We start from the raw sequence: 144,179 nt of genomic DNA on the forward strand, positions 1-144,179 counted from the left end.
TGCTGGCTCAGTCAGAGACCACATTAGATTCTAGGCCACTTAACAATAGTACCCATCCTCATAGTCACATGAACGCTGTACAGAGTTCATACCTTATATAAGGTAAGTAGTCATACCTTAAGCTTAATTAAACACCTGGAATTTGATTCCTACCTGAAAACTTTTCCCCCAAATTGTTCAAATATTCGATTAATGAATTGCCTGACATCATTCTCCTCAAGTTTGATCCAGATTGACAAAGTTAATCTGAACTGAGTTTTCGTTCTCACCACTTCATGGTTGCCATCCGTGTCTTGACACCTACAAGGTATCCCCCCCTCACCCAGTGACGAAAGCGTTGCTGCCTCTCAAATAGAGCTGCTGGGCAACCAAAAGAGAAACAGCATTGTTTAGTGTTCCACTAGGGACAAATCCCAACATAAATATACAATGTTCATTTTCTCAGTTTTCCCTCATGTGCCCCCTTTCTTAAAATGTCTCCATTCACACTTTTGAATATTAAGAGACAAGTTTAACCCAGTTGAGACTTTATGTCATGGAAATGGGGTTGGAATTACTTAAATACTATTTTAAAGGGGGAACTACTCATGGAATGAACAACAGCGTTAACAATTGTTCCCTCCTACGCTAAGGGAATGAGGTGGCTTATGATCACATTTTATGTATGGCTCAGGGACAGAAAAATTCTTGCCATCAAGGCAGGGTGTCTCACACTTGGCAGAAGTTAGACCTTGACTCAGTAGATGGTCAGTGAAAAATTTCAATTTGAGATAGCTGTGGTGTCTGACCGGAGGATGTCTAGGATTTAACTGTAAACATTTTTCTTTCTCCTCAGTGTTATTCGGCTGTGACTGTAAGGTGGAGACGTGTGGTTGACAATGTTGAGGTTTGTAGAGCAATGTCAGTGATAGCAAGGACAGCAGTTATAGGAGATGAACCCAGGAAAGACGCTTAATCACCATGTTGGCTCTTTAGAAATCCTGGGGGGAAGACATGTTAAGGCACCGACCATCCTGTCAGACATAGAATAATGGCTTGTGTCATTTTCTTTTTGACACGGAAGGAAATCAAAGAATCAGAGATTAATGTAAAATGAAATTCTAATTTTCTCTGCTAAATTAGAATTTACAAAAATGATTTAAAACTTAATGATGAAATTGGGTGAAGACAAAAATCAATGAGTGAATGGGCATCCAAAGTGCTGGTGAGTGTAAAAGTTGTTACAACTATTCAGGAAGGTGACTTCGCCACATTAACTAAGTCCTAGAGAGCGGTATACCCTGTGACCCTGCAAGTCTACTTCTGTGAATTTCTCCTAGAGAATAAGAAGACAGCCATCTAAGCAAGCTATGTAAGGAGTCCATCACAGCATTATTTAATTCAAAGTTAGAAATGCCTTAATTGTGCATTATTAGGAGATTAGTAAATAGCTTCTCTAAATAGTATGTCCATACAAAACTTTAAAACTGATAGCTTGTAAAGCCATGTGAACAGTATTGCCCTACTTTCCTAAAAATTGTATATCCATGGATGGAGAAAATGCTGTTACTGTTATTAACATGTATTTATGATAATGGTATCATAAGTTACTTTTTGTTAGAATGAGTTTTTAACAAATCATGTGAGTTATTTTTTTTTTCCGGAGCTGGGGACCGAACCCAGGGTCTTGCGTTTGCTAGGCAAGCGCTCCACCGCTGAGCTAAATCCCCAACCCCTGTGAGTTATTTTAATAGGAAAAATAAAGCTATTTCTATTTTGATAAGTAAACCTCAAAACTGAGCTAAGAAGTCAATGCCAGCTAGCATAACTTCGTGTATTTTAGTTAACTATAATAGCAACTGAGTGGTTCCCCCTAGTGCAGTCTCTCCTTTGAATATGTTGGAGCCCGTTGAGGACTTTCCAATCAGAAGGAAGTCAGCCAGTTTGCTCTGAGGTCTGCCTCTCAATTCTGTACAAATACCTTCCCAGCTACCTCATTATCAACCCTGTACTTCCAAGGGAAAGCAATCCAGGAAGAGACCCTGGTTTCATTGCCCGTGATGAGTTCCTGTGTAATGCTGTCATTTGCAGGAAATGGAGAGAAAATCTTTAAGATTAAAGTGAGTGCCAGTTGCTTCCTGCTGGAATTTAATCCTCTCAGCAGGGCCTTGCCAGTTTCCAGCAGCTGAGGCATGCTTTGGGGAACTTCACTGAGTCCACTAAGACTATGCCAATGCCAACATGTTACAAAGACCCGATGCTGCTACAAACAGGTTGGAAGGACGCTCTAAACGTGGGTTTAAAACTGTGCTTAGCCAAAGTGAAAATCATTCTAGCCGTTGGAAGAGATAAAAAGACTCAGCATTTTACAACTCAGAAGGTCTCAACACATCTGATTTACAGCTGAACTGTTTGCTGAAATGGAAAAGCTGACACCAAAGGCATAAATCGAGTAGTTTCCAGGAAAATAGGATGGGTGATTTAATTTTTTGATGTCATGACTTAACTGAAATATGAAAAAATTTAATGAGGGTAATCTTAAGGTAGCATAGACTAAAAATGAAGTCTGGATTTTATTCATGTTTTTAAAATATTGGCAATTAGCTTTGTAGGCAACCCAAGTATATTTTGTACGTGGCCAAATTTTCCCCCCCCTTCAGGATCTAAAAGGAAAACATGTTTATGTACCACAACCATTACATTTATAATAGCTTTGACAAAGTGATCCAAGCTTATAAGACAACAAAAATCCTTCTGAAATTCACATTCTACATAGTAGCCAATGGACAGCCTTGTAAAATGACCTTTGAAGAGAAAGCTGTACTTAAGCCTGCCATATCAACTCTTTGTACAATGTTTCTCCTGTATGATGTCTATCCTAGAATTGTTGCATGAGAGAGTAAATGTGAAGCTGATACAATTTCTGATTCTTACATTTGACCTTTTTTAAATTATTATTATGTTTAAGCATAGGTGGTAGAAAAAAATGAAGCCAGCAGGTACAGTCCCAAGGACCTTGTCTTTAGCTGCTGAAGTAGCGAAAAGACCTGAACAGAATGACCCTGTTATATTATTGAAGTTAAAAGGTAAGATAATATTTTTATAGTTAGGAAAGATGTTAAGTAAACACTGGTTCTGTCATGACTCAAGGTTAGTGTTCTAACTTGTTTGGAGAAATCTTAACATTGTGGAATAACTCTTTCTTTCTTGCTATATTTTTAATGATAACGTAAGCAAAAATAAGTATATCTTATCTTCTTTTTCCTTAGAAATAATAAACAACACCCCTTTAGGAGGCTCAGAGTTAAAGAAAGTCAAGCAAGATACATATTGTTATGACCTCATTCAGTACTGTCTATTGGTCTTCAGTCAAGATTCTTCTCAAATGCAGGGTGGTTGGTCTACAATATCCCAACTTACACAGATACTAAGGTAAAATGAAGCAAATAGGTTAGCTTGTTCTAATTCTCAACAACTCTTTTTTTATTAGTCATTCTATTAAGAATTGGAATCTGCTATATGTTGTGGTTGTACTTTTCTCTCACATGGTATGCTACTTGTAATTTTAGTTGCAGTTGATTGTCCTAAGATTTCTTTTTTTTTTTTCATCTTTTTTGAATTGGGTATTTCTTATTTACATTTCAAATGTTATTCCTTTCCTGGTTTCCATGCCAACATTCCCCTAGCCTCTCCCCTTCCCCTTCTATGGGTGTTCTCCTCCCCATCCTCCCCCTATTACCACTCTACCCTTAAGAATTCCGTTCACTGTGGGTCTAGCCTTGGCAGGACCCAGGGCTTCCCCTTCTACTGGTGCTTACTAGGCTATTCATTGCTACCTATGCAGTTGGAGCCCAGGGTCAGTCCATGTATAGTCTTTGGGTAGTGGCTTAGTCCCTGGAAGCTCTGGTTGGTTGGCATTGTTGTTCATATGGGGTCTCAAGCCCCTTCAAGCTCTTTCAGTCCTTTCTCTGAATCCTTCAATGGGGGTCCTGTTCTCAGTTCAGTGGTTTGCTGCTGGCATTCGCCTATGTATTTGCTGTATTCTGGCTGTGTCTCTCAGGAGAGATCTACATCCGGTTCCTATCAGCCTGCACTTCTTTGCTTCATCCATCTTATCTAGTTTGGTGGCTGCATATGTATGGGCCACATGTGGGGCAGGCTCTGAATGGGTGTTCCTTCTGCCTCTGTTCTAAACTTTGCCTCCCTATTCCCTACCAAGGGTATTGTTGTTCCCCTTTTAAAGGAGTGAAACATCTGCATTTTGGTCATCATTCTTGAGTTTCATGTGTCCTGTGCATCTAGGGTAATTCAAGCATTTGGGCTAATATCCACTTATCAATGAATGCATACAATGCATGCCTTTCTGTGAATGGGTTACCTCACTTAGGAGGATATTTTCCAGTTCCATCCATGTGGCTATGAATTTCATAAAGTCATTGTTTTTGATAGCTGAGTAGCATTCCATTGTGTAGATGTACCACATTTTCTGTATCCATTCCTCTGTTGAAGGGCATCTGTGTTCTTTCCAGCTTCTGGCTATTATAAATAAGGCTGCTATAAGCATAGTGGAGCATGTGTCTTTGTTATATGTTAGAGCATCTTTTGGGTATATGCCCAAGAGAAGTATAACTGGGTCCTCAGGTAGTGCAATGTCCAATTTTCTGAGGAACTTCCAGACTGATTTCCAGAATGGTTGTACCAGTCTGCAATCCCACCAACAATGGAGGAGTGTTCCTCCTTCTCCACATCCTCGTCAGCATCTGCTGTTGCCGGAGTTTTTGATCTTAGCTGTTCTGACTGGTGTGAGGTGGAATCTCAGGGTCGTTTTGATTTGCATTTCCCTTATGACTAAAGATGTTGAACATTTCTTTAGGTGCTTCTCAGCCATACAGCATTCCTCAGCTGTGAATTCTTTGTTTAGCTCTGAACCCCATTTTTAATAGGGTTATTTGTCTCCCTGCAGTCTAACTTCGTGAGTTCTGTGTATATTTTGGATATAAACCCTCTATCAGTTGTAGGATTGGTAAAGATCTTTTCCCAATCTGTTGGTTGCTGTTTTGTCCTAAGAACAGTGTCCCTTGCCTTACAGAAGCTTTGTAGTTTTATGAAATTCCATTTGCGGATTCTTGATCTTAAATTATAAGCCATTGGTCTTTTGTTCAGGAAACTTTCTCCAGTGCTCATGTGTTCGAGATTCTTCCCCACTTTTTCTTCTATTGGTTTGAGTGCATCTGGTTTGATGTGGAGATCCTTGATCTAGTTGGACTTAAGCTTTGTACAGGGTGATAAGGATGGATCGATCTGCATTCTTCTACATGCTGACCTCCAGTTGAACCAGCATCATTTGCTGAAAATGCTATCTTTTTTTTCGTTGGATCATTTTGGCCCCTTTGTCAATAATCAAGTGATCATAGGTGTGTGGGTTCATTTCTGGGTCTTCAATTCTATTCCACTGCTCTATCTGCCTGTCTCTGTACCAATACCATACAGTTTTTATTACTATTGCTCTGTAATACTGCTTGAGTTCAGGGATAGTGATTCCCCTGGAAGTCCTTTTATTGTTGAGGATAGTTTTAGCTATCCTGGGTTTTTTGCTATTCCAGATGAATTTGCAAATTGTTCTGTCTAACTCTATGAAGAATTGGATTGGAATTTTGATGGGGATTACATTAAATCTGTAGATTGCTTTTAGTAAAATGGCCATCTTTACTATATTAATCCTGCCAATTCATGAGCATGGGAGATCTGTCCATCTTCTGAGATCTTCTTCAATTTCTTTGTAAGTTAGAGCCAATTTTGTGTGTCAATAGAAGTATAAGATACTTTTTAATCATGAAGAATTGATTCCAATTATTTTTACATAGCCACCCTTTCCTGCTGAATGAATTTATTTTAGAAATTCTAAGACATTTTTGTCTGAAATCCTACAAGATAGAAAACATCTCCCAGTGTACATTTTATTAACAGTATCTGTAGTTATTTGATATATAAGACAGATAGTGAACCATGCTCTTAAGAAAGCCAGACACCCCTGCTAAGACTGAACCCCCAGTGAACTAGTCTATGGGGGGAGGGCGGCAATGGGGGGAGGGTTGGGAGGGGAACACCCATAAGGAAGGGGAGGGGGGAGGGGGATGTTTGCCCGGAAACCGGGAAAGGGAATAACACTCGAAATGTATATAAGAAATACTCAAGTTAATAAAAAAAAAAAATGAAAAAAAAAAAAAAAAAAAAAAAAAGAAAGCCAGACACCAAAACACAAAATAAAACAAAACCTGGTTTTGTTTGCTGTTGTGAGCTCATATGTAAGTCTATGTGTTTGTGTGTGTGTGTGTGTGTGTGTGTGTGTGTGTACAGTTATGTCTTTCAATTTGGAGGCCCAAGGAAGACATTGGTGTTCTGCTCTGTCATTCTCTACGTTATACCTTGGAAGCAGGGTCAACAAGTCCTAGCAATCCTCCTGCACCTGTCCCCAACTGCATCAAGATTTCATGTGCATGTGGTCATCCCTGGCTTTTTTGATGATTGCTGTAATCAAATCTCATGTCCTCATTCTACACATGAAGAGCTTTTACCCACTGGACCATTTCCCCACTCATATTTAACAAGAACTGTGTTTGAGCCAAATTTTCTACTGCCATGCTAACATAAATACATCTTCTTTAATGAGTGAGTGTAAGTGCAAGTGAAAATCTCAGAAGGCAGAGGTCATTGAAGATGCCATGTCTCAAGCATTATCTACTTTAGTGTTTGAATACATTGAACTGCTCTGGAATATATTGAACAGGCTAGGCTTGCTGCCATGCCCAGGGCTGTGCCTGTATCTGTCTCCTAGAGGTGAGATTATAAGCATGCATAAGCACCATACCCTGCTGTGTTTACATAGGTTCTGGGGACTGAATCCAGGTCCTCATGCTTGTTTGGCAAGCACTTTACTGCCTGAGCCATTTTCTCAGCCACGACGTGTGGTCTTGAAGCTTCTTACTGTTTATTGAAGGGAAATATTGCATAGGTCATTAAGTCCAACCTGCCTTGATAAATTCTGTTTTGAAAAGGACTGTGCTGTGCTCTATGTCATGGGTTTAACAATGACTCCAAACTTAAAATTAATGTAAAACATTTCACACTACCTTACTTGTGTAGAACTTAGGACTGAAAGGACTGAAAGTATCCAGGTGACCTTGATTAGCCTTTCTGAATTCTGTGCGGATTTCCGCCCCTCTGGCTTCTTTTGTTTATCCGTAGTACATGCAGCTCCTTTGTTTGCTAGAAAAAAATTCATAATGATTTATGGGAAACACGTTTGAATTTCCAGATCAGGCTACAGGACTACTTTCATAAACAAGCAGCATTTTCAGTGAAAATTAACAGAGAGGAAAAGGAGGGAGGGAATAGCCAGAAGAAAATATTTTGGATTGTCTTGATGCCTGCAATTCTTTGAAAATGATTAATAACTTGATAAGATCCAGATATAGCGAGTTGTTTACTCCTTGGCTCAGAACATAGTTCCATTAGCTATGCAATCAACAGGATGTTTTTCTTTTGTCTTTTCCTCATTTGTGCCTCACCATTAGAAATTCTGTTAAAATAGCCTCAGAGATAAGCTGAACAATGTAGTGTCTCCTCTAAGAAAACTGGCTCTGTTTAGCAGGACACTGTTGTTTCCAGATTGGCTATATCAAGGTCATTATAATTTGCAAACTGGGCATGGTGTTTTACACTGTTTTTCTTACACCAAATTTAATGGCATCTCCCTTGAGGTGAGGTGTCATTCTGGGTCAGTCTGTGGGCTAACTGGCTGGAGGAAATGGGAGAAGGTTCCTGGGTGGGATGGAGTGGGGTTGAGTGGCTGCTTATATCTTAGCTTCCTGGAAGATGACTGCATTTTTAAGTCACCAGGCATGAAGTGGTGGGCAGTCAATGTGTTTTATGTGGGCAGTGTCCTAGTTGGAAGTGCTGTTGTAATGGGGAAAGAGTGAGGGGAAGACCTGGCTGACTGCTGGCTGGCAAGTGTTGTGAAAACCGTGTTCTTCATAAAAAGCAAACGCAAAGACTGTTTCTTTCTGGGTAATTGCAAATTAGCAATGATTTAATACTTTCCCAGATGGTTCACAAGCAGACTATTCCCAACTTAAGGTTTCTATCTCATTAAGAACCTGATAAATCTCTCTGGCTTTTATTTCTCTAGTCCCTTTACCCCTAACAACCAAGCGTCTGTGAGATGTCTACTGTATTGTCAGCAGGTTTCAAGACAATTAGCCTTTGGTGCTCATCTCAGAAAGAACTCACAGAAACTCAGATGGAAATACCAGACAGTGAGAGAGGTTCCCAGCATACTCTCCCTGATGAAGACTCGGTATGACGTCAGACTCACAGTTGTGATTTGTTACACTGAAAGGATACAAAGTAGGTTAACAAAAGCAAAACTTGCAGGCAGCAAAACAGAAAGAAAGCGGGTCACAGGCTTCGAAGCGTCTACTCCTGTCTCCCTGGATGCTCTAACTTTCTCTAGAAATAGATGGACAACTACCATTAAAAGCTTCCTAGGAAAACTCCTTCAGGGACCAGCCATGGGGACTTGTCAAGTAGGCTCTCCTTGCCTAGCCCATACCCAAATCCTAGAATGTCAGAATGAATGTCTTTATCAACATTTAAAGAAATAGCTGGCCATAGCGGGCCATAGTTGTCCGCCAGGCATGCTGGAAACCCACTTGGGATTCACTAAGAGAGGTTGTTGGAAGCGGTATTTTCTAAAGATATTAATATCAGGCCCCCAGTATTACTTTTCCTCCCATACAAACGGTTTTTTTTTTTAAGTATAAAGATGAAACAAAAGATAAGTGTGTGGCAAAGTTGGCATAAGGAGAGATATGTAGATTAATGGAGCAGAATAATGAATCTAAAAATATACTCATATATTCAGTTACCTGGAGGATGTTTTAGAGCAATTCAGTTGGAAGCGCCTTCTAATAAATGGTGCTGGAATCGCTAAAGGTTCATGCATAAAATGATGAATTTCTCTTCTTACCTGGCATGGCATTCGAGTATAAAGTCAAAATTCTTCACAGGCCTAACATAAGAACTAAAATGATAATGTTCCCGAAATATACAGAAGAGAAAATCCTAGTGAACTTGGATTAGACAAACATCTTCAACACCCAAAACACGAGTTGCTAATGACAAATGATGAATTGTTCTCCATCAAAATTAAAACATTTACCATTTGAAGGACACAGGGAAGTAAAAAGAGTGAGCTGCAAGTGTTTATATATGCTATATATACAAGTGTTTATTATATGCATACAAGTTGTATACATATAATTAGTAAGGTGTGTAACTATTTGTTTTTAAATTTGTGATTCAATAAAATAGTGCAATTCATATTTGATCTTAGGAAAAAGTTGAGAAGAGCTTGATGGCGTATTTCAAAATATGCAAAATAATTAAAAAATACAGTTAAAAGGAAACCAAACGAGTGCTTCTTCACCTCCAATAGACCACCTATGACTAAACTTCAGGACACTACCAAGGTGCTGGCAAGAATCCAGACATTGGTGGTCGAATCATAAAGTGATTACACCGTGTGGACAATAGTGACAATTTCTCGTCACCTTAAACATAGACAAGGCATCTTTTCCATACACACCATGCTTGTCTTAAACAATTATTTATAGTTTTTAAAAGTTGACAACACATGAACACCAGGCCTTGCAGGTAAGGGCTAAGGTGGAGCTCAGTGGTAGAACACTTCTTAGGCTATGAGAAGTCCTAGACTCAACCCCCACCATAGACACAGAAAAAAAAAATAAAAACCAATTATTGCTTCTAGAGCCAGAGGTGAAGGGCTTGACTATAAGTCAGCATAAGAAAATTTGAGAAGGTATTAGAAATATGTTCTGTTGTTTGTGGTAGTGATTACACGAGTACTCTTACAATGACATATATAACAAATAGACCGTTAATCATAATTGATAATTTTTGACAACTACATATATTATATATGTGAAAATGCCTCATATAATGTTTATATTAGACAAACACTTATAATAATAATAATATTTTGATGTGGGGAAATTGGGGGTGTCTTTAGAAGCTACAGAGCGTTTCTAGCTCATGGGTTATGATCTCTGACACTAATCAAACGAAACTTCTAATGAGCCTGTGAATTTCTGGCTTTGGTCTAACAAATTCAAAGACTAAAATTCATGATATTTTGATTTAATTTTGTTTTGTCCGAAAGGTCTTTGTTACTAAATCTCTTTAAATATCTTTTATTAAACATAGATTATTTTCATACAACATAATCAGATTAGAGTTTCCCCTCCCTCGACTCCTCTCAGTTCCTCTCCATCTCCGTTTCCATCCAGGTACACTCTCTGTCTCTCGTTAGAAAAGAACAGGCTTCTAAGAGAAAACAAGACCCATGACACTGAAGTTGGACAAGCCAAGGCAAAGGGAAGATAAAAGAACTCCAAGGACAGGCAGAAGAATCAGAGACCTACTTAGTCACACATTTGGGAGTCCCACAAAAATATTAAACTGAACATGATAGTATATATGTAGAGGACCTGGTGGGGACCTGTGTTGGTCCTGTGGAAATTCGTATTTTATCACGAGGAGCTTAAGGGAAAGCAATAGAGCTGCTGCGTAGGAGATGTTTTGGTGTGGGAGACCTTTAAGGGCTACTGCCTTGGAGTTGTCTAGATGGAGACATGGAGGAGGATGTGTGTCAGTCAGTTTCCACTCCCCAGGTGTCCAGGTGCCTTGTAGATTCTGTCATGTATGGCTTGTAGGACAAGGATGCTCATTTGGGGGCACAAAGAAGAAAAGGAAAAAAACCTTACTCTATTTTGACATCCCTGGCCTCTGGCTAGGGCGGAATCAAGGACACTTTGGCCTAAACATTTCTGGGAGCTTCTGACCTCTGGTAAAGGCAAAGCTGTCAACAGGTCAAGGGCATTTCCGGCTTTTAGTCACAGTGTGGTGTGTGTGTGTATGTTCATTTTGGGGGGTTCTGAATTCTAATTGTCCTATATCTCCTATTCCTAACTTCTTGAATGCAAGTTGTAGGTATTAGTGTTGTTATGTGATCTCTTTACAGTACATGGTTAGTTTCCAAATTAGTGTCTAGAGGCCTTGCAGGATCCCTCAGTACCTAGGTTCACTGTGGCCTCTGTGAAGAATAATGTTGGTCCTGGGAAGAAGCTTGACTTTTCTGAAGAATGTGAAAAAAGAAAGACAAGGAAGAGCTAGGCTCATCTGCTTCCTTCATATCCACCACACGGTCAGAGACATCTTTCCACTTCTGATACTGCCTTAAACTCAGGATTATTACATTGACACATGAACAGGTGATCCCATTCTCCTTGAGGCCAATGAGGATTCTTCCACATGGCATGCACATCCTCAGTAGTCTTGGTTCTCTACTGTGAGTCCTGCTTCTCCTGGAGTTTCTCTTTACTTCCTGAGTTGGCAGTAATTGATGTTCTCCGTCAGTGGCTCTGCCCAGAGCAGAGGCATGCCAGTCTCCAGGCTATGAAACAAGGAAGGCAACAGGCAAAAGTGCTAAGCCAAGTTCTTGCTTTGTAGCAAAAGCAAGTTTCCTAGGCTGGATTTCAGAAACACAATCAGGAGCAATGATGAATCTTTATCAACCTGGACCTCTAGAGAGGACTCTGGTTTGTGTTGGAAAGAGCCTCTAATGAAATGAATACACTGGAAGAGAAGCTGTGAGCTCAGAGGTCTGTTCATAATCTTCTGGTATGGGGGTCAGCATAGTGAAGCCAGTAAAACCCATAGAAAGAAGCTAGGAGGAGAGTCTCTAAGACCTTGCTACCTATCCACCTCAAGGGCTATGGTCTTGCAATTAACTCTAGAGGTCTTCCCTTTTGTCCATAAACCTTTAAACCTAAGAATGGGAAAGGGATTAGCAAATAGCACATAGGAAGTCAGAATAAATAGCATCCTAAGGTTGAAGCAGAAGCACTTTCTAACAGCCCCAGCACCAGGTCTGCAGCAGGAGCTTCTGACAGGCGCTGCTCCCCACCCCTGCTCACCAGGAGCTCAGGCATATAGCAGTCAGTAAATCAGACATTACATTTAGATCTCAGAAAGCTACAGCCAATGGGCGAGGGGCTAGAAAACCTAAGAGGGGTTGCTTCACCTCTCTGAGTATTGGTTTGCTTATCTATAAATCTGGATTTGATGCCATTTTGCAAACCTTTCAGCTCTTACATGTTATGACTCTATAAAACAGAATGGATGGTTGAGTTATGACAGGAGTACTCTCTCACTTTATATGACCTTGGAAAAGAGTGATACCCTCTGACGATCTGACATTTTCCAGCTCTAACTTGCCTCATTAATTTAGGGTGGGAGCAATAACAGATGGGGTTGACAGTAAAACCGGGAGAGAAATTAGCACATAAGCTGTACAGAACATTATTAATGTAAGATAGCAATCCCACACGCATTCACAAAGTTTGGAATAGTAGTTTGTGGGGGAACCTTGTGCAGGAGTAAAAGTGTGTGGGGCCAGTGCTAAGGGAGATGTTTTCTGTAAGGAAAGATGCCTGGGAAGTATTATCAATGAGCCAGTGCATGAGATAGTGGGACCAAAGCTTTTCACTTTCAAGTTTGACAACTACTCATACAGTAGAGTAGCTCTGTGAGACCCAAGTTTTAGAACATAGTCAGAAAGGAAAACCTCTGCGGAATAGATATATTGAAGAGAATGAGAAGAAAAACTTAGCTTCTACCCATGTTCCACTTTCCCAGATGACACATCTCCATGTCCAGAGAGACCTTTCCCTCACAATTTTTCCCACAGAGGAAGTAACAGTGGGTGAGCATTTAAACCTATGCGAGATGCTACCTATACACCCCACTTTTTTCCCCCTCCACATAGATTACTGAGACAAGTAGCATGGTTGAGAGGTTTGCTTAGTGGAGACAGGGAAGAGAGAACGTGATGCTAATAACATTTGTATAGACTCCATCAGAACTCCAGGAACACTATGCAAGTCATGAGACGTCAAATATTTCACATTCTTTGCCTTTTCCTCTGTTTAACTCCTCCAGGATGCTCCTGCTCACAGAGAGTAAAGAGGCCTGACACCTACAGATCAACACCATGGGATGTAGGGGTGCAGGGGCAGCTTAATGACCCATAACTGGACAAAAGCACACACTGAAGGACTCCTCAAGAGGGAACAGCAGCAAATGGTTACGTCTAAAGCAATGATTAGGAAAGCTCCTTACTGGGGCCCACTGTTGAAACTCTTTCCCTACTAACTTAGTCAGCAAGGACTAGAAGGGGTATGTGCTTTTAAACGTGTAGCTAGCAATACAATAGTTTAGGAAAGATGAAAAATCAAGCAACACTTAGAGCAGTAATACACAGTAATGACCCAGCACTTCACCACCAAGAAAGAGACATCAACAATCTGACAAAGAACTCAACATGACCGTTCTCAGTAGAGCACAGCATTCCGGTAGAGTATAAACGCACAAGTCAACAGCATCAGAAAAGCAGCACAGGAACAGAAAAGTCAAAAGAAAGGGAAGTTAGCTAAATGCAACTAAAACACATCACACATACATGCACACACACACACACACACACACACACACGCTATCATAATGAAACTCACACAACTATCATTTGCTAAGAAACATAGGGAATATACCTAATGCCAACTGAAATCATAAACCAATATAATAATTTATTATGAGAGAACTCTGGTGATGGTTTTACTCATTAACATACCTATTTATTTATTTAAAGTTTTTTATTTTATCTTATTTAATGTCTATTGGGTGTTTTGCCTGCAAGCCTATTTATGGACAATTTGTGTTCTTGGGCCCACAAAGGTATCAGACTTTTCTGAACCTCCAACACATGGCCATGATATATGTGTGTGGGGGGGGAATATTTCTAAAAACATAACTCAAGAGAGATTTCTGCAAGTAGTGGCAGGAACTCTTGAATATGCTTCTTAGAGTTTTGTGTATCACAAAGCACCTTATGAGTAATTGTGTGTAACACTCTAAAAACACTCTGGCTTCACGAAATGAGATTTGTGAATTTTGAGGAAACAATGAATAGCAAAGGTAACAGAAATCTGGTAAGACCCAGGATTTTTCCCTCTGTCTCGGTCTTTGTGCTAATTAAAGTGTTAAACAATTATCTTTAAGGATAGGGAATTCAGAAATTCACTAATCAATCAATCACATGAAACTAATGAAGCTGAGCAGGGGGCACAGATACACCAGAGTCGATTGCTACAATGAGCATCTTGCCTCTGAGGACGCAGCACGGGGGACAAAATGATGGGCTGAACATTTATAGTTAAAATGTTCCCCAGCCATCCCTGTCACCCATAACACAAAATAACAGGCAGCCTGCTCCAAACTTTGGGTAGTTAGGAAGCCAAATAGGATGATCTTAGGAACCAGCAGCAATGGAGGGAAAATGATGGAAAATGGGCTAGCATTGTACAGAGAAGAAACTGGGATCGCTTTGTCTAGACAACAGTAAACACTTTCCCCTTCTGGACAGATGGTTGCCAAGACTGGAAGACAAAGCAGGGGTGGGCTGGGAACCAAGACTTGGACTCCATTGTCTCTCCAGAGACTGCTCCTCTCCAGATGAGCTGGAGTCTTGACATGTAGCACCAGAGAGTCAGTGTTTAGGAAGGATCAGAAACTTGGGAGCTTAGAAAACACTAAGTAAGGGCCTGACGCCACTCCATTCTTAAACCTATAAGAAAAGAAAGGAGTGGAAAGGTTTCTTGAACAAGAAATTAACTGATGATGCTACACATTGCTCCAGAGGAGCATTGTACCTCTGCCACCTAAAGTAACTCAGCGGCTGCCTGAACTCCGTGATCAAAGGACAAGAAGCCAAACCAACAGTACCCAATCAAAAACAAAACCTCCCATGGACAAACCTCTGGTGAACCTTGGATGCTTGAGGTAGGTCACAACGTAAAGGGGGAAAAAAGGATAATTTAATGAAACACGGATCAGTACAAGACAATAAGAACCTTCTGGTCCTGAAACCGAAAGCAAAATTTAACTACATTTTTATGACAAATAATTAAAAGGAAGGCTCATGTCATGATTTAAATTATTAATTACCGATCTGAAGTGGGAGCGATATTTTAGCTCTCAGAGAAAAGATAAAGAGGTGACAGTCAAACGGAACTTGGAAGGCAACTTGGGAACGATCAGTAACCAAGCGAGAGACACAGGCAAGAATCGAGGAGATAAGGAGCTGGAAGAGAAGAGCAAATGATGGAGACAACAAACAAAGCCGTCACCAGAACGACCCTTGCTAACACATCGAAAACTTCAGGCCAAAGGTTTAGAGAATGGGATGTTAAAACGGAAATGGTAAATCAGTCACCAAGAAAACAACACTACAGAAACACTTCTAAAACACTAGCAAGATATGTGTAAGAGAACACAAGCTCTTTATGCAACAAGCTTGTGAAACCTCATCATGTGACAGAAGGTCAGAAGTAAATTGAAGTATATCTGCTTTTGGAAAAATGACAAAATATAGTAACTTTAATATAAAGTGAATATGCGAGTCCATATGATTCGAAAAAGAATATTGATAGCATCCCTTTTTTAAAATTTAATCTTATTTTTTTTTACTTGATCACTTTACATCTGGATCACTGCCTCCTCCCAGTCACCCCCTCCCATAATCCTTCCCCCTTCCCCACTTCTTTTCAGAGTGGGTGAGAGTTCCTTAGGTATCCTCTGACCCTGGCACTTCAAGTCTCTGGCTTCCTCTCCCACTGAGACCAGACAAGGCAGCCAGCTAGAAGAACATGTCCCAAGTCCAGGCAACAGCTTTTGGGTCAGTCCTTGCTCCAGTTGTTCAGGACCCACATGAAGACCAAGCTGTACATCTGCTATGAATGCAAGAAGAGGCCTAGGTTCAACCTGTGTTTGCTTTCTGGTTGGTTCAGTGTCTGAGAGCCTAAAGGTCCAGGTTAGTTGACTCTATTGGTCTTCCGATAGTAGAGTTTCTATCTCCTTCGGCCTGCAATCCGTCCTCCTAGTCTTCTGTTAGAAACCCCCAAGCTCCCAAACTCCTCCGTTCAGTGTTTGGCTGTGGGTGTCTGTATCTGTGTGAGTCAGCTGCTGCGTGGAGCCTCTCAGGGTGATACTGTCTGCAAGCCTAACAGAGTATCATCAGTAGTGTCAAGGATAGGTTTATTCTTTGTATGTCAGGTGGCTGGTATCATGCATCTTGAGTCATGAGAGAGAGAGAGAGAGAGAGAGAGAGAGAGAGAGAGAGAGAGAGAGAGAGAGAGAGAGAGAGAGATGTTCCATAACTGTCTCTATTTTTTCTTCAGTTTGGACCTTAGCTCATGGCACAGTAAAGTTCACATTTCTTTGCTCCTCAGTTAACCTTTTCTGAAATTCCCTTCATGGACAACACTCAGGACTATTTCCATGGAGATACTACAACCAAAAGCACTTTACACTCCACTGTCTCCAGAGACGCCCCACCCCGCAGTGCATAGTCTTAAATAAGTGAGAGAACATATAGAAGGTTTTTCTGTTGCTGAATGGCTTGAACAACAAATACTAAAAATAATCAGCTCACATCTAGGAGATTAGTGTAAGGCCTATTGCTAGATACAACGCTTGAGAAATGTGATCATGTCCTGTTTACCAAATGCAGATTGCTCCGGTTAATTTAGAAAAAGGGAAATCACTTTATCTTCAGAGATAAAAAGTGTGCCCTTCATTTAGCAGTCCAGCGTCTGGGACTTCATATGCATGTAAATATGCACCATCCATCCACATATTTTAAAAGACAGATGTGTGTGAATATAGCTATGCGTACCCTTCAGCAGTAGCTGAAGTAAATTATTATTCATCCAAATTACGGACTATTGTATAATAATATTTCATCGGGGAAATATACTGAAACTCTAATCGTGGGCTGGTAGCTGTTTCATAAGGTATTGTTAGACAAAGTAATTGAGGTAGAGCAAAGACTGAATAATTCCATTTATTGAGTAAAAGGGTGCTGTCTTGGTTACTTTTTCTATTGCTGTGGCAAAACACCATGACCAAAGAAATGTATAAACCACTCAGTTTGAGTCTCATGGTTACAGAGGGTTAGAGTCTGGTCATCATGGTGGGGAGCATGGCATCAGGAAGGTAGGCATGCTGTTGGCTCAGTAGCTGAGAGCTTACATCTAATCTACAAGCACAAGGCAGAAAGAGAAAGCTAAGTGAGAATGACAAGGGCTTTTGAAACCTCCAGGCTCAGTCCCAGTGACACACTTCCTCCAACAAGGCCACGCTTCCTAATTCTTTCCAAACAGTACCAACTACTGGGGACCAAGTATTCAAATACGTGAGTCTATGGGGGTCATTTTCCTTCAACCACCACAATGTGGTCAGTTCTCCAGGCCTAGATTCAGATCATATTGTACCTGTGGTGTCACTGTGGCTGCAGGCTTGGGAAGCACTAGGCAGAGGATGTCATGATAAAATCCTGACCCCCGGGAATGTAAGGGAAGTAATTTGTGGTGTTTTATGCCTCCAGATGTCTGGTAACATCATTATGTAGTGGACCATGGCTTTCGATGAGGAGCTGCTGTTTGCTGTTTGCAAATTATGTAGCCATTCAAAGCATCCCTGAGTGGAGAGGGAAAGAGAAATAAGCAAAAATGTTAAGAAAAAGAGTATAAAAAACCCTCTATACAGCCCTGTTTGTGTTAAATTATGTGAACATGCATCAGTAGTTGGAAGATTAACGTTAAGAGGAAATTAGACTGTGTGGTATGAATGCATACATCAACTTAGGTCAAACAAACCATCAGACTGAAATTCAAGTACGGAACAGTCATACATATAAGTAAAAAGAATGTAGAGATCCCAATAAGCCCTTGAGCCCCACCGCCTTCAGTCCTTTGTGGAACAAAAGCTCTGCTTTGACAAGTAGATGTCTAGGTTTGTATATGATGACATCCTGAGGACTGGACCAACATGTGACAGATTTGGTGACATTTCAGTTGAGGCGTCACACAACACTGTGGCTCCATTATAAGAAATTGTCTTTGATAATATCTGCTCCATTAAATGCCATTCTTCTATGGGATGCTCAGCTTGGCCCTCAAACTCGCCACCCTTATGCTTTCCCTGTCATTTTCCTGTCATTGAAGACACTTGCCGTCTAGGATGGATGCCATTCAAATAGGCTGTCATTTGCTTTATTCCTCAAAGTCTAATGGTGATTGAACTGAGGATTTTTTTGATTAGTTTGAATTCCTTGGATTTGGAAAAGCTAATGATTCATTTGGATTCATTGTTACTTCTTATTTATCACCCTTGAAAGCACTTCCTGAATAGGCTGTTCACTTAATTCTTATTTTACACAAGAATTAGCATTTTCTTATTCTTTTACAAAGGATCTTGAAGTGACATTTTGTATCGAAGCAATTCTAGGCAAATCACAGGAAGAAAAAAACTTGTTTCAATAAAATGAACTATGTTTTTTAGTTTAATTTATTTATTCCCTTTACAGCCCAATACCAATTCCTCTCTTCCCAGTACCCCATCATGCAAGTCCTTCCCCTATTCCCCCTTTCCCCAACCCTGCTCTGGGGGTCAACTTCCCCCTCAAGTGCTGCTGGACTAGGCACATCCTCTCCCACTGAGGCCAGACAGGCTTTCTATCTAGGGGCACGAGATCCACAGGCAACAGGTTCAGGGACAATCCCTGCTCTAGTTATTTGGGGGTCCCACATGAAGACCAAGCTGCCCATCTTCTATATACAAGCAGGGGGGCCTAGGTCCAGCCCATGCTTACTCTTTGGTTGGTGGTTCAGTTTCTGGGAGCCCACAAGGGTCCAGGTGAGGTGACTCTCTTAGTCTTCTACTACTCAACCATTAAAAACAGTGAATTTTGTAAGTAATGGAAGGAACTAGAAAACGTCATCCTGAGTGAGGTAACCCAGACCCCAAATGAACAATTTTTTAATAATGTATTTTTTTCTAACTTTGGCATTCACAAATCACTGTGTTTGCAGTCATGGCTTCTCACTGCAAAAGGAAAAGTGGTTTTTCTGTTATTTTTTTAACAAGGAGGGAAAAATAATTATATGTGTTTGCAATGGCTTTGAAATTTGTGAATCAGAACATAGACTTAGATCATACCCAGTGGCATCATTGTGTCTTTACAATAATGTGTTGGTGAAATGATACAATCAAAATATGCATGACTTGCAAACAAAAAATATATCAATTTAAGATGTTTCTGGTTGTAGGTCATGGGTATCATTCAATTATTCACTTAGCAGTGATAAATAATAGTGAATTAGTTGAAATTTCTGTGACAGTAAATACAAGCAATCCAGAGATAGAGAAAGACTTTAAGAGTTGTAAGGAATGTAAGAACATAAATGCATAGGAAATGCCACATGTACTATTACGAAGTCTCTGTTACTTTAAGCCTCTGTGCTATGTCAGATATTTAGGAAAGTCAGGTTTGGTTTTTTTTTTCCATCTTTATTAAATTGGGTATTTCTTATTTACATTTCAAATGTTATTCCCTTTCCCGGTTTCCATGCCAACATCCCACTAACCCCTCCCCCTCCCATTCTATATGGGTGTTCCCCTCCCAACCCCCCCATTACTGCCCTCCCCCCAAGAATCCCGTTCACTGGGGGTTCAGTCTTGGCAGGACCCAGGGCTTCCCCTTCCACTGGTGCTCTTACTAGGCTACTCATTGCTACCTAAGAGGTTGGAGCCCAGGGTCAGTCCATGTATAGTCTTTGGGCAGTGGCTTAGTCCCTGGAAGCTCTGGTTGGTTGGCATTGTTGTTCATATGAGGTCTCAAGCCCATTCAGCTCTTTCAGTCCTTTCTCTGATTCCTTCAACAGGGGTCCTATTCTCAGTTCAGTGGTTTGCTGCTGGCATTCGCCTATGTATTTGCTGTATTCTGGCTGTGTCTCTCAGGAGAGATCTACATCCGGTTCCTGTCAGCCTGCACTTCCCTGCTTCGTCCATCTTATCTAGTTTGGTGGCTGTATATGTATGGGCCACATGTGGGGGAAGCTCTGATTGGGCGTTCCTTCAGCCTCTGTTCTAAATTTTGCCTCCCTATCCCCTCCCAAGTGTATTCTTGTTCCCCTTTTAAAGAAAGAGTGAACCATCTGCATTTTGGTCATCCTTCTTGAGTTTCATGTGGAAAGTCAGGTTTCTTGATGTCCTTGTCAAGATTAATATTGCTGTGATAAAGCACCATGACCAAAAGCAAGTTGGGAAAGAAAGGGTGCATTTGTTTTATGCTTTGACACCCCAGTCCATCACTGAAGGAAGTCGGGACAGAAACTCAAGGCAAGAACTCCCAGGAGATGATGCAGAGGCCATGGAGAGTTGCTACTCACTGGCTTGTTTCACATGGTCAGGTGGTTTGAGTAGGTTTGGCCCTCAAAGACTCATATGTTTGAACGCTTGGTCTATAGGGGGTGTCACTGTTAGAAGGTATGGCCTTAATGGAGGATATATGGCCTTGTTGGAGGAATTATGTCACTGTAGAGGTAGGCTTTGAAATCTCCTATGCTTAAGCTCCATCCAGTGTGGAATCCAGTCTCCTCCAGGCTGCCTTCAGATAAAGATATAGAACTCTCAGCTCCTCCAGCACCATGTCTGCCTATGGGCTGCCATGCTTCCACCATGACAATAATTAACTAAACCTCTAAAACTGTAAGCCAGCCTCAATTAAATGTTTGCCTTTATAAGACTTTTCATGGTCATGGAGTCTCTTCACAGCAATAAAACCCCAACTAAGACACATGGTTTGCTCAGTCTTCTTTCTTATAGAACCCAGGACCAATAGTCTAGGTATGGCACCATCCACAGTGGGCTGGGCCCTCCCTCATCAATCGCTAATTAAGAAAATGGCCTACAGAAGGATTTTATGAGGCATTATTTTCTCTTGAGATTTTCTTCTTTCAGATGATTCGAGCATGTGTCAAGTTGACATGAAACTAGCCTGCACACTAGAACAAATGAGGTTTCAGCCAGCTCTGAATCCAGAGCTGGAATGATATTGGTTAAAGTACATGGGAGCTATTCCAAGATGAGGGAAAATCTCACACAGAGCCTAGAGTGGGAAAGGGCCCCCAGTGGTCAGAGCTTAGTGATCTCGGTAGCAGTAATACTATGACTGGGGGAAGAGGGTTGGGGTGGGACTCAGATGTCCACAGGAGCAATGTCAGTGCTTCGGAACCAGGGAACACCTGGGAAGTCACCTAGATAGTAGGCAGTCACGTCAGGCCCATTAAGAACATTCCAGACTTGAGTACAAAACTTCCCCACATGTATGTCTGGGCTCTCTAGACAATTGGAACCAATAGAATGTACATATAATCACAAGAGATATTTGCTAGATTACCTTATAGGACCACAGGTTGAAAAGTCCCACAGTGTTTAGTCTGTTTTTTGGAGATTAGAGGAAACCAATAGCTGCTCGGCCTGAGATGCTAGAACCTGGAAGCATCGGAACTAGGGGGACCAATGACACTGCCTATCAGAGCTAGACATTGCCCTGGAGAGTTTTTGTTGATGGAGTGAGTCTACATTTCAAAAACTGAAGCCTAATGCCTTTGAATACCCAAATAATTGACAGTAGCAAAAGAAAGAAAGAAAGAAAGAAAGAAAGAGAGAAAGAAAGAAAGAGAGAAAGAGAGAAAAGAAAAAAGAGGAAGATGAAAAGTAAGACAAAGTGGAAGAGGAGGAAGAGGAAGAGAAGGGTGGAGGTGGAGGAGAGAAAGGAGGGGAGGAGGGGAAGAAAGGAAGGAGAAATGAGAAATAAAGGGGGAGGAGGGAGAGGAAAGAGAGGAGGAATAGATGACAAATGGAAAGACAAACCATACACAGCCCAGAAGATTCACACTTGGTTCCAGCCAGGTTCCACCCAGGACCCTTACCATACAAGACTGTCTTGCCCATAGTCAGAGCAGGTGCCCCCTCAGGCCACAGACTCACATGCTGTCTTGAGAACCCCCTTCATAGACACACCTAGCAGTGTGCTTTATTAAGTTTATGAAGTGCTTAGGTGTTTCTCAATACAATCAAGTTGACAAACTAAGACCAACCACGAGTTCTGAAGTCCTGCTTGTGTTCAGAGAAGCAGGACAGGCAAGGTGACTTCAAGCTATGCTAGGATCCTGATCATTATCCCCAAAGTGATGTGTCCTGGGGAGACCAAACTCGGTTAGGTGGTTGATAATGACTTGTAAGCCTGTGTGTGAGATATGCTGATACTGGGCGATTCCTTCATCTCCACAGAAATGTTCACATTCTTCTCTTCTTCATGTTTTCAAATCACGTCCTTTGAACTTGTGTGAAGTTTTAAATCTTAATCTTTTTTTCTGTCTATCTTGTTTAGCATACTGCGTGTCTATGCACCACAGTGCTCATGTAACCTTCTTTAATTCTAGGATTTTCCAGTTCATCATCCCCCAACCTTTTCTTATCTAGGTGTGTATTTCCGTTCTTTCCAAAAGTCAAATAATGTAAGCCTTTTAATTCTAACCCCTGTGAATCCATGTGTGTGTAATTTTGTGTGTGTGTGTGTGTGTGTGTGTGTGTGTGTGAGAGAGAGAGAGAGAGAGAGAGAGAGAGAGAGAGAGAGAGAGAGAGAGAGTTTCTATTGAACGTTTTTCCTTCTGTTTCTCCCGTGTTGAAGCTCTGTGGGAGTTCTTCATCTTAAGCGTCCAGCTCATAGTCCCTGTTTTATAATCTTCCATCTAAGCTATTATTCATTTCTGTTTAAGTAAGGATATTTCATCCTAATATCCCCCAAGGTCCCCTTTCTGAAACGTTTTGCTGTTACATTACACTTTCTACCCCCCTTTCCATCTCTGTGGGGACGATACTTTATTTTGAGTACCTGTTTTCTATATTGAATTTCTTGATTTCAGGATGCAAGTTTTTCATCTGTAGTAGGATTTTTCTCTCTTCTCTGTACTCAGATTTCACACATTTGTTAAGTAGCAGTGTTTCTCTAGGAAGGAAATAAAAGGAGCTGGGTCTTGCCTTGTGTCTCTCAAATCACTCAGGTTGTGGAGAGAAGGTATGTATTTAATACCTATAATCCTGCATTCTGAGTTCCTGTCCCTTTATCCACCTACTCTCCTCTCTTCTTTCTCAGTTGATTTAGGGAAAGACCTCTGCTATCTAGAGCCAAATAGCTAAGCAGAACTTCTTGTAGATGACTCTAAACTGAAGCTCAGTTCCTGACTGCTGTGGTGTGACCTATTGCTCTCTGCTATTGCTTTTCCTGCCCACTGAGAAGAAATAGAGACAGTCCAGAGGCTTGGATCTCAAGGTCTCAGCAGAACAGGTGCAGCTACAAAAGTCTTTTCTAACCCATCACCTGGAGCAACAAGTCCACAATTAACCCACCGCCTATCAATGTTCCTGTCCTACCAGGAACCCAGTGTCAGTCTTCCGGTGGCTTACTCTGGGTTTACTGAGCAGGATGTTGAGACCCATCAGGCTCCCTCTCTCTGCTGCAGAGGCTCCAACGTTAGTCAATTGGAGAGAATAGCCATCAGTACTGCTCCTGGCTTTATTAAACCAACTCCAGTCATTAAAAATTTATCCTCAGCAAGGCTCCTGTCAACATACAAACAAGAGTTATTTATCTATAATCTCCTTAAACAATTAATTTTAACCCTCAAGAAACTCTTGGTTCTTCTCTACTTTGTTTCTAAATACCCTCTCCTAGAATGTTTTCTTCTTAGAAGAATGTGAATTCTGTGAGTTTTCCAAGGAACAATAGGCATTACATTTCATAGGAAACAACAGTGTTATAAATTTTTCCTTATAGTTGTTTTCCTTTGTATAATTTAGATGTTTTGACATGACTTGTACAAATGTGAATTTGCTGGGTATTTAAAATTTGCACAGATGAATATATAAATATATCCATGTGAACTTAATAGTGCCATTATATATATGATCTTTAATAAGTCATTTGCTACTTGCCCTTATGTATTTTGACTTGACTTAAAGCTATATCTCAGTATTTTAAGATTTTTAAACAAATGAGATAATCTCTTGGTTTCATGTAGGAGTTCAAAGCATTAATATCCGCCGAGGTTTGATATTTAACCACTTGCTTTCTTTTTATTTTATTTTCTTTCATTTTTTTCTTTTGTCTTGCTTTATAGTGTCATTCTGTCTTGCCAAACAGTCATTTTGATTTATTAATTTTTCAATAAATATTGTCTATTATTCAAAGGTGAACAGGGTAAAATGAGGCACCATCTACCATAATTTTTCAATCTCCCACTATTTAATTATTTGTTTACTTTGAGACGCAGAGGGGTTTCTAGCCTTGAGTGCACCCTGTGATCTGCCTGCCTCAGACTCAGGCTCTCACATTCTTCTCTCTAACTCCAAAGTGGGAGATTGTAAGCAGGGCTACCATGCTCGCATTCCCCTAGGACTTTTATTATGATGTGGACTTTTCTTTTCATAAATTTTTATTGATTCTTTGTGAATTGTACATCATGAACCCCCAACTTCACACATTTCCAAGTCTTTCCATATGTGCACCTCCACCTTTGTAATCTATCCTCAATGGAAAATTAAAGATAAAATAAAAGTTAACCTAACAAACAAACAAAAACAAAAATCTCACAGTGGGAGCCGCAGTTTGATGTAGTATATTACACAGTATACCCTTTTGTCCAAACAGCTTAGTTGAAAATGGTCATTGCAATGGGTCATTGCTTTGGTTCAAGGCCCCAGGCCTCTGTTACACCATCAATGCTGGGCCCACATCAGGATTTCTCTCAGATATCCTGGAGCTTTGTTCTGCAGTAATGGCCTCTTCCATTGGCTCCAGAAGATCATCAGTGGAGTAGATGTTGGGGTGGGCCAACTTAGAGCTCTGGATCTGGGCCTAGGCGGGAACTGAGGTGATCAGCCTGCCAGGTCTTCTGCCCTGTCCAGATGAGGGGTGGGGCCATCTCTGCTGCATGCCGTACCTGGTGAGGGGCAGCACATGGACATCGACATGGCCTCAGATGGCTGTTCCTCACCATCCTCTGATTTCCAGTTCCTTCTCTCTTCATAGTGCACAACCCGCTCTGCTTCTCTCTTTCCCCCATGTCTGCACCACATACTTTCTCATTGTAGTGGAGCCCACTCTCTGGAGTCCAGTTTGGCCTGGCCTCTGGCTCATGGACTTTTATAACTGAGAATTATTATTTGCTGCCTTTTATTTAGAAGAAACCATTTTAACAATATTACACTTAGACCCAAATTTAAAACAGCCGTGTGATCTTGCCAGTTCTCAGCTCGTGGAAATGCTAATCACCAATTGTTTTATGCATAAATGTTCCATTCTTATTAAACAGAGAAAACAGCATAAATTTTCAGGATATTTTAAAATAGAATTAAGGATTACTTATTTCAAGTATATACACACTGCCTGACAGAGTCATCACTTAATAAAAATAATCATATTTGCTTCTACTCGGCATGCTGGAGAGTGAATTTGAAGTTGGAAAAAATAGTTTATAAAAGTACTAGTGACATTACTTATAATTTGCTTATTATTTAGCACATCAAAATGCATATTCACTCAAGTTTTTATAAGAAATACAAAGTATAATTCCCAAAGCTTACATGTTCAAATATTTCTGTTATTTTAATGAACAAACTTGTTTATACGCACAACCTTCGTAACACTTAAAGCCCTGCATACTCTTACCTAGAGTTTGCTTTTACATCTGTTTGGCAATAAAGAAATTCAAGGTGGCCCATGCTCAGAGCCAATATTGTCTCCTTTCTCATTTCCTCTTCATCTTTCAACTGATTTTCTTTACGTCTCACGGAGCCCATGTTCTCACCTTAGTGTAAATGTATTTCTGCTCATTATGTCTGTGATATGGTCGGTCAACTTTGGTAAAGCTTTGACATATAATAATAATGACTCAATTTTGTTCAGGAAACCCCAGGTCAGCAGGGTAGTTTGTGCTGATCTGTCCTATGCCTGGCTGCTCCCTTCTAGAATTGCCTGTGTTGGGAATTTGCGTGTTGACGTTATTACAGCTAGCTCCGTGTAAGATGATTCTCTCATGCATGTCCCTCGGGTGCGCTACCACAAGCTTGTTTCCGTGATCTCAGGGAGGTGAGAGGAGAGAAAGTACAGAAGCCTGATGAGACCTGGCACAGTGTCACTCACACGGAGTTTTATGGGCCAACTCCAGTCACAGGAGCATCCCCGATATCAAGACATGGAGGAAGAGTCTACCACACGAGAGGGAATCTACAAAGTCACATGAAAAGCACAAAAAGATGAAGAAGAAAAAGTCTTGAAAGGGGCTTTACAACATACCAGGATGCACACAAAATTGATACTTTCCTCAACTTTGTGTTTAAAAACAAGCTTATTTCCAATTATTGTTTTTGTAATTATTCCAAAATTGGAAACCTTAGTCACAACTCAACAAGAAGGTCACACTTTCATCTATATTTTGTAAATAGATTTTTTTCCCTCTACTTTCATCCTTTCATTCTTTTTGTATCTGATCACTGTTTAGTCTTTCTGGTTTTGTGTGTTTGTTTTTTGTTTTTTGTTTTTTTTTTTTTTTGGCATGTGAGTGTCATTTATTTATTTCTTTATTTCTCTATCTGCCCACTATTGATTGATTGATTGACTGACTGACTGACTGACTGACTGATTGATAGATTTGCAAGGTGTCCAAGCCTAGTCATTTTATAGACAGAAGAAGTTCACAGTTTGGGCGGGTGAAGAGCCAAGACTGAACAGCCCCATGTATTCCGTCTCTGTTGAACACGAGGTAGTGCATAAGGTCACAATGTCACAAGTAGATAGACAAAGATAACATAACAAGAGAGGAACCGAGACAAGAATTAATTCACTTGGGGAGGCAAGCATTAATCTCCTCCTTTGCCAATGTCCTTATGACCTAGTTACCTTGCATTGATTACCATAACCTAAAGGTTTCACTGCTTCTCAGCATTGCCACTCTGGTGGCCAAAGTCCCAGCAATATGAGGGAACGTACCCAATATACACATCCAAACCACAGTAGGCAGCAATGTCCCTTACACCATCAAAATAATTGTTTAATTCTTAGAGTTACCTCTGCAATTCTTTCTTAACTATTTTATTTTATATCTTTGTTTTTATTGCTTCTCACATTAACTCCCCCATCCCAGTTCACAGCTCTTAAGTTTTAATTCCTCTACTAATGTGAACACTCAAAGAGTTGACTAGAAATCCTTTCTTCTATTTCTAAATAAATGCTTACCGGGCATGATGGCCCACACCTTTAATCCCAGCACTGTATATCGAAGCAGAGGCAGGTGAATCTCCATGAGATTGATATCAGCCTAGTCTACATAGGGAGTTGTAGGATAACCAGGGTTATGTAGAGAAACCCTGTCCCTCAAACAACAACAATAAAGATGACAACAAAAAAAAAAAAAGAAAGAAAGAAAGAAAGAAAGAAAGAAAGAAAGAAAGAAAGAAGAAAAAGAAGAAGAGAAAAGTGCTTAGACAGTATGGTACTTCAGATTCCGTATGAAAGTTTCAACTGTGCCACCTGCTCCCCGCCGTGTGTGTGTGTGTGTGTGTGTGTGTGTGTGTGTGTGTGTGTGTGTGTGTGTGTGTACATGCACATTCATAGTGTGTTGGTATGTGTACAGGTGCACATGTCAGTGTGCATGCATGAGCACACATTGCCTATACGTCTGCAGGCTACAGGACAACCTCTGACCTCTTTTCATAAACACTGCTTATGTCGTTTGTTTGCTTTTGCAATGTAGCACCTCTTTTTGGCATGGAACTCACTGTGTAGGTTGGACTGGCAACTTATTGAAACCACCCCCCCACACACAAGCATCTGCCTATCCCCAGTCCCAGTGTGTGTCACCAATCATGACTAGCAATTTTGTGTGGGTTCTGGGGATCAGATTAAATTCCTTTTGATTGCAAAGCAAGCATGTTGCTGGCAGCTCTCTCCCCAGCCTGCATTCCCTCTTTAGCTAAAACAAGTTTTTCTCCAGCTAGTCAGCTTGCCATGGCTTCCTACAATGAAGCTGAATTTCAGACGTACTTTGTGATTTCACTTGTAATTCCTTAGAAATGTATATTTGCTGGGGTTGGTCTTGTGCACTGTGTATTCAGATGCTTAGTGCTAGGCCCCAAGATCAGTATGCAGTCTGGACATGGGCATTGTATTGAAGTAATTTATAGGGTTTTGCTACACCTCCTTCTGCTCCCAGACATCTACAGGGCATTTCTATATCCACTATGTCCCATATAGCGCCCAAATAAAGTGCTATCAAGAATGTTCCCCAACAATCTGATTGGGTAATAAAAAGATAGACCCTGTGATTGGGCAATGGGGAGAGGAAGATGGAACTTCAGATCAAGTAGGAGTGCTCAGGTGGGGACCGTGAGGAGAAGAGACGGAGGAAGAGGAAGGAGGTCACCATGAGGCAAAATGAATCATGAGCATGTGGTCAAGGGAAGCTCACCCGGTGAACACACATGGAACACAGCAGGACTCAGTTGGCAAATAATGGGGCATTTATCTGGTTATTAATAGACTAATTAGGTTAAAATAGCTCAGAATCTGCCCAGTTTAGGCTTACAGATGGTTTATAAAAATACCAGGTCTTCTATTTGGGAGCTTTATGGCCTACAGTGAGCATAAAAATGCCCTGTAGATATCTAGGAGCAGAAGAAGGTGTAGCAATACCCCTATAAATTACTTCAATGTATATTTTTGTAATGAATATATTAAATATAATTATACATATATACATGCATGTGTGTATATATACACCCAACAAAGTGTAATATATTTTATATATTTATATAATACATATTATATCAGGCATATTATTTTATATCATATTAATAATATATATTTATATCATTATACTTTGATGCATATGCCATGGTATATGTATGGAAGTCAGAGGACAATTTGTAATAATCAGGTTTCTCCTTCAACCGCTTGGGTTCCACGAACAGAATTAGGTCATCTGGCTTGGTAACAAGTACCTTTCTCCACTGAGCTGCCTTATTGGTTATATTAGTGGTTCTTTTAGTACTGACAATAAATGGAAAAAATAAAATTTTTGTGATGTCTATTGTAAATTTTTAAATCTAAAACCTAGGAGAGGGCATCCCAAGCAAAATGGGAAAGCATTCTATTTTAAACAAAGTTGTGTTTTTTCTATGGACATTGTTTTACCTACTTTCTTATTTCTGTGATTAAAAAAAAATGCCTGATAAAATAACTTGAAGGAAGGAAGGAAGGAAGGAAGGAAGGAAGGAAGGAAGGAAGGAAAGAAGGAAGGAAAGGTTCAGTTTGGCTCAGAGTTTGAAAGTACAGTCTTTTTGTGGCAGCAGAAGCTGGAGACAGCTGGTCACTCTCTAGCCACAGTCTAGAAGCAGAAAGCTACTGATGCTTAACCTACTTTCTCCTCTTTATACAGTCTTGGAGCTCAGCACATGGACTGGTGCCACCCACGTTTTGAGTATGTTTAAGTGTCTTAATTAATCCAATCTAGAAAGCCCCTTACTACAAGGCCTAGAGGTTTGTCTCCCTAGGTCTTTCTAGATCTGTTGACAACTAAACATATAACCTTTAAGCTACATACTCTGTCTCTTGTCTCTGTAGGTTCATGTCAACTCATGATGCAAAATGGATCTAGTCCAAACTTCAGGAGTCCCTATAGTCAGTCTTCAACACTTCCAACATTTTGTAAAAGTCTAAAGTCTAGTCTCTTCTGATACTTAAGGCAACCTTTCGATGCACTGGCATAATTAAATAGTTCCATTCCTAAGGAAAACAAAAAATGCAATCATGGCAAATAACAGTCAGATCAAAGCAAGGTCTCATTCCAGCAGGGCAAATACCACCTGGGGCTTAGGATAGAATCATCTGGGCTCTGAAAGGCCACACCCCACCCAAGCTGTGGGACCTGAAGCTCACATGACCTCTTTTTGTGCACTGTTTCTTCTAGTTGATGTCCCATGGTTCTTACATCAGCATCTTGGGGTCTTTATTGTAAGTTAGGCTTCACCTTCCTTGATGCAATGGCCTGCGAAGGTCTCTGTAGAGACCCCAGTCCTTTCAGGCATTGCCTCAGCAGCACTCTGGAAAGGGAGCCACATCAAGTGCCCTTTTCATCATCTAACATTTTTTAAGGATTCAAGCTATTTCTTTCCACCTGCCTTGTCTACAATTTAAAGCTTTCTTATATTCCTTTTTAAAAGGGACTCTATCCAGCTCAAGCATGACAAATATATTTCTGACAGGCTGTGCCCTTCTTCCCCATTCCCTCTGCCTTGCTAAACACCATTAGATTACATTATTAAAGCTAGCCACCAGGATTTTATTTGGCCATTTCCTCCTCCTGAGACCAGCTATCAAAGTGTTAGTCTCCTTTGGCTCATCAATTAAAATTGAACGCCTCATCATAACAGAAGTCATTCTAAATCTCCTTAAAATGGTGTATAGACCATTATAGGTGTGAAGAATATCCTTTCCTATAACACATGAAAAACAAACTTATCTATGCCTGAAGAACAAAGTTATCTCTATAAAATAAACCTTAAAGAGATAGGGTACAAAATGCACATCGTTTCAGCTATTCAAGGGCTTAAGAGGAAGTCATAGTCAAGAGGAAGGAGGCTTTCAAGAGCTATCCAGTCAACCAGGAACTTCATCAGGGTCCTCTAGCCTGAGAGCAAGGAGGAGATACATTTATGGTGTTTGTAAGCCTCTCTGTCTGAAGTAATGTTTGCATAGATGTCTGGACAGATTGTTAACACCAGCCAGCTACAGGGCCATGCCTAAAAGCCACCTGCTAGTTACGAGATGAAAGGTCTTTCAGACGAATCAGTCAGTCATCAGCTACTGCAATTCCCCTTTCTCACCTAAGAACAATGAGGAAAGGTTAGCATTTTCTCTTCCATTAAGCAAACAAATGAAAATAGGACAGAGCCCTAAATCATAGGTTTTATATGAAGTCTCTCCAAACAGTGACTAAATAAAAGCAAAATTAGTAAAGATCTAAGAACTGATATATATATATATATATGTATATATATATAGACACACACACATACACACACACACACACACACACACACACACACACACACACATATGTTTTAAGGCCTATGTAATTTCAACCATAGCCTGCCCCATAGACTCAAATGGCAAGATTTAAAGCAAAGAATTGGTTATTGAAAGTCAAGTCGTGTCAAAATACAGTCATCATGGTCACAGACAGTAATAGCTGTAGGAGAGTTCTTTCTGATAAGTCACTTCTATTGCTAAACCATATTCTCTGAGCTTTAGGAGGCTATTCAAGAAGTATGGCAAATAATAAACAAAAGTGAAATACGTACACTCCCAGAGTAACATACGAGTTCTCCAAAGGAAAAGGAATTGCTAAAATTTCAAAACAAAACAGAAACCTCACCACTCTCAAACAAGATGAAGGCAGTACAGAAGCTTCAAGGGCAGGTGGGAAGACTCTGGGACTCTCCTCAGAAAGTCCTCGCCTGTGCCTAAGGCATGGTGTAATTCCCTCTAGCAGTTTCAGATTTGGGGTTCTTTTTAGTAAGGCCTTTGAGTTGTCATGAGTTGTTTTGGGGCAGATTGTTGGGGAGGGGCCAGGGGAGAAATGTAGATCTAGTGTCACTGTTTCATATACCGGTACCCAATTTTCCTAAGACCGTTTGGTGAAGTAGCTATCTTTTCTCTAGTCGTGTTTGATACCTTTATCTGTGATTGGATAGCTGTAGTTATGCTCTGTAATTTCTGAGCCCTATTCCTTACCTATCCCATCCTATCCTATCCTATCCTATCCTATCCTATCCTATCCTATCCTATCCTATCCAATATTACTCTCTGCTATTGTATTTTCAGTACAATGCAGTTTTGTTGCTGTGATTTAATATCATTTGTAATCAGGTATATTATACCTCCAACAGTGCTGCTATTTATGGACCTTTTGTGCTTTTATGTAAATTTTCAATTTTTTTTCCAGTAGAATAAAGAGTAGTGTTAGAATTTTGGTGGAGATTGTGTGGAAACTCTAGGTTATAACATAGATGATACAGATAATATGACCTAGGTAATACAGCCATTTTGACTATAATAATTACAATAGGGTGATACTCTGGAGAGATTATACTATGCTGGGAAATATTTTGTTTTATTTATTCATTTTTATTTTGAGATAGGCCTCACTGTGTAGCTCTATCTGGACTTGAAATTTGAGGCAATTCTCCTGCCGTAGCTTCCCAGCAGCTAGCATTACAAGTATACATCCTAATGTCTGGCCATAATGAGGAAAAAAATGTCAAAATCAGATCAAGGGGAACTTAGAAACAGGATATAAGATCAAATCACATGAAGATTTTTTTGAAATTGAAAATTGTATATCTATCAGGACCATTTAAAACAATAAAAATAGAACAAATGTTATTGTAAATATTTTGAATAAAAAAAGAATGATTCAATTTCAGACTTTGAATTTTACATTTTTTCTTTTCATTCTTTTTCATTTTTGTACTGAGTACTTTCAAAAATCAGAATCATTTTTACATTCTAAGCAAGGCCCATGAATTTTTTTCAGAAGCCGTCATGTCAATTTCTGTTTCCAACTCATAATTCAGTCATAGAGGGCATACACATATATGTACTATAGTAGCTTCAATCAGGACTCTCTCTAGGCCTATTAGGGCTAAAGCTATCTTTTCCTGGTCAAAAGAAAAGTATTTACTTCTGACTTTTATAACGAACCATTATTTCTTCCCTTAAGAATTACTTCGGCTGGACCTGTCAATCACCTAGCTTAGAGACCGCCCCTCAAAAGGGCAGGTACATTAAAGCCTTGTTTAAAGGATGAATTGTTCCCTTAATGAAAAAAACACGTTTCCTTCCTAGTATCCCTGATACCAGAAGATTCTGTTAGGTCTGTTCACTGTTCAGAATTCTGACTCAGAAAGGACTGACTTTTCCGTTGTCTTCTCTTCCTTTTGGATTCTGTCCCAAGTACACATGTGATTCCTCTGCCACTTTGGGCTTCTTAACTCTTTCTCTGAAGTTCCTTCCTTTCTGCCTTGTGTTTGTTCGTCAAACCTCTGAGCCTAAATCAAGAATGAAAGCCTCCATTTCTTTTTCCTGTCCTCCTCCTCCTCCAGACAGCTACTGAGATCTGCAGCTTGCTGGCTCAGGATTGCAGGGAGGGGATCTTTTAAATTCTATAAAATTGTTCTCAAGTCTCCTCCTAAATCTGTCCTTAATTTGTTTTAGTTAAGGAAACTAAGAACTCTGAGAGGAAACCCCAGTTTCCTCAATAACGAGGGGATTCTCTAGGTGGGATTCCTTGACACTTCGGCTAGCTATGTCTGTTTGGCAGATTTATTACGTATACATGTATATGCATGCATGTGTGGGTGTGGGTGTCCACTCATGTGTGTTTGCATGGAGGCCATTTCCTAGCACAGAAGGAATTTGGGAGCAGCCAAAAAAGACTAATGATTACACTATGCTCTATTTTGTTTTGCTGACATAGGCTTGTTGTATATGCATGCTTGTTCTTTGCATCGGTAGACACTAAAATTATTTATAAGGCCATCACAATGTTCAGTGGTTTTAGGTGTTGGATTGTAGATTTTTTTCTTATCTAATTTTCTATACATTTCAAGCTAATATGAATATTTGGGGATTGAAGTAGTTTAATAGACAAATCAACTTACATGGCTGGACAGCTGGAGATAAAGATTGTTGGTTCTTAAGAAGTGTTCTGCCTTATTTTCTTCACACATGGAAACTTGCCGAGGCGAATTAGGTAATTCACCTGGTTCCCTGGTGTCCTAAAAGAATGCTTTTACATAGGGTGAAGCAAAGAGTCACACAACAAACAAATCCATTAGAACGCCGCTTGGAAACCTTCCACTTTGCTTTAATTTTTGTTCTTAAAAAAAAAAAAATGTAACAAGAAATGCTTTAGCTGATGTGAATAGGCTAGGCGATTTTTCCCACTGTGCAAATGCCAAAATTTTTATGAAATCTCCTCAGGCCAACCAGCGTGTTCCTTTCACTTACATTGTGCCCTCGTTTGCTGTATTATTTACTAACTAGATTACAGCCTACTGCTCCTTCCAACAATTCCCCAGCCTTGCTCCTTTGCTTTCTTTTACACGTGTATTTCTTTTCTTCCAGCCTGCTAGTGATTCGTTTGTTCAGATTTTAATGTGCAGAAGAATAGCTACATAGCAATCTGAAAGCCACAGGCCAATGTCAAAGGTGTTCCTTAATCTGTTTCACAAATGATTATATCAACCGGGAAGTGAGTCAAGGGCAAGAAATCGCCTTTCCAGGAAGGAATTTATTGTCCATTCAGGTTGACGAAAAAAAATCCAGCTCAGTGGGAATGATTATATATATTTTTTTATCTTAAATCTAAAAGACTAAAAGAAATACAAAAGAGAAATGTTTAGCATTGTTCTGTGAATATTTCACTGTAGCCTCATTAGGGAACTTGGATTTGTTGTAGACTAGAGAGTCACAAAAAGACAGAAAAATGTTAATATGAAAAAGCACCTAGCTTGATTTAATTTATAATGTTTTCTCTTGAGTATTATTTTTTATTTTTATATTGTTTTTGGCTTTTCTATTGTTTTATTTTAGATGATATTGTATGGAATTAGATAGTCCTACTTGATGAAACTTTACTTTCCTTGGGAATAGAAGAAATAATACTGAAATTCATCATATAAGTATAGGAATAAATATTTGATTCCAATGATATCACTTTTATGGAGAATAGCTATCCCTAAAGCATGACATGCATTTAAATATAAATATGCCTAAATAGCAATTACTTTCTAATATTAAAATTTTGGTTTCTTTTGAATATCGTTTTCCCCAAAATGAATGGAATTTGAGTGCTCTTCTCATCTTCATAGAACCCACCTTCTCCAGCAGTCATTACTGATTCTGTACCTGGTTTGAGCAATCCAGCCGAGTGCCTCCAAAGCCTCCTGGAGCCTACACCATTGTCTATGTACTTGCTGCTTTCTGCCCTAAGGCCTCTGCAGTATAGGGGTGTGTGGGTATGAGTGGGAACTCACATGGTACTCATTCATGGTGTGAATACTTTCAAACAATGAGGGATGTGCTGTAAAGTGGCGAGAAGTTGCCTTTCTTCCTGCAAGGAACAGTCCACCAGGGACTCATTTACTAGCGCCCCCTACAAAGATTAGCCTAACGGCCTAACCGGCAACTGTCACTTGCAAAATGTCACCTTCTACCCTTTGCTTTCCTTTTCTCTCAGTTTAGCTCCCTGGTAACATTTTCTAAGCAAAACTGTCCATAAGCAAGCCTGTGTTTCCCTGTATTCAGGGAAACTCCAGTTAAAATGAATACTGCAGGGGTAGCTCCATCAGGCACATTACAGACCAGGCTATAACGACCAGTTACCCGTGGTGAGTGAAGGAGACAAGCTTAGTCCTGTGGGGGGGGAAAAGGGGAAAAGAATTCAATCCCTGGCAATGGGCAAAGAGGCACCTTCCAGAGACAGAGCAGATGGCCGTCCTTTGTTCATCCTACCTTGATGCCTGGCTTGGTGGCTGACACTGTTTTATGCCTAGGACTCATAAAAAATCAAATCAAATCCAGGCAGCGCATGGAAGAAGGAAGACTGACAGAGACCTGAAGACTACCATGCCACCCTGCTCTCCAGTGCATGCCACAGACGGGCCATAGACACCTATTTGCCAACATGCCATGCAGTGTGGATGCAGACTGTCAACCATGGCCTGACAGCCATGTAAACAGCCCGCAGTGGGAGCCACCACAATGCTTGAATGTGTGCGGATCAGATGGGTGAAAAGAGACGTGGAACAGCTTGGGCATTGTGAAGAGTGATGGAACCAGAGACTCAGAGTGGAGAGGAATAGTCTGGTGGGAGTGGTCAGCCCTGCTACCTGTGGCCAGGGTGAGGTCCTGGCCCAGGCTATTCCTCTGAGTCCATGGCTCTGTGACGATTCTGTGGCTCCTATTACTACTAGAGGACATGCAGATGTCCTTGGTTGGATGTCCAGGGAATGCAAAACTAGCCCAGCCCCTCAGTGGACTCAATGCTCTGGAGAGATGGCCCTATCTCACACTGTTGGCTGCACTTAGGAGAGCAAGCCTTGTACTTCTCCCAGGCAGCACAATGCAGCTGGCCCTGATGCTGAGGGTATGGGCGAGCCTTACCTGAGGGCACGAGTGTGGGAGAGATGACCCTGCCACTCACTTGTCATAGGGTGGCCTAGGCGCAGAGGTAATGTCTTTGATCTCTGCCCCTTGCCACCTCCGGGAATCGAGAAAGCTGACTACAGGGTCCTGAGCTACCAGTCAAAGGTATCAGGTACCAGGGAAAGGTATTGCTACCAGTTGCCAGCTGCATCTTTTGGGAGAGCGGGCCCTGCATCTCACCTGGACAGCACAGCAGAGCTAACCCTGGTAGAGGTGGTGCAGGTGAGCCAGCCCGGAGGGCAAAAACGTGGTAGAGCTGGCCCCACCATTCATCAGCGGTGAGGTGGCATGGGTGCAGTGAGGACGTCCTGCCCCACCCACTTCACACCACCTGTGGAAGTTGAGAGAGCTGGCCCTGGGTTAAGGAGGGCAGGTGAGCTGGTCCTGCCCCTCATGAGGTGGGCCCCGCCCACTCAGGCAATATACAGGGTCTGCTCTCCCAAGGGCTGCAGCTGGTGAGGGGCAGGGCTAGCTTTGCAGACCTCGTGACCCCCGTGGACAGATTTCCTGAATGCCACAGTGGCAAGGAGCATCACCTCCATGCCCATATCACCTGACGGCAGACAAGTGTCAGGGTCAGCTCCCCGACACTCCGGCTTTTTAGGGCAGGCCTATTCATACCCTTGCCAGTAGGGCCAGCTTTACTCCACTGCCTGAGCCAGTGTTGTAGCACTTGGGAGAGAAGGCTCTGCACCTCCCCTGGCCAGCACAGTAGTGCTAACCTTTCCAGGAGAGATGGATGACCCAGCTCTGAGGATGAGACTGAGAGAAAGCTGGCTATGCTACTCATCTGCCATGAGGCAGTGTGAGAGTGGGTGATGCTCTCCTGCCCTTTGCCCCTCATCGCTTGCAGCATTGGGGAGAGCTGGCCCTGGAGTCATGAAAGCCGGAGAAAAAGCCCTCCTCCTTCGCTGGCTGTAGTACTCAGGAGAGAGAGTCCCATACCTCACCTGGGTAACAAACACAGTGGAGCTGGCCCTGATGGCTAAGACAAGATTTAGCCAGTCCCAAGGGCTTGAGAGCGGGAGAGCTGGCCCAGCCTATCACAGGCTACAGTATTTATGGGAGTAGACCCTTTGACTTGAATGGGTAGCAGAGTGGAGGTGGCTTTGGAGGTGTGGGTGCAGATGAGTTGGTCCCAAGGGCATGAGAGCGGTAGAGCTGACCCTGCCACCTGCCAATAACAACATTGAGTGGCCTGGCCAGAGCAGTGCTGGAGAGCTTGCCTGGAGGTGTAGATAAAGGAGAGACAGTAGGCTGAACGGTTCTCCTACCACTTAGGGCCAGATCCAGGGCTCTGAGATGCCTCACTCCAAAATCTATAACATCTGTGAATGATTAGGACATGTGAAAGGGCCGGTTCTTCTGTTCCAAAGCTGCAGGATCTCCATGTCATAGAGCAACAACAGGATGAGTGGGAGGACCCAATAAGGACCTGATTTTGATGGTGTGGCAGAAGCCAGAGATCTTGAACCAGACCAATGAATGACTCATTGCAATGAACATTCACAAGTGAAGATGTGGGGACAGAAGGATAGTGTGTGGGACACACAAGGGCAGATGCGAGGGGATGAGGAGATGGCTGGCACTGAGATGCAGGGTGTGAAACTCACAAAGAATCAATAGAAAGCTAACAAAAAAGAGTAAAAGAATTCAAAGTGAAATAAAATAGACCTTCTTGATGATCAAGTAGACTATGGGAGTAAGACAATTTAGGGGAAAAAAGCCAACTATTATGGGTAAAATCCCAATGATTTCTTAGAATTTAACTTTCCCCTAAGAAAAAAAAGAAAGAAAAAGAAAAGAAAACACACACACACACACACACACACACACACACACACACACACACACAATATTGAATCCTGAAGTAGAAGTATCAGTGGGGTGAGTACGAGCCAGTCACTACCCCCTTGCTACCAGATGCATCAGTTTAAATTCATCCTTCAGGTGAACTTGGCACTCTTGATTTGATAACAGAAACAATTTCCAAGATGAGCCAGTATAAGGCGGAGTTGGCGTTACCAGATAGAAAGCTTAACAAGTATTTATGCATGAGGGCTGATAGAAAGGTACTCTGGGAAAGGATAAGATCCGCCCAAGTGTGGAAGTGCGTTCATCAAAGGAGAAGCATGCTTAGGTGGTGTAGTGACACATGTAATTTTGGTAGCTCTCAATCAAGTTATGTCTCAGTTGCTATGCCTTCTCCCTCTTTTTGATAGGTGAACCTCTGTTGGGGCCTTGAGCAGGATTGCAACGGTTAAGATAAAACCAACGGTGTTGAGGCATATTTTTTCTGTGAATGCAGATCTGGTGAGACTCCTCGAAAGGTGTAGATTTATATCTAGGAAGCATAAAGTCTTTAAGCATGATTTATTGCTACCTGATATTCTTAAAAGCATCTTGATATAAAAGGAGTTGTGTTTCTGTATGTGAAATCTCCAAGCAGACACTAATTGTACTGGAATTCTCTTTGAATGTTTTCATTTATTCTTTAAGGATTTTATACATACATATTTAAAATATATTCAGCTCTTGCTCCTCATGCAACTCTTCACAGATTGACTCATGTCCTCACCCTGCCTTCATGTTCTTTTTTATTTCATTTCTATGACCCACTTAGTTCAATTAGTGCCACTATATGGCTACTAGATCATAAAGGAAATTAACTCTTCTCCTCTCAGCTACCATCTACAACCAAATAGTTCCTCAACCCGAGTGAGGCTTCATGAACTCACCCCCAACCCTGCCGGAATGTTTGCTGGTCAGTCATCCACAGCTGCTGTGACTTCCTGGGTGCAGGTATCCAGTCATGACCATAAGATACTGTTTAACCCTGGTCCTCACCTATCTCTGTCTCTTACATTTTATGTGCTGTTTCCTGAGCCATGGGGCTCAGCATGTATCAATATTTGATTTATGGCCGAGCACTCCATAGACAGTTATCCTCTGCCTTTTGACCAGCTGAGTGTGTTAGGCCCCAAAGAAGCTCAGGATAAATAGCCAACTGGGGTTCCTATTAGCATATGAAAGTGGATGCTGGCCACCATGATCTCTTGGCACTATAAATGCCTGTTACAGAGTCCTGGTTCCCCTCAGCAATCCACACCTCCCAACCCCCTATATTAAACCTCTCTGGACTCTAAGCTTCCCTTCCCTTCCCCGAGCTTCTCTTTTTTTCTATATAACCAAGCCATTTTGGCCACAAGCTCTCTTGGTTCTCCTTGTCCTGACAACCTACAACTTGAGAGAGGAGCCCTGTGTATGTAACTCACGAACATGCATTTCAGTGTACTCAAAAGATGGAAATATGAACATAGAGAGCGTGGCATATTGTTACCAGACGCCATGAGGCATCTCACTATCAAGAATACACTTGGACTTGACTTCATGATTTTTCTATGCAATGGAAACCCAGAAGCTGTGAAATACTAAAGGTAACATTTCTCTCTTGTTAAACCCAATGTTTACATCTGACATAGACAACTACTTCTGCGCTTTCAAACGTTCATATAGCTGCTACTTGATGTGTTTTTTGGTTCATGTTTGAAATTTTTCTGGTCATATAAATAGTTAGGCCAAATGGGGCTGTGTATGTCTTTATTTGCAACATCAGGAGTACAAAGACACTGTGAGTTCAAGACCACTCTGGTCTGTAATAGAGAATTCTGGGCCAACCATTGCTGCATAGGGAGACTGTCAGAAAAGGAGCAGCACCTGTAGCTTATGTATTCATTCTATATTTGTGTAAAGGAGTTACTTTCATTTTTTAAAATTTCATCAGAAGCAATCCGTATTCTTATTTATCTACTACAACAGCTTTGACAAAGAACTAATAACTGAAAAAGCTCTGGTGAGCTGAGAAACTCTGCACAGAAAAGCTGAGGGACTGATAATGTCTTTAGCAGGAAGTTAGGATGCTGGAGCTCCTGATAAAACCATACCAACAACCGCCACTGGCGTGTGTGACTTTGGGTGTGCAGGGGAACAGATCTGCAGATGGAGTCTTCCACCCTCAAATCTGCTGCTGCTCCCTTTTGGGCCTACTACACTGCAAGCCTGCCACCGGGACTTGCACACTTAGGAGTGGTCTCCACTGTACATCATACAGCCTGATGCTGGAGAGCTGCTCTTCCCCTCTTCTACTTCTTCCGTATTGTGTCCACCAATCCTGACTGACCACCAGCCATGGATGAATACATTTTGCAGAGTTTCTCCTAGTGTTTATGACATCCCCTTCCCCCATTTTCTTTTCCTTCTTATAGCTCTTTGTGCGGTGCTAGGGACCCAATCCAGGACCTGTATCATCACAGGGAAGAAACCTGAGTTACACCCCAACCTTAAAGAGCAGCTTCCCTAGCCCTTGGTCCTGCTAAGACTGAACCCCCAGTGAACGTGATTGTTGGGGGGAGGGCGGCAATGGGGGGAGGATGGGGAGGGGAACACCCATAAAGAAGGGGAGGGGGAGGGATTAGGGGGATGATTAGGGGGATGTTTGCCCGGAAATCGGGAAAGGGAATAACACTCGAAATGTAAATAAGAAACACTCAAGTTAATAAAAAAAAAAAAAAAAAAAAGACCAGCTTCCCTGAATGAACAGAATCATTCATTCATTTATTCATTCATTCATTTATTTAGCCGAAAGAGTGCTTTGGCTTCGCAGCCAACCCGCCACCTCCCCTTGTTCATTTACCAGTCAGGTGACCCGGAAGGTCATCAGACAGATGCTGTGGGTGTTTACTGCTTCAGCTGCTTAGGCGGTCTCATCCTGTCTTTCCCTTGCATCGGGATTCTTCTGGAGGAGTATCCCAGCACCTGAAAGATCGCGATCCAACCAGCAGCCGGCCGAAAGGCCTCAGAAAGCACTGGGAGCCACTTGATTCTTGCAACTGTAAAAATCCATGTGAAGCGTGACACAGTCACCAACACTGGTGAGTTGTTACCAAGGCAGGAGACCCAGAAGGGTGGCAGTAACACTGTCTTCAAAAGCCATCTTTTGGCGCCTTTTGTCCCTGGGAAGCCAGCAAGCCATCTGGCAGGTAGGCACAGTGCCACTAAGCAGATGGGACCAAGTGGAGAAGGATCTGCCACCATGCGCTGTTTTCTACCCTGGTCCGCACGGGGCGGGGGGGGGGGGGGGGGTTCAGTAGAAAGCAGCCAGCCTTTTGCACTGCACCCTTTAGTTTCTCATGAGAGGAGATGCCATTCTTTTCCATGAGGAAAACACAGACAGAGACTTCCTCTTCCTGGAGCAAGCGCTGCCAGATCTTACACGGGCTATTCCCACAGTTTTCTTAAACCGACTTTGTATTAATTCTCTTTCAGAACTGCTCCCAACAGCCTAATTTTTGGAAAACAAAATAGTTTGACACATTTTTCTCTTCTCTGCGTCTTACTTAGACTGAGGGTGAAAAACCTAGCAGTCATTTGTTGCTTGGAAAAATGTCAGTGGGCACTTTAATTCGGGGGTAATGGTGTGTATTATGATCCAAAGAAGTAAGTTCCATAATTCTTGCCCTCCAGAAACTTACTAGCTTGTGAGGAAAACAGAATATATACCTAAATGGCAATAGCCTGTTCCCATTTCAAAATACTGGAATCAACATGCCTTCTTCTATGATAATAATCCTAACTGAAATAAAGCATTTTGAGACTATAGGAATATAGACGGAACATGGTAACAGTCTCATGAGCTGAACTAGAAGATCATTATTTTTGGATAAACTAGGCTGCCAGCTAGCTCTTGGGATACACCTGTCTGTCCCCAGCACCTAGGCTATAGAAATGAGAAGCCACGCCCAGATTTTATGTAGGTACTGGGGATTTGAATGAAGGTCCTCATGCTGTACAGCAGTGCTATGCCCACCAAGCTGTCCATCATCCCCAGAAATTAATTTTTTTCATTTTAAAAAATGTATGTGCATGTATGTGTACCTGTATATATATCACACATGAGTGAACCATAGGAGGCCAGGAGAAGGCATTAGATCCCCTGGAGCAACATGGTGAGCCTCCCAACATGCGTGCTGGTAACCAAACGCAAATTCACTGTAAGAGCAGCAGACTCCCTTAACTGCTAAGGCATCATCTAAAGACACTTTTTTGAATATTTATTTATTTTATATATGTGAGTACATTGTCTCTCATCTTCAGACACACCAGAAGAGGGCATTAGATCCCATTACAGATGGTTGTGAGCCACAAAGTGGTTGCTGGGAATTGAACTCAGGACCTCTGGAAGAGCAGTCTTAACCACTGAGCCATCTCTCCAGCCCTAAGACATTTCTTTATTATTACTTTCAACATGTTAGTGCAAATAAAGCTTCCATAAACATATTTGTAAATACATTTGTCTCTGCGTTTACAGTTTTTTTCAACACCACACATTGCCTTAATTTTAGTGTGCATGTACAGTTCATCATCTAGTGATTCTAAGCAGAGTGGAGTGCGCAACAAGGAGCCAGGAAGCGGGGCACGTCGACCTAAAAACACAGTGACACAGAACTCCTCCAGGTCCCTGTCGAGGGTCTGAGGAAGATGAAACCTTCAGGCTCCACATCAAATTTAATGAGCGGTTGTGGTATCACAAGAGCTCCGTTCAAACTTCTACAATATGTAAAAACAAAACAATTGTGGGGAAAGGACCGGTCTGAGAACCACGTGTGTTTAGGCTCTCCGTGCAGGGCCTTTCTCCAGGCATAACCACAAAGGACGCTGAGCGCTGGCTGCTCTGAATCGCCCTGAGACTGCTCTGTTCACCTGGAGTCCTCAGCTCCAAGCTCATTGACTGACGGCAGCAGCGCTGAGGACCAGACATTATCTTCTCAGGCTGGTGGCAAGTAAACGAGTGTGGTCCAGAGCTAAACGAGGGAGGTCAGGTTCTCCCATCCTTATCTGATGGCTTCTGGGCACAGCAAGTGTTGATGGTGATGGGCAACAAGGAAGTTGAGGCAGGTGGGAGTAGCTCTACTTGATAGAGGTGGAGAGACCGGAAGTCCTGAATTCCTCACCGGAGGCCAATTTCAGAGGAAAGGGAGGGTTACAACCTGAGTTTTGGCCAAGGGTCTGGGTGGAAGAGTGAGGAAGAAGAAAGAAAGCACCCCCCAACTCCACCAATAGTCCCACGAAGCCTTCCAATCTATTCTAAGTGCCCCCACGCAGCTATGGTAGGAGGGCAGGGTGGGCAAAGACAAACCCAGGCCGGGTGCCAGCAGCAGGTGATTGTGCGGCATGCGTTCACAGTTGCGTTATCTGTGCTTATGGCTCTCAAAGGAAACTGATTTCAACAGATCTTCTTGATCCCAGAAGTTCAACTAGGCAGACAGGGGTTATGTTTGACAGAAGATGTTGCACAGTACAAAGGAAGATGTTAGAGAGCACAATTTAAGTATTTCGAAAGACCAGTATCCGAACGGTGTGTCAGGATGAAGTCTGAGTGGGTGTCCTTTCCAGTATGTTGAAGTCTACAGATATGTGGAGAAAACTCACTACTATGGAAAATCAAGAGTTGGGTTGGATTGGGCAGGGGAGGTAATTGGACTAACTGGCCTAACTGGCCTGGCCGCTGCCATAGATTCTCTTTTGACGTTATCAAGCTCCCAAGTTCCTGCGGGACGACTTTGATGCTGTGGGAATCCTTGCACTTTGCCAGTACTACAGTGGCTCTTGGATCCACCACTCCATTGGAAGGCTTCATGCTGTTACAAATTTTACAGACTGAGTGCTTCTGGGTATTTAGGCTCATTTTCAATTTTAAGGCTGTGTATTAGGTTTTTAGAAATGATTCTTGGAGGTCTAATTATCATTCCTGTCCATCTTGTGTCATGCCTCTGAGCCCTAGACCCTAGCTAACTTTGTCATTGCTTATGCCTTTCTGACCTTCTTCTAGCTCTTCCAAAAGTCAGAAATTTCCAGGGACTTTGGCTCCCAAGCTTTTGCGGTGGCTGCATCTTGCACTGCTGTCCTATAATTTTCTAAGAAAAAAACTTTGGAGGCATAGTTTCGATATCAAAGTGAGTAAAAAACAATGTTGATTATTGATATAGGGGATAGAGAGATGTTTCAATGGTCAAGGGTACTGCCTGTTCTTCCAGATCTGGGTCCAAATCCCAGCATCCACATGGTGGGGTTCACAACCATGCTGATCCAGGGGATACAGCGCCCTATTCTGGCCTTTGCAGACACCAGGCATTCACATGGTATACAGATGTGTACATGCAGATAGCACATCTATATTAAAAATTTTATTGATACATGATAAAAATAAATGTCTTGCTACATCCTTCTGAAGTGTGTAATTTATTTCACATATTTTATGAGACATTTACATCCTCAAACATCTCCTTAACATTCACAACCTCCATGAGAGATCAGACATTTTAAACTCTAATTGACAAGGCAATCGAGAAAGTGAGTAGTGATCAAAACTCAGGGATTGTGGCTTGCCTTGGATTTTTCCTTCAGACTTTCTTACATTCACTACTTTATCCCCGTTTCCTTTAGATTAGATATATTTGAAGGAGGCAATAATACTTGTTCATCTACTTTTAAAAATTCAGTAGCATAGTTTACTTGTAGATAAATAATTTACTTCAATTGGTTCTGGTGGCGCCCTTTATTTCTATGTGAAACCATAATCTTCTATCTCCAAAGCTAGCCTTCTTTACAACCTTACAGCTTTAGACTGAGCCTATGGCTGGCGTTATGTAATCTTGTTAGAAGAAAGAAAATTACCATTGGCTGTAGTGATTTGCATAGTAAATAACCACTAATTGTAGTGATTTGCATAATAGATTACCACTGGTTGTGGTAATTTGCATACTGGTAAGCAAGCTTCCCAGACAAGGGAATTATAAGTCTACTCCCAGAAATTAATGTTATCTTCAACCTGGTGGCTTTGAAGCATAAATCCTTTAAGAAGTTGGAAAACGGACAACAATGAGAACTGTGGAGTATTCTAGCTCATGTCTGGAATTTTTTGTATCTCAGGGTTTTCAATAAATAAAGTCAAAAGGGTGCATTTGATTCAGTAGTATTTATTTGTGAGGTTTCTGTGTTGTGTGAGTGACTCATTTTCTCTCTTAGTTAAAAGATCTTGAAGTAAGAGTCAAACGTCACCACAGTCTCCAAACTGAAGACTCACTAGAAATGTTGTTGGGGTGGGTTAGATTAGTTACATTTGATAACATTTTTTTCCCCGAGGACAGAAAAGGAGAAGAAATATTTCACCATGCTTTAGGTTCCAAAGGCAACTATTTTTTTTTCTTTTTCAAGTTTCAGAAATGTATTTTTCAGTATAATAAACTCTTAAAAAATCAACATGATTTCATTCATTCCGAGACGTATTTTCTGCTAAGGTGGAAAATGGTGTAGATGGCTTCTGAAAGACCTTCGGTGTAAGCAGCTTTGCGGTGAACTTCGTAGTTGAGAAGTCTGGGTCTGGGCCTTCTTTCTGCAGTTTGCTGTAGTCCACACTCACTGAGTAGAACTAATGTTGTTCATTGGGACCCAGTTTGTTCCAAGGCTCGGGGTTACTCTTCCTGTCCCAGCTAACATCTGAATTGAACAATGCTAAGCACATCACACACAGTGCTGCTCCAGAACCCCCTGCTCCAATGAGGAATTGAACCCGGATACTTCTTGGCTTGCCCGAGGGTCTGGTGGAGCGTGTTTGTGGCACAGGCCTAACTGAAGGGGCAGTTGTTCTTTTATTGTTGTTTTTGCCTGTAGTCCTAAAACATCGCAAGGCTTCAAGAAATAGTCAAATGGAAATATACAGAAGTATTACAGATGAGGTGTTTATAATAATTTATGGTTTTTCTTGCTAGAGGAGATTTACACTGTTCCTGGTATTTTGCTAATGCTCAGAAGGCCAGCCCTCACAGGTTTGCCTTGCTTTTGCTTGAAGCCATTTAGGGTGTATATGTTATTTGTTTCAGAGATTTACTTGTTGAAAAATACAATTGGTGATTTTAAAAAAAATTTTTCATTAGTACCAAAACCCCATCATGCTACACAATAATTATGGGGGAAAATATACATCTGATGTTTTGTTTTAATTATAAGAACTATATACACTGAAAATCTGTAAAGGATCATTAATAGACTATAAAATCTTTGGGGAATGGAATAAAATATAAGGCATTGCTTATTTCTCCAGTGGGGTGAGTTTATACTGGTTATTACTCTCCCATGGCAGCAACAGCTACCAGCTTCCGTTTTTAATCACCCCGACAGAATAGTTCCCTGCGGCTCCATTCCTGCAATGTATCAAAAATACACTTTTGCTAGTGGGAAGGAGGTTTGCTCACACGCTTGTATTTGCAAGAACAATCTTGGAATGCATTGTAAATGATTGAGAATATTGAGTTTAAAACCTCTTAGAAAGTACAGTAGTATATCTTCCAAGAAGAGGTGAGAGATTGAAACTTAGATTAATTAAGGACACTCACACGTGTGTTGACCAGCAGTAATGACTTCCATGACTTCCTTCTCAGCAGTATGGTGTCACTGATGATAACCCTTTTCAAAAGAACTGAGAGAGTTCTGGTCCTTCTTGAACTATATATATATATATATCCTAAGTACTAAATTAAAAATAATTAAGCTTAATTTTATAATTGAAAGTAAATAATTATAACATATTTATTCCAGAGAAAATTAAAGATCCAAGCAAAGGAATGATCTACAATATGAATAAATCTCAAAAGGGAATACTTCATAAAAAGTGAATCACGTGAATTCACTTGTATGAATTTGGAAAATAGTAATATTGAATGAGTGATAAAATTACCAATAAAAAGTATGAAAGATTAACTGAAAAATTAGGTTATTTCTGGATCATAATACTACCATGGTAGTTAATTTTTTTTTAATTCTTTGTGTGTGGGGAGGTCACGCATAGGTTTAAATGTGTGTGTGTGTGTGTGTGTGTGTGTGTGTGTGTGTGTGTGTTTATAGCTCAGGATGAAACTACTGGGCTATATGCATGCCAAATTATCTTAGGATTCTTGATTAAAATCAACAACAACAACAACAACAACAGCAAAATAGTGTCTTCTTAAATAATTTAAAATAGTGTATAATATAATGGTGTGCAAATAATGAAAAGTTCTTTTATTAGCTAGCTTTAGAAGTCAGGTACAGTTTGTTGTGGCTACTCACCAGAAGAGCTCTAGACTCTTCTGATAGCAAATATCTGAAATACACACACACACACACACACACACACACATATATATATATATAATATGATTAGATATAAATTATGGAGGTAGAGATAAATACATTTTTTAAGACAGGATTTCACTATATAGCTCTGGCTGTTTCTGGAATTCATTATGTAAACCAGACTCTCTTCAAACTCATAGAGATTTGCCTTCAACCTGCTACATGCTAGAACTAAAGGCATGTGACACTATACCCAGCAATATCTTGATATTTAATTTATAATTCATAGCTTTTGCTATTGGACAGGATTACTGTTAGGTTCAGGTGAGATCTTGAATCTAATAGGAACTTGTATGTACAAATGTAGAGTTAATAATTTTTGTTGTTTATTGATACATAAAACCCTAAAAATATTCATTTTAATGAGGGGTCACATGATGTTCAGATGCATGAGTACATGATCCAAAGTCTAACATGAGGTTAAACATATTCATAGTCTCAAACATTATCATTATGGAGCTATTGGTCATGCATGTGTAGAACATTGGAATAGGAGTTTATTTGAAGCTTTTCGATATGCTATGACCTCTCTGCCGTTGAATCTATAACTAACTTTTCATGATCCAATTGCAAGTGAAGTGTTGCCTGTTGTTTAGGAAGAAATGACTGTTCACCATGTGACTTTTGATTATAATGCTTCTGGCAAGGCAGGCACCTCAGACTTATAATTGATCAATGCATTAATGGATTATTTTCTGAAATCAATTTTGTGAAAACTACTTTACTAAAGAGTCAGTCTTTAAATTGGAAAACACATTAAACAAGGCAAACATCCCAATCTGTTAATTTGTTTCAGAAAGTGTTAGTATTTTCCTCAGAAGCTTAAATGTAACAGTATTATTATAAAATTGTTCAATTCATTGAAAATTACTCAACACTGAGTACTTTAATCTGCTTTTGAATTACAGCCTATTCTTATCTATTTCTTTTCAGTGATACATAAAATGGTACACATTTTGGGATAGTATGCAATTTTTGGATGCATGAGTACATTGTATAAAATCAAATCTAAGTAAACATATTTATCTTTTAAATAGTTTTCTTTATCATAACAAACACATCATATATAATATGCCTATATAAAAATTGAACAAAACACTTATTCAGTATAGTCAATAGAAACAGTATTTTAAACAGTTTTGAAAATGAAGTGGTAGGTAAATCTGAAAAGTTGGTTACTTACTAAGCTGATGCCTTTGATGACTGACTTTTCTAATTGATTAGCCTGCTTCTTTTTGCCAGGACCAGACAGGTTACAATATGCTTTACAGCAGGACAGAGTGCTATAAAGAAAGTCAGTGTGGGAAAACAGAAGTTTCAGACAAAGGGCTTTGGAATTTAACTTACAGAACCAATACAGGATAGACTTGACCCATATAACCAGAGCTTTTAGCTAGGATCAGCTTTCTTCATGAATTCTAAGAAATAGGCAGTCACACAAACTCAAGGTGAAGAGCCATGTCCTTCCTTTGATGGTGGTCACATATTTCTGACTCAGCATAATGGGACACAGTAGAGAAAGTTTAGGTTGTAAAACATTTGCATCCTGTACTCCAGAGAACTGATTGGTTGGTACAGTGTTCTTCATAGAGCTATACTACAAAATCTGCAGGCCTTGTAATACTTTGACTTGAGATGCCTTGCAAATAGCATCTTATAGATATGATCTTTTCATATCCATATGGAAGTTTTTCATGTATTTGCACCATATGAGTTGCTGTATGAGTCTTGTTCATATATCTGTACATAGCTTGATGAAAAAGTCTTTGGCAAGACCTCTGGCTATGGTTCTCTCAGATCAATGATCTCACTTTATAAAGAATGAAAAGGAATAAACTGGTGATTTAAAGTGAATGAAATGTGAGCACAAGATGCCACATACCTGTAATCCCAACATTTGAGGGGCAAGAGGGACATGAGTTGGACAATTTATGCAGACCTTGTCTCACAAAAGATGGAAAATTTGAGACAGTTAGAAACCTAGGCACAAACCCTAGTGGTGCAAAATAGGCAGTGAAATTGAAATGGTTCTCAGCTCCTGAGATCATTCATGAGCCCATGGGAGTGTTTATGTATGTATATATGTATGTATGTATGTATGTATGTATGTATGTATGTATGTCTATACATGGTTGTGATGACAGAAATGAACTTAAATATGGAGAGGCCAATGATGTCAGTTGGTAGTCCACAGGTATATGAGCTGAAGGCTATAGTTTTTAACAATTAAAATGCTTTTAGTAATAAAAACATTTCAAGTTTTATTAGGGCATTTTTCAAAGAAGTGCATTTCAAAAAAACCTGTATTTTTGTTGCTTTTCTTCTCCTCTCTTTCTCTGCCACTTCTTCCCGCTCATACCAACCTGCTTTCATGATCGGTACTTTTTTTTGTTATCATCCCCTGAAATTATAATGTCCCCAACATTAAAAGCTAGACTCTGACCAGGCAGTGTGGTGGTGCACACCTTTAACCCAGCATTCCTAGGCAGAGGTAGGAGCATCTCTGTGAGTTCCTGATCAGGCTGATAAACACAGCAAATCTAGGACAACCAGAGTGAACTACATGATGAGACCTGGTCTCAAGAAAAACAAAATCAAAGCAAACAAATCCGATTGTGTCTTCACTTTTTCAGATTCATCCATTTTCCTCCAAATTTTACAATTTTATAATCTTACTTTTATTTACAGCTGAATCAAAGCTCGTGTATATATAAACCAACATTATTTTCCTCTTCACTGGTTGATAGACATCTAGGCTCCCTTCATGCCAAAAATTACAGTAATAAGCATGCGTGAACATGTACCTCTGTGGTAGAAAAGAAGATGGTTCTATGATAGTCCTGCTTTTAAATTTTTAAGAAATCACCATATTGCTTAGACTAGTTTACCCTCCCAGCAGCAGTGACTGAAAGTTCCTGTTCCCCTAAATCTTTCCCAGTATTTGTTTTCTCTCCAGTGACCACTCTGATTAGAGTAAGATGGACTCTCAAAGTAGTTGAATTTACATTTCCCTGGTAGCTTAGAATGTTGAAGATTTTAGGCATTTGTAAACTTCTTAAATAATTAAAACAATTTTCTCACACAAAGTCCAGAATCTTCTAAGCTGGAATGTACCTGAATGTCTCCTTCTAGAGGACTAACTCTCATGGCGTCAGTAGGTACCATGAAGACGAGAAGCAGTCACTACTCCTATGCAGCTGTGACACCTATGAACCACAGCAATAACCAGCATGGCACTGTATCGCTATGGGTGTAATAGTGGCGTGCATATCTGGGCAGTAACCAACAACTTTCTTATTGGACTTAAGAACCAACCAACAAGAGGGAAATGGTGCCTGGTACTGGAAACCTAGGCAACTACTCAGAGCCAGTGAAGTCATGTAGGAGAACCTACAACAACCATTTTAGTAAACCAGCACAATCCATAACTACATTCTCAATATTGGTCCTTATACCCACAAATAAGTATAGTGCTCATCTCTCATCAAGAAAATTTCTTTTTGCAAAAAATAGTGACAGTTACAGAAAGCCACAACCAATCAGAATGCAGAGTTGCGAAGCCCAATCCCAGTGGACATATTTACAAAACAACTCCCATACGTAAGCCTCAGGAAACATTGTAGTTGAGGTGGGTAGATGTAAGGGTTAGAGGATTGGGGAGTTCTTTGTAAAACTGAGTTTCCTAGTGATTTCAGAAACTACATCTATAAAGTCTTACCAACATGTCTGCCTAAACATGACCTGAACAGAGATGACACCCGTGGACATGTGTAAAGACCACTAGGCCTCAACTCTACACAGAAAACTATGGTCAACTAGGAATGCTGAGAGTGGAGGAATAGTCCTCTCCATGGAATGGCACACCAACTGGTTATTGTCTCAGCTGGTTTTCAGTATACACTGGACTCCCCAAGAAGGAGACTCAAATACCAGTAAAGGAATGGACTTGCTAGTGAAAGCAAGAACAAACAGGCAAAGGGAAAAAACAAGTTTCCTACTAGGGGCCACCAGCAGAAGTGGACCTGATTAAAGGTGGATCTTCGCATCTCAAAGATCCAGAGTAGAAGACGGTCTTCCACTTCAAATGATTTAGCTAAAGAAAAAAAAAAAATCCCTCACAAGTGTGCCCAGCTGTTCAGTTTTAATTTCAGATGTAATCAAATTGATAAGCAAGAATAGTCATCAAATTATCCAATACCAAGTATTCAGCCATGAAAACATATTTACAAGTAGCATTGTTCAATCTAAGCAGGTTGTATTTATTAATAAATATAAATATACATATATACATGTAACAACAATTAATGATAAAAGACGCCACGAATTTCAAAAGATACAGAAATACGATCAAAATAATTAACTTGAAAATGTCCTATAGAGCCACACTGAAAAACACAGCATGTTACAGGTACAAAACCAGACCTGCAGTCCAAATGAAACATAATATCGGACCCAGACATAGACTCGCACACCTATAGCATCTAATTTTTGACAGTGGTGTCAAAGGCCCGCACTGGAAAAGGTAATGAACTGTGCTGACAAAGCTGCATATTGATCAGAAGGATTCAAGGAGGACCATACCGTTCACCCGGCACTAAAAACAATTCTAAGTGAAAGATTTAAACCACGAAGTGCTCAGACTGCTGGTGGGAAAAGTCAAAGACTTCTCAGGCGAAGGCAATGACGTTCTGAATAAGAGTCAACTAATGGAACTGCAATTATTAAAAAAAAAAAAATCTTCCAGAAAAGGAAACCCACTAGAGAGAAACGAGCCTACAGATTGGGAGAGAGTCTTTGCCAGCCCTACCTCACACAGCCAAACCTTTACTGAGAGTATGTAAAGAGCTAAAATGCTTACCAGCAAAGGGCAAAGCTGACTCAGCAGTGACCTCATGATGCCGACAGACAGCTCTCCAGGGGAGAAACAAAAATGACCAGTTGTTTAACCTTTTAAATACTTTATGAAACCACTATTCCGGAAAGCATATATAGTTATACCTTAAATATCACATTGCCATGCAATCAATTATGAGTGGAGAGTTTACATTCTTTATATATCGAATCATTAAAAGTGCTTTGTTTTCTAAGACTTCTTAAAACATTTATCTTTTATTGTTGAGATTTTACGATATGACATCCTGCTCCCATTCCCTTCCTCCCTCCAAACACTCGTGTGTCCTTTTTTCTTTTTTCCATGATTAGGCTACATTAGGAGGAATGCCACACAGAGAAATTTCCTTTTCCCTATGTCGTTAGACATAAAGTGACACTCGTCATTTTAATGCTGACCTGGAAGATCTCTGTCTTACTTTTCTCTATACCATAAGATCCATATACTTCCATACCGCATTCTTTGGAAAGAAGTTATCCCACGGAGCCTGCATGGAGAGATTTAGAAACCATGCTTGATAGAAAGGCATCTCCAAGAGCTGCTTGTGTATCTCTTGTAATCTTTGTAGTTAAGTGCTTTGTTTTGTTTTGGTTTTGTTTGCTTGTTTGTTTGCTTTGTTTTTGGTCTTTATTTTTCCTTTTAAGTTTTGCCTTTTACAGAGAATGGTGTTGTGGTTTGAAAATGGGCAAATGAATGGGAAAATTGGACATCACTTTGCCATTTTCTATGGGACTTCAGTTTAAAATATAGTTTCAATGAACTACTGACTTTGACCAAAAAAAAAAAAATGTAACATTGGTAATGGTCTTAGTTACTCTTCTATTGCTGTGAAGAGATCCCATGATCAAGGAAGCTGACAGAAGAAAGCATGAATTAGGGGCTCGCTTACAGTTTTAGATAATCAGAGTAGGAAGCATTGGCGATGTGGTCTTGGAGCAGTAGCTGAGAGCTTATGTCCTGTCAGAAGGCAGGAGTCAGAAAAAATACAAGACCAGGCCTGGAGTGGGATTTTGAAAACTCAAAGCCCATCCTCAGGGATACAACTCCTCCAACAAGGCTATCCTCCTAATTCTTCCTGAATAGTCTACCAAGTGACAATCAAACATTCAAATATTTGAGTCTATGGGGAACAGTCACTCTCATTCCAAACTCTGGTAAATACTGAAGAGGAAACATTTTTGTATTAACCAGAAAAATATAGACAGAGATTATTTCAAACACAAGATTCTTCTAACATTCAAAATTAAGTATAATTGTGCTTGGAATTCAGATTCTGGCTATAATGAAAATTGTGTTAAAGTTGAAACTATTATAAACACAAACTTAAAATATACAGTGTCTGACTGACAAATCCCTTTTGTCCAAAGATCCTTCTGACATCTTTGGCAATGTCTGAAAGGAACCTCTTCATTTCTACTGGTCAGAAAGCCTTTGAAGATTTCTAGATGATGCTCCAGTATGCAGAAGAGCTTAGATAAGTCTCACCCAATATTTGTGCAAAAGAGTCCAATATAAAGTGCTTTCCAGGACAATAGGTTTTGGAACTTTCTCTAGAGAAACTAGCAAAGATCAAAGCAATTAAGCAACGGCTAAATCTTGTCAGTGATGTATTTGGCAAACAGCTTTGCTCATGTATTTTTGATGATACACTGGTGTACAAGGCTTCATTGATTTAGGCTTTGCAGATGAACACAGCAGATCTGGGTTTGGGTGTCCTGTGGGTGGCTGTACCCTTCAAGCCAATCGTGAGAGGAACTGGCTGAAGATCAGAGAGTAAGATTAGGAGCCTCTTAAAAACAAACAAGCACACATCATCCCAGCACGTAGTAAGCATTAAAACAAGCAGACAACTCCAAACTGTCCTTTGCAGCAAGAGGTCCTCACTGAGTTCTGAAAAACAGGAGAGAGAGTAAAGGTTCAAGGCCGGACAATGGAAGTGGGAGGCATGCTGTTCTCTAGCACTCACCCAAAGTGGAGCTTTGCTACAAGCAGGCAGCATTGCAAATGTGACAATAATAAATTCCAGCCAGAGTTTATTCATTTCCTGTCACTTTTCAAATTGCTTTTGCTACTGATTTTCAGAGACATGCACACTGGTAAGTTTCCATAACGAACCTGGTGGAATGAAATTGGTACCTGGAGGGGCTTCATCCTCTCAAAATCCTAGCACTGAAGTTTCTCAGAATGTGACAGGACTTGCAAACAGACTCTTTTAGAGCTAATTAATTTGAAGGATGATGCTTGGTAGGGCTCTACATAGAGGCAGACTGCTGTCCTCTTAAGTAAAGTAGATCAGGCAAAGGAAGAGTTGCCAGAGGCACAAACACATACCCCAAATGACTAATCAGAGACACAAGAATGGCAGCCACGTGATCTTAAAGAGAAGTCTCCTCTGAAACCACCCTTGCTGGCATCTCCATCTTGGATTTGCAGTCCTTGAGGAAAATACAGTATTCTCGGTTAAACATGCTGGTCTCTGTCACTCTGTTGGATCTGTCTGAGCAATGGGAGATAGAGAGCCTTCAGGGGACTTAGAAAACACCAGGTCAGGGACCAAAGGTGGGTTGAACTCCTTGTAAGCACCTAAGGAAAAAAATGTGTATTAGGTGAGGATTTTAATAAGCCTAACTAGATATCCAGGGACATCTTAAAAGAAGATAATTCAGTGTGCAGCACACACATGTCGAGCCCTGTATATGGAGAGTGCCCTGTATATATCAGTGTCAGTACTACCACATTCACAGAAAATACCAGAGCCAGTAAGTGTAGATAGCAAAGGGCACAAAAATCAGCACACAAAAGCAACTTAATACTATACTTTCTAGTTGCAATTTCTAACATGCCACCTGCCTATAATGCTAAAGTCTGAGGTTTGATATTCCAGGAAACATCTGCAAAATGAGTGTCATGTTTTCTCATCTGGGCTGACTCTAAGCTGCTTAGAATTCTGCGAACATTCTCAAGTTCAAAGCTTAAACCAGATCAAATTTTTCATTGTGATAAATGACCTCAATCGTCACATAATCCTGGAAGATTTCAAATACTTTATCAACCCTTTTTGAATAGCTCCTCTCCCCTACTACTAGGACCTTAATCATCTATAAACTAAAGCTAAGCTGGGAACAAACATCTTAGAAATGAGACTGTGCGTAGAAAGCCCAAAGTGGAAGCCATCTGTAGTTAACCCGTGAAGCAACATTGTGAAAAAGTATGCTGTCAGCCGCTGAGGAAGCTGGGTGGGAAACTCACGGACCTGTTTGACTCTAACTTCTTTTGAAAAGAAGCTATGCCTTTCAAAGGCTTATAAATGATGACAAGCTTCTAACTTGTTTGGGTTCAGCTGAGGGAAAGAATGATGAAGTCAGAGACAGGATGGCAAAGTTCTTTCAGAGTGATGTGGTGATTGACATCTATCAAAGGGAATTAGCATTATCTGTCTTTCGACAACCCTACAATGCAGAGTAAGCACAGAGCATAATCAGGAAGTCCCCTTGAGGTCAGATACCTGGCATCAGGAAGACTTATACTATGAGAGAAAGCATTCAGGATACTTGACCTGCTTGGGCAATACTTACCGGATTCTTCCAGAACGTCTAAAATCCGACTTAACTGAGTACTGTGCACTTGTCAAAGCTGTGGGTAAGCACTTTATGTGTTTTCCCTATTTGTCATTGAATGCGGAAATAAGTGCAGAAAATTACATCATTGGACCAAAGGTGCAACTTGGAAAGATCCAGATAGAGGAACTGCACCCTGGATTCTGCTAGAGCTTTGTCTCCAATCCTTACCGTCCCAGCTTTCTCTTCCTAATAGGCTGAACTCTTTCTTACTTGTTCCTTCCCAACACTTCCACACATTCTCACTTAAGTATACATTAAATTATACATTCTAAGTTGTGTATATGACTTAGCTCCTAAACAGAAGCGGCAACAAACATAGATACAAGTATTTTCACTTCGTTCTAGTTGTCCTCCTATTGCGGCCATTTGCTTGGGGGATAAATAGATAAGAAGAAGCTTTCATTAGCTGATAACTGCAGGGTGTCCTGGACAGTGGTAGGCAACTTTGTGTGATCTAAATGGTGTAGTTCCCAGCCAGGATGAGGCTAGCACAAAGGCAGAACAAACACTCCGCAGCGAAGTGTTGATTTGCAAGGGGTAGGGTCATCAAGGAAGAAGTGAAGGCTTAGACAGGAAGAGGTGAAACCAGTAAAGGGTGAGGTGTAAATCATCTGCCATAATGCATGATTGTAGATCAGACCTGCACTAAAATACTTGAACTTGACCTCAGATTTCTCTCTACAAAACACAATGGAGTTGGAGCACTTGGGCCTTGTACAAGCTCTCAGGAAACCTGGCTGACCACAGGGAATTAGTTCCTAGTAGCTGCATGTGGACACAGTGTCTGAATTTCTGGATTGGGGGTGCCCTTTGACACCGAGGAGAACTAGAAGTTCCAAAAGTTGAGGGCAGGGCAAAGGCAGCTTCCTTTACCAAAGAAAAGTTTTGTTCATATGCTAAATTCAGGAAGTCCTGTTTGACTGCCAGACTGTAACTATAAAAATGCCAAATGAAGTTTTGAGGGGAAAAGAAAAGAACCCTTCACTGGCAAGGAAAATGAGTGACATATATTTAAATTCGAGAGGAAATCAAGCTTTGTCAAGAGATTAGTTTCCATGGTTGTGTCGCAGAGCCTTCTTGGTCCAAATTATGGCTTCTTGCTATGAGATGGAGAGGCATTGCAAGTTGGGAAAGAGGGATGACTTAGTATTTTTCATAAGACTGTAACTTCCCCTAGAGGGGTGTGTGTGTGTGTGTGTGTGTGTGTGTGTGTGTGTGTGTGTGTGTGTGTGTGTGTGTCTATGTGTGGTCCGTGCATGTTTGGAGTCTGTGTGTGCATGTGTGTGTATTTCTGTGTGTGTGTGTGTGTGTGTGTGTGTGTGTGTGTGTGTGTGTGTTGGAATTGTATGTAGCCTGTTACAAGACCATAGTGGTTAAGTGTTCAGTGGTGTGGGACAGATCAGAGACCACGGTCGTGGAAAGATGACTGCGCACATCTAGAACAATGAACCTATAACTCTGATGGGAGTAGATAGGCACACATGGCTCAGAAGAATGGTGAGAGAGAGGCAGCAGGAGAAAAACGAGTCATGAAGACAGATGCACAGCCATGAAGACAGGAAACCAACTGCTTCACTCGTCTTCTTGTCTAGTGCCTTCTACCTGCTCAGCGCAGGCATGCTGGCCTTTCCTTCATTCTGAATCAACTCTGTGAGCCATGTTCCATCTCAGGGCCTTTGCCCCTGCCCCATTGCCTGGATCGCTCTACCTCACACTCTTGGAGCTCCTTTCCTGGCCTCCTGCAAAACTCTGTTCAGATGGCAGCTTCTCCAAGGCCCCAGCACCTGTTCCTCATGTGTGCAATAATGTGCAACTTTCAAACCTCTATCCCTCCGGACGTGTTGAGTCCTCCATGAGGACAAGAATGATTGCCTGGTGTTTTCCTGACACTTAGTACATTGCCTGACATATGGCAGGCCCTTGGGAAATGAATGTACTTTTTGGCAAATATCTGTCTTTGGTTGTGAATTTTAACAGATGCTTCTTCACGGGAGGAGACCCCAGTCTAGAAAAGAGTTGGTGCTTAGCATACAGGCTGCACATCTTAGCTCTTGGAGCAGACAGTCCTGGGTTAATCATATGCGATCTAGCAAAACAATGAGTCTCCTAGGATTGGTTTCTTCTGTTGAAGTTTGGTCTGTGCTATGCATCATAATGCTAAATTCTGTACCTGAAGGGTAGGTTTAAGCCTACTCACAGTTACAAACTTTTGTTATACAAACCTAGTTCCTTAATTTAAAACTGTTGGCAACAGCCAATTACTGGAGGGATTAGAGGTAGGTGGGTTTTGAGTTACCTGGCTGGGTTGGAGAAGACAGAGTTGTTGAGAGAGACCAAGAGCAGAAGGAAGAAGAACAGGAGGAAGAGGAGGGAAAGGGGAGAGGAAGATGAGAGAGATGAATGATAAGTATATAGCTAAGAAAAACAGCCAGTATCTGAGGTACACTGCTGGGAAGGTAGCCAGGCCAGTAGTTAGAAGAATAGATTAGGGGTGACCCCCAGTAATTGTCAAAGACAAATAAAATAACCATAGTCTGTGTCTCATTTATTTGTAAGCTAGTCAGGGACAAGCTTAAATTGATTGTGTTACATCTTGTGTAAAATAAATGTAATCGTCCTTGTTTCATAGGTTACTGATTTCTTTTAACATAAACATCTACTTATTTATTTATACGTATGCACACAAACACATCCCCGAACCTCTGGAGGTCAGAGGACATCTTATGGGGATCAGTTTTCTCCTTCTATCACAAGGCTTTCTGAGATTAAACTCAAGTGATCAGGCTCTGTGACAAGCCACCTCACCCAATGAGCCAACACATTAGCACCTTGTAAGTTACTGAGTACAGCGTGGTAACTAAGGTACTATTGGTAGTGGTGTACAAAGGACTCAAAATTAGAGGCTGCTGTTAATACCAGTATAGGATCTAGATCTGCTTAAAATGATCCATTTGCTCTATTATGCCTATTCTTGTCACGTATTCTCTTTCATGAGTGTTTGAAGGTTGATGTCAATGGGAATCTTTATTTTCCAAAGTGAGATCATGCTATGACCGGGATGTTTTCTTCTAGAACCTAGTCAAAGGCCACTGAAGCAATATGGATTCTGAAGCAGTGAAGACAAAGAATTCCTTGGCAGGGACTGTTCCCTTTAAACTTCTTAAGCATTTGAAAACCTTAACTATTGTGTCAACTAATGTATGCCTTGTCATCTCCCCTCTGATTTTAGGGGAGAGAGAAACCCTTTCTTTCCTTTACTCTCTGTTTTAGGAACTAATGTCTGACTCAAGCCATTGGAAAGATTGACAGCAACTGTTACTTGCCTGCTAAAGGAACATGCATGCTGAGGTCGGTGATAACTGAATCAAGGGCATGGCTAGAGTCGGGGCCTGTTACATTTGTCTGAGTTATGGTTACTATTGCTGAGAAACTCAATGGCCAACGCAACTTCAGAAAGATAGGCTTATTGTGCTTAGACTTCCACATCACTGTTCATCATTGAAGGAAGTCAGGACAGGAACTCAAACAGGTAGAAATTTGTTGGCAAGAGGTAATGCACAAACCATGGAGAAGTGCTGCTTACTGGCTTTGCTCCCTATGGCTTGCTCAGCCTTGTGTTTTTATAGAACCCAGGGATGGCTGGTCCATGCGCTGGCACTTCTTATATCAATCACTAATTAAGAAAATGCCTTCAGGCTTTTGTACAGCCCCATGTTATGTAGACATTTTCTCAATTGAGGCTTCTTTCTCTCTGATGACTTTAACTTGTATCAGGTTGACTTAAAGTTAGCCAGCAAATCCACCATCTAAGCAGAGGATGATGAACAAAACTGAGCAGAGAAAAGAAGAACCCTCTTTAAAGGCTGGTGATTTTAGGATGTTGGCTGAGAAATATTTGGTAGAGGTATGTAGGTCTGCATTCTACCCCACCACTGTGTAGAGGAAGTGCCACTGGGAAATTGAAACTCAGCGAAGTAGAGGCCTAGGGCCTGAGGAATGGGAACTTCAGCTTAGCTCATTGATGGCAAAAGTCCTTAACTTAGGGATGGTTGTCTGGGAGTGCAGAGAGGCCCTCTGCAGGAGACAGGCAGTGACTCAGTAGTGGAAGGCTTTCTCCATGCTCCCAATGGTGATTCTCCATGAAAGAGACAGTCCGTGTTTATCCACACCATCAATTGACTGTTCATTGTGGAAAATGGCTGAAGACCAACTCCTCAGTGTAGACCAGAGACTAAATACCTTTTACAGGGAAAATGTCTGGGAAGGGAAGCTCATTGGCTCAGGGCCTCTAGCTATCTCATTAGCATGGAGAGAGGTCATGGTCCTTGTGTGGAAATTGTGGCACGGATTCCAAGCCAGGAATCTGGTACAGAGAAGGGAGCTTCCTACTGTCTCAGGTGAGTGCCTGGGTGCTGGTGACTCTGAACCTGTTCAGCCACACTACGTTTCCTGGCACAGTTCACTGACCCACAGAGACAGACTGTTCAGTGCGTCTATCAGAACCCTTCCCTGTCCTGTCTCCTGTGATAAGTATTATGCCGGCACAGGAGGGAGGGAGGGAGGGAGGGAGGGAGGGAGGGAGGGAGAGAGAGAGAGAGAGAGAGAGAGAGAGAGAGAGAGAGAGAGAGAGATCGAGAGAGAGAGTTGGGAATACTGTCAGTAAGGTAAGTGCCTGTCACTTTCTCAAAGGGAATTTTATCCCTTGGGAAGGCAGAAAATAGGAAGTTCTTAAGATGTTACTCTTAATTCCTCACAGATGAGAACAATGACCTGTGCCAGTGTGGCATATTTGGGGCTGATATTCCTGCTCTCTTTCAGACTTTTACCTTACACCAGCAGGGACTGAGTCTCTCTCTACCTCACAGAACAAACAAAGGTGCTGTGTTGCTGTAAGCCTGCATTCACAGGGGCAGCTTCCTCCAACTGCTTGTGTGGAAGTCATTCCAGAGGACTGCCAAGTCTTTGAGCTGGGGAGAAGTTGTTTTGGTTTCCAGACCTCGCTTGGCTACTTTAAACAAATACCTGGTTTGTTACCCATAATGTTTTTAGGCAAATTGGCGACAAAGTCAGGAGGAATTCCAAAACTATGTGTGATGATACTACCTAACAGGATCTAAATTGCTCAGGCCACCTGGGCCATTGTGTGTATTGATGTGGCCCTTGGATGGAGAGAGCCCTGGCAGCTACCATTCTAATTTGAAATGCGTGCCAATAAATCTCTTGATCTTGAGAAAACATTTCCCAATATTCAGGAACGTTCCCATCGTTCCTCGTAGCTTTCCCTAAAGGCCATACCAGGTTTTCCTAGACCCCTCAATGCCCACATAACCTTCATGCTTGAGGTAATGGCAGGTCACAAGTAAGAGGAAGCCAATGCCTTCCTAGGATTTACATACGGATGGTTCCAAGGGCTTTTCTCCCACTTTGGAAATGAAGAAAGGATCCTGGAAATTGTGTATCAAGAGGAGACTTGTATGCAGCTGTGGCACTGGTGCAATGTCATTGTCACCAAGATGTTCTGAGTGGTGAACTACTGCTGCAATAGAGAAGCCAGCTTTATGTGAAGCCAGAGAAAGTTTGGGGGCTAGGGCAATCACCCTTGCCAAGTTCACCAGCTGCTGCTGCTGCTGCTGCTTGAGGCTGGCTCTCCTTAAAGACATATATTACTGATAAGCCTGGGGGCTTATCAGTTTGCCTTTTCCCACACCACACTCATCTAAAATGACCTCTAGAAGATGCCCCACCAAGAAGGCAGGGATTCTCAGACTCTGTGTAATCTAATCCTCTTTGTAAAGTTGCCACACACAGTGGCCCATTAAATAACTTGTCTATAAATTATCCAAATTACTTGCACACAGTTCCTTTTTTTAAAAAAATAAATTAAGTCTTGTAACCTGCATATCTAAAATGCCTACCTTGGATGCCCCTGCTTCAGTTAGAACAAGCACAGGTAGGTACTGTTTAATCTGATAATCCCAGATCAATTTGTTTTGGATCATTGTTTCTCTAATGGAACATGCAATAACTAATTTAGATGCAGGGCATGAAACTACTGTGAAAACGCCTTGACATTGTAGTGTGGAGTTTGTCTTCAATAGGTATGAACCAATGGATGTGACTTTGATCCAGTAAAACTTTATTAACAAACCAATCCATAGATTTGGGGTTGAAACTGGACTGTAGTTTGTCAAACCTTGTTTGTCTCTAATTAATTATGTAATAACTTTATAAAAGAGGTCACTGTGGCTTTTGTTTTTGTTTTTGTGTTTGTCCTGTGCTTGGTTCACACAGGCTATCATAAAATGCCTGTCCTGGGGAATCATAATTCAGATGATAAAGGCACTCAGTAAGACCTGTATCATATCTGCCAGGGAAAACATCTGAGTAGGTGAGCACACTGCTGCTCATTTTTATTTAATTCTTCTCAAATGACTGAGCAAGACTTTTCTAGTAAAAAGGGAGGTGGTTAAGTGGCAGTCCTCCAAACTTCCTTCTGGAGGTTAAGAGTGTGAGGTGTTCAAAAGGTAACACAGAGGAAGGACTAGAAAATACCAGACCTGGGGTTATATTAAGCCAAACCCCGTTGCAAAATCAACAGTGCCCAGGACGCTCAAACAGATACTAAGAAACATACACAAACAACCTACAAGAAAGGAGACCACAAAAACGCGGATGCAGAATCTCTGGCAGGTTTGGGTTGCTGTGTTTAAGGAAGTAATTATCCACAGACACAGGATGGGGTCATTATTCTTCATGTCAAGTAGGGGGCAATGTTTCTGTTTATCAATACTTCATATGAAAGTGATTCTTTAAAATATTGTTTCCAAGACTTTTGTTGAACTGGAAAAAAAAAATCAAAGGAATGGGTGTAAAAATCGCTTACAGAACCTCTTCGTTAGTGTAACTATCGGATTTCAGTCCCAGAGCAATCTAAAATGTCCTAGTCTACCTATATTACAGCGGTTGGCTGAGATTCTTATCCAGGAGACCTGCTGATCCGTGACTGCATGCAAACAGGCTGCAATGTAGCTAGGCTGGATCTGAGGGTGGTCATCTAGACTTGCAGAAGGTTCATTGTTACAGTCCTGACTAGGCTTCTGTCCCAGCAAGACTGACATACACACTTCCAAAGTGGGTATGATTAGTGATCATCTCGGCCACATTTATTTCTACTCTGCCATAAATTACGTGTCACCTTCAGAAAACAGTTAAAGCCTGGGTCCCAGGACATTTGCCTTTTCAAATAGCAGGACTATTGGGGCAAAGTGTGAGCTGGGAAAGGCAGTAAGGAGAGTCCTGCCCAGCTGACAGCCTGTGAGCCTCCAGTATGGAGGTGAGGGTAAGGTGCTGTTGAAGGACTTGAAGACTAATTTTTAGTTGCAGTTCTATTGGTTCAAACTCAAAGTGGACATTGGCATCCTCTTCTGTAGGTTGATGTCAAGGAGATACATGATTGGACAGTAGAGCATGGGGCGGGGACAAAGTTTTTGTAAGGCACACACGCACATGCGCCAAGCATAATAGCTACAACCTAGGGGACCTCTCAGAGAGCATGGCTAAAAGGGAGACAGCCGGAAGAGGGCGGCTTGTGGACTGCATTGCAGAGTAGCAGCCAGAGAGCAGATCTAGCTCTTGGGAACTGATAGCAAATGTTCCTTTTTAATTTCTACTGCAACACTCTTCAATTACAAACTCATGGAACTTTTTGCACAAAGAGGCCAATTTTTACCACAAAGCATCCAGGAGGTCCAGAATTGAGAAGAAGAACCCTCTTTCATTTTACCTTCATCAAGGTGGAAAGTGAAGGAAAACTGGTGCAGTTGGACACCGAGAGTCTCGTAAGGTTTTGGCAGCCCAAAGAGATGGGATGCATGCCGTTGTTTTTAGAAGTGTTGACAGATTAGTAGTGTTCACTCAAATAAACTGCAGGCAGCTATGGGAGGAGAACTAATCCTTGTTCCCCATCTTAGATTCATGGACTAGGTCCCTATAGAGAGAGACAGATTAACAAAAGCACAGCTAGTCATTTAATCTAAGTTTTACATGAAACAAGATCCTCCAGAAATGAAGACCCAAGGACACAGGGAACCTCTTCATGGTTTTTACACCTAGGTGTCATGTGTAGTAGACACTCTTACAGGATGAGACACTTACAGGATGAGACGGCAGAACAAGGGTGGTCTCGTGGTAATGAGTGGTGGGGTGGCCTTGTCAAGTCTTCTTGGATAAAGTTCTCTGAGTCCTTTGAGAGATATGAATGTTCCTTTACCCCCCAGATGGTGGGAACCTCCTCCCATGTAAGCTTATAACCTTTTTCAAAGAAGAGCTTGAGAAGCTCAGAGAAAGAACCTCCTGATTGACAGCCTGCTGCAGAGCTGCCCGGTAATGGGAGGTTGAGAGTTAATCTTTCTGCCTCTGTTCTCTTATGGGCTTGGGGCCGCACTTACCAGTAGATATGGTAGGTATACTGTATCTCACAGACAGCAAACACCTACACTTTAGATCGTCCCTGTGACCTTATGATCTTATGAAATCAGCCTTGAAGACAGAACCCCAAGTACTGGGGTTCAGATCTGGAACAAGTAGCTGAGGTGCCTATATAACATATCAAAGCAGACCTGGCCTCCGAATTCTCCCAGGAACCCTCAATCCCTACCTGTTACAAGCAAAGCATGGCTTACATACCCTGCTGTCCCCACTAACTTTCCAAGAACATAGGCTCTTCCCTATGTATTCCAGACATTTTGCTTCCTGTGTGCCTTGAATTTTTCTCTGTCCTTGCCCACCCTCCTCCCTCCCCCATCTGCATGGCAACTTCACTGACCTCCTCCTGTGAGATTAGGAACCCACCCAGAGCAGCCACCAATAAACCTGCATTTATACTCTCCTATTACCAAGGTTCTGCTAAAATCTTAATAATGGTAGCCAGAGCATGTGGACATCATCTCAAGGGAGATGTGATGAAGGGATTCCCATTTCCCTTCAGGTACTGAAGTCTGGGAATGTTTCGGTTATACTTGGCAGTGTTAATACATAAACTTTCCCCAAGGAATTTAGAAGTACTTGATGCTTTAATTTTTTTCAAAACCTATTTTTAATAATGATTCTTAAATGCTTTAACCTCCCTTTTAGCCCACCACCCACCAGAGGTAGTAGAAAAGAAAGGATACAGTGGAAGTGAACCTGTTTAGAAATGGTTCTTTGGAGCAACTCCCATCAGCATTGTCTGGAAATTTCATTGTTCAGTTCACAGGTCAGCAGCGGCAACTCAGTCCACTCACAAACACTGCACAGATACACTGGCAGTCCAGGTCAGTAGTGTCTGGATAACAGCAGCAGTGACACAACCTAGCAGGGACAGCCAGGCCTCAGCCAAATCAACATGAGTCAGCGGGAGGAACCAAGGCCAACAGGAATGCCAGGAGAAATTTTTGTCAGTGCCTCTCTCAAGGAAGAGATCAGTGAAGACATGGAACCAAGAAGTATTTAGCTATCCAAGCAAGGCAAGCCCCAAGATCCAAGATCCTCTCACAAACCCTTGAGTCCTATTTTTACACCCTCCAAACATCACAGGTCCTCCATGGGTCTTGCCTCAGCATTTGAGTTTGACTTAGGAAAACTCCAGGTGCGTCTAAATCAGGTGACATCACTTTGCTTATCAGTCGGGGTCTGAGGAAGCAGCAAAAAGCTGTAGCATACCACCAGAAGCTTTTTGGTGTCTTTCTCTCTATGGAGTCCCTACAAATGAAGCTCAACTACACAAACAAAGTATGTGGTTATTGAAGAATCCTTCATCACATCTCCTTTCACTTTCTTGCTTTTAGCAAAATGTCCTTTCACTTGTGTCTGCTTCAGGAAAACACTCGCTTATGTGTTTGACTCAGGAAAACACTATCCAACACAACTGACTTTCCAAGGAAGCCTTGTTTCCACTTCAGTCCTTTGAAATAAGAACTTATTTTTTTGGCCAGGTAGTAGTGATAAATACCTTCAGGGTCAGCACTTAGTTGACAGAGGCAGGTAGATCTTAGTGAGTTTGAGGCCAGCCTGGTCTACTGAGTGAATTGCAGCCAGGGCTACACAGAAAACCTGGACTCAAAAACAGCAAAAAGGAACAAAAACAAATGAACAAACAAACAAACAAAAAACCTTAATTTTTCCTCAGATGACCACTCACATTGTGACTGAACAAGCACCTCCAGAAGGTTTTAATAAGCCATCCCCCTCTCACCCTGCTTTCATTGTTTATATTGTAAGATGCTCTAGAAGATAAGACACGTCTCCACACATGACTTCTGTGATAAAAGTCACACGGTCTGCATACAGCACTGATAGCACACGTAATTAACTACAGTATAGAAGATATAGTTCTAACCAATACCCCAATGTTAAATTTTTCAGCTTTCAATTGAGAATATATGCCACAGCTAGCTTATGCAGATAAATATTATATATATATATGTATATATATAGTATATATATACTATATATATATATTGCTTTTAGGAATTGAGAGTATAATGAAATTAACTTTGCTTATGCTTTTTTTGCGTGTGTTCTTTTGTTTTCTTTTTTTGAGATGGGGACTTACATAGCCCAAGCTAGACTCAGACTCTTGAAGATGACCTTAAATTCCTGATCCTTCTGCCTCCACCATCCAAGTTCTGGGCACCACTACATCCGCTTAAAAGAAGGAATCTATCAAATGTCTGTGGAAATTTGTCTTTTCAAAGTGAACAATCACCCAGGCAATGAACTTCCTTTCCCGTTCTGTGCATGCCCAGGTAGTCTCCCTACTCACTCAGTGCCCCACCTTATCACCACGACTCTCTTCAAACCCTGACAGCCGCTTCTGGGCGCTGAAAGATCAAGGCCTCATTGGCCTTTCTCCTAGATGGAAAATTTTCCCAGCTAAAGGCTCTTTCCACATTAACATCTACAGCTCAAATTACACCACCACCCCTGCCTTCAGTGTGGTTGGCTGGGATTTATCATCTTGAAAGATTCAGCCCTGATCTATCTTTCTTGCAGCTAGGCTTAACTTTTGCCTTTGAAGCTCAGGTTTCAAAGGTGGAGGACCTGGGTGTGCCTAGAACACCACCTCAGCTCTATTGCTGGCAGAACCCTGGGCTTGCCTGAGCCCTCCATCCTGACAGCCTTGCAAATGCCATACATTCCAAGGCTTGTCATCACTATGTGGTCTGGGGTTGTGCAATGGCTGCCCAAGGCCAGCATTAAGCACAAGCTTCAGCAAGCAAGCTGTCTTGTCTGCTTTGGGTGTTATTGTCATTTCTTCAGCAGTGGACCCAGATTTCCTTGTCCCTTGAAATCTGATTCTACTTACTCATTGAGTACATTCTGAAATACATCACCCCTAAGAGTCCACCCTTCCTGAGACATCATGTCATCTACTGTGTCTCCATTCCTGGGAGGGTCTCATTTTGCTGTGGCACTTGCTGGTTTCTTGTTGATGCAGGTTCTTGGGGGTCTTTTCTTGAGTTTGTGGTTTAGGCTCAGGTAAGCTAATTAGAAGAGTTCTTCATTTACATATTATTCACAGCGTCAGGAAAGTCCCTATCTCTGAGCTGAGCTACAGCACTAAGCTAACAGAAACCATTCCAGATGTTCCTGCTGTAAAATCATCTGACTTCTCAGAATTAAACGCTGCTTTACTGTCTTGTGATGTCAATGGAATGAAGTCATTTCATCCTAAGCTAGGCAATAATTACTGACTTACAGTCTTTGCTGGTGGTCCTGACAGACAGATGTGACTTCCAATCACACTGGCAAGTTGTTTCATTGGCTTCACGTTGTCCCACTGCACCCCTCCCTCTCCCCCTGCCCCTTCCCCTTCCCCCTGGTTTATTTCTGCCTGTCTCTGTCTCTGTTGTTTCTCATCACCTCTCTCTCTCAAAATTAAAATTTGAACGATGTGGTTGACATGGTGTTTTAAACCAAAGGGTTTAAAAAACAACATCATTCAAATATTTCCTTTCTTATTTTGGTTGTGTCTTACTCTGTCATCCAGGTTGGACTCAAACTCAGGGCAATCCTTCTGCCTCTGTCTCCTACGTGCTAGGATTGCAGGAATGAGCCACTATCTGGCTCATTCATTTCTTGAACATTTTTTAATCCATTTTTTAATATCGGGGTTTATGAAAATTTTCAGAAATCAGTGAATTGGAGGTGTCACTGTAAATATTTTAAAAAGGAACACCAACCCACGCTATCGACGGCCCCATCAGGTCACTTGGCATCAGCCGGGTGTTCCAATCTCAGCAGACCCTCTGGCCCAGAGCTCGCTATGCTTCATCGGCAGGTCACTGCCATGCCAGCCCCATGCAGCCAGCCATCCACCCCTTGTGGTTATAGTCACAATTCCCAGTAACTCAGCAAAGTCAAAACTCTTGAGGCTTGTAATTTATCAATTAGATTTATATGAGTAAATTCTCACTCCACAAAATGTCCACACCATAAACTCACAGCCTATTAATATTGATATAAACTGCCCACCTAGATAAGACAAATTGTCCTGTAATTATCTATCCCTTATAAGATACTCATAGCTACCTGTGGATATTTAAAGCCACACGGGGTGGGTCATCCTTCTCCTCCTCCTCTTCTCTTCTCCTTCTTCTCTCCCACCTTTCAAAAACTCTGCCCCGCCTTCTTTTTCACTGCCCAATCACAGGCCTTGCCTTACCTCGTGCCTGCCCTCACCTGAATATAGACATCAGTCCACATGGAGGGACTTCTTCTGCAGGGTGAAACTTGGTTTCCACACTTGTTTCCTAGCTGAATTTCCCCAGGTTTGCATGCATGCACTCTTATGCTGTCCCCTGAAGTCAGCTTTTATTTATTCCAGGAAACCTATTTAAGTCACAGTCATTTTCATATAGCTTCATGGTTTAAACATGCCTACTGTACTGCTCGGTGCTCCAGACCTGCTTAATTAACTTGTATGAGATCCTGGGCTTGGTCTGGAGTACCAAAGGAAAAAAAAATCACGTGCCTGAGGGGAATTTTAATTTGTACAATTATTCTGAAATGTATTTATTCGTCAGCATCTACCAGAGCATAAATATGGCCTAATCATTTCGTGGAAGGCGTATGCTCAGCAAAAATGCACAGACATAGCCACCAAAAGAAATCTGGATTGTCCCTGACAATTAATTCAAAATACTTCAATCTGGAAACCGCCCATGTGTCCATTAGTATAGTAGACAAATATTGTGATTTATATTTTTGGAACATAAGAGAGATTTAAAAGGTACTTTGAATATGTACATTGGGCCTCCACAGGCAGCCTGAATAAACCATACGTGTATAAAGTTGGGCAAAATGAGACAGACCCCTGGATGTGGCTGCACATCCTTTTAATCCTAGCACTAAGAGGCAGAGGCAGGAGGATTCTGAGTTGAATGAAAGCAGGACGGGCTACAGAGTGATCCCTAAGCAGCCTCTGCTACGTGGTGAATCTTGTTATAAGGAAGCCAAGAGTGTGTTTCTCTAGACTGTGCAGGGTCCTGAATCCCAATCCCCAGCTCACCAGCTCAGGGAGAGAGAGAGAGAGAGAGAGAGAACAGAGGAAGGGAAGGAAGGGAGGGAGGAGAAAGGGGGGAGAGGGAGGGAGGGAGGAAGGAAGGAAGGAAAGAGAGGTGCAAACACATAGTCCACACCGTCTCATTTACATGAACTACCACTAAAGACACATTGCCGGTGAGAAGCACCCCCACAGGGAAGGAAGTAACAGCAACAGAAGGGCACCTTGATGCTGGCTGGAGGTTTACTCAACTGTGGAAATTCACTGGGCAATATATATATATATATATATATATATATATATATATATATATATATATATATATATATGGAAATTTTCAATTATCATGTCTGTGTGGAATGTAGTTCGTTCTACAGATCGACCAGACAGCTCTCCCTGCAGAGTCCAGAAGCAGCTTCAGTCTCCTCCCTTTCTGTGAACCTTGGGGGCTGGTCTATGTTGGCCCCTGCCTGGCCTCTGCCCATCATTTGGAATTTGGTGTTCGGCTTCCTCACTCACCATCAGCTCCAGTCCCGTTAGTGCTTTGTGCTTTTGACATTTGCTAGCATGTTAAAAGTGAGCTCTTGTCCTGGCCTCTTCCCTTTCTTAGTCCCGACTACAGCAACGTGACCCCTGATTTTTGTTTTGGCAACAGTCATCTTGCCATGTGCAGCCTTTTTCCTGGTAAGTAAGAATATCCTACCTAGCAAGCGCAAGGACCTGGGTTCGGTCCCCAGCTCCAAAAAAAAAAAAAAAAAAAAAAATATCCTGGGGACCTCAGCATTGAGCAGTGCCATGAGATGCTGGGAGTAGTCCACCCCCAGAAGATGGAGAGAGACTCTGGGGTTATGAAACACACATCCCATTTCCTCATTGAGTGAGGACATGATGTGCTCACTCTGTTTATCCACTTCTAGAGTCAGTGAGCTTGGATAACACAGGGGAAAGAGGGCACAGATCTGTCTCCCTGGCCAGGAAACGGTCCGGATGTGCAGTGACTTCTTCCTGGGGAAAGACATCAGGCAGAGGAGGCTCCTTAGGGCTCCTCAGCCTCATCCAGCGCGTTTGACTTCTGATCGCACCAGGATCAGTCCTGTTTGGCTCAGTTAAAATGTGGCAATGAGTCCAAGATTAACATTATTATATCTCATAAAAAAAAAAATGTGCGTTCCCACAGTGTAATCTATGAGTTTCTCCCCATAATGACAGCAAGGGATTATGCAACTCACTGATTAGAATAGGAATGTCTAAACCTATAAGACATGCACATGGAAATACAAAAGTAAAAAGGGAACACTCTTAGCCACCGTGGTATGCTGATTAACGGCCACTATTGTGTCACATGTGTAAACATAAAAATCTATGTTTTACATGAACCCTAAAAGTCAAGGCAGCCAAAACTCATCAATGGTGCTGAAACTTGTGGGTGTCCATTGATGGGAAACAGTGCTTGTGTTTTCTCTGAATATCTCCCGGCATAGGACCAATGGTAAGACACAAAGGTCAACTTATCATTCAAAACCTGGGTGACATCAGTTCAGCCAACCACATGATGTAAGTGATTGGTGATCCTTTAACAATGAGGAGTAGACACATCCTGTGTGCCTCTAGGGAGGGTGTTCTGAAGATAACACACCACCAGGGAGACAGTTTGGCTGTACATGCACAAGGAGAGCCTCATCATGGACAGCAGTGGGTGAACTGAGACAGACTGCTCTCAAAGAAGTCAGTGTTGTGAAAGAGAAGGATGGACTGAAGAATCCTCCCAGGGGCAGAGGCTGGATAACGGCCATCTTTAATAGGAGCGGGAACGCAGGAAAAGAAGAACATCTAGGAAGGACACCATTGAGATGTGGGTAGAACTTGAATGCAGGTGGAATAGTCACAGGATGAACAGTAGGAATAGCTTCTCTGTGTTTGATCATTGGATGGCTATTGTGTGATAGCACATAGCAGATAATGGCATGTACTTGTTCTTAGGGACTATTCACTGAAATGCCTTCAAGAGATCTTCATGGTATGCTCAGCTTACCACGGAATGGTTCAGTAGAAAGATGGATACAAAGATTCAGGCTTGATGATGTATGTGGAAAATTATAACCTCTGACAAATTTGGGTGAATATAGCAGGAGTTTAGGGGTAACCCGTCCTGTTCTTTTAAAGGTTGCTATTATTTCAGAACCAGTTAAGAAATAAGTACCCTGAGTTCTAAAAGTTCTTAGAGGGTGGGAAGGCATAAAATTTGGAAAGTCTTAAGTTTCTGCTCACATATTAGTAATCATCTCATTAGTAATGAGTCCTGTCCCTGGAGGCTGAAGATAGAGTGGCTTGTTGCAGTGTCTCTCCACAGTCAACGCGCACCCCGCAAGATCTTCAGTAGCTGCTTTCTGACGCCCTAGTTCTTAGCCTTCTTACAAGATGCTCTTTTGAAATTTCCGAGATCTTTTTGCTTTGATATATTACAGCTAGGTTCCCTCCTGCCCTGGCCTTGCTTTTGGGGCATGCCTCGAGGGGGGTCAAACACTTTCCACCTCCATCCTCTCCCATAGCCACAGAGCCTTAGGGCCAGAATATTTTCCATCTCTTTCTGCTTTCCTTTGGGCTGGAAATTAGTGTCCCCAGCGAAGCAGCTACAGGTACAGCGCAGCCCCCTGTTGTTGTAGATTTTAAATGACCCTATTAGTTCTGATGACCTAGCCACCCCGCCCCCAATAATCAAGACAGAGTCCTATATATTTATTTAACCAGCGTTAGTATAATTGTTGGGCAATTACCCCTAAACAATTTTTCTACACTAGATTGGCTGTTTCCCAGCTGCACTTCCCAAGTTGCTTGCCAATAGTTGACCTGTCTGTGCTAGATTCGCTCCATCTGGCCATCTCATGGTTCTCCATTTTCTCCCCCTACTTCCCTCTGCTTCCTGATCCCTACCTGCAACCCCTCTGCCCGAGTCCTGCCTCCCTCTATTCTCCCCAGGAATTGGTTGTCAGCCACTTAAATTTAACCAGTCAGAGAATAAAAATGAGCAAAGTTTACACAGCAATGCTTGGCATAAGTGACAGTCTGCTCATCTGGACTGCAACAAAATTTGGGGGGGGGGGCAGTGTTTATCATTTGAATACACAGTAACACCAGACGAACCCCAACTGCACACTTCCTTACTCTTCGTTCAGATCCCTTTAACTTCCCTTTTGTCATCACTTAGCCATATTCTCAACTTCTGCCTTGATAACTTGGTATTAGGAGCTCCTTAACTTGGTGCATATACTTATGTATACAGCATATATATGCACACACACATAATCATACACATATATGTATATGCTCTTTTTCTTCTTTTTATGCTATTTATTATCTGTCTATTTATCCATCTATCATCTATCCTTTTCTCCATACTCCATTTTACATATATATATATATATATATGCGTGTGTGTGTGTGTGTGTACAAATATAATACTTTCTATCCTTATATCAAAACATGTTTGTCCTAGCAGTGACTATGAAGCTTAGAAGTGTTTTCCAAGCATCTTCTAAACAAGGAGGCAGTGATCTTTGGGGGAAGGGATTTCATGCATCCTCTTGGAAATCTGGTAGCAGCATGATGAGGGAGATAACTCTGCCTAGATACAGGCTTCCAGCTCCAGCTGTTCTCAAGAGGCAGGAACGGGATGTACATGATATCCAGGATACAGAGTAGTAGTGATACCCTCTAACAAAGAGTTGTCCAGGTTCTTACTGGCCATGTCTTATATCTGTGTACAAGTCTTGACTCAGCTGAATCTGTGAACTCACTTCCTCCCAGAGACATCCATTTGACTCATGTCACCGAAATTGACTTGTATCATTTATTTAGTAGGTCCTGCTGATATGAATTTTTAAAGGAAGAGTCTGAGGTTCATGACGCAATTCAGATAAAGACAATGAAGTCTCAGTCCCAGTCATATTTTTACTTCCAGTTCATAGGCCTCAAAATTATTTTGTGTTGCAGAGTTATCCTTCAAAGTTTATTGTTGTGTTTTATCTTGTTAGTATTGTGGGCTTTGTGGTCTATTTATCCATAGCTGAGCTGTCATTGTACTGAGTGTAAGAGAGTAAGGGGGCTCTGCAGCTAAAACATGACTGCCACACTCGATGATACCTTCTCTCAGTAAACTGAACTGACTGCTGTTTGCACATATGTTATTCTGATTTTGTTATACTCCATTAAAAAAAAATCACTCCCTCTCCTCCCCCAGGTGACCTTGGAGCTATTGTGTAGCTCTAAATCCTTCTGTGAGGAGATAAAGATGTTTTCTGGTGGATATTTTTCTGTTTGGCAGTCCACCTTGATATTTTAGCATTGACCTTTGTGAAGATGAGTTTTTTTCTCTGACTGCAGAAAATGAGTCATTAGAATGAATAAAAAAAAGAGTGCTTTAGAATTTGTCTGATCAAGGACCCAGGGACACGCGTGTTTGTCTCTTTACATGAGAGCTTGTGTAGGTGTTTCTGGGCCAAACATTTTTGACATTCTCGCTGAAGAATTAGAAATGCTACTTTTGAGAGCACAGCACAGCATGTTGGAGCTGCAAAGAATGAGCTATTCAGGTCTCAGGGGCACCATCTGCGTGTCTTTTCAAATGTGGGCACCCTGAAAAGCTTTGTCTCTGGAGAAAGCCCAGCATCCCACTCTCCGTTAACTGGGAGGATGCGTGAGGTGCTTTTCCTCTGTCCTTCGATGTCATGGCCTTTTGAGTGGCTGACTTGTGTGGTAGAAGAGAGCTCTATCCATGTGCAGAACCCCTCAGAATAATAGCATACTGCTTGACAGAAAAAAAAATGCAAATCCTAGCTGTCAAAGCCAGAGTTCCAAATTAAAGTGGACAGGCCCTCCTTCGTTTGTACGTAAGTAGGTCAAAGTAAATATCCAGAGGCAGAAATAGTGCCCACCGGCCACTGGTGAGATTTTTTTCTCTCTCTCTCAATTTTAACTAGTTTGTCTTCTTTATTCCTTTCAGAGGTGGTAAGGGTAAGAGCAGATCTGACAGAAAAAACAAAAGTTATTCTCTAAACTGTTCTAAATCTTCCACAGATGCTTCTACCACTGCCTCACTCAAAGTACTTTTCATTTGCAGTGCGAGCCTTTTAAAACAGATGCACTTTAAGGAAGGCATCTATGAAGACCACATCTTTCAATGGAGTATATCCAGGTTTTGCAATTATAAAAAATACATGCCACAATGTATCAAAATTTTATTATAATTAATATTCATTTTTACTTTGGCCTCCAAATACTGATTTTCTTTGTTGAAACAGTGTTGCAAAGCATCGGTGCATAACATTTATTGGGCTAATTCCATTTGGCTTATTTGAAAATCCATATGTATTCCCATAATGTATTTAACAGCAGCAACTCTTGCAATTGCATGTTCAGGAAACAATATACTCACTTTAATGAAGACAGCAAGTCTCTCTCTCTCTCTCTTTCTCTCTCTCTCTCTCTCTCTCTCTCTCTCTCTCTGTCTCTGTCTGTCTCTATCTCTGTCTCTGTCTCTCTCTCTGTCTCTCTCCACTAAGATACTTGGAAGAATTTATTTGCAAAATTAGAAACTCTGTCTTTGCTATTAAGATGTAATAAACTTCCTCCTGGCTTTAGTTGGAACCACTGGGAACACATGATTAATGCGGAGAGCCCAGGCTCTCTCTCCCATCCTAAGTTGGAGTCCCTCAGCAAGTTCTGCTGATGGCCTTGAACTGCCCTGTCAATTAGAGCACTGTGCTCCCCAGGCACACGGAGGCTGCATTGTCTGTGTCCTTTGGAGCATGGCACAGTGTTTAGCATGGCACTTAGCACACAGCAGGCATGCCATGCTGCCAATGACCAGCATTTACACACTTCCTGCACCACTGACAAAACGGACCCTTGTCATGTAGCCTTATCCTAGACTTCTGGCTCATTTGTGCTGGTGTGTGTGTGTGTGTGTGTGTGTGTGTGTGTGTGTGTATGTCACAGTCCAGTCTGAAGATCACTCTCTAAATACCTATCAACCTATTTTTGCCAGATTATCTTTCATCACTTGTAAGGTTTTTGTCATTCAGACAAAGCACTTAGGATTTGGCTCTGTGTTTCTGGGGTATCCAGTGATATTCCACCACTAAATAGCTATGTCTGCCTCCAAGTCTCACGGGCACATTTAAGTTAGCAAGTTCCAAATTTAAGCTCCTATAGCTCATTCTTGTCTTATGCCCTTCTATGGGGTTAAAAGCTTACTCCTCCTTCCATGTCCTTTCCGCTGTGTATTTATGTCGAATCAGCTGCGTGGTCTTCCAGTCTGTCTGTGTGCTTTGTTCTTCCATCAATAACTTCCTGTTCACTGAAACTGGCACAGGCATTATGGCTTATTTAAATACACCATTGTTTTCTCTATGTGTAGTTCCTTTTCTACCCTTTGTTACCAACCACGCCTTTGAATGCTTACAAACTCCCTGTCAGTCATGTGACCATTTACTGTCCTTTGGAGCTTGGTTCCTAAGCTCACCTGTAGGCATTTGCCCTCACTCTTCAGCGTCTTTCTCTGTTCAGTCAAATAGTACTCTATGTTGTCTCAAACATAAAACGTCCTCTTTCCAGTCACTTCAGGTGACATCTTCTGACAGTTCTTCCTCTGAGTTTTTACTCATAACTCTTTCTCAATTTTTGCTGTCCCTTCTTTTTCATGTGTTTCTTGATGTTTCATCCAGACTGAGTTAGCTACAGTGTTTTATGTAAGAACAGGTTTACCTTCACATGGAAATTTGCCTACCAACCTTTCTAATAAGCTTTTAAATACTGTGATTTCTGTCACTGTGTCGTATTCTTTGAGAAATCTTTCATAATATCATGCACACAGACACCCAAGAAGAATTTGTTCAAGCTAGAAACATTTTACATTTTAGAGGGTTTTATCAATGATCACATGGATACAAATTATAGAAATCCATATCAAACACAAGAAGCAAAAAACTTTATGGATCAAGATGCATCACGGAGTGGAAAGGCAGGCTGGCTTCTCTTTTATCACTGGGATAAATGCAACTACATCTTTGTTCCTTCGATTTGCAGATATATAGTGTCTCTGTAATCATCTGAATGCCATGTGTCCCTTGTCCCTTATACATCTCCAGCCTGAGTAATAGTCTGCTATTCAAAGCCCCAGCAGGAAACAACTGAAGTCTGAGGACCAAACCACATTCTCAGAGAAATTTCCCTTAATGCCTCAGTCCATGTGACTATATCTGGCCCCAAAAGCATTGAGTGGGGTGTAGAGGCTCATCCACATCTGGTCTCTCATTACAAATATCGGAAGCAAACCTCTTGAGAAGCAAAGAAAATAAAATATCGGGTGAACATTAGACATCACAGAAAGTGATACAGGCTGACAAGAATCTTAAAAAGAACCACTATAATTGTGATGAAGGTTTAAAATGACTTTGCTTTTCCCCACTCTGTGAAAAACAGAAAATAATCTGAGGATGCTGGGTAGCTCTCGAGTACATGTCTTGCCATTACTATCCTCATGTGTGATTAATAATGCTTATGGGAAAGAAAGGAGTTTCCAGCAAGTGTATGTAGTGAACCCCACCTCCCCCATGCCCAATGCTCCATGGAACAACTTCAAGGGAACAGAATGTGATGAAAATTAGTAAACAGTTAAGAAGGGTATGGCAGTTTGCATACGTGATTCCAGCTGTCTGGAGGTGTAAACAACAGTACAGCCAAGATCAGATGTAGACTGGGCTACTTACAAAATCCTACCTCAAATACTAAACAGATCCGTCAAATAGCAAACAGGAAAAAGAAGGGGGAGGAGGAAGAGGAGGAGAAGGAGAAAGAGAAGAAAGAGGAGAAGAGAAGGCAAAGGAGAAGAGGAGGAGGAAAGGAAAGAAGAAAGAAAGAAAGAAAGAAAGAAAGAAAGAAAGAAAGAAAGAAAGAAAGAAAGAAAGAAAGGAAGAAGGAAAGGGAAGGAAGGAAGGAAGGAAAGAAGGAAGAAAGAAAGAAAGAAAGAAAGAAAGAAAGAAAGAAAGGGAAGGAAGGAAGGAAGGAAGGAAGGAAGGAAGGAAGAAACGAAGAAACAAAAACAAAACAAACAGAGAGAGTGAGAGGGAGTGAGAGGGAGCGGGGATGCAGGCAGGCTGGGACTATAGTTTAGTTGGCATTTTTCTTGCTGAGCATGCCGGAGATGCTAAATTTGACACCCAGCACCATATCAACTCAGCATGCAAGCGTGTTTCAGAAGTCAAGCAATAGAGGCAGGAGTAGCCAATGTTCAAGGGAATCCTTAACTACATCTAGAGGCTAAGCCCAGCCTAGGCTACATGAAACTGTGTCTCAGAATGAAAAGATTTCAGCTGTTCTGTGGACCAGTGACTGGTGTGCTCCTCTCTACTCTCTCCTACTGGTTCACTTAGTGTACTTATCTTGTTATCTTGCCCCTTACCCACTTAGCATGCGTGTGTGGGCACAGTTAACTTTTGCCTTAACTTTACAGGCCTCTACATCTAAAGCACCTCCATGGGGCTCTGATATAAAGAATATTGCAAGATTTTAGGCTTGATGTTATGACCGAACTGAAATAGAGTTTGGGGTCTGGGGAGAAGGGGACAGTATGCAATAGCATAGGAAGAAAAAGGGAAAATATATAATCAGAGTACAGAATGGGTAAGTGTTGAAGGCAGATCATTACCATTCTAACACTTTTTCTGAAGTATTTCCTGGCATGCATATAGGAATGTAATTGTCACTGTGTTCAATGGTCACAGTGACCATACGACTTGATTTAGCCAATGAGATGAGACTGGGAGTTATTATTAACATAAGTCACTGAATAGAGAAGCATCAAGTTCTATCTCATGGATTTCCTGCTTACAGGACAGTATGTAGCTCATGGCCTCTTCAGTGTGGGTCCTAAAATGGAAATAGCAGATGGGTCGCCATCGCTAAGTCACTATTAGGACATGTACCGTGAGAAGGAATAGACGTTACTTTCTCGAGGCAACCAAAATTACAATATGCAGCATGAGACTTGGCAGTTGATGCAATCTGGCTTATGATACACTTTGTAAAGTAGCTTGCAAATGTACCCTCTTTTCTGGACTTACCCCACTAAAGAAGCTTAAAGCTACTCCACATCTGAAGAGATGGGATAATAAAGTCACAAGATGTTTTTCAAATGTCTTTCCTTTTGTTCTCCATTCTTTCTTTTATACTTGGTCCTTCTTTCTTTCTGCTTATTAAACACTGACGTAAGTTCCTCCAAACTCATTTATAAAAGTGCTATTCCTAGATATATGAGAGTTGAATTGCTTTGGGGGTAGAAGGGAGAACAGAGGACTGAGAAAGGTGGGCACTTTCTCCTTCCTGTCTGCACAACCTTTCTTTCGGGTTGATGTGCTGGAGGTGAACCTTGGAAGGTGACTCTTCAGAATACACCGCAGATGTTATTTGATTTCAGCAGTAGGCAGAAAGAGCCCTATAAACTCACAACTTGTTTACAAGCTCAGTAGGAGGCTTTACAATGGGTTTCAGAATAAGATAGACTTGGGTATGACTCTTGTTCTTTTGGGCTGCTTCTTCAGCATCTCAAGGCTAGTTCTCCAGCAAAGGGAGCCAACTAAGCTTTGCCTGGTGGACCCACTGAAAGCTTGGAGGGAAGGAATTCGACTGTGTGAAGGTATTGTTATCTTTCCCCCTTATACATTCAAGGCTTCACCCAAATCTTAGAAATTTTACTAAAAAAATATTTTTGAAGTGGTTTGTTCTTCTGTTCCTCCATTTAATGAGTAAACTCTAGCTTGCATTTAGCTGCTTGGCTAGAAAGACCCGGGTCTCCTGCCCTGTATGCCGGTCAAGTTGCAGCTGAGTCTGTGAAGTCTGTGAAGGTCTTTGTGTTTGGAGTTGCAGGAAATCCTCTTGGATTTACGGAAAGTTCCTCCTTACGCTGGACTGAGCAGCTGGTGTGATTCATTTTTCTTCTTTTGACATTCCAAGACCTAAATGTTTCCGCTTAGCTCAGCAAAACGCAGCAGAGCATATCAAAAACTAGAAAACTGTGCTTTGAGGTTTGCACTGCAATTGATGGGGGAAGCGGTGTGAAGTGCTAGTACGAAAGAATCAGGAGCCCGTTCTACAAAAGGCTTTCCCTGTGCAGGTGATAGATGGTGCCACAGAATGGGGGACCAGAGACCAACCTTTTCAAGAACACTTCCACATTTCTGTTTGGCTAAGAGGTGTGGATGTGATCCTGATGTCACAGAGTTTCCCACCCTCAGAGGGAGGGCCCTGTAAGGAAACCTAACCAATGCAGCTGTGTTTCTTAGTGCCCTTTCAAAGCTGCAGAGTTTCAAACCCATATGCACCTGACCTGTGAGCCTTTTTAGTCATTTAACAGCAAGATTTACTTCCCAGGTAGCAAGCAACAGTATTTGGGCATGACCAAGCAGCCATGGCGTTTCCTAGTTTGCTCATTTGGAAACTATGATCCGGTAGCTGTGGGGATGAGCAGGCTTCTGAGAAGGAAAGCCCTGAGATTATGACTGCTAGAGGAAGCCCCTTGCTTCATCTTCAGACATTGCTCTTGTCAGGATTTAGCAAAGTCCTTAGAAAATTGAGGGAGCTCTATGCTAAACGATCTTCTGAAGTCTCACATCCAAGTCTATCACTGGTAAAGAAAATGGATCCATGTTGCCATACCCTTCTGTACACCAGCCCCTTCCTGAATGAAACATAATTGAGAATCCAGCATAAAAGCCCATATCAAAGTGATCTGGGGTCGGGAGTTCCAGTAATTATGAATAGGGAGTGATGTACTCCCATAAATAGTGAACTTTCCCTGGCACATTTGGGCTACAGTAATTTGTTTGCACCTTTTGCCATTGAAGCAGGTCAATCAGCTTCTGTCTTAGTTAGGGTTTTACTGCTGTGAACAGACACCATGACCAAGGCAACTCTTTTTTTTTTTTTTAAACAGCTCTGATAAAGCACGGTCACTATTATGTATCATAAAGCAGGTACAAGCTATTTTACATCCACAGAGGTATGATACAGTACTGTCCTACATCTATAATACTAGAGGATACAATTTAAAAGGCATTATTTGAGACTTGATTCTACTTTTCCAGCAGAGGGCCCAAAGGATGGTGTGACACAGCTTTGTAAAGAAACATACTCTAGACAGGATTTCCTTTCACTAGTGGCACAGTTCTAAGGATTCATTCTCTCCATGAATGTCAGCTAAAACCGTTATTAAAAAATGAAATATCCCTAAAACAATACCGTATAACCACCAGATTCACATGAAGATGACCTAGTGGAGACAAGCTGGACCTCACCTTACCAACAAGCTATCAAATCTGTTATGTTTAAACAGTGAGACCTCCAAGGAAGGAGATGCCAAGTAGTGCTTCAAAGCTTCGGACCACAATCAAACACAGCATCCTTTTCAACAGAAGCAGAAGCTCATCTGAATATGCTCAAGGATGCTGACATCAACATTTAATCATTTCCTCACTCATCCAGGAAGAAGGGGAGATCAGTTACTACTGTACTTTATTGTGTTCAACCAAATCACCATGTTACAAAAATAGCAAGCTGCCATAATAAAAAATAAGGCTCCTCTATCCAGCACCAGATAGCATCATTTTACTTTCAAGCCTAGAAATTGCACACTTGTATATAAACCAACCGAAGATGAGGATTGAGAGTTCATCTTGGTGGATCTTTCCTTTGATGAATATGAAGTGTCCTTCCTTATCTTTTTTGATGACTTTTAATTGAAAATTGATTTTATTTGATATTAGAATGGCTACTCCAGCTTGCTTCTTCTGACCATTTGCTTGGAAAGTTGTTTTCCAGCCTTTCACTCTGAGGTAGTGTCTGTCTTTGTCTCTGAGGTGTGTTTCCTGTAGGCAGCAGAATGCAGGGTCCTCATTGCGTATCCAGTTTGTTAATCTATGTCTTTTTATTGGGGAGTTGAGGCCATTGATGTTGAGAGATATTAAGGAATAGTGATTATTGCTTCCTGTTATATTCATATTTGGATGTGAGGTTATGTTTGTGTGCTTTTCTTCTCTTTGTTTTGTTGCCAAGATGATTAGTTTCTTGCTTCTTCTAGGGTATAGCTTGCCTCCTTATGTTGGGCTTTACCCTTTATTATCCTTTGTAGTGCTGGATTTGTAGAAAGATATTGTGTAAATTTGGTTTTGTCATGGAATATCTTGGTTTCTCCATCTATGTTAATTGAGAGTTTTGCAGGATAGAGTAACCTGGGCTGGCATTTGTGTTCTCTTAGGGTCTGTATGACATCTGTCCAGGATCTTCTGGCCTTCATAGTTTCTGGCGAAAAGTCTGGTGTGATTCTGATAGGTCTGCCTTTATATGTTACTTGACCTTTTTCCCTTACTGCTTTTAATATTCTTTCTTTATTTTGTGCGTTTGGTGTTTTGACTATTATGTGACGGGAGGTGTTTCTTTTCTGGTCCAATCTATTTGGAGTTCTGTAGGCTTCTTGTATGCCTATGGGTATCTCTTTTTTTTAGATTAGCAAAGTTTTCTTCTATGATTTTGTTGAAGATATTTACTGGTCCTTTGAGCTGGGAGTCTTCACTCTCTTCTATACCTATTATCCTTAGGTTTGATCTTCTCATTGAGTCCTGGATTTCCTGTATGTTTTGGACCAGTAGCCTTTTCTGCTTTACATTATCTTTGACAGTTGAGTCAATGATTTCTATGGAATCTTCTGCTCCCGAGATTCTCTCTTCCATCTCTTGTATTCTGTTGTTGAAGCTTGTATCTACAGCTCCTTGTCTTTTCTTTTGATTTTCTATGTCCAGGGTTGTTTCCATGTGTTCTTTCTTGATTGCTTCTATTTCCATTTTTAATTCCTTCAACTGTTTGATTGTGTTTTCCTGGAATTCTTTCAGGGATTTTTGTGTCTCCTCTCTATGGGTTTCTACTTGTTTATTTATGTTTTCCTGGAATTCTTTCAGGCATTTTTGCGATTCCTCTCTGTAGGCTTCTACTTGTTCTCTAAGGGAGTTCTCCACGTCTTTCTTGAAGTCCTCCAGCATCATGATCAAATATGATTTTGAAACTAGATCTTGCTTTTCTGGTGTGTTTGGATATTCCGTGTTTGCTTTGGTGGGAGAATTGGGCTCCGATGATGCCATGTAGTCTTGGTTTCTGTTGCTTGGGTTCCTGCGCTTGCCTCTTGACATCAGATTATCTCTAGTGTTACTTTGTTCTGCTATTTCTGACCGTGGCTAGACTGTCCTATAAGCCTGTGTGTCAGGAGTGCTGTAGACCTGTTTTCCTGTTTTCTTTCAGCCAGTTATGGGGACAGAGTGTTCTGCTTTCGGGCGTGTAGTTTTTCCTCTCTACAGGTCTTCAGCTGTTCCTGTGGGCCTGTGTCTTGAGTTCACCAGGCAGGTTTCTTGCAGGGGAAAAGTTGGTCCTACCTGTGGTTCCAAGGCTCAAGTTTGCTCGTGGGGTACTGCCTAAGTCCTCTCCGTGGCGGCAGCAACCGGGAAGATCTGCGCCGCTCTTTCCGGGAGCCTCCGTGCACCAGGGTTCCAGATGACATTTGGTGTTTTCCTCTGGCATCTGGATGTGCACAGAGTGCAGTCTCTTCTGGTTTCCCAGGCGTGTCTGCCTCTCTGAAGGTTTAGCTCTCCCTCCCACGGGATTTGGGGGCAGAGAACTGTTTATCCGGTCTGTTTCCTTCAGGTTCCGGCGGTGTCTCAGGCGCAGGGGTCCTGCCGCTCCTGGGCCCTCCCCTACAGGAACCCAGAGGCCTTATACAGTTGCCTCTTGGGCCAGGGATGTGGGCAGGGGTGGGCAGTGTTGGTGGTCTCCTCCGCTCTGCGGCCTCAGGAGTGCCCACCTGATCAGGCGGTGAGGTCTCTCTCCCACGGGGTTTGGGAGCAGAGAGCTCCCAAGGCAACTCTTATAAGGATAGTATTTAATTGGGGCTGGCTTACAGGTTCAGAGGTCCAGTCCATTATCATCAAGGTGGGAGCATGGCAGCATACAGGAGAGCATGGTTCAGGCAAAACTAAAAGTTCATCTGAAGGCTGCTAGCAGAATATTGACTAACAGGAACTAGGGTAAGGGTCTTAAGCTCACACCCACAGTACCATGCCTACTCCAACACTTTCTAATGGTGCCACTCCCTGGGTTGAACATATTCAAACCATCACATTCCACTCCCTGGCCCCATAGGCTTGTCCAAACATGAGTCTATGGGGGCCACACCTAAACATAGCATAATGAAAATACATTTAGTCCAACTTTCCAGGTCCCCATAGTCTGTAGCAGGCTCAATGATGTTAAAAGTCCAAAGTTCAAAGTCTCATTTGAGATTCATCCAATCACTTAACAGTAATCCCTAAAGCAAGACAGCAAACCAGTTAGGCAAACGTCAAACTCTGCATCTCCATAGCTGATGCCAAAGCAGTCTTCAGATCTCCCACTCCTTTTCATCTTCGTCGATTGCAACAAAGTTCTTCTCGGCTGATTCCACTCCCTGCTAGCAGACATGGAGTAAGCTGGCACAGGGAAGATGTAATGGTTATTTTTTTTCGCGACGTTTGGATTTAGAATCATCATGGAGGCACACCCGGGGTATGTCTGTGAGGGTATTTCAAGAAAGGTTGAATGGAATTGGAAATATGCATCCCAATTATGGGGTTCAGACTGTTGAAAGGGAGACTGTGGGTTAAGCATCAGAATTCTTCCCCTCTCTTTCTTACTTTGGGTACCGGGTGATCAGCTACTTCAAATTCCAACTACCATTCTGTGGTGGATTGATCGGATTGGCCTGTAAGACTCACACATTTGAATACTTGGTCCCCATTGGTGGAATTGTTTGGATGGTTAGGAGGTGTGGCCTTGTGAAGTGTGTGTCACTGGGGATGGACTCTGAGGCTTCAAAAGTCCCTGCCATCTCTAGTTAGTTCTCTCTGCCTGCTACTTATTTCTTTTTTTTTTTTTTTTTTTTTTTCGGAGCTGGGGACCGAACCCAGGGCCTTGCGCTTCCTAGGCAAGCGCTCTACCACTGAGCTAAATCCCCAACCCCAGTCTGCCTGCTACTTATAAGGATGTAATCTCTCAGCTGCTGCTCTGGGGCCATGATGATGATCATGGAATTTTGTCACAGCATTCGAAAAATATCTAAGACAACGCCATCCCCACCAAGATGTAAGGTATCTTCAAACAGTGACCCAAAATAAATCTTTCCTGCCTCGTGTGGCTCGTATTAGGTATTTCACGAGAAAAGTAACTAAGGCAGAGGTTCTGATGGGGTTCTCACCTTCATGTAGTCTAGAGGACATAAGCTAGGAAGTCGTAGACTCTTCCTGTTCTCCAAGATCTTACGATCATACTCAGTCACAGGTGACCCCTTCATGCTGTGTAACTTATACTTTTGAACTCCAAAGGAGAGGTGACTTGGCCTGAGTGTTCCAAGCTATGCTTAAGAGCTTTAACCCAAAGGAAGAGCTTCCCAGAGGAAGTGGATGTTGCTAGATTCAGAATTATAAGCTGTTTTTATCCCTGTGCAGAAAGCCTATTAATAAGTTTGGAAGAGGTCCAACACAATTTCATTCAACTCTATATTTACTTACTTCAATAAGCCTTTGTATTTTCTTTGGAAAAACAGGGAAAATACTCATACCTTGTTACTGAGTTTATCTGATAGACAGTAAGCATTTTAAAAACTACCAGTTCCTCTTGGCTCTTTAAACGAATGATCAAAATTAGTTGACAGGATTCAGCCTGTCAGATTTTTAGAGGTATGCCGGAGTAATTCACTTTTACTTTACATTGCTCTCCTGCAGTCTTTACTGTATTATAACTATCATGGTTTTTATAATATACATATGCTTTTGTATGTTTCTACAATGTTAGTTTTTACAGTATAATATGCTTTTATGGTGTTCTGTGCATCTCGCTTCCAGTGCCTATGGTGTAGTTGCATTAATATGGTGCATAGCATAGGAAATCCTGGCAAGTAGTACACCTTGTATACTAGTCAGGGTTCTCTAGAAACAGGACCAATGCAATGACTATAAAGATACGCATAGACACGCATATATACATACAAACATATAGCTCACATTCACATGTGTGTGTGTGTGTGTGTGTGAATTAATTAAGTCAGCTTTAAATTGGTAACTATGGCAGAATCACATCTATGAGAATGAGAACCTTGCAGTTACCTTTCTTGAGGCGGGGGGCCTCAGGAGTTGAAGTAGTCCTGCATTAGCTATTCTTTACCAGGAAGGGCAATAACCACTAGTTATTCCGTCCACAAGGCTGGGTGACCCACTGGTCCCAGTCTGAAAGGATGAGCGGCTCCTGGAGAGCTGTTCCTAGTTCACTATGAAAGCTTGAAAACACTGGTTCTGCTATCAACAAGGAGGCTGCAGCAGCAGCACCACCTGCACCAGCAGCAGCAGCAGCAACAGTTGCAGCAAGCACAGGAGGAGGGCAAATTCATTGAGTGCAGGATGGGAGGCCAAGCTGGCAAAGGGAGAGGAGCTTTTCCTTTCACCACTCCATTCTCCGGGGTGTCACCAGAAGGTGTACCCACAATTGGGGAAGGTCTTCCACATCAACCAAGGCAATCAAGACCTCTTCGGATGAGGCCAGCTACTCAGGTGAATCTGATTTGTGGCAAAGTGGCATTAAAATCAACCGTAACGCTTGGAATACGGACCATTTGTGTGGCAGCGAGGCAACTGCAGAACTACCGTGCAACAAAAAAAGCATGAAAAAAGCATGGTATTGGGGGCGGAGGGCTGTCCAGAGTCTACGATTTCACTGAGCTTCTCAATAGAAAGGGAAGATTATGTACGTTCATTTTTAAAGGTATCAGTTCCAGGGCTCTTAAATTAAAACTGCCTCCACCGATAAATCCTGGAATCTGATTTTTTAAAGTAGAACACATTAGCATTTGAGGGGACATCATACACTGACATCATAGTGAATGACCTCCGTGTTAACTGTCTAAACTACAGGACAGCTAAGGGCACAGGATAGAATCAGAGATGCTAAAGGCAACGAGCAACTTATCCTTGGTGATATCCTCGGGAAGAAACAAGAATTTGCTTAGGAAACATGGGGCATTTTCCCATGTCACGGTCACTCTTCTGTTGCTGTGCCAAAACGCCACGGGCCAAGCTAACCTGAAGGAAGAAACCATTTATTTGGCTTTCAGATTATAGTCCTTCGTCGAGGGAAACCAAGGCAGGTACCCAAGACAGGAACTGAGACAGAGTTTATGGAGGAACGCTGCTTAGCAGCTTGTATCTCATGGCTTACTCTGCTTGCTTTCTTATGCAACTCAGGGCCACCTGCACAAGGGTGGCCCCACCCACGGCTGGTTCCTCCCGGATCATTCATTGACCAAACTATACCTTACAGACTTGCCCACCAGCCAACTCCATGGCAGGGAGGGATGGGGGGATTGTGTCAACCAACAATGGAACTAGCATTTCAAATATACACAAGATTTTGAAGAAGGGACTTCACAGTAGTAGTGTTATAATCCTTAAGATGGAGTTATTATGGAGCAAAATATGAGATTCACATGACTTAATAAAAATACATTCACGTAAATACCAGGTGGTAACAAAGGTTTTCAGACTCCTTGGCAGAAATCCTGTGCAGGTCCTCACGCCTCCTGTCAGTCAGTAACTTTGCAGATGGACAGTAGAATTCCCCTATGTAGGTTCAGGAAATTAACAGCAGCGGCTAAAGCTTTTGAAATGTTCAGTAAATCCTAACAAAAATACTGAATATATCAGTATTACTTTATATCACAAGGGTAAAGGTCAGCTACCTAAATTAATAGATTTTTTTTTCTAAATTAACTTTTAAAGTATGGCTTGGGGACAATGAGATTCAATCCAGTGTCATATGTATTCTGCACTGTGGCATTTTTTTCCAAACATGGCTGACGCTCCTACAGGTGACTGAGGGTGGACAATGTCCTTGGACACTCAAAGCCCTCTGCCAGACTTTCAAAGCGAATTAGTTACTTCTCTCCTTGCTATGATGTAATACTTAACGAGAAGAAACATTAGGAAAGAAAAGTTAGAGTTTACAGTTCAAGTAATTATAATCCGAAATGCAGCAGGGGAAACCATAGCAACAGAATCACAGGAAGTGAGGTGGAAGAAGCAGGATTGTATCCTCCAAGCTGTATCCACAGAAAGGATATCGAAGAGGGCAGGAAGTGGGTGGTGTTTTAAGACCTCAGGGCTCGGAGTTGGGGATTTAGCTCAGTGGTAGAGCGCTTGCCTAGGAAGTACAAGGCCCTGGGTTTGGTCCCCAGCTCCGGAAAAAAAAAGACCTCAGGGCTCCTCCCCTCTCCCTTGTGACCAACTTCATCAGGCTAGGCCCATCTCCAAAAGGATCCTCAACGTTCCGAGACAGGACTCTCAGCTAAGTGTTCAAATATTACGAGCCTCCAGGGGACATTTTATATTTCAATCATTATAGTCCACCAGTCTGGGGGACTCTCTGTCCTAAGGACACATTACTTTCCTCCATTTTGAAGAGACTGGTTTTTAAAAACACACGTGTGTTGTCTCCCTTTTGCACAGTGTCAGTCACCAACATCTGCAATAGGTAAAAACTTGGTACTCCATATTGTGGAAGGGCTGAGTCTTCTCACTCCTCTTCACAAGTTCATTTCCTGCCAGGATTCCATCCGCTCCCTTTATTCATTATTAATGATCACTTGCATAGTCTCAGCCATGCTGTGAGTTTCATGTATTTTCCTTCGCATGTGTTGCTTGCCCGGAAGTCCCTCTGCACACCTCAAGGATGAGCTATTTAAATTGCCTCCTCTTCAGAGCTTGTTTGGCTGGTGTCGTCCCACCCCGAGCTATTAGTAGTAGTTTCTGCTATCTAGTCCCCAAGGTACTGTCAAAATGACTGTTGCGCCGAAGCAAACACTGTGTGTTCCAAGCGTTTATTACTAATGAGACCCTGTCTTGCTGGGAATTTCTTGAAGGCATTATTACACAGAATTACTGCTATGTTTTTGTCTTCACAGTGAGCTCAGGGGTGAGCATTTAACAATTGCTCAAAACTGTTGATTTGATAAAAATTTACAACGGTCGGCTTTAAATCTATACATTCAAGCAGCAGTCTTTCATGTTGTAAAATATCAGATGAATGGGTTATTATGCTTGTAATCCCAGTGGTGGAGGGTGACATTCAGCATGGGTTACAGAGCAGAATCAAGGGCAGCATGGGCTTGCTTAAATAACAAACAAACAAACAAACAAACAAATAAATAAAACCTGTGAAATTTAAATGAATATATATGGTCATGTAGAGGGAGACTGTCTTGAAATTTAACTTGTTTTTCCAAATACTTTGTAGTCCTTCCCAAATTTCTGTGTCCTTCTCCCCTATAAAAATTGTAAAACTGTATATGTATATATGTGATATATATGTGTATATGTATGTGTATGCGTATAAATGTGTATATGTATGTATATGTAAATTATGTGTGTATATGATGTATATGTATATGGAGAGAGAGAGAAAGAGAGAGAGAGAGAGAGAGAGAGAGAGAGAGAGAGATTGTATTGAGGATAACTAATACTTAACAAATACATCAAACTTACCCTAAAAGTCAATAAATGCTCTTTTCTTTTTTTCTAAAGTCCTGAATAAACAGTGTTTTGTTTTATTTTGTTTTGTTTTGTTTTGTTTTTTGAGTAATCCATAGTCAACCAGAAATTTAAGTTAAAAGGAAGTTGTCAACCCAAGCTCTCTGAGCATGGTGGCTAACTGTTTTTGCTGTGTGTATTCTGATAAACACAGAGGTGAAAGGTCTGTTCTTGTGCTGACACAGAGCTGGGCCTGTCAGGGCTTACAGCTGACAGTGCTTTATGGCCCATGGGAGCATCCTTATCCACCAGCCAGCAAACTTCCTGTGTTTTCCTTACCCTGGCCCAGGTCCCAGAGCTCACAAGACAGGACCACAGTTAAACCTGTAATACTTCAACTGTGTCAGTATAAAAGTGACTTTGCACACAGCTGTGGGTAACGGGATACACTGGGACATTTCCTCACCCACAATGCTTCCAAGCTCACTTTTACCCGTGGGGACAGGAGCAGCAGTCAGAAGGAAGCAACATTAATCTTAACTGTGTGAGAACACCAGGTATTTCAGGAGCTGGGCTTCTCCACACAGAGGCACTCAGATTATTTTGCTTATGAGTTAGCCTAGCCCAGGTCTTGGTCTGCTTTGTTTTAAAACAGCAATAGTTTACTTTTCTGAAACACATAAATTCCCAAGGGATTGCCGACCCTGTCAAATCTTTAATGCAGTTGGAAACTTGGGTGAGAACATCCTACAAGCAGGATGGAAGTGTTTAGCTGGAAAACTACTTGGTGAGACCCTTTGGAATTCTTGAGCTTTTATCAGGGAGGACCTGAGGACTGACTAGAAAATGAAGATTTCTGAGTGGCCCAGATGAACTATTAAACTGGGAAAGAACTTGCTGAGCTAGTGTTGGTTTCGGGAAATGAATGCAACCGGAACAAGAAGATGTGCAAAGACACGCCGATGTGCCATTTGAGCCCTGCCATGTTTGACCACGGCATTTGGGCCTCATGCCACGCTGGACTGAGTGAGACGGCTCATTCGTCTCTTACACATTAGTTCAGAAGTGAATCCCTTGGCAACTGGAACTGCCACAAAGTCCTGGGGGATGGCAGAGACAGCTTCAAATGCCACAAACTTCAGTGTTCTCTGATCCACAGTTCTCATCACGTGGTCGGCTGGGATTTCATTTCAAATACCTCTCTGTAAGTGAGCTCTCTCACAAAAACTCAGCAGACTTAACTGGAAATCACAGGAGAGCCTTCAGAATGATTTGCTTCTTAAGATAAAAGGGAAGTATGTTCTTGAACATACATATAGTTCTATCTTCACAACTCTGCCATGCATTTACGTGTGTGTGTGTGTGTGTGTGTGTTTTCCCATGTGCACACTCATGTGTGAATGTAGCTGTGTGTGTAAAACAGACAGTTCATTTCAATGCATCCTTCAGGAACTGTCCACCATGATTTTAGAAACAGACTCCTCAGCTGGGTGGGATGATGAATGGGATTCTGAGCAGACTAGACCAGCTCCATCAAGCTCCCGGGGACTTGCCTCTGTCCACCACCTCAGTGCTGGCATTACTAGGATGCGCTACCATAACATGCTTGTTAGTGTGGTTTCTCCAGATCAAATTCTGGTCTCCATGCTCACACAGCACATACTTCCCCAACGGAGCTACTTCCCCACCCCCTGGGCAAACTCAACTCCCTCACTGTCAATCTTAAAGTTTTTACTTACAAGCGTGAAGGAAGATGAGCGTAGCCCAGGCTTGTTGGTCTCTTCTTTTAATCTCATTGTGTTGGTATCACTAAGTTCCCATGAAAGCCAACTTGACAGGTGTTATATATGTCGATTCCTCCACCCATCAACACCTTAGCCATGCTACAAGCTGTGACTCAGCTGCTGTTGGTCATGTGTTTACTTTTCCTTGAAAAGGGTTTATTGAATGAATTGTCTGCTATTACATTTATTTATTTGCTTACCAAGAGTATGCATGCATGTGTCCATGTCTGAATTTGTATGTTCTGCAGTATGACTACACCGGTGGAAGTTAGAGGACAATTGGAGGAGTTGCTTCCTCTCTGCCATGTGACCATGTGAGTCTGGAACCACTGTTGTTAGGCATGGTGACAAGCTTTTGTAACCTACTGAGCCAGCTTACCCACCATATTCCATAAATTCTATTTTATAACTAGAAAGACATTTTCTCCTTCAGATTGATTGTGAAATGAGTGAGCACTGTTCACAGTATGTTTGCCTTGGCAAGAACTAAACAGTATGATTATTCTTGTAGAAAAGAATATGTGACCCTGAACCGTGGTGTTGTACATTTCATGCCCTCCAGTCCCCAACACCAAATAAAGTTTAAGTAGAGAGAAGGCACAGAATTGCTCTTGATGATGGAGTGACCAGAACTAGGTCGTCTTTCTTTCTGAGTATTCCCAGCTGTTGATCTTGGTGGTCCTTTCTTCTTGTGTCTTTCCCTGGATTAAGAGACTCGAAGCCTAGAAACTGCATTCCTCACATTCTCTCAGTGGCTGGCTCCTTTTAAACTTTGCCTGCAGGAATCCTGTGTGATTGCACAGCCACGGAGGGAAGATAGATCTCTGTTTCTGGCTCCAGTAGAGGCAGTGGTCAACAGTTTCAGGTGATGGCGGTGATCGTGGTCTTCAAAGGCCTCTAATTATGTCTGCAGATCTGAGAATGTCAAGAGACAGGAGTTTGTATGTAAGGTGACCCCTGGGTTCCAGCGGTGATGACAGCAGCCTCAATAGTGAATACATATATCAGAACAAGGTCCTTGTGCTCACAGATCAGCACTATGGAAATCAGAAATGTTAAACACGCAGGCCTGTCTCTTCAATGGAAGAGATATGTTACCTGATTTCTTCCCAGGAATCTGGGAAATTATGGAGAAAACAGCCTGGTGACCTGTCCTATTTGTAGGGCCAGACTACACCAGACTTGCTCAGACTTTTATGTTTAGCCTAGACTCTTCCTCCCTAGACCTTTGTCTTGAGCATTATTTCTAAGTCAATAGAACCCATCCTATGGGAGATGTCACATGTCCTTTGCAAATGCAACAGAGTCTACGTGACCTCTGTGCTGTCTGTAGGGTTGTCATACCTGACTTCCTCAGGCTGTTGCGTCTATCTTATCATTCTCCCTAGGACTCTGACCTTCTGTCGTGTTTCTCACTCAATGGGACCCACCTTTATGGAAGAGACCATGTGTACTCTGAAGAGCTTCAATGTAAACAAACCTTAAGCTTTGTTGGACACATGGAACTGAGTTAGTTATCATTAGAATTTTTCCCAAAATTATTCTGTGCTTAAATATGCCCAAAATAAGACTAGAAATTTGGACCAGCAGTGGCTAGTTAGTCTCATTAGACAAGTTTACTCTCTTGCCTCTTTTGGATCATTGATCTGCCAACCCCAGTGTTTGCAGAGATCTGCCCCTCTACCTCTAAGAACTCTGTTTATTTTTTATTTTTTGTGGTAGCCAGAAATCTCTAAATGAATAGAACCAATCACTTAACATTAAAATTACAATTGTAGCTGAGAGACTGATCTTGAGGGCAGATACTTCAGCATTTGGAATACTCCTGAGGTAGCTGTCTGTCATTGGAGAGGCCAACCCAGTACTAGCTCCCTCCATGAGACTGGGCACTTCAGCAGTCCCAATATGGCAGCAAGAACCTGAAAGATTCTTCGAGAACTATGGATCCTTAGTCCATATTGGTGAAGGAAGCATTAGCAGCAGCAGGAAAAGCATGGTGGTCTTCCTATTGCACTCTTTTTATCCGGACTGCTCTCAGAAGGAACCACCCCACAATCCAGGTGGGTCTCCCCACATCAAGCTCCTCAGGTGGCTCTAACTTGTGGAAAGTTGACGTCATAACCAACCATAAATTTTGTCATGAGTTTCTTGACATGAATTCCCCTCTATACATTTTGGTTTCTGTACTGGACCAGAACTGATATGCTTTCTAAGTTTCTATTGTTCACCTTTTTGGGTGAAATTGTGTGATGAATCTTTGAAATGCAAGGTTTGTCCAAAGGAAAGATTAAAAGTGAGGGGTGACCAATAACTGGGATTTAATGCTCATGCTTTCTATTTTTATGAACACATTAACCTTGAAGCAAGCTTTTGCCTCATTTCATGCACAGTAGCACCGTCTTGCATGTATTTATTTGCTCTAAACTTATAGAACAGTTAAAGTTCTATCTTCTCTCCTGTGTAAATTATGACATTTGAAACAAATCCTAGGAGTTAGCAACAAACAGCTTGATTTCTCCCTCCTACTGAAGTTTCTTTTATCCAGTGAGAAGCTGCCCAAGCACTTTATATTCTGAGACTTTGGAGAGGTACTGGCCTTTGATTAAAACATCCCAGACAAAGAGCTCTCTGACAGGTAATTCAGATGGAAGGGATAATGGTTATTATAATAATTTTAGCATTATTATACTTTAATATCATTATTGCTAGTTTTAGGTCATAATTCTATTGAAAAAAGATAAACTTTTTTTAGTGGAGTTTTCTTTTTTTTTGTTCACATTTAGGAAAAGAGAAGAAAAACTTCATGTATAGTGCCACAAAGTAGCCCCACTCTATAGAGCTCAACAGGCAAACAGATGTTCACCTGTTCATAAGTTTTTGGGTATCCTGACTGAGTTAAGTTAGGGCGGTATTTCTGAGCTGAATTCTGACTCACTAATGAGAAGGGAAAGAAATCAACTTAGGCAAGGTTTATTCTTTCAGAAGATGTTTTTTAGACTTGCATTCTTAAAAACAAAATGTTATTCATCCCTTCTAGTTCCCAGCATTTAATGGGGTTGATTTTATAGGACTTAAATTGCGTTTCATGAGACAGGGAAACAATCTTTCTTAAAGAGATCTTTTAGGATAGATGATCCTCAAACTGTTTAGAACTGCTGTGTGGTTGAACAATCCTATCTCTAGGTACGTATCCAAAGGAAATGAAGTATATTTGTGGAACAGTCAACTGTACTCATGCTCCTTGAAGTATATGAGTAAATTCACAATGTTGAAGATGGAAACAAGTTGCGTTCGTTGGCTGCTGGGTTGAGAAAGATGTGACATGTACTGCATTATAGATATAAGTAAATACTACTCTTTCACCAAAAAAGTAAAATTGCCTCCTTTAGGACAATTGTATGGAACTGAGGTTAAAGTGTCTCATGAAAAAAGCCAAGTACAGCAGGATCACCCATGCTTCTAGTAGTTGGAATCTAAACTAGGATGCGAGGACAACAATCCTTGCCTGAGACCAGGGAGACACGTGTGGGCAACAGGTGGAGACAGCTAATCGAGGGCACTAAGGTATGGATAGATTGGGGTAAGAAGTTCCGGTGTGCCATTCATTCCACAGTAGAGCGATCTTAATTAATAATAATATACTCTACATTTCAAATTCAAGGAGAAATGAGCTGAATGCTTTCAGTATAACAAAACAATATTTATCTGAGGAAATACGCGTAACTTGATTTCAGCATTAAATAATGTGCGCATGTAGTGAACCATGGCTAGGTAGCTCACTCACATGCATTAATTACTTCTATGTTTCCATGCGTGATTACATGAGAGTTTAATTTTTAAAAAGGTGCTCTTACAAAAATGTCTGGCTGTTTTTCACACCCCTCCACGTGTCTGTTTTCCTCTTCAAACAGCTCCTGTTGTTCTGCTGTGAGCTGAGTGGTTTTTATCTGCATGCCCACTGTTTACACATCTTTCCCTCAGAGAACTGAGACATTCTGGGCAGACTACCTGAATTGCAGTGCTGTACAGTAGTCTATGGTTTCAGTTACCAACGGTTACCCTGGTACGGAGCTGTGAAATGGAAAGTTCTAGACACAAGTAATTTGTACTTTCAAATGAAACATTGATTGTCAGTAAGCATGACAAATCACACCGTGTCTCTGTCCTTTCCAGTTCCCTTGCTAGCTTATCAGGTCTCTATATGCTACCCTCCCACAAGTCACTCGGTAGACATCGGGATTTTTTACAAAACATATATTTATTTTGCTTGATAATGGCTCCAGAGTTTCCCAATCACGGTGTTTTAAAGAAGTTGGTGTAGAAAACACGGAAGAACCAGTGTAATCTGATGCTAATGGAAATGCTTTTGGCCATTGTGTTGATCGGCCTTGAATGGCTGTGACAAAATGCCTGAGACAAAGAGCTTAAAGTGAGGAAAGGTTTAATTGTACTTCTAGTTCTAGGGGTTTCCATCTGTGGCAGAATAACCTGCTTCTGGTGGGGCATAGCATTATTGTAAATAGAGGGGATACTTGGGTGATGTCATAAGAAAAGCAGAATGGATGAGTTGGACATTTTCTTAAAATTCATTTATAGCAATTTCATTTTACAGAGGTCATGACTGTGGTCCACTGGGTTACGTGGCAACTATTGCCCACTTCTAGTGGCAGAACTGCCTCTTTTCAAAAACGTGTTTACTTTGTCATTTTATGACATATCCATCATTGTACTTTGGTCATAATAACTCTCCACTATCCCCCCACACTGGTTTCCTTTCATGTCCCAACGAGTCCATTTTACTTTCTCTCTTTAATTTAGAATTTTTAAAATAATTTTATTTTCATCATAACTCAACCTTGTGATTGTTACTTTTCTACATCTTGACTATTAATTTTTTCACATTATCTCCAGTTCTATCCATTTTGCTGTAAACAGTATAGATATAGTGGCATGTGAAGTTAGTGAATTAGTATAATATTGTCGTTGTGTTGATATGGTTATAAAATTGGCTCTAGGAAAAAAGGCTCAAAGCTTTGGAGGGAGAAACTTGGGAAGCTAAATGGACCTGTGTCAGAGAGAGAGAGAGAGAGAGAGAGAGAGAGAGAGAGAGAGAGAGAGAGAGAGACTGGGGTAGGGGGTGAGTCCTGGGTGGTGATAGGAAACCACATTCCTTTACTCATGGTCAGAGAAGAGTCTGCCCATAACGAAAGGCCAGAAACCAGGGCAAGAAAACAAAACAAATCGACACAGCAGAGCTGATGAGGAAATTGGGGCTGGTCCTCCACTCACGTGCACTTGTATGAACATTTACAGGTGCATGGGTGCATTTACTCACTCAGCTGCCCCCACACAGAAGAGTGGGAACACAGAAACACTAGCTTTAGAGTTCACAACGCTTCTGCTTTTGTTTGAATTGGTACACCTGGTCCTCGGGTCAACTTCTATGTGAGACAGGGAGATCAGAATGGCTAAATTAAACACAACGCAAAACAGAACCAAAAGCATCACTCTGCACAAGGAGATGCAGGAATCTTGTTCACTGTGAACCAAATTCTTACACAGTGAGTAACCTGAGGGGTGGGTTACAATTCAAATGCCAAATTCTTTGTCCTGCATTGAGTTCTAGATGTAGGAGGAGTCCTATCGCAGGCTGAAGTGTACTCATCATCAATGTCACGTTCCTAACCTTATAAACTACCACCCGAGGCATGATTTCTTGAAGGGCCAGATTCCTTGATGCCACAAGGGTTGGAGAAGGTTTGTCCCTCCAGCTAATGATAGCAGGTCCTTCCTCTGACTCTGAACGCAAGGCCTGGGAACTGTTTTTATCTCTTCTCTTCTTGCTTGCTCTGAAAGGAAATGGTTCCCTTTAACTAAGATTCACAGAAGTTTGAACCCCAGGTCTATGCATCAATGGAAGGAAACAGTGATAAAGCTCTTTAAGAAATGGACAAGGAATGAAAAAGCCTTCTGAGACCTTCTTGCAAAAATCAAAAATCCTCTTAGGAAATAGCATGGCTGCAAAGCTGTCAGGAGCCTTCATTTCTCTGTCAGCTCCTCTTGCTTATTTTGGCTTAGGCAAGAGAATGTATGCATCATGGCCTGTGTGCCTCCTCCTGTCACAGATAAGTGGAAGGAATGAGTTCGGACTTAAATTGGAGAGCGCTTAGAATAGAGAGGCGGTGGGAAAGCCAATCAATCAATTCATCTCTTAGCTAATCGCCTGCTGTCGAAAATGAAAAACAGCTGAGATTCTGAGAACTCTAACATGCCAGCTAATTTTTCCAAGCCATTTTGTGATGTGTGTATGACCAGAGATTAATGCGATGAGTTTTTCTCTAGCTCTGATTGCATTATAAGAATAAGAGCAAAGTTAGCTAAAGGTGTCTGACACAGGCTATAGGGAGGCAATTCCTCATTGTCAGGCTCTAGGAGCAAGGCCACTTATGGAGCTCAGAGGCAAACCTAAGGAATTCAGTTAAGGGCACCAGCCTTCCCATGTGGTTTTCGGAGTTTTAAGCCAGTAAAGCTGAAATGATGAAGGAAGTTATAAAATTGCATTTAAATTCTTACTTATAAAAGCTTCTGGTCCCCTTGTACCTCCCCCCCCCTTCTCTTTTATTCGCCTAAATTATTAGGTTTGTGCATTTAGGAGCCTTATTCTTCCCTTCTCTTTAATCAAAGGAGTAGGTGATTTTGGTGTCCTTATCACACAGCTTTCACTCTCCCAAAGCTGCTGAAAATGTGTGCTGTTGGCAGGACAGCATGATTCCGATGAACTACATGGTACTTTTCCCCCATGAATTGTTGCTGGAATGGCATTTTAGTTTTATCCGGTTGAATTTATGAAGTTGTGCGTAATGACACTGTAAGACCTTGGAGGTCATTCATTTAGAAAGATAAAGCCATCAGAAGTATTCACCGGGCATTGCCTTCATTGATAATATAAGGTACCAGAGATTAATGGTGCTGGAATACAGCTGCTGTCCAAGGAAGGAATGTTAGCTTAGGCACTTTAACTGGATAATTTCCAGGAATTGAACTCAGGACCTCTGGAAGAGCAGTCAGTGCTCTTAACCACTGAGCCATCTCTCCAGCCCTGACTCTGGATAATTTCCGAGGAGGTGATGTATAGTGTAAAAATTTCTGTAAAATAGATTTTACATATCATGTGGAATATCAACACGTGTTAAAAAAATGTTTTCTAGTATCAGAAATTGCTCCCTCCAAGCAGAGCAAAACTGAGCAAACAAATGAATGAATAAAAACATCAAAAGCTTCTCTTCGGAAGTGGAGTTGACGTCTTTTAATGAGCTCAGCTTCCTGATGGCTGCAAGGGACAGATTTGTTTCACTAAAGTAGAACAAATAAACAGAAAAGGTTAAACAAGACAGCCGTTTGAAGATGACAGCAAAAAGCTAAGTCAGAGGCTCCGTTAAAGACGTGGGGAGGTCCCAAGGAGGTGTCTGTGCAGCCTTTGCTCTGGGAGACATCTTTTGGCACTTGCTGTACAATCAGAGCATTGAACAGACTCCTACCTGTCACAATTACAGCCACATTCTGTAGGGCTCTCCAGCAGCTGACAACTGCAGTGGGCTTAACAACTTTCCCAGTGTCAGCCAACTGCTATTAAAGTGGCAAAGTCAAGATTCCAATTTTTGTTTAACTCAATGTCTGTGCTCATATCCACAACACACAATGTTATAAGCCTGTGAGGGCTCACCCAATTTAAAACCAAGCCTGGTTCTATGAATAGGCTATTTAGATTTATTTAAAGTATAGGAGAAGCATTTAGGAATATTATATATATATATATATATTCATATATATATAATATTTTCTCTGTCCTTCCACAATACATTTCATTTCTGTGTAGTTATTCCTTTACATGCCGTTACTACCCATGTTGACACCATTTCCTAAGGGAATATTCTGATAAAAGCATGTTTACTTAATGAGAGGATGAATAAATATTTCCCAAAACAGTTCTCAGAACTTGACACTTATCATCATTAATATCATTTTTTTCTTCTATTTAGTGCTTGACCATGAGACAAGATTAAAAAATGGCTCAGTTCCTTGTGATTTCTAATCTGATATCCCTATAATGCCCGAGTGTCTAAGATTAGGCAGAGAACTGTACGGTAATTCTTGGATGTGTTGTCCAGCATATTTCAGTGTTTAACAAATAGCACGCTCAGCAACTATTTCCTGAATGACTTCATAACAATTATCTGTAAAATAATGAACATGTCTTTAGTAAAACATTCATGTGAAACTTAGGATGATTGGGGCATTTGGGCAAACTCAGCAGTGGCTGGACGCCTATAACCTGGGCTTTGTTTGTGCCTAGTATTTTTTTTTTTTGATGGAATATCACATCAAGTCCTCCCCAACACGTCACCAGCACTGTCTCCAACACTCCTCATTTGGGAGAACAAACTCAACTTTCAAAGGAGTTATATGACTTATATTGTTAGTTTCCCAAATTTCCATATGAAACATCAAAACTTGGATTTCAACACAAGGCAAGGATTCCAATTTCTAGGCTCCCTCTTCAATATACCTTGTCTGTCAAATATCTGTTCAAAATGGTCCATCACAGTCAAATAGACTTTTTGCTCGCCCAATATGTGAGTGTGTATTACCTATCAAACTACGCTGCCAAGACACTGATAGTGAATTCTACATTGTCTTTCCTGCATGCATTATATCTTCAAAACACTGGATTTTTACACATCCAGTTTCAGGTTTTGTTAAGTGGATCCCAGACTTAAAGGTACACGGAAAGTAATTATTAATATGAAATGTCTGTTAATCTTCCCAGTTGCTTTACAAACACCTGGCTGACACCTCCTTATCAAGGCTCATCAAAACCTTTGATTTAGTTTTCATACAAATAATTTCATGTGTGGAGTGGTGGGGAAGTTGCGGGGGTGTCGTCTGTGTGTGTGTATGTGTGTGTGTGTGTGTGTGTGTGTGTGTGTGTGTGTGCATGCACATGCCTGCTCATGTATGCAAATATGTATGTACTTGAAGTGGGATTTAAACATAGCCTGTGTTCCTGTTAGGCTAACACTCCACTGGTGAGCTATAATCCCAGAACATACTAACACTTTTTGTTTTGAATGTGTTTTGCTGGGCTTACTAATAACACTTAAAAGTGTAAAGACAGAACAAAAAGGACTCTATCAAAAACCAACCATGAGCAAATCTTGATCATCGGCCATTCTCTTGGGGGTGGGGTTGGGGGTGGGGGAAGATACAGGAGTAGGAGATAAAATGGTCTAAGAATCAGGGTCACTTGAGGACACAAGGCATCAGGCAAAGCCTTCCAAAAGGAATGCTGTAGTGCCAAAGTGGACTTTACTGAAGCAAAGACTTTTCAGTCAGCAAAGGGAAACCTGTGGTTTGAAGAAACCAGTTTCTACTTTCCTTTTATTTCCTTCGATAAGGGATCATAATGACCAGGGCCACTTGATTTTCTTTCCTTAAGCCTCTTTTTGCAGATCCCTTTACAATAATTTCCTGTACATGGCTGTCTTTTATGGCTTCCAGGCTCTAAGTGAGAGGGTAGACCAGCAGGCCCCAGAAAAGCCTGTGGGAGAAGCACAAAGACTCTGTGGATCACGCTCTCAGCTCTTTTATCTGTAGTCTGTGATCCTCACAACTTCCTGAGATTCCCATTGCAGGCCACAGGACTCCTCAGCTCCTAGTCAAAATGATCACTGCAATCTCAGGCAATCATCTGCCTTTTGGTGCCTCAGGAATAGAGGCTCTGTTTTTCAGTTCTGGGCTGCCCTGCATTCCCAGAAAACCCCCACAGTGATTAACTCTCCCGTAAGCTAGTTTTGAGCCATTAAATTTAGTAATTTTGTATCAAGAAAAAACATATTGCATCTATTTTTTTATTTTTTTCCATCTTTATTAAATTGGATATTTCTTATTTACATTTCAAATGTTATTCCCTTTCCCAGTTTCCATGCCGACATCCCCCTAACACCTCCCCCTCCCATTCTATATGGGTGTTCCCTTCCCAATCCTCCCCCCATTACCACCATGCCCAAGAATTCCATTCACTGGGGATCCAGTCTTGGCAGGACTAAGGGCTTCCCCTTCCACTGGTGCTCTTACTAGGCTATTCATTGCTACCTATGAGGTTGGAGCCCAGGGTCAGTCCATGTATAGTCTTTAGGTAGTGGCTTAGTCCCTGGAAGCTCTGGTTGGTTGGCATTGTTGTTCATATGGGGTCTCAAGCCCCTTCAGCTCTTTCAGTCATTTCTCTGATTCCTTCAACAGGGGTCCTGTTCTCAGTTCAGTGGATTGATGCTGGCATTCACCTATGTATTTGCTGTATTCTGGCTGTGTCTCTAAGGAGAGATCTACATCCGGTTCCTGTCTGCCTGCACTTCTTTGCTTCATCCATCTTGTCTAATTGGGTGGCTGTATATGTATGGGCCACATGTGGGGCAGGCTCTGAATGGGTGTTCCTTCAGCCTCTGTTCAAAACTTTGCCTCCCTATCCCCTCCCAAGGGTATTCTTGTTCCCCTTTTAAAGAAGGAGTGAAGGATCCGCATTTTGATCATCCTTCTTGAGTTTCATGTGTTCTGTGCATCTAGCATTTGGGCTAATATCCACTTATCAGTTACTGCATACCATGTGTGATTTTCTGTGATTGGGTTACCTCACTCAGGATGATATTTTCCAGTTCCATCCATTTGGCTATGAATTTCATAAAGTCATTGTTTTTGATAGCTGAGTAGTATTCCATTGTGTAGATGTACCACATTTTCTGTATCCATTCCTCTGTTAAAGGGCATCTGGGTTCTTTCTAGCTTCTGGCTATTATAAATAAGGCTGCTATGAACACAGTGGAGCACGTGTCTTTGTTATATGTTGGAGCATCATTTGGGTATATGCCCAAGAGAGGTATAGCTGGGTCCTCAGGTAGTGCAATGCCCAGTTTTCTGAGGAACCTCCAGACTGATTTCCAGAATGGTTGTACCAGTCTGCAGTCCCACCAACAATGGAGGAGTGTTCCTCTTCCTCCACATCCTTGACAGCATCTGCTGTCGCCCGAGTTTTTGATCTTAGCCATTCTAAGTATATCTTAGCCATACTGCTGTGAGGGCTGTTTTGATTTGCATTTCCCTTATGACTAAAGATATTGAACATTTCTTTAGGTGCTTCTCAGCGATTTGACATTCCTCAGCTGTGAATTCTTTGTTTAGCTCTGAACCCCATTTTTTAATAGGGTTATTTGTCTCTCTGCGGTCTAACTTCATGAGTTCTTTGTATATTTTGGATATAAGCCCTCTATCAGTTGTAGGATTGGAAAAGATCTTTTCCCAATCTGTTGGTTACCATTTTGTCCTAACAACCGTGTCCTTTGCCTTACAGAAGCTTTGCAGTTTTATGAGATCCCATTTGTCGATTCTTGATCTTAGAGCATAAGCCATTGGTGTTTTGTTCAGGAAATTTTCTCCAGTGCCCATGTGTTCGAGATTCTTCCCCACTTTTTCTTCTATTAGTTTGAGTGTATCTGGTTTGATGTGGAGGTCCTTTATGCACTTGGACTTAAGCTTTGTACAGGGTGATAAGCATGGATCGATCTGCATTCTTCTACATGCTGACCTCCAGTTGAACCAGCACCATTTGCTGAAAATGCTATCTTTTTTTTCGTTGGATCATTTTGGCCCCTTTGTCAATAATCAAGTGACCATATGTGTGTGGGTTCATTTATGCGTCTTCAATTCTATTACACTGGTCTATCTGTCTGTCTCTGTACCAATACCATGCAGTTTTTATCACTATTGCTCTGTAATACTGCTTGAGTTCAGGGATAGTGATTCCCCTGGAAGACCTTTTATTTTTGAGAATAGTTTTAGCTATCCTGGGATTTTTGTTATTCCAGATGAATTTGCAAATTGTTCTGTCTATCTAATTCTATGAAGAATTAGATTAGAATTTTAATGGGGATTGCATTGAATCTGTAGATCGCTTTTGGCAAAAATGGCCATTTTTACTATATTATTCCTTCAATCTGTGAGCATGGGAGATCTTTCCATCCTCTGAGATCTTCTTCAATTTCTTTCTTTAGAGGCTTGAAGTTCTTTTTTTTTTTTTTTTTTTTTTGGGGAAGGAAAAGGTTTATTTCTTTTTTTTTTTTAAATTAACTTGAGTGTTTCTTATATACATTTCGAGTGTTATTCCCTTTCCCGGTTTGAAGTTCTTATCATACAAATCTTTCACTTGCTTGTTTAAAGTCACACTAAGGTAATTTATATTATTTGGGACTATAATGAAGTGTGCAGTTTTCCTAATTTCTTTTTCAGCTTATTTCTCTTTTGTGTAGAGGAAGGCTACTGATTTATTTGAGTTAATTTGATACCCAGCCACTTTGCTGAAGTTGTTTATCAGGTTTAGTAGTTCTCTGGTGGAACTTTTGGGATCACTTAAATATACTATCATGTCATCTGCAAAAAGTGATATTTTGACTTCTCCCTTTCCAATGTGTATCCCTTTGATCTCTTTTTGTTGTCTGAATGCTCTGGCTAGAACTTCAAGAACTATATTAAATAAGTAGGGAGAGAGTGGGCAGCCTTGTCTAGTCCCTGATTTTAGTGGGATTGCTTCAAGTTTCTCTCCACTTAGTTTAATGTTAGCTACTGGTTTGCTCTATATGGCTTTTACTATGTTTAGGTATGGGCCTTGAATTCCTATTCTTTCCAGGACTTTTATCATGAAGGGGTATTGAATTTTGTCAAATGCTTTCTCAGCATCTAATGAAATGATTGTGTGGTTTTTATCTTTCAGTTTGTTTATATAGTGGATTACGTTGATGGTTTTCCATATATTAAACCATCCCCACATACCTGGGATGAAGCCTACTTTATCATGATGGATGATTGTTTTGATGTGTTCTTGGATTTGGTTTGCAAGAATTTTATTGAGTATTTTTGCATCGATATTAATAAGGGAAATTGGTCTGAAGTTCTCTTTCTTTCTTGAGTCTTTGTGAACATATTGCATTTAAAAACTAACTCCATAATTATTTTACATACAGAACATACATGCATCTTAAATATCAGAAATACAAAATTTCTGTAAGAAATCTTCCTCCTAACTCTATGCTCCACCACCTAGGCTCAAGAAATGATTCTAAAATGTATATGTAAATGATTTGAACTATCCAATGAGGCAAATAATCTCAAATTAAGAACAATAATATTTGATACTGTATTTAAGCTGAAATGTTTTTTCAAAAGATCTATTTTTTTTTTTGGAAACCTAAATTCTATCAACTCTGAATATGGTTAAAAAAATAAAGAGTCATAATACAGGAAAAAACACAGGAAAACATTTAAATCACAAAAGATGACTTTTCTCCCTGTAATATATATTCAGGTGTATTTTTATCATAATAAATTAGCCTTAGAGAGCAGCAGTACCACAGAAAGAGACAAATAAAATATAGCACTTTATACTAGTTTTAAAAATCAGGTTTAATGTTTGAATCTTTATTCAATTGCAAATGTAATAAGGAATCTTTGAAAATATATAATTATTAGTTCATTCCATGTGCATGAACATTTTGTATATATATGGATACCAAGTGTGTGCTTTGTGCCTGCGGAGTCCAAAAAAGACATCATTTCTTCTAGGACAGAAGTTATAAATAGTAGTAAACCACCATGATGAGGGTGTTGGGGATTTTACACAAGTCCTTTGGAAAAATAGCCAACACTCTTAATTGCTGAGTAATCTCTCATGCCCATAAAAAAAGGCCAGATATTTTGAAAGATTGCAAAAATCCAGAGAATGTTAACTGGATAAGAAAGGAACAAATATGGTTCAAAATGGTACAGAAAGGGAAATGTCCATAGATGCAGCTTTCCCTTCCCGACAATAATATCCTACCCTAAGCCATGTGTGATGTACTAGCAAGGCATTTTACTGTACTTAGAGATATTCCACAAACAAAACCCACAACCTCCAGATACTCCAGAAATCAACATGAATACAGATGGAAAGAAACTTGGACAAAGCCCCATTTAATAAAATCCATGTTGGAAGTCTTTGGAAGTAATGATGTATCCTTTAATATAACTTTTATAAGCACTTTAAAATAAAACCTAATTGGATAATATAATAGGGATAAGTTCAGATCCCTAAACTTCTTCTATGCATAATTAGAAAACATGATTGGGGAGTCAAGTTCTAAAACATTCTGAGAGCAGCAGTCGTTTTTAATATTTGATGCATGCTCTTGAAGAGTCAAGGAATCTCTGGGAGGCATAGGAGAAAGATGACAAGCAGCTCTTTTAAGAGGGCGTGTGTGAACATTTTAGCACCAATTTCCAAGGAAAGAATACATCCGTAAGCACTTTCAGCTAGCATTGCAATGCGTTGCATACATTATGAGTTTTGTTGAAGCATCTGTGTATTATCATTAGGTAAGAGAAAGAATGCACGGACTTCCATCTAATTTTAACCTGATGGCTCTCATGTGAATCTCAAGATTTCCATGCACACATTAAGTTGAAAGCTTTAGGTTTTAATAAGCAATCTGGCAGCGCGGTTATTTTGTCTGTCTCCTTGGCAGGTGTCCTCCGGGGCCTGATTTTGCTTAGTTCTTGGGCAGATTTTGTCCTAGTTTGGGTCGGAAATGTCTCCCCAAAGGCCCATGTGTCAGAGGCTTTTCCCGCAACCAGGTGTCTTTAGAAGGTGGTAGAATATAAGACAAACCTTCAAATGATATTGATGTACTTGGTATACAAGGCAAAGGTATACTGGAGTCTGGGGTGTGGGTAGGAAGAACATGCCTGAATTCTAGGGAGTCTCCCAAACCCATTTACTGATTGTTTTTCCTGCCACTTCACCCTAATCCTTTAAAATATAGGGGCAATGTCAAAAGCATACATTTTGTATATATTCATTTTTCATACTTTTTTAGTTCCTAAACATTAAACACGCAGCAGAGAGTGGAAGCAGCTGAAAGTGCTTCTGGAATCCATGGTCTAAGGTTTTAAACACCTGATATCAATAACTTGATTAGGATAATGAATCTCATGTTTGCAACATTCTGAAAAGTATATATTGTGCTGCTGATGGCTACATTTAAAATAACGCCCCTGTCTGAGGTGCAGTGCTCAGACTCTGTTGAGACAGTCCTTATCATTATTGTCATCGTCAATACAGGTGTATAAAATCACAGTATGTGCATACTGTATGTGAACCTTTTAGGCCTTCTCTGGGCTGAAGAGTCCTGTCCACTAATGACAATAGTTCTGTGCTCTTTTGTTTCTTCTAACATTCAGGTGATCTGTATGACCATGACACATCGATCTGAAAACTTGGAACCTGGAGTCCCTGGTGAACAGTGAGACTTTTAACATATCTTATGCCAAAGCATGAGCTTATTTGGGACAAAACAAACAAAAATAAGACAAATTAGATGAAAGCGATGCAGAACCAAGTCATGTGATCAGGGCCAACGCTGGGTATGGGCTGCCGTCGAGCAGGATCCACTCATTCCCTCTACTTGAAGAGAGCGAGCAGCACTGGGAGAGAAGAAATGACTCTGAGAGGGGTACTGTGGAAGTCTGTGCAAATACAAGCGGATCTCCTCCCCTAGGCTTGGCAGGCAAGGCATCAGGGAAGCCTTTATCGAAAAAGAGCTACTGACTTGATCCTGAAGCCTCTGTAATAGGCAGACTTGAGGGAGTGGGTGGGAAGAAACAGTAGTTCTGGAAGACACAGCACTCAGTAAGAGGTGCCGAGGTACAAAAGAGCAGGGGCAGAATGAAATAGAAGTGTTCAACAGGAAGAGGCCTAGCACAAGGGGAGGTGAATGAGGAGATGAGGGTGAGAACCACTCCTGCAGGGACCCTCAAGTCGTCAGCACATTTGGACATAAATGAAAGAATGGTAGAAAGGAAATGAATGTGACTGTGTCTGGACTTGAGAAGCAATATAGTTACTGGAGTGGATAACAGACTGCAGAGCAACGGTAAGCCAGCTAGTCAGTCAAGGGAGAGCTGACAGAGGTGTCAAGGAAGGGAAACCTAACAAATATGTCACAATCCAGTTACCGATGCCCATCACAAATTTATGGCTGTGATGGGTGTGAAGCCAAAAAGTGAAACTCAAGTTCCCAGTTGAATCACTGGGAGATCTGTGCTGGAAATAAAGTCGCTGAGTTCTACTGTAGCAATGCTAGATTTCAAGGATTGGTCACTGGTCCAAGCAGAAAAATACCCCCATGGGTTGTTGGATGGAAGAATTTCAAGTTCACAGACAGATCTGTGTGAAATCGGAGGGCTGGGAACTGTTGGCTCCTGTCTGCTTCCCTCCCCTAGGGCAGGCAAGCTGGTTCCACCCTGACCTGGACTAGAGACAGGCTTCACCTGGCAGCTGGGTGTGGCAGGATCTTGGTCTGTGTGTGCCCACCTGAGAACAGATTCAGAGAAGTGGATACGTTTATTGAGGGAAGGGAGTTGGTATTTATGTCCCCGGAGACTGCTAGGGTCTTTGGGGCAAGGTTTGTGTGGCCGGCCATATACCACTGCGACGACAGGAATGTTGGACGATACTTCATCGGCATATTCGGGCCATAGAGTGTGTTTGGAGAGGGGCGAACCTTATCAGGTCAAACAAGGAGTGAAGCCTGATAACTGTCAGGATAATAAATTCTTACTAGAAGCAAAGGACACTGTGGTTAGGACAAAACGGCAACCAACAGATTGGGAAAAGATCTTTACCAATCCTACAACAGATAGATGCCTTATATCCAAAATATACAAAGAACTCAAGAAATTAGACCGCAGGGAGTCAAATAACCCTATTTAAAAATGGAGTTCAGAGTTAAACAAAGAATTCACAGCTGAGGAATGTCGAATGGCTGAGAAACACCTAAAGAAATGTTCAACATCTTTAGTCATAAGGGAAATGCAAATCAAAACAACCCTGAGATTTCACCTCACACCAGTGAGAATGGCTAAGATCAAAAACTCAGGTGACAGCAGATGCTGGTGAGGATGTGGAGAAAGAGGAACACTCCTCCATTGTTGGTGGGACTGCAGACTGGTACAACCATTCTGGAAATCAGTCTGGAGGTTCCTCAGAAAATTGGACATTGAACTGCCTGAGGATCCAGCTATACCTCTCTTGGGCATATACCCAAAAGATGCCCCAACATATAAAAAAGACACGTGCTCCACTATGTTCATTGCAGCCTTATTTATAATAGCCAGAAAGTGGAAACAACCCAGATGCCCTTCAACAGAGGAATGGATACAGAAAATGTGGTACATCTACACAATGGAATATTACTCAGCTATCAAAAACAACGAGTTTATGAAATTCGTAGGCAAATGGTTGGAACTGGAAAATATCATCCTGAGTGAGCTAACCCAATCACAGAAAGACATACATGGTATGCACTCACTGATAAGTGGCTATTAGCCCAAATGCTTGAATTACCCTAGATGCCTAGAACAAATGAAACTCAAGACGGATGATCAAAATGTGAATGCTTCACTCCTTCTTTAAAAGGGGAACAAGAATACCCTTGGCAGGGAAGGGAGAGGCAAAGATTAAAACAGACACAGAAGGAACACCCATTCAGAGCCTGCCCCACAGGTGACCCATACATATAAGCCACCCAATTAGACAAGATGGGTGAAGCAAAGAAGTGCAGGCCGACAGGAGCCGGATGTAGATCGCTCCTGAGAGACACAGCCAGAATACAGCAAATACAGAGGCGAATGCCAGCAGCAAACCACTGAACTAAGAATAGGTCCCCCGTTGAAGGAATCAGAGAAAGGACTGAAAGAGCTTGAAGGAGTTCGAGACCCCATATGAACAACAATGTCAAGCAACCAGAGCTTCCAGGGACTAAGCCACTACCTAAAGACTATACATGGACTGACCCTGGACTCTGACCTCATAGGTAGCAATGAATATCCTAGTAAGAGCACCAGTGGAAGGGGAAGCCCTGGGTCCTGCCAAGACTGAACCCCTAGTGAATGTAATTGTTGGGGGGAGGGCGGTAATGGGGGGAGGATGGGGAGGGGAACACCCATATAGAATGGGAGGGGGAGGGGTTATGGGGATGTTTGCACGGAAACCGGGAAAGGGAATAACATTCGAAATGTAAATAAGAAATACTCAAGTTAATAAAAATAAATAAATAAATAAATAAATAAATAAATAAATAAATAAATAAATAAATTCTTACTAGGGTTGATGATGGGGCAGCTGACTTAGCAGCATCAGGTTGGAAGAGGGGAGGAACCCATCTCCTGCCTTACTCATCTGAGGTATCCTGAGTTGAAACTTTCCCCACTCTTCTGCTGTAACAGTGGGCCACTGGGGTTCACAAGAAACAGCTCTGAATGGCAGGGGAGACATCCAGAGATGACAAGACGAAGATTTAAGGACAGACTTGGGAGATGATTAAGTGGAGAACACAAGAGATGGATCCAGAGAAAACACTGGGAGGTGCTGGGAGCGGGGAATGGTGAAAACATTGGAAGAGTGCTATTAAGAAAGCTGAGCAAAGGGAACATTCCATAGAGACTGGGCCAAATGGGGTTTGCCTGTTGCATTGCCAATGACATTGGTGATTTTGAAAAGAATAAAATGAGTGAAGTGATATCAGGAAAATCTCCAATGATGGTTGGTTGGCTGGCTGAAGGATGAGAGGCAGAAATGGTCACAATAATTATGAACAGCATTCTTTTAAGAACTCTGGTGGTGAAACAATAAAGAGTTGTAAAACTAGAAAGTTCTTTTATAAAGTAAAATCCTTCACAATATCACTTAATCTAAAAGTACTACTTAATATTATATGATGCTATATTAATAGTTAAAGTGTATGGTATTATAGTTAAAAGGGCTATAGAGAATATTTCAAAGGAAATGCCCTTTTCTCCACCTCTTAAATATTTGAATGATTTAAATATTTGAATTTGTGCCAGTGTTCAATATTCAAAATTCTTGTTTAGCATATTCCTTTTCAAATGCCTTCATTTCTCTTAGCTGACAAAGTCAAACGTCTCTCCTAAGGGCAGATCTGCCCTGAAACATCATGGCTTCCAGCCATTTTTTTTTCTCATCAAAAGCCTTTGAGATTACTTATTTCAGCAACCATCAAAGAAAAAGAACTCGGACTGCCCAAAACTAATGAGAGCAAAGGTTTGGACATGCCTTTTATAATCCCTAAAATTTCCTTTTTGTTTTTTGAGATTATAATTACATTTCCCCTTCCCTTTCTGCTCTCCATGCTCTCCCAGGTGCCTCTTTTGTCGTACTCTCTTTTAAATTTATGGCCTCCTTTTCTTTAATTGTGTGCGTGCGTGTGTGTGTGTGTGTGTGTGTGTATGCGTGTGTGTATTCTTAAATAAATAAACGCAACATGTTCAGTCTATATGCTATTTGTATATGCATGCTTTCAGAACTGATAGTTTGGTGTTAGATAACCAGTTAGTGTGGTCTTTCTTGAGGAATAACTATTTCTTCCACTCCCAGCATTCCTTAGCTGCCTGTTATTTCGAGTCTAAGACTTGTAGGTTGATGTCATTATGCAGGTGAAGGCAGGCACAGAATAGAACAAGGCCTACCATTGGATGAGAAGGAAGGATGAGCAAGAAAAAAGTTTTGGAGAAGCAGAGGAGACTTGAGCAAGGAGAGGGAGCAGCTGAGAGAACATGGTGGCAGATGTTAAGATTTCTCTCTGCACCTTTACAGGTTGTTATGACTATTCTTTTTTTTTTTTTCGTGTATTGTTACAAGTTTATTATACTTAAATGACAGTGGGGAAGGACAAAAGATATCTTCCCAATAAGTAAGCCATTAAAAGCCCTGCCCATCCATAATGAATTGAAAAACATTAACTATTTTATGTTTAAATACATAGATTAAATATACACAGACACTTTTTGGGTTTTAAGATCTGGCCTGCTGTTTGGTTCATGTACTAACTAGGTTGTGCGAAAGAAACAAGTGCTTTCCTTTCTAAACATCAAACTACATAATAGAGCCATGTTATGACTATTCTTAAGGGATGGGTGTGTACAGGATCTTTTGTGTCTAGATGAGGAAATTATATTTTATCTAGGTGGGCAGTTTATATCCTTATCAATTGGTTGTAAATTTATCGTGTGGATGTATTGTAGATTGAGTATTTAACATATAAATCTGGTTGTTGGGTGACAGTTTGTTGAGTCTTGGTATTACTGGGTAGCTGGGATCAGAGTTTTCAGCTGGCCAGGGCTGGCCAGGGTGACTAGCAATGAGAGTGGAGAAACCACTGGGGCCAGAAGACAGCTAGGCTAATGTGGTGTGGTGCCTCACTGAAGCCAGCCTCTGATGAGATAAATTAAGGTTAGTTCTATATGGCCCTAAGGAGACAGAACTAACACCAGGGAGAGACTGCCCGGGGCTGAGAGTACCAGGGGCTCAGCGTGGAGCAATGAGGGGTGGGAACCAGTCGTGTCCCTTTTTTTATTATACTGCAACCAGGACTGAGGTGTGTTTTTTGGTTTGTTTGTTTGTTTGTTTGTTTGTTTGTTTGTTAGCTGTGAAAGAATTGAATGAGTGGCCTTAATATCCAACAAACTTAATCCAAGTTTTACAAAAGATACAGACTTTTCAAATGGTAGCTTAGGGACTTAGAGAGTTGCAGTGTGTCAAAATATAGAGTGTGAAGATGATAGAGAGCCAGAGTCCTGACCACCAGTCTGAGACTCCGAGCCCATCTTTCCCCATTGTAGATGTATCACGTAGTGGCTATACACTTCCTTTATCAACAGAACTTTAAAATATGAAGTACATTTTATCTACTTTTTAAGTACCATGAGTGGAAGCATAAAGTGCCAGGACCCTGATATGTGTGACCCTGGTAGGCATCTTTGCATAGAGTAGGACGATCCACTAGGCTATTGCAGAAGACTCATTCCCATCAGTTTCTTGTTCTCTGAATGAGACCATATTAACATTCTAGTTGATAAGCTAACCAAGAACTTTAATGGAGAGCTCAAAAAATTCAATGACATTAGGCACATTTTACTAAGTGTGCTGGATAAAAAAATTGCCAAGAACTCTAAATATTGGAATAATTTTGTTCTGTAACAAGTGGTTGCTTGAGATAGTAAATTGACTATTTCATTACTTGAAATTCATCTTTTCTTCCTTTTTCTTTTTTTCATAAAGGAGAGGGAAGGAGAAATGAAAGGCAGACAGAGACAGATCTTATTAAGAACATGCAAGGACAACAAAACGATCTGATTAATAATTGCAGAACTTAATCGTGGCTACTGCTATGAACAAATTTGGGGAAATGCATACATCTGTTATTATTACAACAAAACAAAACAAAACAAAACAAAAACAAGAAATGGAAGTCTTTGGGCTGGGGAGACAGCTAATCAGATTAAAGCATTTGCTGCTCTTCCAGAAGCTGAGTTTGGTTTTCAGCACACACATGGGATGGCCCAGAAACACTTATAACTACAGTTCCAGAAGGCCAGAAACCTCTGAGGGCACTTGCATATATATGCATATATATTATATATATATATCCCCACATGAAGACACATACACACAGCTACATATGGTTTAAAATAATTTAAAAGTTGAAAAAGTGATAATCTGAAAGACTATGACTGACCTCAAATTTGTAAAATAAAAAAAAAGAAAGAAAGGAAGGAAGAAAAGTTCTCTTTGTGTTCTCCAAAAGAACTGGTTCCAAACATTGCCTATAACATTGCCACATCAGAAATTACATGGACAGCTAAGGGTGACAAGGAATTACATTTTATATTTTTTAAAGGTATATAGTATTTTTATACTTTGAAATTTAAGAGCTGTCAGAACTCTTGTATTATATTTACATATTTAATTTTTCTTTGGGTAACATAGTTTAAAGTAAATGAATGCATTTTCTCATATTCTCATATTAAATATTACCTTTTCATCAAAAGTAGGTAATTAAAAGTACAAACTCATATAAAATCTTAATTTTCAAATACAATAAAATTAAATCATCTTCTGGAAAAAATAATTAAAGATGGCAAAATTCTAAGTTTCATCATGAAAACTCCCAGAAAAAGGACACTCTTTTATCTTATATATTTGGTTGTGAGCCTTTAACGGCTGAGCCATCTCTCCAGCCCAACACTCCTTTACCTTAATCATGATTCAATCTCCCAATCAACTTAATATTTTTCAGACAAGCCAGAGATGGAAGGAAACTGAACACACTTTGTTTTCTTACGTCAGTGTATATAATAATATATGACAGGTTACAATTCCTTATTTTCTAAAGAGATGAATGTTTACTTGTTTACATTTTAGAATAAGAAAGTAGTCCTAGACACAGATAAGATTAAGGAAATAACATAAAAACAAGCACTCCACAGAATCTTCTGGTGACGCTTTAATATGAATGGAACGCCCAGTTAAAAGAAATCTTTTAGGTTTCTGTTTGCTGTTATTATAAACTATCAGCTCACACTGTACGGTGCACTCCAGTGTGCAGAAGCCTTTGTTGCCGCAGCTCTGATATTCCCACAGCCGTCTTATACCCTAGTCCAAAGCTGCTTATATTGTTATTACTCAGATGAAGAAATTGGCCTCAAAGATTAAAGGTTTAAAAGGCCACCTGAATCTTAACTAGGAGTTATTTGCACGTAACATTGTGATCCTCTTGTGGGAAATTTCACATCGCTTTCAACCCAGTTAATTTGCCTTGATTATATTAACTATATCACGGCACATATTGACACAGGATTGAAACAAAATGTGATGACATTAATTATGATCTGATGCAGTTTACTCTTTATTTTTGAATACTAAAATCATACCATAAAATAACAACTACAGTTTCCCCCATTTTCCACATGTGACCTCTTATGAGTAGAAAGCTACTGTGAGTCAGAGGAGTTCCTTTGAGTACCGATGATAGAGAAGTGGGTTATCTCCAAAAAGACTCTAAATAAAGTTACAGTGAGAAATCAAGGTGCAACTCAGGATTCCTTTTATTATTTGTATGCGACAATTCTAAATAAAGCCATCTTAGAAATAACCTTCCCTATGAAGGGAAGTGTTTGTGAACCCCAAAAGACCACCAAGGAACCATTTCTGATGTTATAGCATTAGGGTGTCTTTATTACAGACTTGGGCTTGGGCTCTCCTTCAACCCAACCCTGGCACAGAAGGATGGGAAAGCTGAGCAGCCTCGAACCCTAGGCAAGGTGAGGTTTTATAGGACATGGAAATAAGTGAGGTGGGTCTATCCTGGCAAGTATGTAACTGAATGTCTATTGTAAGCTGACAGATGGGCGCTCTGAAACAAGATGATATACAATCACGAATGGTCTGAAAGCACATCGGAAACAGACTAATCTTTGATTAACTGTTGTTAGGAAGCAGCTAGGGAGTAACTCTGGCTGAGGACAAGCTATGGCGTCCTTCCTGGTACATGGGTGCAGCTTGGGTTTTGCTGCAGGTCAAGTTCTCAGGCTTTTTTTCACTAATGTGGACGTTTGTCCCAGCTAGAATAGGTTTAGCTTCTCAAACGTGAATGGAACCCATATTCTGGGGCTTCCTTCTCCACTTCCGTTCTCTATCACCATCTACTTTGCATCACACACGACACTTGGATTTTCTTATCAGAACCACCCTATATAATGTAGTATACAGTATAAAACAGTAAGAATTTTTCTTAAATTTTCTCTAATAGTGAGACATTAAACTCACATTTGTTCAACTTTGACAATGCTTTTCATAGAGTAATTTCGTGGAAATTCATGATACCTGACAAAGATTGCAAGTTTGACAGAAAATAAGGTATGTGACAATTGGGCAGAACCCAGGATTTTTGTATATGCCATGTATCTGGTGTTAAAACCACAACCTAAAGGGGTAGGGAGGTTCATGCAGCTAAGTCTAAATGAGAGAATTAAAGAAAGAATCTTGAAAAAAAAAACTATGAAATAGCAACACATAACCAACACTCAACCTTGTAGTCAAAATCACTGACATGAAGCCAGGTAAGTTTAAGTCTCCAATTTTGTTAGAAAAATCATTAACACCCGATGTAATATCAGTAAAGAAATTAGTAACTACAGACACTCCTGCCCTTGGTCATTGTGGAATGGATAATTCAGTGAATATCCCTGCAAGGTTTACTTAAGGAGCTGAACAAAATGTAAAGTATATCTCATGGCGTTTGGGAGTCAGTAAAATAATAAAGTTATTACAGCAACTTTGGCTAGAAACCTACATGTACAAAAGTAGAGTTGGAATTCATCCTCTGTTTGTCCCCTAGGTAACTGTTCTGGTTTCTGTGATATTGATAAAAGCTTAGTATTTAACAGGATTGTGAAGACACCTTTAAGTGAGTAATGTAAGGCTTGATTTAAAGGCCTCTAGCTCTTGAGGCCAATAAAGTATAGACTTAAACACAGTTGTACCATGTTATAGTTATATCAAGAGATACCCCAAATTCAAAATCTTAACTGAAATCAAGAAGGTACCAAAGACAATCTCATAGTAGATATATGACTGAAAAATATAATAACTAAAGCTAAGGGGTAAGTAAATGTTTAATAGTAAATTATACCTAAGAGATTAACTCATGAAGAAGTGAGCAAGGGGGGGGGCGGAATGAGGGCTCAGTGGAGAGATGGCTCAGTGGTTTGGAGCACCCACCGCTGTGGCAGAGAGCCAGATTGGATTCTTATAACCCACATAATGTGAACAACTGATAAAAATGTCATTTCCAGAGAATTAAGCATGCTTTTCTGGCCCCTGTGCATGCCTGGTATGCACACAGTACACATAAAGACATTCAGGCAAAACATTTTACACACACAAAATGAAAATGAAACAACCTCCAATAAAATAAAAAGAGATAGAGAAAGTAAATTAACTATGGAGATGTTAAAGGATGGGACAGAGAACAGCGTAGGAGACATAGAAACATAGTGAAAGGGATGGATGGATGGACGGATGGATGAATGGAGGGATGGATGGATGGATGTGGATGTGCATTATATCAGGTAAATACTGATCAGAAGCACACTGGAAACATCAAGGTAGCTATAAAAAATTAAAAGGAAACAAAGTACCCAGACAAGTCTATACCAACCAAGTAAAACTGCCAAAAGGGAAAACAAAATTCTTTAAAGTAGCAAAATTCAGAAGGCTTCTAAAGAACCGGATTGGCAACTGAGGATCTCCCAGCAGCATTTTGAATTTGTAGAACATGGGGTTACATTGTAGAAGTCAGAAACACAAATGTACACTCAAAGCATCCCTCTGATTTACATTCTGTAGCCATCTGTCCTTCCAGAGGGACTATAAAATAAGTTTTCAAAGTTTTCTTTAAATGATCATGTGAAGGTCAATATTTAAATAAACCTTACAGATTTAATTTTTGGTAAAAGGAAAAAAATTATCTGAAATCTGAACTGAAAAGAAGGGTCACATCTGTAGCAAGAACAAAAGAAAGAGCAACAATGTATACTAAATAGCGCTACATTGTTGAATAAATGAATACCAATAGCTTGATAGTTTGTAATGTTGTAATGGCACATAGACTTCAAACACACACCGGAAACAAATTGAGACTGGAAGAAATGAACAAAGACACTTAAGGTTACTTAGAAGTCACTGCCAACACTCTTAGTAATTACCTCTGAAGATCTTAGTGTCCTCATTGATTCAGGCTTTGATAAGTGAAGGGTTCATATTGTAATGTCTATGTAAACGTGAAAAGAACACAAACAGAGTGTATATGGAGGGAGCTAGGAAAATGTTTTCCTGGATAACATACCGCCTGCAAACATGATACCCATGCACCACAGTATAAAGCCAGAGGCAGTAGCATGTCTATAATGGCTGGTGTTGGGGAAAACAGACAGAGCTCACTGGGCCAGCCAATCTTCCCAGAGTGAATGAGAAACCCTGTCTCAAAAAAATAAGGCGCAAGGTGATAGAGGAAAACACCTCATATCAACTTTTGACTTCACGTGCACCCAAACGCATGCCCTGTGTATAATGAAGGGGTGTGTATCAATCTAGGAGAAGATCAAGTGTGACAGGAAAAAAACAGAAGACTTTACATAAAATGAGCTACATTCTAGAATTAAATTATTAAATTTCCCAAACCGAAAAATAAGAAAAGACGTATCAGTAAGATGAACATAAGGGAAGGTTAAAAGTCGATAGGAAAAGAAATACATGTAAACATTGATCAAAAGGAATGTGTAATTACACTAATAACAGACCTAGACTTTCAAGAAGTACCATAAGAGAAAAAAAAACAGCCCACGATAATAAAAGATTCACTTGGGAAATACATTCTAATTCATTGGCTTAAAAGCAATTGTCTGAAGCATGATCTGTTGCAGTTACAAACAGGGCCACAGTCATAATGGTGAATTGCAAACATAGCCAATTTCTATCTTAGCAAATCAAATACACAAAAATATGATAAAAAGTCAATAAAATTATTTAACAAACTTATATAGTAGCCAAACACAATATTGCCAAAAGGATTTTTAAATGGTGAAATGTATAGGAGATGGTATAGGACAAATATGAAGTGAAATTCTACAAAGACAAACTTTCAACAAACTTTTAACGTTTAAATGTTTTGTGACTCTTAGTCTATACTCTATTATGTTTACTGGGTTATTGTCTATAGTATAATTTAACACGTATTAGCTTATTTATACTAATTTTGACACTTAAAATCATACTAATGACAATAAAGTTTAGCTAAATAGAAATCAATGTAAATTATAAAGTAGATTGTGTGTGGTTTTGGGTGTGTGTGTGTGTGTGTGTGTGTGTGTGTGTGTGCGCACGCAAACCCATAGAGGCAACTAACTAATGAAACAAATTTAATGAATTAAGTCAGTGGAATGCCCAACTCCAAGTGGGAATCTACATCAGCACCCTCCCTGAGGACCAGGAAATACTTCAGAAGAGTAGGCGAAAAGATTGTAGGAGCCAGAGGTCAGGGAGGACCAGAGTGAAACACTGTCTCTAAGACATGACAGAAACACTGCCCACACAAACAGCTGTGGTTGTCTGTGTAAGACCCGCAGGAGATCAAGCCAGCCCACACCCCAAAAGGAGAGGGGAGGGCTGGTGTGTCTCCACCCCTAACTGAGGAACAATTAATAGTTGAGAGCTTTGAGGGGAAAAAAAGATAGTTTTTTAAAGGGTATGGCCACTGGCAAATCAACTGTGCTGTTATGGGTGGTTTATGCCCAGGAGTGTGGAGTTAGAACACATTAGACTGTGAATTACTTAAAACAATAAAGAAAAGCTAGGATGTACAGTTGAGAGCAAGCAGGGGTGGGGAGGCGGGGCCTAGATCTGGGAGGAGCTTAGGAGAAGAACAATATGAACAAAAACCATCATCATGTGGCACCTAAGAATCAATGGAGTGAACGTAGCTGTGACTCACTACACTAGGGATGTGGTTACCGCCTGTGGACAGGCAGGAACCCCAGTGGCATGGCACAGACACCAACTCACCCACAAAACTGTCTACCCAAAATGTATCCTGTCTACAAAAAAAAATGCAGGCATGGGGGAAGGAGCGGAGACTAAGGGAATGACCCAACTTGAGACCCGTCCCATGCACAAGCATTAATCCCCAACACTATTGACACCCTGTTATGTTTACAGACATGACCACATTTCCTCTGAGTGCCTCCACCCACAGCTGACTCAGACAGATGCAGACACCCACAGTACATGGACCTAGGGGACTCTTAGAAGAATAGGAGGAAAAATTTGAGGCACTGAAGGAGACAGGAACTCTACAAGAAAAAAAAAAAGAATATATTCAGAACAATTAAATAAAACTTTTAAGCTTCAACACTTTTAAAATAAAGAGATAGAATTACTAACCAAAGAAAAGTAAGACACAAGAACTTAGTGACAATGACTTCAAACACGAAGAATTGAATAAAAAAAAAACATAAAATAATTCTCAGAAAATTCTGTAAGAGTTGAGATTGGTTTTAAAAATTATTTCGTATGAAACTGTATATAATTGTGTGTATATAACTGTATATGTGTGCATAAGCATATACATACCATGATGAGTGGAGAAAGGTTAGAGTGCCAACTGGTCCTCCACTGATTTTGCAGCCCAGTCTCTGAAGCTGCCCTGCGAACCCTGGGCTAGCTGGTCCTGGGCTTCCCAGGGTTGCCCTGTCTCCATCTCCCACATCCTTGAAGATGGATATGGTGCTACCTCCCCTGGCATTTTGTGGATTTCAAGATCCAAACTGAGGATCTTACACTTGTTTGACAAGTGCTTCACACACCTACTCAATTTTCTAACTGAAAGCGCTCTCAATAATAAGATTTCCCGAACTGTTTCTCCAATGACTGTCTCAACTATTGCGGGAGCACTGATCTTAGAGACAGAGAGTAAGAACATTTTCCATCTATCAGGTCAATAGAACTTTGACTCCAAACCTGATAGCAAGGAGAAATACTCATGATCTTTTTAAAAAATTGTTCATGTATTTTTTAATGGATACATAAAAAGTACCTAACATGGTACAATACAGATCCATGATTTTAAAAATTAATCTTTTGGTAAAGAAGATTTACGAGACCTGTCTTGAAAATTTTGCAACAGGCCTCACTTTTTTCTAAAACGTACCTTATTTCTGAAATGTCCCTGTATTTTCCTTTCAATAATGGTGAAAGTTCAATGTTGTTTGCTATAATGACGTCTACTCAACACTGTATTGGAAATCCTAGGCAAGCTAAATAAAAGGAAGTTACTCGTGGTGGCACACGTCTTTAATCGCAGTACTTGGGAAGCAGAGACAGGCAGATCTCTGTGAGTTTGGGACCAGCCTGGTTGACATATGTCCCAGGGCAGCCAGAGCTGCCTAGTGAGATCCTGTCTCAGTCAAACAAACAGATAAACGAACAAAACAAAGAAACAAACAAAATGGGGGAGGGGAAAAAAAGAAAAACCAAACAAAGCTTCAAAACAAAAGGGGGAAAAAGAAAAAGAAATCTGTTTGAACTGAAAATAATTTTTTTGAAATTAGTTTGCAAAATATCGTTAGAATTGATTTATGATCTTTGCAAGTACACCCCATGAAAATGAGATGCTTCTAAATCAAGTGTGTGTGTGTGTGTGTGTGTGTGTGTGTGTGTGTGTGTGTGTGTGTGTGTTTGTGACTAGTTTTTTCTAAATAGCCATGGCTGTCGTGGAACTCCATACAAGCCGGACTGGCCTCAAACTCCCAGATCTCCACCTGCCTCTGCCTCCCGTGTGTCACTATGCCTGACATATCAATTGCATATTAATGTAGAAGAAACAGAAAATACGATCCAGAAAGGTAAATGTCAATAGGAGAAATCCAAGATAACCTAAAACATCCTGATAACACTCTGCTTGTAGTTTGAAAGGACCAGGATCCTATAGTCAGTGTTCTTGATGTTGATCCAATCAAACACTAAATACAATCCCATCCTAATATTCTTGCTGATTTGTGTTGTTGATAAACTGATGCTCTTTGGAGAACTGGGTTCTTTTTCCTGTAGTGAGGACAGTGATGACAACTGGGTAAGCCTCTGAGAAAGAGGAGAAGGAAAAAGGAGGAGCAGGAAGAGGGGGAAGATGGTTTTGGTTCCCTGGAATATCAAGTTCTAGTGTAAATCTCAGCAACTGTAGCCATTGCCCAGGGAAGAGTAGATGAGCAGCTCAGGTTAGAAATCAGAAGCAATTTTGGGCATATACCCAAAAGATGCCCCAACATATAAAAAAGACACGTGCTCCACTATGTTCATCGCAGCCTTATTTATAATAGCCAGAAGCTGGAAAGAACCCAGATGCCCTTCAACAGAGGAATGGATACAGAAAATGTGGTACATCTACACAATGGAATATTACTCAGCTATCAAAAACAATGACTTTATGAAATTCGTAGGCAAATGGTTGGAACTGGAAAATATCATCCTGAGTGAGCTAACCCAATCACAGAAAGACATACATGGTATGCACTCATTGATAAGTGGCTATTAGCCCAAATGCTTGAATTACCCTAGATGCCTAGAACAAATGAAACTCAAGATGGATGATCAAAATGTGAATGCTTCACTCCTTCTTTAAAAGGGGAACAAGAATACCCTTGGCAGGGAAGAGAGAGGCAAAGATTAAAACAGAGACTGAAGGAACACCCATTCAGAGCCTGCCCCACATGTGGCCCATACATATACAGCCACCCAATTAGACAAGATGGATGAAGCAAAGAAGTGCAGACTGACAGGAGCCGGATGTAGATCGCTCCTGAGAGACACAGCCAGAATACAGCAAATACAGAGGCGAATGCCAGCAGCAAACCACTGAACTGAGAATAGGACCCCCGTTGAAGGAATCTTAGAAAGAACTGGAAGAGCTTGAAGGGGCTCGAGACCACTTATGAACAACAATGCCAAGCAACCAGAGCTTCCAGGGACTAAGCCACTACCTAAAGACTATACATGGACTGACCCTGGACTCTGACCCCATAGGTAGCAATGAATATCCTAGTAAGAGCACCAGTGGAAGGGGAAGCCCTGGGTCCTGCTAAGACTGAACCCCCAGTGAACTAGACTGTTGCGGGGAGGGCGGCAATGGGGGGAGGGTTGGGAGGGGAACACCCATAAGGAAGGGGAGGGGGGGAGGGGGATGTTTGCCCGGAAACCGGGAAAGGGAATAACACTCGAAATGTATATAAGAAATACTCAAGTTAATAAAAAATAAAAAAATAAAAAAAAGAAATCAGAAGCAATCCCTCTTGTGTGTGGATGGTTGACCGACTCAAAGCAACTACAAAAGACTCTGAGAAAGCATGGCTCCACAGTAATCAGTCCTGGGATACCCGCTATGCCTGGCGACAAACTGAATCATGGTTCCCTAATGGATGCCACACCGAACAGTCATTTCTAGATACACTCCAGATCCGTGTGTGAAAATTGAAACAAGATGAAGCTTCTGCAATGTACAGTGCACGGTTATCTTCGGGATGTGCACAGGGCAGAGATGTTTGCCCCAAGATTGAAGTCTAAGCTGTTTGTTCATCAAAAGAGACGGCAAAGAGTGGGAAGGGCTGAATGTAAAGAGTGACACCATTCTGAGTGAGTACATTTATCCAAACCTGGGAAAAACCAAAACCAAAACAAAACAAAGGAAAAAAATAACATGTTACGCTAAACACCAATGGTCAACCTGTAAGACAAAATAGTAACTTCTATAAAAATACTGCTGGAGTGGGGAATGGGCCCAGACTGAGCACAGAACTTCTGTTTGCTGATGTGAATAGAAAGTATGAAGTTTACTGTTCAGGAACGATTTTTAAGATGTGTTACATACTTAACTATACTGTTAATTAGAGAGGGAGGAGGGAGAGGAAGGGATAGAGAGACAGAGACAGACAGAGAAGAACCCACGAGTGCTGGCAGAATAGTAACAACAAAGTAATGAGTTATTAGTCTGTTTTTATTTACTCAGAAAGATCTGGTATGCTTCCAGTTTTCTGTTGTCTACGGCTCGCTTTTCTCATTCAGTTTTTATAACGTTGCCACTAAGACTTGATCATGACATCTCCAATGTGAGACAAGCTTGTGTGTTTAGAGGCAAGGAATTTGTAAAATAACCCTAAGGACAGAATCAAGCTTTCAGTTGCTCCTAGGTCCATCACCGGATGAACAGACAAAGAGCATGTGTATAAAGGGAACAGATGACCTCAGTAGAACAGATACAGCTGCTTAGAAAAATCTTCGGCCGTGTTCAAAAAGAGACTACAGAAAAACACTTATCTTCTGAAGATCATTCAAAATGACCCTGGTCTCCATGGAAGGGCACTGAGGGAACTGATTCCCTTTCCAAGGCCATGACTTTCTGAAGTTACGCAAAGACCTGACTTCCAAGGTCAGCGTTCCGCTTGCAGCATTCAGCTGTTCGAGCCCTTAGGGGCTTTACTGCAAAAATCTACAGCCAGGGATCATCAAGCTTATCAAAGATTTGATAAACTTCATTATCAGTTTCTTCTCTTGCCTGCAGCAGATTAGGGAAAAATGGGACTGGAAGGGCTATTGGAAGCCACATGTAAGGACAGTCCCAAGAGGGAACTGGAGAAAAACTAGTAAAATAGAAAACTCCAGTAGACCCCTACTACTGCACTGGGCAACCATAAAGGCTGGTGGCAGTATCTCTAGTCACCTTTTTGATTTAACGTGGCAATCTAGTTTATAAGAAGACAGTTTGGGCTGGAGAGATGACTCAGTCGTTAAAGGCTAGGCTCACAACCAAAAATATACGAAGACAGCTTTTACAGGGCAGCGGAATTTTGCAAGAAAGTACTATGAAAAATATTTACTTCTTCCTTATTTGAACCACCCCCTTTTTACCTTTAATAAAACATATTCACACAGAAAACTGAGATATTGAAAGCATAAGGCTCATTATACCACCAAATAAAAATACTGTATAATTAGTGTTCACATTAAAACAATATTACTTGCAGAAACTAAAGCCTTTCACTCTCCTAAACAAAGCTCTGCTCTACTTCTGGTCCATGAACTTCATCATTTTTGCTTTCATAGCATCTTGTGTTTTAATAGTTTGGTTCAGTTTTCTGTTTTTGAAGCAATGACTCTCAGGACCTAAGAGCGACTTGTCACGCAAAGAATAGCCAAGCAAGTCACAGGGCCAGACACTCAAGTGTGCCTATCCTAAGGGTCAGGAAGATTTCCTCACTGCTCTTTTCATTTTCTCTTTAAAATACATCTCTATTGCAAAATAATCAAGATATAGAACACAGACCTCAAATATCTAAGTAAATGTTTATTGTGTGTGGAGCATATTCAGTTCAAATGTTCTGTTTTCTCTGTTTCACTTATCTGTAATCCACATATAAGTAAATTAGTGTTCTGGGAAAAAAGGGAACTTCAAGCTACCTTATTTTCCTCTACAAAATGGATTTATTTCTAATTGTTCAATGTTCTGAAAGGTAAGCTGTCTGTAGAAGTATGACTGTAATAAATACTACCTTCGTATTGGCCGGTGTGATGGCCAGTATCGTGGCAAAAAAACATCTGATTTGGAAATAGAAGAAAACTCATAAATTGACCCCAGAGCACAGGTATGGCCTTCAAGTGTCCCTGGCAGGAGAGGCCGTTCACCACTGCCTGGTTACCAGCTCCTGCTACTCCTGCATCCAGATATTAACAATGTAATACGCTTTTGGAGACACGCTAAAATCAGTAACAGAAAGTATCTCTCTGAGGTACCAATTTAAGCAGATTTATTTACAAAAGGCAAGCATTCCCAACTGGCACACGTATTTAGAAATAGTTAAAGTTCTTCCAGAGAAATGTCTGAATTAATTATGCTGCACTTTCCCCGGTGGATACATCTCCTTTCTGGGAACACCAGCCACTGTGATAACCCACAAAGCTCCTTTTCGGGCTTGTGATACCTCTTTGTGAGCTTCTTCCTTTGGAGCTGGCCCAGATCACAGGAATTGTGCGCATTTTGTTGCTGAGTGGCTTGAAGTAGCTTTGTGGCATCCTGTCACATAGTGAAAAACCAAACTCTGTATTCCTTAAATGTAATAGCATAAAGTTAGAACAATAACTGTGGCTCCTGCCTATAAAAATCAATGTCCTGCCGGCGCATACGTGAAGACTGACAGCCATCCCATGTATCAAGTGACGCTGGGATGCTGGGATAAATGCCTAAGAAAACAGCCACTTGCACCATGTAAATAAGCAGGAAAAGGGGGATCGTGTATAGAAATAAATCAATTTTCATTCTCTGCTCGGAGGTCTCATGTGCAAGATGATTAAAAAGAAAATGAATTGCGGGCTGCTGTTAACCCTGTACTGACTGTGGGTTTGTGTCCAGGACACATTCGCAACCCCATGATTATGTGAGGCGTATACCTAGATATGTTGACAGATGTAGATTCCAGTGAATCACCTTAGATCCCTCTTGTGCATGGAATATGTTTTGGGAGAGGTATTTGAGGTAAGGCCCTTCAAAGATATTTTAGGCAATGATTGACTTCGACGTCAGATTTAAACTTAATTTTACTTGCTGTTTATCTTCAAGGCCCCCACGGTAACCTTGGGATTCCTGAACTTTCCACAGCAACATGACAGGGGATCTAAATTATCACCGAGGTTTTCACAAAATTGTAAAATCCAGACTGATTTCAATTTGAAGAGCAGTCAATACTTTACCTACCAAATATGGAAGTCTTCTGAAGGCTGAACACTAAGTTATTTAAATAACTTGATTGAAAACATGAAACCTTTTTTTAATTCCTGTTGAACTAATAAACATCACTTCACTATTGGGACAATAGCACATCACTGTGACAGTAGACTGGTCTTGGCAGGACAGGAGAGAGGGTGTGAGGATCCATGCTCAGCCACACCCCACTGTGAGCCTAGGAAAGGATTCCATTCAAAGACACATTTTACTTCCTTGTGTGGGTTTTCTGCTCACAAGGTAGATGATGAGGGCATGCATAGACACTGCTTGTCATTTCACCGTGCCTCAGTTTCCCCATCTATGAAATTAGGTCAGAAATGGCCACCTGGCTTCCTCAGAGTCCCAAACTCAGGCTTTCAAAAACCAGTTTTGAATATTAAAGTGAAGAGCAGGCCTTGAAATGGGTGGTGGGGAAGAGCTATGGTTTCTCTCTTCTCTTTGTCCCTGGATTACCTTTTCCAGCCTCTCCTAAAGTGGGGTCATGATGGGGAAGAAAGGAATCGGGAAAATAAACAGACCATCCAAGGCGCACGAGTGATCGTAGGTCCTGTACAGGAAGGGGACAAATATCATTTTCCTAGCTTCCTACCCCATTTTTTAGGAAAACAGTCAGAAAATTGGCCAACAAGGACCCTTGTGGGGGAGCTGACGTAGGAACTGGAGAAGCTGAGGGGGATTGCAACCCTTAGGATGAACAATGTCAGCTAGCCGGACCACCCAGTGCTCCCAGGGACTGGACCACCAACCAAGGAGTGTACAGGGAGGGCTCCAGGGCTCCAGATACATATGTAGCGGAGGATGGCCTTGTCTGACATCAATGGGAGGGGAGGCCGTTGGTTCTGTGGAAGTTTGATGCCCCAGCGTAGGGATATGATGGAAGAGGGGGCTAGCACCCTCATAAAGGCAAAGGATGAGGGAGATTGTGGAATGGGACTTGTGGAGGGGTAACCGGGAAGTGGGATATCATTTGAAATGTAAACAAATGGAATGATTAATTAAAAAAAAAATAGTGTGGTTGCTGTTCCTCAGTGTGCAGATGGAAAAAAGTAGGGGAAGAGAACACCCTGCACTGATGGGGAGAGATGGAGAAAGGTGATATCTTTTTTTTTTTTTTTTTTTTTTGGTTCTTTTTTTCGGAGCTGGGGACCGAACCCAGGGCCTTGCGCTTCCTAGGTAAGCGCTCTACCACTGAGCTAAATCCCCAGCCCGAAAGGTGATATCTTTATACCTCCGGGTTCCTCATGCTTTCTCCTGTGGGAGGAGAGGGGGCGGGTCTTCCCAGGATGACCTGAGTCCATAAGACAATAAAACTGTCCCTGCCACAGTGGCTGGGTTGTTACTGAAATAAGACCCCAGCCCAGAAGGGTTAAAATGCTCGAGACCCCTTATGTACAACAATGCCAGGCTACCAGAGCTTCCAGGGACTAAGCCACTACCTAAAGACTATACATGGACTGACCCTGGGCTCTGACCTCATAGGTAGCAATGAATATCCTAGTAAGAGCACCAGTGGAAGGGGAAGCCCTGGGTCCTGCTAAGACTGAACCCCCAGTGAACTAGACTGTTGGGAGGAGGGCGGCAATGGGGGAAGGATGGGGAGGGGAACACCCATAAAAAAGGGGAGGGGGAGGGATTAGGGGGATGTTTGCCCGGGAAAGGGAATAACACTCGAAATGTATATAAGAAATACTCAAGTTAATAAAAAAAAAAATGCACAATATCATCCGTGAAAGGATTCCCTGCACCAGACATTTTGTTAAGTCTTTTAAAAACTGGCCTAATGTGTTAATATTGAAAATAGATGCGTGTCATTCGAGAGTGAGTGTAAAATACTACGTGTATTAAATTAATAATGTTTCATTACTCTCCCATCACAGAGTCATTATTTTAAATAACCATATTTCATTTCAGTGGACAGAGTGTAAATGAGTATGTATTTTTATGTAAAGTGGACCTGCATCATTATTTATTCATGAGTTTTAAAAGGATCATTATTTTTGACAGACAGCTCCTGTCAAAAGATTTATGCATAAGAGCTCATGTTTCCCCACAATAATCATCAATCAATAAACTTTAGAACTTGGTACTTAAAATTCAGTGTTACAGAGATGCACATTTTGTTCTAATTAAACACGTGTTTGCATTTGGAAAATAAACTACAACCTCAGTTCAATTATATATAATCGGAAATGTCAATATTACATACACAGGGTGAGTCATGCTTTCAGTTTGGGAATGTGTCTGGATACATTTTAAGCTATTGCTTTGTTTTCCTACACCACACTGTGTGTGTGTGTGTGTGTGTGTGTGTGTGTGTGTGTGTGTGTGTGTGTGTCCCTGAGGGGCAGGAAGGGAAACTTCAGAGACCTGACTTGTAACACAGTAATTGGTTATTACTGATGGCAGTTCTCAAAGCAAGGATGCCAGTCTTTACTGAGACCAGCCTGATCTTCAGGGAATGGAGAAAGCAAATAACCAGACATCCAAGAGCCCAGAAAAACTGTGTGGCTTTCAGTATTGAGCAGGGGGCAGTTTCAGGAGAAGTGAGATGAGACAGAGGAGAGATACAAAATTACTGCTCAGAGGACAATCATAAAGCCCTTGTCTCCCTTCTACTCCCTGCACTCCCCAGAGGAAATAACTGGGAATTTTTCATCACCTAGGACAAGCTGGCCCCTTGGGATGAACCTACTTCTCTCAGACCAGCCATCTACAGGCGAGAGAGTCTTCTAGGCTTACCTGCTAGGTTCCTTTGAAGACTGAATCGGAGAACCTAAATTAAATAGACTGTCCTCCATGGTGAAGGCTGTTTTCATATCTAGGTTTCTAGAGTTCATATTATCCACACTTCACTCTATCTCTTACCTATCAAACACTCAACACATCGGCTCCCTTCCCAGGCTCTGGTAGCAGAAAGGCAACATCTGCTTTTCTGACCATCTACAGAGAGGCACAGACAGGGAGGAAGAACTGTAGCATCGAGGATATAAAGTCTCTGTCTGGGAGTTATGCAACCCTTGTCACCAGGGACAGTTTTTCTTTTTCTTTTTAAATTGACTATGTAGCTATAACTGAGGACGAAATGTCAGGCTTCATGGGAAGACTTGGAAAGAGAGAGGCAGGGGACAGTGAGGAGCATGAGGGGACCAGAGAGGAGCAAGGGATGGCTGAGACATGTGGAATCTTCAGAAAATCCCAAGAATCAGGGCACCTGTATATTTTCATTAAAAATGCAACCTTCGGTGCCAGTGAAATGCTTCAGAGGGTTGAGATACCTGGTACCAAGCCTGAGGATCTGAGATGCTTCTCGGAAAGCCAGCTTGTAGAAGAACCAACTCCACAGGTCGTCTTCCTACTTGTACATACCCATGCAAACACACACACACACACACACACACACACACACACACACACACACACACACACACAACACCACCACCAGCAGCAGCAGCAGCAGCAGCAGCAGCAGCAGCAGCAGCAGCAGCAGCACCACCACCACCACCACCACCACCAATAGTAATGATAAATGTAGACTTTCCCTCTTGGAAATAGTTTAAGAACTCATGAAAGAGTGAATCCTGTTACTTAGAACATCCAGCTTTCTAAACAGGGTAGGCATTAATAAGTAACAGAGGAAGAGAAGGAGAATGTAGACCCTGTGTCAATGAGAGCTAAACAATTCTGTAACAACCTCCAAAAATGTGGTGGTGAAGAAAGCCATAATTGGGTGGGGCATCAGTGACTGTGTGGAAAATACCCTTACCGCAAGTTGTCTGAGAGGCCAAGAGCTTGACGTTTACTTTCATAAGCAATCATTTAAAAGTATATTTAGGAGGAAGTGAAAATAGGGATCTGCCACAAATGTGTACTACACAAGAGGTAATAGGTAATGAGTACTGGAGAATACTCGGAGAGAGGAGGAGGAGCAAGGAGAGAAGGGGAGGAGGAGTAAAGAAAGAAGGGGAAGGAGAAAGGAGGAGGAGAAAGGAAAGAAGTGGGAGGAGAAAGGAGGAGGAACAAGGAAAGAAGGGGGAGGGGAAAGGAGGAGGAGTAAGGCACAAATTGGGAGGAGGAGAGAGGAGCGAAGCGGAAGGAGAGGGCAGTTCAGCGGCATAGTGGAGCTGTGGAAACTGACTGCAGAAGGGAAAGCCAATTTTGTATTTAATAGTCGCTTTTCAACACATAAAAGCACATTCTTCTATTTACATGGCAGAAAGTCTTATCATCATATAAAATTAAAACCTTGCTACTTTTGTATGCAGCTGGCATTTTCATTGCAAAATATGTTACTGAGATGTTTACTTTAATTCATGATTACTTGTAAAATTTAATATGTATATATTACACACATACACACACACACACACACACACACACACACACAAACACACACACACACAAAACTTTCTGGATAGATTTCCTGGAGACAGATTGCAATTTTACGAAACATTAAAAGATAAGCAGATACCAAATCGATATGGAGGAACAGCATCTGTCAAGCTTAGAGACCTGGGCACCTAGTCACCTGCAGGTCAAGGGAACCTAATCATCTGGTGGTCACAGGCCAAACTGTCCTTCTCCAGAAGAGAGCTATTGAACCTAAGGACCACTAAGTCCTGGGGAAATCACAATTCGGAGACCCTAGAAGCTTCTCTTTGTCAATAAAAGTAAAGGTTTGGTAATTGAGTTGCCAAAATTTTTGTAAGTATAGAAAACACCATGTCCATTGCGGTCAGCATATACATTTAAATCTCATTAATTATTTTGTATTTATGTATAAATCTGTGTACACTTAACAATGTTCAAGATATTAAACCAGCATTTCCCTTGAGATTCAACTGCCTCTTTTCTTCTTACACAAATCTTGTTCACATGCATTCTCAATAGTTTTTGCAGTTTTAGAGTGGAGTAGATAGGTAGAAATACCTGCCCAAAAATCTGAGCGTTGCAACCATCTGCCAGTCCTTTGTCCTCATGCATTAGAGGTAGAATTAAAGAACCCCGTAAGTGCCTGAACCTCTCATTGGTCCCTGCATTCCTACATGCTGTGTTTGTTCAAGCCGCATCACAGGGTCCTCAAACTCTCGTTTGTGAACTTGAAATTAAGAAACAAACTCACTCTCACTCTATCTCTCCATCCCCACTTCTTTCTCCCTCTTCCTTTCTTCTGCAGTACTGAGGCTTGAGTCTAAAGTCTTATACATCCTGGGCAAATGCCCACTAAGCCCATTCATTCATTCATTCATTCATTCATTCATCCATTTGTTCACACACACACACATACACACACACACACACACACACACACACACACACACACACACACACACACTTTGAATTTATTTAGTAGCCCGGGCAGGCTTGTAGTACTCTTACCTCAGCCTCCCTGAGTACTAGCTATTCCCAGCTAATTTCCTTCTTCACAATGTAATGAGAAGATAGTCACATATTTCCCCTTCCCTATTAAACTGAGATAGTTGGACATTTTATTTAAGGAAAGTGTTTTCCCCCTTTCTAGCTTTTCATTGGCATATTCAAACTGCCAGAATCACTACTGGCCGGCTACTCATGAGCCATGCTTAAGTCATACTACTCAAGGCCATAATTAAGAAAAAACGAGACTTAGGGAAACACAAGTACTGTGCTTCTGTGGCAGTGGACCTGATGACCAACTGCTGTATTAAGTGACTACCAGTGAGTCGCATATACATCATGAATTCGTTGAACAAAAAAATGATTCCTGTCCTAGGAGCACAGAGCAAAGCAGCATGGGATTTCACGTGGTACATAGAGTGGCATACAAGTCAACATGTAAGAATGTTTAGCTGTGGGTGTCAGCCTAATGAACATCACAACCCTTTAATAAAGTTTCTCATGTTGCGGTGACCCCCAAATATGACATTATTTTGTTGCTGCTTTATCAGTGTAATTTTGCTACTGTTATGAATCATAATATCTGTGTTTTCTGATAATACTAGGCAAACCCTGTGAAAGAGTTGTTCAACACCCCCTCCCAAGGAAGCTGTGACCCACAGGTTGAGAACCTCTGATTTACTGTATCTTTTGAACTTACCATTTAATATTTTTATAGTGTAGTTTGTTAAAAATAACTGAAACTTCAGAAGGCAAAACTGTAGATAAATATACATACTACACATACTCTACACACTGTACACATTGCATACACTGTACATACTGCACACATTACACATACTACACGCACTGTACATACTACACACACTGCATACACTGTACACACCACACACCACACACTGTATACAATTTACATGCTGTAAACACTGCAATGCTGCAAATACTATACATACTATGCACACTGCATACACGGTACACACTGTACATACTGCATATACTCTACATACTGTACATTCTGCACATACTGCACATACTATACACATTGCACACACTATACACACTGTACACACCACACTCTGTACACACTGCACACTCTGTACACACTGCACACTCTTTACACACTGCACACACTGCATACACTGTACACACCACACACCACACACTGTATACAATTTACATGCTGTAAACACTGCAATGCTGCAAATACTATACATACTATGCACACTGCATACACGGTACACACTGTACATACTGCATATACTCTACATACTGTACATTCTGCACATACTGCACATACTATACACATTGCACACACTATACACACTGTACACACCACACTCTGTACACACTGCACACTCTGTACACACTGCACACTCTTTACACACTGCACACACTGCACACTCTGTACACACTGCACACTCTTTACACACTGCACACACTGCACACACTGCACACACTGTACACACTGCACATACTATACACAATGCACACACAGTACACACTGCACACACTGTACACACTGCACACACTGTATACATTGCACACACTGTACACACTGCACACTCTGTACACACTGCACACTCTGTACACACTGCACACTCTGTATACACTGCAGACACTGTACACACTGCAGACACTGTAAACACTGCACACACTGTACACACTGCACACACTGTACACACTGCACACACTGCACACACAGTACACACTGCACATTGTACACATTGCACACTCTGTACACACTGCACACTCTGTACACACTGCACACACTGTACACACTGCAGACACTGTACACACTGCACAGACTGTATACACTGCAATCCTCTACACGCCAAACATACTGTACATACTACATACACCATGCACACTGTAAATAATGCAATATTGCACACATAATTCACACCGTGCACACTGCACAAACTGCATACACTGCACACTCTGTACACACTGCACACTCTTTACACACTGCACACTCTGTATACACTGCAGACACTGTACACACTGCAGACACTGTAAACACTGCACACACTGTACACACTGCACACACTGTACACACTGCACACACAGTACACACTGCACACACAGTACACACTGCACATTGTACACATTGCACACTCTGTACACACTGCACACTCTGTACACACTGCACACACTGTACACACTGCAGGCACTGTACACACTGCACAGACTGTATACACTGCAATCCTCTACACGCCAAACATACTGTACATACTACATACACCATGCACACTGTAAATAATGCAATATTGCACACATAATTCACACCGTGCACACTGCACAAACTGCATACACTGTACACACTACGCATACAGTATACACTGTACAAACTATGCATGCTGCACACATTTGTACTTTTGTTTTGTGTCCACTCTTACTCATTTTCTCAGTCCTGGATTGTAAATAATTCTTTTAAATTAAACCTTAAAATAGGACTCATTAAAAAAAATAGCCTTAACATCGCTGTACACATAAATTTAGGTACATTTTTGTGCAAAGTACTTTGGAAATGCTACAGAAATAAAAACCTGGAACATTGCCAATAATCCTCGGGCCCCTTGAGTGCCTCCTCCCAGTCACTTATTTCTGGTTTTCCCCCAAAGAAATTATTCATCTGAGCTCTATCACCACAAATGATCTCATCTGTTTCTTTTTGACTTTTATTAATATGAGTTCTCATGGAATATCTCTTATACCTTACTTCTTTTACTTGGCCTTGTATTTGGGGGCTTCATGCAGGTTGTTATGTGTAGGACGCATGTGTTCATTTTTATTGCTCAGAACTGTTCCATTGTGTAGCTAAATGGTAATTTTATCCCATTAACAGTAGCATCTGGGTGGCTTCCCATTGTGTGCTATTATCAGAGTGGTACTATGCACATCCATGTCTGTTGGGAACACAGGGTACCTTTGTCTCAGATATATACCTCAAAGGTGAATTGCTGGATGACGGGGTGTATAATTTTCATCATTAAAGATGTTGTCAATTTTCCAAAGTGGCTGTATTAATTTATTCTCCCACAGTGAGAGACCCAGCTGCTCCATGTCGCCATCATTAGCACGACTCCCTGTCAGTCACTCTTACTTTAACCATTCAGGAGTGCGTGTGGAGGCATGGCACGGCTGTTTGCATTCATGCCTTTCTGATTCTTAAGGAAGCTGGGTGCTTTTTAATATCATTATCCAATTTGGGTCATTCATTTTTGTCATTACCAATAAGAAAAACTTTCATTAACTCAAGGGACTTAGTTGACACTCAGTACAATAAAGGTTCAGTTTACTGGGAATGAGAAAGTTTTAGCTTTAAGGGTAGAATCCTTACAGGGCATTCAGATGTGGCAGAGACATCGGTCATCCTTCTTTATAGATGTGTTTTAAAGACATTAAAGATTACTTAACCTGGTAGACCATGAAGAGGAGATTGGCCAACCAAAATAATGGGTAATCGTTCTGGAGACTGTCTTAGGGGGATGAACTTTGTTTGATTCCTGCTCTGTTTATTTTAGGAACACAGCTTTCTCCACTCTCTGTTAGTCAGCAACTGCAAAGATAGCATTTTTCAGGGTGTGGGTTTTATGCTGCAAAGTTACAAATGTAGTCTAGTTAGAAGCTGCATCAAATTACCTCTGCAAATTATAGCTTCTCCAGCAGTGGAAGGGACATGTACTCACATGAAGGTAAATCAAGCTATGCATTTAAAGCGTGAAACACACAATTTTACATGTAGGAAATAATCGATAAATTTTATGGCAATCAAACTGAGCATTTAAGGATACATCATCAAGTAATCTTTTAAAATGTGTCATTTCCTTTGACTTGTTAGCATGAGTAACACAAAGCTCTCAAAATGGTGAAAAAAAAAAAGTTCTGTTTGCCTTCTCTTTTTCTAACACATGTGTCTTCAAAAGGAAGCATTATGAACTCTACAACCAAAAGCTAATCATCTTGAGTCAAATCAGAGCTTTACAAAGAAAAAACGGAATGATAAAACAAACCCCACACACGCTTTGAAATCTCCACCTGGATTTATACATTTTTGCTTTTTATTGTAAATCTCTGTCCCCAGTACATACGAAGCTCTGTTCCTAGTGTTAGGATTCAGACTCAGAACAAATGGAGGCTAAGGTTCATATTTTACATACCAAAGCAGACCTGACCTCCAGGTTCATCGGCATCCCGGAGTTCTTACCTGTTCCCAGGCATGGCTGGAATACCCCACCCTCCATGCTGAACTTTCATGCCCATCAGATGCACTGCCCTTACCCCGGAAGCTCTTCCCTTTATAATCCAGACATTTTTACACACACACACCCTTATGCACCTTCTCCCTCTCTTCATTTTCTCTCTCTACTTGAGCTATCTCCTTCTCTCTTTCTCTTCCCCCTCCCCACTGTCTCCTTCCCCATGGTGACGCCCTCCGTCCCACCCTATTCCTTTGGACCAGTGAACGCGTCCAAGAGCGGCTTCCCAATAAGCCTGCCTCTATAAACTTGAATTTGGCTTGAATCGGCTCATTTCATCAGCAGGGAATGACTTATCTACTACATGGCATCATAATTATCATCTTGACTGTAGTTACTACCTGTTACTAGAAGGGTGAGGGTCATCAGCTTCTCACATGAGATGTCAACCACCACTTCCTGTTGCCTCAGTTGCAAGTGTTGTTGGGGAGAGGTGGGGGGGGGGGAGCAGAGTATTGAGTAGGTGGAACGTTTACTGGGACTGGGGCGGGAATCAAGTGATGCCTCTTTCTTGACCTGTCACACATGCTGAGACAGGGCTTTGAGTGACACCCTTGTCCGGGTTTCCTGGGCTTCTGTTAAATCCCCCTGTTCAGGCCCCCAACACTTGGTTCCACCCCTCAAAAACTTGGTAGTTCACTAGATTTGACTTGGTCTATCTAGCCTATCTGAAGTAGATAGGCATTTTTTTGGACTTGAAACAATTATTTCCCACTTTTTCAGTAGCTGTTGCCTATTTTACTGGTTTCTTTGGGTAGTCTTTTTGTTGGCTTGTGTTTCTATGCATTGAGACAAAATTTACATGTGAAATTCAGAGCCTTAAAAACAATCCTTACTCCCACATAACACTGGTTCAGTCAAGAAATAGAACATCTCTGTGACTCAGGAAAATTGCTCTGTCTTCCAAGTCCGGGCAAAAGCAAACTGTTCAGTTTCCCACCATATCTTAGCTTTTCCCATTCAAGAATTCTGCTGGGCACATTTTCCATGTGTGCACGCTGTCTCCATGTTTTCCCTTTCTTAGCATTAGCAAAATCAGGTGGGGTCTCCCTCTGTGTACTACACCTTCAGCTCTCTTAAACTTTACCCCATTTCACTTGGGCTCTGCCATTGCCACTTCCCATTCTGTCTTAAATTTCTAAAAGAATCTGTCCAAATAATGGGTAAGATATGAATACAGTTTGAAAGTCATCATGTGCTTCCCCAGAACACAATGGTCAGAGCTCAGAAACATTTGGTTTTATGAATGTATGCAAGAGATGACACTGCACTGTTTCTTACTCCAGAGAGGTAAGGCTGCTCCACTGGCAGGAAGAGATTTAAGAATTGGTGAGTGCTTCAAAATGTGTGGGATGTGTGTACCCCAGGAGTATATGAGGCGATGCAATTAGCTGTAGCAATGTGCTTGCCCGCATTTCTTCAAACTGTGACACATGTATATAAAGATATAGTTTTCCCCAAGACCCAAGATCTGAGGGCTGAACCCAGGGCTCTGTGCTCACAAGGAAAATGATCTATCAGAGCAAAATCTCCAACCCACCTATATAATATATATGAGAATGTATATATGCATACATATGCCTATGCCTATACTATACCTACATATAACTAATACAATATATTAATATATTACAATGTGTATTATATTAGTGTATTTTTAAAATACTAAAATATAATGCTATAAATAAGGATATTTGGGGAGCATTGGTCTCCAATATTCAAAAATGGCTTGCAGGATGCCTGTGGTGGACCCAGATGTGCATTCTCTGCCTTATCAGGAAGTTCATTTGTCTCCACAGATGAATAATGAGGTTCTTTCCTCTATGACATTTGCTCCCCAAGAGATTTCTCTCTTCTGAGTCAATTTTAAAGTGAATATATACCTTAAATATTTTTGACAAAACTAAATTTTTGCCTTATTTGAGGGCAGAAGAGTCACAACTTGGAGAAGCATAAAATCGTTTTATTTTCACATTTTTCTTTACTTGAAACTTTAATGTTTGAGGGCCTTACTTTCCACAATTAAAACTCCCCGTAAGAGTGTTGTATTGTAGTGTTGTGTTCTCTCTCTCTCTCTCTCTCTCTCTCTCTCTCTCTCTCTCTCTCCCTCTCTCTCTCCCTCCCTCCCTCCCTTCCTCCCTCTCTCCCTCCCTCTTTCTTTCTCTGTGTGTGTGTGTGAGTGTGTGTGTGTGTGTGTGTGTGTGTGTGTGTGTGCACGTGTGTGTGTGTTTGTGCTGTTCCTTCTGTCATTGTCTTGGGAACCACTCTGTGGAGGTACTTTGCTAGTTTCCGCTTGGTTCTGGGGAAGAAGGCAGTGAAGTGTTAGGGTTTGGGTCTTACATGCCCCAATATCTTATGCACCAACCTGTGGCAGTATTAGGAGGTGGTGGGATCTTCAGAGGGAAGGGCTTAGATAAAGAAAGTTAGGTCAGTAAATGCATACCTTTGAAGGTGATATTGGAAACTTGGCCCCTTCCCCTATCTCCCTCTTTATCTCCTGTCCACCATAAAGAAAGCAGCGTCAATCCAACATTTTCTGCTAAAGCAATGGAGCCAACTGACAGTAATACCTCTGAACCCGAGAGCCCAAAGAAACATTTCATCCTTATAAGCTGATTTATCTTAAGCTTTTGTTACTATGGTGGAAATCTGAACAGCACAGTTGCTCTCAGCAGCCGAGAGTCGGGAGTGAGGCAGGATCAGAACCAAGTTGAATCTTCTGCCAAAACAATCCTGACCTTAGTGACCAATCCACAGTGACCAGGACAGTGCTGGGCATCCAGGAGCCTGGCTTCTGCTGTGTAGGAAATGCACGGATGCTGTCTCATCATTTACATACTGTCTCAGTACCGGGATGCTATGTGTTTGTTTGACAATTCATGAAATATCTGCTTTCTCTAAAGGAGCGGACATGCTAAAACGTGGTTACTCTGGCAAAAACCAGGATTGAGAAAAGTTATTATGTCTTTCATGCAGCTAAAATTCCCAAAAGACTTTGATAAGATGTTAGAAGATCTATATTTTGTATCCAACATGTGAAAGTCAGATATTTCTGGTTAATGCAGAAAGAATATGCAGTATTTCATATAATGATGATGGTAATATAATAACGCTGGTGATAGTAAAAACATCAGTAATGACTTCGTTACTGTTGGCAGATTCATCTATGGTTCTTTAATATCTCAAATGGCAGATATAATAGATTAACAATACACATCCAACAGCCAAAAGGACTGTTCCTTGTCACCCACCAAACCCACATTTTGTTTAGATCATGCAGCATTAGATGCTGAAACAATTTCATCGAGTGTTCGCTGTACATATGTGTGTATGCACGTGTGTGGACATGCACACCCATACACATTCTTGCTGAGGCTGGAGAGTGATTTTGTGTATCTTCTCCCATCATCCTCTGCTTTATGCCCTTGAAACAGGGTCTGTCACTGTTCCAGAGGCTCACAGATTCAGCTAGGCTGGTTAGCCAGCAAGCTTTAGAATTAGGCCCTCTAACTCAGTGTTAAAGACATGCGCAGTCATGCCAGACTTTTTACCTGGTGCTAGGGATTCTAACTCAGGTTTTCATGGTTGCAAAGCTCCATGCAAATACTCTTACACACTGCACCATCTCCCCACCTTCTGAATGTGTTTTATTCTAGAAACTCTTGCAAAGATACAGAAATCAAACCATGGCCAATGTGCTGTGAACTGTGCAAATCTTCAACAGACCAGACAGAAGGTGATCTGTGGTTAAGGGGGTCACATATTTCGTGTGATCTTTATTTGCATATTTTGTGAGATCTGCATTTGCTATTTCCTGAAAACAAAACAAAACATCCCAATAGCTCCTGAGCAAAACTCTTGTGTAATCCCATCCATGATTCCTAGAAAAAGTGACTTGGGCTGCATTTAAAAATCGGATGCTTTGCTCTTAAAGAAGAAATCTTATTTGCAACCCCAAATTATCCCTGTCTCATTCAAAGTAGTGAAAACATTTATTAAGGCAATTGCTCCCTGGAGCATGCTGAAAGGGGAACACTACAGGATCACTTAAAAGAACAGATAGCTTTCAGAACTATGTGTGTGGTTACGTAACTTTACAGTGCAGCAAAGTGTTCCCACTTCTGCATGTCTTTGAGCTGTGCAAAAGAGAGCTGTGTCTCGGCCAGTGTGTGCCATTGCAGTACCAGAAGGGTCTGTCAGGCTGTTCTCATTAATGACCTTCAGGAAGAGAATTTTCAGACATGGCATGTTGAAAGCCGACTTGATCTGAACATGCTGTGTCTCTCAGAATGTCAAGCCCTTTGGAAATGCAAGGCACTCAAGACATCTCCACCTGATCAAAAATGGCACCAGCATCAATTAATGCCAACAACTGCAATTAGGGGACCACAGATGAGTCGGGACATGAGAGGCTCTAATTTCTCTTTGCCCGGATATCTGTTCTTGGTGACACCTGTCATGTTTCATTGATGTGAATACTTTCGGGGGCCTAGTCACCATCTCTGTGAAAATTGCATTTCTGACCAGAGCTCCCTAGGCACAGTATCAATTTATCACCGTTTGCAGTAACTCCCTAGACCATTCCTGAGTACTCCCAGGCATGGTGCTTTTCCATTCGAAGAAGGGTGCAAGGCAAGAACCACTGCAGCCATGTACTTGAATACCAACTTTTGGAGAAATATAATAAGTTGTTAAGGTAGAGTAATGGGTAGCATAGACACTGAGTCAGGACACGGCAGCTGTGCCTGACCACCTTCCCATTACCAGTCAGAGAATGAGGACCAAGGTGAGTGGTCTCCTGCTTTGAAAATGTTACCTATGAGACTTAGTATCAGTTTACATTGTAATATACCATGATGAGGATTCTATATGGAAAAGTGGATCAAGACAAAAATCACCCTTTCTCGTGTTTATCAACTTTTACACCAGCATTCGTATCTATGCGTGCAAGCATGTCACCCTGCAGGGAGGCAAGAGGGTGGGGCTTAGAATACAAATACATGTTAGACATAGAGACAATGCACACATAACATTAAATACCATGTTGTAAGTGAAGCACACAGGGAAGTGTATGAAGATCTCTTAGCCCTTAACATCTGAAGGCTGACTGCGTCCATCTTTGATTTTCTCGTGAGATACATTCCTTTGACCACATCACTCTCATTTCTTTATAGAACTTGGAAATTGGAGAAATCAAGTGCAAATACAAACTTATTCCTGGTTCCCAGCTTCGGACCGATAACTCTGAGGACTGCAAGACAGATAGATTGGATGCTGTTTTTGCCTTCTCCCTTGTTATTGGAAGTCTATTGAGAAAACAATCTCTAGATCTTTCCTTTCAAGTCAGAGTGATCCATAAAGCTTGGCTATTAGGATGCATATTGAATGCATACCTTTACCCAGCTTCGTAGTTTCTTCCTTGCCTAATAGAATCAAGCTTAACACATGAAATCTTGATGGATGATCCTATGTAGTTAATCGAATCTTATCTTCCTATTAATCTAATTTTTTTGTCAAGATGTAGTCTCAGCAGTTTATCTTCAGCACTAATCAAATTTCATTTTTAATCCAAGTAAATTCAAATGGGTTTTAACTTCTGAACATTTTTCTTGTTCTCCCAACATTTATCTGGAGACGATTCCCCACTCATAAACACCTCCCTTATATTGTCAGTTATCGGCATGTTTCTCCTCATGGACCATATGCACAGCCTGAGTCTGAGAGAAATATGAGGCAGAGGTGAGATTATACCTCAAGCTTGGGATGCAGTGGGAGGTTGGAGGGGTGCAAGTGTATAGGAGCCTGTGATTCATCCCACAGAATCCTCATTTGTACTGTGAAAAGTCCATTCCTGTGACTTTATAACTATCCCAGTGAGTCAGTGCGGATGGATGTCTGACAGAGTTGACACTGAGATTAATTGTGCACCTATGGCATTCTAACATTTGAAAGCTGCTTGTTCATAGATAATACTTGATGATATTTGGAAGAAGAAATGAACTTTTCAAGATTGAGTTCCATAGTCTTGTCCTTTTGCCACTTGGAAGACTCAAGGTCTGAGAAAATAGGAATAAGTCTAGCAAGGATATTGTATTTTCATGAGGGAGTAGGCATTGCAGAGAAGAATGACCACTCCTGTCTGCATGCATAGTAGGGGTGGGGAGAGAGGCCTGAAGGCTCACTCCTCCCACTAAGTTGATAGGAGCTCCTCAGATATCCACAACTCAAAATGAGTCAGTTTCATTAGGAAGAAAAACAGTAAGATTATAAAACCCAAACCATTCAACCATTCAATTAAGTGTCCCCTTTATTAATACAGTGCTTTGCTCCCACTGTTGTTTGTTTGTTTGTTTGTTTGTTTCTAGTTAGACTATATAAGGAACTGGGAATTGGTCAGTATGGATATTTGTATTCAAAGTAATTCAAGTTAAATAACTAAGACTATTCCTCAGGATACCAGGTACATTTTGAGCGCTCAGCAGCTACTTGTGGCAAATAACATTGGATGGTGTGGGCTTAGAACATGTACCTGATGCAGCAGGTGCAATATGAGGCTCTCAGCACAGACCGTGGAAACAAGCACAAGTCCAGGCTACGGCAAGACTAGGGAATCATAGTCCCATTGTAGGCTGGCAGTGAGTTTTGGTTGCTCACACTCGGGGCATCACTGTCCTTGAGATTTAGGTAAAGGTTAAGAACAGTCATTTTGCAAGTTACAGTGAACAATAAGGTTATAAGAAACTTGAGCTTGACGTACAGTCCAAGAAAGGGCCAGCAAATGATATGTATTTCATAACAATAGCAATAGTTCCTACATTACAAGAAATGCTGGTTAAAGACACCACATAGTATCTGGGTGGTGGTCATGCATGCCTTTAACCTCAGCACTCAGGAGGCAGGGACAGGCAAATCTCCGTGAGTTCTAGGCCAGCCTGGTCTACAAGTGAGTTCCAAGACATCCAGGATTAAACAGAGAACCCCTGTCTCAACCTTTCCAAATAGAAAAGAGACATCAAATAGTGGACACTTGAGTGCAGCCTTTCTGGTCTAGGACATAAGGCCAATACTTGAGGAATTCTTACCAGCAAGGTGTCAGTCAGTTCTGTCAAAGTGACGTAAGACACATCCGAAATGCAACTGGTTAAACCACACCTATACTTCTTCACACCTACTTATAAAGATATATTTGCAGTTAGCTTTGGATATGGGGGAGAAATTTAAGTATTAGGAGATTTTCCCCCCACAGGAAAAACAGTAACTATAAAGGTTAAATCTTCATTTAAATGCATGCTATACCCTGAGCCTAAGTACCGTAGTTTTCCTATCAAAAACACTTTCCTTTGTGCCGTTATTAATACAAGATTAGGTTTCTCCCCCTACTTAATATGCGGAATGTACCGTGACAAAAGGTGGCCCCTAGGCAGAGTGAAGAAAAAGAAACAGCCCCAGGATTGCTCATTACAATGACAATAAGATCATGCTTTCCAGCAAACAATGTTTTCTTTTGTTTTTCCTATCCAGATAGGAAACCGTGAAAAGCTATTCAGTACAACCTCTTGGGCTCCATTTCAAATGAATCTCTGACAGCCATTTTAGAAGTCCTCAAGTTGAAATGAATATTCTTCAGATTTCAAGAAGAGCAGCTTGCGTACTATATGGGAAACTGATGGGCACCCGAGGAAACAATTCACACGCCTGGGTTCTTTCTAGTGGGTCATCAGATGGTGGTGTCACCTCTGCTTCAGCTGCAGCAGTGGCTTCTTTGTCTGCGTGTGTCTTCTCCCTGTGAATGCTGTCAAATTCCTTTGCAAAATGTCTCCTCGTTTCAATAAGGCCGAGGGGGACACTGTGCACGCACAGTGCAGCTCTGGTGTGGTTCTGGGACCCTGTGGCCCTAATGGGAATGATTCAGACTCCATCTGCTCTGAACTGCAGAGAGGCTCTTTGGTCAAGCTAAGGCCCTGTATGGGTGCATCAGTGACTGGCATACTGTCAGCTGTAGGCTTGAGAAGCATATTTGTCCTGCTGATGACGGTGACAGTTTATGAATGAGTGGATTTTGATACTGGTTAATTAGAAGGAACTTGATTGCAGCATCTGTCGCCCAGCAGCAAACGATCCCTTCTGTGTGTTGTTCAGACAGTTTTCCTTATGGCGTACAAACTGGCTAACAGAAAGGACCATCATTACCCCAGAGATAAGAAGACAAACTTTCCATTTTTTTCTGACAGTGTAAGGTCTGTCTATATGATCCATTTTATCAAAACTCCCCCTAATAACTATGAACAATAGTAAACCCTAATGTTCGTCCAAGCCTTATACTGGCTTTTGTTCTAAACACTGTATTGGACTTTACTCGATAGAGGGACAAGCTTCCTAATATAATGAATATCCCCACATAGAATAGCTTCTCTTAAAAGGTAACTACTTAAATTTGAAGAAGATGGTAACAAAAAATTGCTTTAAATATTGTGAAGCTTGGAAGATGAGGTGAGATTTGGGGGAAATCCTGAAGTTTTCCAGTCAGTTCTAGTTGGATATCAAGACGCAAATGCTAGAAGAACAGTTAGCTTGCTATGAAATTCTGTCTCCTAGAAATGTGTGAAAAACTTCACCCATGTTGCCTCACCAACATGACTGCCTAAAAGACACTGGAATACAGATGACAGCAATAAATATGCTAGTGCGTGTTACCAACTGCTTATCGCATATCAAATGATCATTCCCGGAAACATACACACAGGTAACCTAATATTGACTGAGCAGGTTGTATTTATGTATTTAGGATTATATGTTTATATGCATACACACACACACACACACACACACACACACATACACACAAACATACAAGCATACACACACCACCTACCACCTGACACCCTGACACATACACCACACACACACACACACACAGAAACATACAAGCATACACACACCACCTACCACCTGACACCCTGACACATACACCACACACACACACACACACACACACACACACAGAAACATACAAGCATACACACACCACCTACCACCTGACACCCTGACACATACACCACACACACACACACACACACACATGAACACCACCTAACACATATACATCACACACACATATGCAACACACATACCACCTGACACATACACACCACACACACATACATCCCAC

The 144,179-nt window shown here is 41.3% G+C and overlaps 1 protein-coding gene and 1 long non-coding RNA gene across 6 annotated transcripts; one reads left to right on the forward strand and one right to left on the reverse strand.

Moving 5' to 3' along the window:
* The first annotated feature begins 31,528 nt into the window (after nucleotides 1-31,528).
* LOC134486093 (uncharacterized) lies at nucleotides 31,529-79,612 on the forward strand. The gene is made up of 11 exons (XM_063284874.1): nucleotides 31,529-31,558; nucleotides 35,014-35,152; nucleotides 36,357-36,627; nucleotides 39,034-39,151; nucleotides 42,717-42,862; nucleotides 55,930-56,108; nucleotides 60,846-60,978; nucleotides 63,807-63,927; nucleotides 71,244-71,484; nucleotides 77,425-77,748; nucleotides 79,467-79,612. The coding sequence occupies exons 1-11, from the start codon at nucleotides 31,529-31,531 to the stop codon at nucleotides 79,610-79,612; spliced, it is 1,848 nt and encodes a 615-aa protein (XP_063140944.1).
* Nucleotides 50,989-65,408, reverse strand: LOC134486094 (uncharacterized). Of its 5 annotated transcripts, none has more exons than XR_010064790.1 (4): nucleotides 65,260-65,408; nucleotides 64,537-64,662; nucleotides 54,801-54,904; nucleotides 50,989-54,359 (listed from the first exon to the last, which is right to left on the reverse strand). It is a non-coding gene; the product is annotated as an uncharacterized LOC134486094 (long non-coding RNA). The 5 variants fall into 5 exon arrangements; XR_010064789.1 differs by having other exon boundaries at nucleotides 54,801-54,966; XR_010064788.1 differs by having other exon boundaries at nucleotides 54,801-55,052.
* Nucleotides 79,613-144,179: the final 64,567 nt, after the last annotated feature.

Source organism: Rattus norvegicus, chromosome 3 (assembly GCF_036323735.1).
Source record: "Rattus norvegicus strain BN/NHsdMcwi chromosome 3, GRCr8, whole genome shotgun sequence".
NCBI classification, from domain to species: Eukaryota; Metazoa; Chordata; class Mammalia; order Rodentia; family Muridae; genus Rattus; species Rattus norvegicus.

Coding starts and splice junctions, on each gene's coding strand:
- LOC134486093 (XM_063284874.1), top strand. CDS start 31,529: ATGAAGGCAGTACAGAAGCTTCAAGGGCAG. Junction 42,863..55,929: donor GTGACACAGAACTCCTCCAG/GTCCCTGTCGAG, acceptor CCTACAATGCAG/AGTAAGCACAGAGCATAATC. Junction 60,979..63,806: donor AACAAAGGTGCTGTGTTGCT/GTAAGCCTGCAT, acceptor TTGCACAAAGAG/GCCAATTTTTACCACAAAGC.